The sequence below is a fragment of the Miscanthus floridulus genome, chromosome 1 (assembly GCF_019320115.1).
Source record: "Miscanthus floridulus cultivar M001 chromosome 1, ASM1932011v1, whole genome shotgun sequence".
In the NCBI taxonomy this organism is placed as follows: Eukaryota; Viridiplantae; Streptophyta; class Magnoliopsida; order Poales; family Poaceae; genus Miscanthus; species Miscanthus floridulus.
In genome coordinates, this window is record NC_089580.1 from 133,975,521 (window position 1) to 134,119,699 (window position 144,179).

The window sequence follows — 144,179 nt, forward strand, 5'->3', positions numbered from 1 at the left end:
GCATTGTATATGGTGTTGAGAGCCATTGTATTTGTAACACCCCGGTGTTACGTAAGCATTTAGGCACTACAAATCATGAACATAATACATCATCAAGCATCATAATCATACATGCATAATCATGTTAAATAATAACTGAAACAATGCTTTGAAACATATGAAACATGCTCATGAAACATGTATGTTGCATTACTATTTAAATGAACCTGGGTCGTGTTTGTGCTTGTAATGATGTTTAACATGATTGTTTGGGAGTACAAATGACTTAGAAATGTTTCACATGCATTTTGGAGCAAGGTTGGTATTCAAATTTTCTCAAATTTTGCTTTTAAAAAATATTATTAAAAAATGGTCAAAATACCCTTTATTTAGCTTTTAACTTCCATCTCAAAATCTGTTTGGATTTAGACCTTGCACCTTCTGACAAAGTTGTAGAGTTTAAATTTCTAAACAACTTTTATTTTGGGTCCAACTTTTGAAATTACTTTGAAAAGGTTTAAAAATTCATTTGAATGAATTTGGAGAAGAAAATAAAAAGGAAAAATCACATTTTCACCTTAATGGGCCGCGCCCTCGCTTCTCGAAGCTGGCCCGGCCTGCCTCCATGCCCGCCGCTCGCTCGCCCATGCTAGCACGCGCCAACACCGCCTACCGCGGCAGAACTTGGCCGCCGCTCGCCGGCAACGGCGTACGGGTGGCACCCTGGCGGGCCCCGCCACTCCACGCGCTCGCCTTCACCTGCCCGACCGCGCCGCGCTCCCCACTCGCTTCTGCACTTTGCCAGCCGTAGCACAGCAGTAGCAGCATGCGCGCGCTCGCCTCTGCCACTGCCCGCACCAGCGCCTCACCAGAGTTGGCTCGCCTGGCCACCCTAGCTCGCCGTCGACCGCTCCATCTCGCCAGCAGCTCCGCCTCCACCTCGCGCACTCCGTGCTCGCGTCGGTTCGCCGTGGTAAGCCTTCACCGCCCAAGAATCGCTCATCGGAGTGAGCTCCTCCTCACCGGAGTGCTCCTCCATGGACCTCGCCCCTCCGTCCTCCTTCTCGCTCTCTCTTCACGCGCACGAGCACTGCCCGAGCTCGGTGGAGCTCCCACGCCGCTCCCCGCGCCACCCCTTGGCCAGAGACACGCTCCTACCGGAGAGCCGAGCCATCGTGCTGCCATGCACGCCGGCAAGGTCGCCTCCGTGCACCTCTAGCCATGCCCATTGCACTGTCATGTCCGCCTTGGCACGGTGGTCACGATGGTGGTGACCTCGTCGCCGGCAACCTCGCCGACAGCGAGATCTCACCGGTCAACCACGAGCACTGCTCGGGTTGACTGACCGATGGGGTCAATTGACCCACTGGGTCCCACCTATCTATCGCTCGGTGTGTGTCTGTGTGCAGATCCGGGTGGATCTAGCAATTTTGAACCAGGATTTTCAGAAGGAATAAAAGAAATGATTTACAGATTTTGTTTAAATGCTTTGGAAATTTATAAATTGAAAAATATTGCTCCAAATTTGATGAAACAAATTTTGCTAGGTTTCTTGTGACTAGATCTATCTGTTAAAAATATTGCATGTCAAATTTGTGATACTTTTCTATGTAGCTTTATTTAAATTGAATAAATGCTAATTTTTTGGAAAATGCTTAATAAATAGAATATACATCAGAAAAATATGATTCCAAGTTGGTTGATCTATTCTTGAGATGTACTTTATGTGAAAAATATATGCCATGCATGTTCTATAGAGAAATATTGAGGTGTAGTTCAAGTGCCTTTAATTGATGATTTTGTTATTTTAATAGAGAGCAAAAAATTTGTATAAAACTTGTGTATGATAATTTTTGTGCAGTGATTGTTTACTATGTATAATATAGGAAAAATACCAAATCTGTTGTTTGACACTTTTCATAGTACAAAGTATTTTCATGCTCATATTTGTGCCATAGCTTGTCATTTTTGTGTAGGCTATTTTACTTATCCAAATGCCATGAAAATTTTATGGTAGTCTACTTAGAGTAGTACTATGCTACTGTAATTTTCTCAGATTTTTATGAGCACCAAAAATATATGTTGCTGTTGTAGCCCTAGTTTAAAATAAAATAAAATAATCTTCTTTAATGCATGTTTAGTTAATAATGTTTGCTTTGGTGTATCTTTGAAGCATCTTAGCTTGCTGTGGTGACTTGGCATGTTAGTACAGTGGTTGTAGTAGTAGTATAGTAGTACATGTTCTTGGATGATGTTGGCTACCTTGTAGAAGAGCTTTACTTCTACTATGTCCAATAAAGTTAAACATGTTCATCTATATTCCATGCATCATGATCATTAATGTCATCTCTTCGATGCACCTATGCATGAGCACTTATACATCTGCATCATACAGGATCACAGAAGGAGTTGCTAGTAGCAGTTCAGAAAGAGCAGACCGGGACAAATCCACTAGAAATCCAGACACAGGAGGTGCCAGAGGAAGAGGAGCAAGGAGAGGACTTGCCCGAGTGTGTGGATCATCAACCTAGTTCATTCGAACGAGGCAAGCCCCAGAGCATTCTAAGTCTTCTACTTTATAAAAGTAATTCTTTCTATATATGAGTTTATATATTGTTGTATTAAGTTGTAGGAGTTGATTGAAACCGTTGATGCATTTATTACTATCCTTGCCTACCTTATTACCTTATTACCCTGTTAGGTCAGGATCGAATAACTACTTAGCCTTGCTTAGACCGGTAGCGATCGGTGATTTCCGGTCACCTACATTTATAGGTGGTTACTGGAAGAATTTAGCTATGAAAAGAATGATATCCTGGAATTAACCATGTGTGATGGATAATTGGAGACCGGACGGAAAAAGTTGGAGGCAACCAGATAGGGTTTTGGGGTGCTGTTAGTTTTCCATCTGTGTCGATTAAGGACCGATCATTGCTCGTCCCTCTTGTCATGTTGAACGCATGCCTCACATTTAGCTGGCCGAATAAAGTAACTTTCGACCGCGAAGCTAGTGACACTATTCGAGCCGGGATAAACTCAGATTGGTAGACTGGTGCTGAAGGGGGTATGATGGGGACACGAAGAGTGAGCCCAAGGTGCGGTCCATGACTGTTATCCCGCGGCTACTTGGAAAGTGTCATTGGTGATCTGTAGCTCTCTTGATCGGTGAGTGTGGTTTGTGTGAGGAATAAATCACCAGCTGGTTAGGAATCAATTCGAATCGCCATCACTCCTGGATAGTGAGCACTTGACTCGAGCTACAGCATCGTAGTAATTATGATGGAACACTGATGGTTATCTAGCTGATATGGGATATGCTAAATCTAAGTTGGTAACTAGATGTTATTGGTTAATCAAGTGATTGCTATAGTATAGGTGCTTACCTAGATGGATATGTCATAATAAAGATGATGCAAAGTACTTAAAGTGGTTTCTTCATGATAACTTATGCTTTTCGCAAATAAGTCAGCTAGCCCACTAAAGAAAGCCTTGCATAATCCTTGGTGTCGCTTTATTTTGGTTTAAGATGGGTAAGTCTAGCTGAGTACCTTCTCATACTCAGGGCATTGTTCCCATTGTTGTTGCAGATGGTCAAATGTACTATGGCTATTGCATTAACTGCCTGTACCCGGCGATGGGCGACAACTAGGACCAAGGGAAATGGTCACTCCGTATCTCTCATCTGATGCTTTTGTTGGAGATGACTACCTACTGGCACTGTATCTGAACCAAAAGTGTGTGTGTGGCTTTAAAACTATTTGCTTCCGCTATTTCAGTTTGAACTTGGGTTGTAATAACTTTATGTTCTAAACTCTGATGTATCCAACTATCATTACGAACTTTATGTAACATGTGATGGTAGTTGCTAAACTTGTACGATCTTGGTTTGTATGTCGATTGGTTTGAAATCCTTCGTGGTTTCACGGACTACCGGGTTATACGGGCTTAAGTTTGCCAAATTATCTGCTTCGGTGGAAGATTTCCTTACTTAATCTCATATAATTGGTTGGTTCTGTTACAGTATTGTATTGCTTGTTGGTCTTGTCTTGGTTGGTGGGATTGTCGGGATCAATGATAGCATAGTCATTCTTGGTCACCTCCCATACTTGATCATTGATTGAACCAAGATACATCCTCATCTTTCTCTTCCAATAATCATAGCATGTGCCATCAAAGAACGGTGGTTTGCCCCCCACATGGTTGAACACAACTTTAGCCATAATTTGATACCGAGGTTGTTAAGCCTTTAATCAAACGGTGACCATGGCTCTAATACCACTTGAAAGATCCTAATATGGCTAGAGGGGGGGTGAATAGCCTATTTAAAATCTACAAATCAACTAGAGCAATTTGATTAGTATAACAAATAGCAAAATGCAAAACTTGCTCTAGCTCTATAAGGGTTGCAAGCCACCTATCGAATAATTCTAGTTGTTATGATCACTAGGCACACAATTCACTAGGTCACTACTCACTTAGAGCTCTCACAATTGCTACACTAAAGAGCTCCACTAGATGAACTTAATCCACAAAGCAAGCTCTCAATTCTAGCTACACTAAAGAGCTTGCTATAACTAGTTTGTGGGAATGTAAATTAGTAAGTGAGGTGATTATATCTTTCGGCGCTCCACCAGGGAAGGTACAAATCCCCTCACAATCACTAGAGATGGCCACACATAATCACCAAATCATGCCAATCCTCCTCCACTGCTCCAAGCCGTCTAGGTGGTGGCAACCACCAAGAGCAACAAACGAATCCCGTAGCAAAACACGAACACCAAGTGCCTCAAGATGCAATCACTCAAGCAATGCACTTTGATTCTCTCCCAATCTCACAAAGATGATGAATCAATGATGGAGATGTGTGGGAGGCCTTTGGCTAAGCTCACAAGGTTGCTATGTTAATGCAAATGATCAAGAGAGTGAGCTTGAATCGGCCATGGGGCTTAAATAGAAGCCCCCACGAAATAGAGCCATTGTACCCCTTCACTAGGCACAACATGGGGCGACTGGACGCGCCGGTCAGATTGACCGGACGCTGGACCTCAGCGTCTGGTCGTGCGATGTATGCCATGTGGTCCCCTACTTCAAACTTTGTTCATTCGATCTTAACGATCAAGTGATGACCGGACGCGCTGCTCAATGTGACCGGACGCTCCAATGCCAATGTCTGGTTATTTCCAGTAAGGTACCAGAAGCAAGAAATCTCGACCAGACGCACCTGGTCATGCTCGACCGGACTCTCCCAATGTCCGGTCAGCCAGCATCTCTTCTGTGCGTGCCACACCAGTGCGACTAAACGCACCTAGCCTATGTCTGGTCACTTCCAACGCCAGCGTCCGATCAATGACCGAGCCTTCGCGTTCTCTGCTGCCACTGACCAGACACACCGGTCCTACCAAGACCAGTGTTCAGTCACTACATGACTAGCGTGACTAACTCCTTTTCAACTCTTCTTCACCCTTGCTCACATGTGCCAACCACCAAGTGTATCACCTTGTGCACATGTGTTAGCATATTTTCACAAATATTTTCAAGGGTGTTATCCTAAATGCATATGCAATGAGTTAGAGCATCTAGTGGCACTTTGATAACCGCATCTCGATACAAGTTTTGCCCTCTTAATAGTACGGCTATCGAGCCTAAATATGATCACACTCGCTAAGTGTCTTGATCACCGAAACGAAAAGGCTCCTACCATTTATACCTTTGCCTTGAGCCTTTTGTTTTCCTTTCTTCTTTTTCCAGGTCCAAGCACTTGATCATCACTATGGAATCACCATCATCATATCATGATCTTCATTTACTTCACCACTTGGAATGTGCTACCTATCTCATAATCACTTTGATAAACTAGGTTAGCACTTAGGGTTTCATCAATTAACCAAAACCAAATTAGGGCTTTCAATCTCCCCCTTTTTGGTAATTGATGACAACCCTTACATAAAGATATGAATTAAGATTTAATTGAATCCACGTTGCTTGCCCAAGCATATTTACCATATGTAAAAGGATATGGACAAGTTTTATGAATCCCATTTGGTAGCAATTGCTCCCCCTACATATGCTTAGATAGGAAATATAGGAGACAATGTCTACCAAATGATGCTAAGGTATAAGAGATGGACCTTTGAAGCATGATACCAATCGGAGTGCACCAATATACCATCCTTAGCACCATTAGTAACTAGACTTACACAAAAACTAGAATACCCCATGAGATCAACATTACAAGCAAGGGTCTAGTTTCCATAAAATAAATATAAGTCTAGTTACTTTTAGCCTATGCATGCTAGTTTTTTACTTCACCATTCAAGCATATAACTAGCATACACCACACAAGCATGAATATTGAGATTTAAAACTTGTACCATGCAAGCAAAGATATGAAATGCACATTCAAATGCAATATACAAGTTTATGAGCTTGCTCTCCCTACTTGTGTATATTTTTGATTGATCCCCTTACAATGTCATTTCATATGTCATTTTATTTGTTTGCTCCTCCTATCTTACTATCTTTGTGAATTTCTCTCCCCCTTTGTCAACAATTAGCACAGAAGGTGAGCTCAAAGTATAGATAGGTTGGGGTGAAACCATGTGAAACGAGGATCATTTTCCCAATTTGGTTCAATATAGATCACTTGCAAAAGATATTTAACTCGGTTTGATCCAAGGACAAGCTTCTTCACACCTCTAAATAAGGGTTATCTTGTACCATGTTGAGTTAAACACTTATAGCTTATTTTCTAGATCAATCACTAGGTTTACAAGCCTACAAATATGTCATATGCTACCACTAGATCATTTCAAACATACAAGCAATAGTGATACCATACAATCATCAAATTCATTTGATTTTTATGAATGAGCCTAGGACATCATAGGAATGACTAGATGCACTAAACAAGTCCTTAACAATGGATGGATGGCATGTCAATCAACTTTACCTTGCTTTGCTCGAAGGAGAGACATGTCATATAATGGGGGGGGGTGCATCAACACATATTGGAGAAGTCAAGTATGTTCAATTCATTCCTTAGCTTGCAAAACCTCTTCTCATCAAGTGTCTTGGTGAAGATATCAGCAAGTTGATCTTCGGTGCCCACACTCTCAATGCAAATGTCCCTTTTTTGTTGGTGATCTCTTATGAAATGATGGTGGACATCAATATGCTTTGTTCTTGAATGTTGAACCAGGTTGTTGGTGAGCTTTACGACACTTTCATTGTCACATAGCAATGACACTTGCTTGAATTTGATTCTAAAATCACTCAAAGTAGCCTTTATCCAAAGTAATTGAGCACAACAACTTCCAGCCAAAATGTACTCCGCTTCGGCGGTTGAAAGTGCTACACTATTTTGCTTCTTTGATGACTAAGACACAAGTGATCTTCCCAATAGTTGACATGTGCCTGATGAGCTCTTTCTCTCAACTTTGCATCCTGCATAATCGGAGTCTGAATATCCAATCAAGTCAAATCTTGCTCCTTTAGGATACCATAATCCAACATTTTTGTATGCTTTAAGTACCTTAATATTCTCTTTGTTGCCTTCAAATGACTTTCTCTTAGTGAGGCTTGAAATCTTGCACACATACATACACTAAACATCACATCTGGCCTTGATGCGGTCATATAGAGTAGACTTCGAATCATAGACTGATACATCTTTTGATCCACTATGTTGCCATTAGCATCACTATCCAAGCTTTCACTTGTCTCCATTGGTGTACTAATAGCTTTAGCATCATCCATTCTAAACTTCTTGAGCATGTCCTTGATATACTTGCCTTGACTCACAAATGTGTCATTCTTAATTTGCTTGATTTGAAGACCAAGGAAGTAACTAAGCTCTCCAATCATGGACATCTCAAACTCATTTGCCATCATCTTGCCAAACTCCTCACAAAAATCTTGATTTGTTGACCCAAATATGATATCATCAACATAGATTTGCATTACAAACAAGTCAATTCCAAACTTCTTGGTGAAGAGAGTGGTGTCAACCTTTCCTATCTTGAATCCCTTAGAGAGTAGGAAATCCCTCAATCTCTCATACCATACTCTAGGTGCTTGTTTTAATCTATACAAAGCCTTTCTCAACTTATAAACATGGTTGGATTTCTTCTCATCTTTAAAACTAGGAGGTTGCTCAACATACACAAGCTCATTGATGTACCCATTGAGAAATGCACTTTTCACATCCATTTGGTACAACGATGTTGTGGGCACAAGCATAGGCTAACAAGATCCTAATTGCTTCTAATCTTGCAACCGGGGCATATGTTTCTCCAAAGTCAAGACCTTCAACTTGAGTATAACCTTGAGCCACTAATCTTTCTTTGTTCCTTATTACTATCCCATCTTGATCTTGCTTGTTCTAAAAGACCCACTTGGTTCCAATCACATTATGATCCTTAGGCCTCTCAACTAACTCCCATACTTGGTTTCTTATGAAGTTGTTGAGCTATTCATGCATAACATTGACCCAATCAACATCCCTCAAAGCTTCATCTATCTTTTTAGGTTCAATGGATGACATAAAAGAGAAATACTCACAAAATGAGGCCAATCTTGATCTAGTTTGCATACCTCTTGAAATATCACCAATGATAGTGTCCAATAGATAATCTCTTGCAACATCGGTTGGTTGAAGCACTTGCACTTGATTGCTTGCATTTGATTGATCACTTGGTTAAGATGATGAACTAGCCACTTGTTGTTGATCTTGCACTTTGTCATTATTAGTACTTGCTTGAACTTGATCATGAGAACCACTAGCTTGCACATTTGAGTTAGAGAGCACTTGATTCTTGTCATCTTCAACATCAATCACCTCTCTAAGCCTTATATCACTAATGTCCATCTTCTTCATTGCATTGACCAATTGAGTGCCTCTTACATTATCTAGATTCTCATCTTCCTCTTGGAAACTATTTGTTTCATCAAATTCCACATCAAGAACCTTCTCAAGAATACCACTAGCTAAATTCCAAACTCTATATGCCTTGCTAGTAGTGGAGTAACCAAGTAAGAGACCTTCATCACATTTTTTTTTTCAAATTTGCTCAATCTAGTGCATTTCTTCAATATGTAGCATTTACAACCAAAGACCCGAAAGTATGCTATATTGGGCTTTCTTCCATTCAATAGCTCATAAAGTGTCTTCTCCATCATGGGGTGACAATAGAGTCGGTTGCTATAATAGCAAGCCATGTTGATTGCTTTGGCCCAAAATGAATGACTCACATTGTACTCACTCAACATTGATCTTGCCATGTCAATCAAAGTTCTATTCTTTCTTTCAACTAGGCCATTTGATTGTGAAGTGTACTTGGTCAAGAATTGATGTCTAATTCCAAATTCATCACACAACTCATCAATTCTTGTGTTCTTAAATTCACTTCCATTGTCACTTCTCACTTTCTTGATGGTTGTTTCAAACTCATTGTGAATGCCCTTGACAAATGATTTGAATGTTGCAAACACATCACTCTTGTCAACAAGAAAGAACACCCATGTGTATCTAGTGAAATCATCCACAATCATAAATTCATATTTATTTCCACCAATGCTAGTGTATATGGTTGGTCCAAACAAGTCCATGTGCATCAACTCAAATGCCTTAGATGTGCTCACCATGCTCTTCTTAGGATGTGTGTTACCAACTTGCTTTCTGGCTTGACATGCACTACATAGCTTATCCTTTTCAAATGTGACATCTTTCAATCCTCTAACTAAATCATGCTTGATCAACTTGTTTAATTGTTTCATTTCAACATGACCAAACCTTCTATGCCATAACCAACCCATGCTAGACTTAGTGATCAAACATGTTGACAATTGAGCTTCTCTAGCATTGAAATCAATCAAGTATAGATTCTCATATCTGAATCCTTTAAATATCAAGTTAGAGCCATCTACACTTATGATCTCTACATCATCCACACCAAATATGCACTTGAAACCAAGATCACACAATTGAGATACCAACAATAGGTTAAAGTTCAAGCTCTCTACTAGTAGCACATTGGAAATGCTCAAGTCATTAGATATTGCAATCTTACCAAGCCCTTTGACCTTGCCTTTGCCATTGTCACCAAATATGATACTATCAATCTCATTGCTCTTGTTTTCATTGATTGAATTGAACATTCTAGGATCACCAGTCATGTGTTGTGTGCACCCACTATCAAGTACCCAATGCCTTCCTTTAGCTTTATAATTGACCTATAAAAGAAGATCAATTCTTTTTAAGTACCCAAACTTACTTGGGTCCTTGAAGGTTAGTTACCAAGGTCTTTGGTATCCAAATGGTCTTCTTCTTTGGGCCCACAATTGGTGTACCAATGAACTTAGCCTTCACACCATTGGCAACCTTAACATGCATGTAATAAGAATCAAATTTAATTGAGGATACATTAGGTAGCTTGTTCTTGTTAATCTTGCAATATTGCTCTATATGCCCAACTTGCTTGCATCTATTGCAAAACCGACTATTGCCCTTCACAAAGCTAACTTTAGGAGTGAAAAAGGCCACCTTGTCTTTCTTGGGGTATAGCATAATCCCTCTTTGTTGAGAGAAAATCTTTGGCTACCCAAGCACTTTAGCAAGCGGCATCTCCACCAAAGGCATTGCCTAAGGCACGAGTGAACTTATTCACCTCCTTCTTGAGGGTCTCATTTTCCACCATTAGTGAGGCATCACAAGTGAGACCATCACTTCAATGTGAAGTAGAAGTAGTAGTGCTACAAGAAGTGTTAGTGGGAGCAACTACATTGGGCTTATAAAAAGATTCATCAATGATATCACATGTTAGTCCCACATCATAAGACACAATCACTTGCTCCTTCTTGGCTTCCTCCTTCTTGACTTGCTCAATGAGAGAGGAGTGAGCTTTTTCAAGCTTAGAGTGAGCTTTGCCAAGCTTCTCATGGGCTTCCATTAGCCTCTCATGAGTGCCATTGAGCTCATCAAAGGATTGCTCAAGAAATTTTACTTTCTTGCGTAATTCTTTGCACTCCTTTCTCTTTATCTTGACGCAAGTGTGCACTTGCTCACACATGTCCAAGAGCTCCTCCTTGGTGTACTCCTCCTCCTCCTCATCATCATCATTATCACTCTGACAAGCATCGCTTTCACATTCATCATCATCACTCACATCATATTTTACCTTGGTAGGCTTTGCCATGAGACATATCAATGGAGTGTCAAAGATGGAGGGCTTGTTGTTGATGGTGATGCTTGCTAGTGCTTTCTTGATAGATTTCTTATCATCATCACTAGAGCTATCACTATCCGAAGAGCCATCACTATCCCATGTGACCACATAGCCTCCACCTTTCTTCTTCTTTTGGAAGGTTATTCTCTTCTCCTTCTTTTCTTTCTTGTCCTTCTTGTGTTTCTTCTTTTCATCCTCATCATTGTCACTATTATAGGGACAATTTACTACAACATGATCAGGGCTCTTGCAATTGTAGCATCTTCTAATATATTCTTTGCTTTTGGTGTGATCTCTTCTCTTTCTTGCACCATAACCCTTCTTCTGCATGAATTTCCCCATCTTGCGTACAAAGAGGGCCATAGCTTCATCATCAATATCACTAAGATCATCATCATCACTTGATTCTTTCTTGGACTTTCTCTTGTTCTTAGATGATGATGAGCTAGCCTTGAATGCTATACTCTTCTTCTTCTTGTCTTCTTCTTCCTTTTTGTCATCCTTGTCATCTCTCTCCCTTTCCATACGGTATGTCTCTTATGTAATGACATCACCTAGTACTTGGTTAGGGGTAATCTTCTTTAACCCTCCTCTTATGATAAGCAATCTCAACATCTCAAATCTTGGAGGTAGGCACATTAAGAACAGATGAGAGACATCATCATCCTTGATCTTATCTCCCAATGCCTTCAAGTCATTGATAATTACTTACAACCGATGGAACATCTTCAAAATGCTCTTATCATCCTTCATCTTGAAGCTTGTCAACTTATCCTTGAGGATGTACAACTTGGCACTCTTCACCGTCGATGTGCCCTCATATGTTTCCTCCAATCTCCTCCACACCTCATTAGCTCTTTCACAATCTTTGATTTGCTCAAACACCTTGGAATCAATGGCATTGTATATGGTGTTGAGAGCCATTATATTGTATTGCTTGTTGGTCTTGTCTTGGTTGGTGGGATTGTCGGGATCAATGATAGCATAGTCATTCTCGGTCACCTCCCATACTTGATCATTGATTGAACCAAGATACATCCTCATCTTTCTCTTCCAATAATCATAGCATGTGCCATTAAAGAACGGTGGTTTGCCCCCACATGGTTGAACATAACTTGAGCCATAATTTGACACCGAGGTTGTTAAGCCTTTAATCAAACGGTGACCACGGCTCTGATACCACTTGAAAGGTCCTAATATGGCTAGAGGGGGGGTGAATAGCCTATTTAAAATCTACAAATCAACTAGAGCAATTTGATTAGTATAACAAATAGCGAAATGCAAAACTTGCTCTAGCTCTACAAGGGTTGCAAGCCACCTATCGAATAATTCTAGTTGTTATGATCACTAGGCACATAATTCACTAGGTCACTACTCACTAAGAGCTCTCATAATTGCTACACTAAAGAGCTCCACTAGATGAACTTAATCCACAAAGCAAGCTCTCAATTCTAGCTACACTAAAGAGCTTGCTATAACTAGTTTGCGGGAATATAAATTAGTAGGTGAGGTGATTATACCGCCATATAGAGGAGTGAACCAAACACAAGATGAATACTTTATCAAACATCAGGAGAATACCAAAGGGCAAGAAACAACCAATTTTTTTCCTGAGGTCTACGTGCTTGCCAACATGGTTCGGCGTCTAAGAGGTGTTGCATGAACCTCGTCCATATAATTGGACACCGCAAGAACCTATCCACAAGTGAGGTAACTCAATGACATGAGCAATCCACTAGAGTTACCTTTCGGTGCTCTGTTAGGGAAGGTACAAATCCCCTCACAATCACCGAAGATGGCCACGCACAATCACCAACTCATGCCAATCCTCCTCCGCTGCTCCAAGCTGTCTAGGTGGTGGCAACCACCAAGAGCAACAAGCGAATCCCACAGCAAAACAAGAACACAAAGTGCCTCTAGATGTAATCACTCAAGCAATGCACTTAGATTCTCTCCCAATCTCACAAAGATGATGAATCAATGATGGAGATGAGTGGGAGGTCTTTGGCTAAGCTCACAAGGTTGCTATGTCAATGCAAATGGCTAAGAGAGTGAGCTTGAACTGGCCATGGGGCTTAAATAGAAGCCCCCACGAAATAGAGCCGTTGTACCCCTTCACTGGGCACAACACGGGGCGACTGGACGCTGGACCTCAGCGTTCGGTCGCGTGATGTACGCCACGTGGCCTCCTGCTTCAAACTCTATTCATCTGATCTCAACGGTCAAGTAATGACTGGACGTGCTACTCAATGTGACCGAATGCTCCAACGCCAGCGTCCGGTCATTTCTAGTAAGGTACCAGAAGCGAGAAATCTCTACCGAACGTGTCCGGTCATGCTCAACCAGACTCTCCCAACGTCTGGCCAGTCAGCATCTCTTCTGTGCGTGCCACACCAGTGCGACCGGATGCACCTAGCTAGTGTTCGGTCACTTCCAACGCCAACGTCCGGTCGATGACCGATGCCTTCGCGTTCTCTGCTACCACTGACCTGACGCACCGGTCCTACCGAGACCAGCATCCGGTCACTACGTGACCAGCGTGACTAACTCTTTTTCAACTCTATTTTCTTCACCCTTGCTCACATGTGCCAACTACCAAGTGTATCACCTTGTGCACATGTGTTAGCATATTTTTACAAATATTTTCAAGGGTGTTAGCACTCCACTAGATCCTAAATGCATATGCAATGAGTTAGAGTATCTAGTGGCACTTTGATAATCGCATCTCGATACGAGTTTCGCCCCTCTCAATAGTATGGCTATCTAAATGTGATCACAATCGCTAAGTGTCTTGATCACCGAAACGAAAAGGCTTCTACCATTTATACCTTTGCCTTGAGCCTTTTATTTTCCTTTCTCCTTTTTCCAAGTCCAAGCACTTGATCATCACCATGGAATCACCATCATCATGTCATGATCTTCATTTGCTTCACCACTTGGAATGTGCTACCTATCTCATAATCACTTTGATAAACTAGGTTAGCACTTAGGGTTTCATTAATTAAACAAAACCAAACTAGGGCTTTCACCCGCGTCCACGACGGCGAGTGCCCCCACTTGCCAGCCGAAGGCCTCGGAGGCAGCGGGTAGGTGAAGGTGCGATGACCTTCGCACCTACAGTTGAAGCACCTCACTGGGAAGACACAGTCGGCCTTGATGTGGTTGTTTGCCAAACAGTTGAAGCACAGGCCAACCAAGGCCGGGGGAACGGGCCTTGCCAGCTTCGGTGGCGATCGGTGGCGCCAACGACAACGACTGTGCACCTCGTAGAAGCCGTCAGCATCTGGCTCCTCGAATGCATGAGCAGGATGAGCCATAGGGAATGCCCGATGACGTGGAGAGGAGACGACATGGTCTAGATCCAGTTGGGGGTAGGAGTGCCGAGCCGCAGCCATGAAGTCCCCAGCAACAACCCGGCGTCGGCGACGATGGCGACGCGGGTGGCGGCAACGACCACCTTCCTTCATGACGGCCTTACCCTTCCCCAGCGGCAGCGGCGAGGGTTCAGAGTCAGAGTAGTCCTCCGAGTCACTGAGGGACACCCGCTCTAGGAAGAGACCAGGCAACCCCGCACCAAGCGACCGCGGTGAAGGAAGCTCCTCCTCGGCTTCATCCGCCCAGGAACAGCGGGAGGGGGAGCCATTCTCCATGAGGATCGTGGAGGCGAACAGGAGCGCCGGGAAGAACGCAATGGGTGGACGCCGATGGCTGGGAGGAGGAGGGTGGATGCTGGGGTCGGAGTGGCCAGCAGTGGTTGGGGGGGGAGGGGGTTGGGTGGACGCCGGGGCCGGAGTGGACACCGGCGGTAGGGGAGGTGGAGCTCAGCTCCTTCGTTCCTAGATGTCAGCCTCATGATCTTAGCAAGCTAACTCTTGGTTGGGCTATGGTGGATTAGGCAGTAGGTGAGGTGAGTCACGGTGTGAGCATCGGATATGTGTGTTGTATAAAGCCCCTTTGGCACGGCTCATCCAAAACGGCTTCACCGGTGAAGCCAAAGCCGGTGAAGCCAGAAAAACTGGCTTTTCCCGACTTCTAGTTCATTTTAACCCCGGCTTACAAAACGGCTTCACGCTACAGTGCCTCAATTTGCGCAAAATAGATGAAGCCGAAGCCGGCATAAGCAGTGCCAAAGAGGCCCTAAATAGGCACATCCATCCACCCCCTCAGCTGTTCCCAACCCATCGAGCTCCACGCCTCCACCGCATACTGGCGTAGTAGCGCTACGTAACAGCATATAGCTGAGCTTAGACTGTCTCCAACGGAGTTGGCAAACAGCGACGCAAACGCAAAATGCATTCTCTACAGTGTTTTAGCTGGATGAAACACGCTCCAACGGAAGACGCATACGGGACGCCCATTTTGGGGAGCGGATGAACTAGAATGCAAAAACACGTCGCCTCTCTCCGCGACGCAAATCTGGGTGAAGCGGTCGGAGCGGAGGGAGGAGAGGAAGAGCGAGTCGAGGAGGCCCGCCGGAGTGGAGGGAGGAGGTCAGAGCAGCCCGTGGACGGCGGCGGAGCCACACCTTCCCCAACTCCGGCATCCGTGCGTGGCTGTGGTGTAGGCGGCCGCGGGGCCCTAGATCCGACACTCACGCGCTGCAGCAGGGAGCCCGCGGCAGCAGAGCCCGCTCCCGGTGCTAGGGGCACGCTGGCGGCGCTGGAGGCCGTGCCGCGCTCCCGTGCTCATCCGAGCGCGATTGAGGAGGGGAGGGGAGGGGAGGAGGAGGAGGAGGGTGGGGGAGGGGAGGGCACCGGCGCCGGCGGTGCAGGATGCGCCGCGGACCCTCGGACGGCGGCAGCGGCGGCGGAGCCACACCTTCCCCAACTCCGACATCCGTGCGTGGCTGTGGTGTAGGCGGCCACGGGGCCCAGATCCGGCACTCACGCGCTGCAGCAGGGAGCCCGCGGCAGTAGACCCCGCTCCTGGTGCCAGGGGCACGCCGGCGAAGGAACCCGCCGCTGGCGACGCTGGAGGCCGTGCCGCGCTCACGAGAGGAGGAAGGGAAGAGGCGGCAGGGCTCGCGAGAGGAGGAAGGGACCGTTTTGGAGAAGGGACATTATGGGTCCGGGGCCCTTTTACTGTAGACAACACAAGAATGCCTCTCGTGTTTAGGTCGGCTCCGTTGGAGTCTGTCTTAGAGCTGACACTGCACTGCCTCATCTACCAGGAAGCGGCGAAGCGCTCCATCGATCTGACATCAGGTTTTGGGTTCTACTATTGTACGATCGAGCTCGCTGTATCTATAGTTGGTCAAATATAGTAATCAATATCATTATAATTCCTACTATACCTATACATTCTCCAGCTCATCGTCGTCGGTAGATTTCCCGGCGGCGGCCAAGCTATGCATACGAGGATGGTGATGATGTCGGGACTAGCTGCCTACTGTGTACTAACGACGGCTGGCACCGCGCCGTTATCATGGAACGCATGGGCGCCATCGCAGCGAGTAGCTTTCCGGCGGCGGCGTATGATCACGGCCATGTGCAGGAGGGAGGCGATGATGGCGCCGGAGAAGGCCGAGGTGCTGCAGTCGCTTGACGGGTGGGCGGAGTCGAACATCCTGCCGCTGCTGAAGCCGGTGGACCAGTCGTGGCAGCCGCACGACCTGCTGCCAGACTCGGCGTCGCCGGGGTTCCGCGAGGCGGTGGACGAGCTGCGGGCGCGCGCGGGAGATCCCCGACGACTAGTCGACTACTACGTCTGCCTGGTGGGCAGCATGGTGACGGAGGAGGCCCTCCCCACGTACCTGTTAGAACCGATCTCCGGCGAGGAGCTCGGCACGACGCGGCACCGGCCGGTGGTGACCGCGGCGACCCCTAACAATGGCGAGAGCACGAGTTCACGCGAGAGAGAGACAAAGTGTTTTCACTGCGAATGGCGCCCGCTTGATCTGGATGCATTCCTTGTTACTTAACCGGGCTGTGATCCGAGAGTCCCGCCACGACTCGATGCTGCACGGTGCGCCGTCATTTGCGGCGCCCGTGCGACATGCACGGCTATCCAGCCATGGCGGAGACCCAGCCCAACCTAAACGCGGTCAAGACGCAAACGTGCAGTCTCCGTTCCGCCCTGATTCTACGCGATTACAAAAGATGTTCAAACTGAAAATGAACTACCTAATGCACCTAAACATGACTGACACAATTACAGTTGGTTCAACATTTCACCCCCTTAATCGTGACACACATCCCTGACTCCCAATTGCTGACGCATCTCAACAAATTTGATTCTCCCAAGTGGCTTTGTCAAGATGTCTGCAAGCTGCCTGTCAGTGCTGATGTGATCAACTTCTGCTATGCCATTTGCCACACACTCTCTGATATAATGATATCGAGTGTCAATGTGCTTGCTCCTCTCATGATGAACTGGGTTCTTGCTCAGCTCAATGGCTGACTTGCTATCCATGAGAAGTCTGAAGCTTTTCAGCTTTTCACCAGTTAAGTCTGCAATCAATCTACTTAGCCAAACTCCCTGACAAGCTGCTGAAGCTGCAGCAATGTACTCGGCTTCACAGCTTGAAAGTGACACCACTCTTTGCTTCTATGAGCTCCAGGTGACCACATTTCCATTCAGGAAGAACACCACACCTGAGGTGCTTTTTCTTTTCTCCACGTCACCGGCATGATCACTGTCAGAGTATCCTAACAGCCTTAGGTTTGAAAATGCTCCACTGGTATACCTGCACCCATATTCAGTAGTCCCTGCCACATATCTTACGATTCTTTTTATGGCAGCCCAATGTTCAGCAGTAGGGCACTCCATGAATCTACTGACCATCCCTACTGAGTAAGAGATGTCAGGTCTAGTATTCACTAAGTACCTCAAACTACCCACAACACTTCTGAACTTTGACATATCCTTCACCATCTCAGGTTTTCCAGGGAACAGTTTCAGATTTTGCTCCATTGGTGTATCCACTGGATTACACCCTGTCATGCCACATTGTTCAACAATCTTTGATGCATATGCTCTTTGGCAGATGGTTATGTCACCAGGCCTTTGTTTCACCTCCATTCCCAGATAATAACTCAGCAACCCTAAGTCACTCATGCTGAAAGTTCTGCTCATCTGCTGCTTGAACTGATTGATCTTGTTCTTATCAGGCCCACAGATGATGATATCATCAACATACACACCCAAGAGTAACAGTGTGTCACCACTCCCTTTCTTGTACACTGCATGTTCTTCTTCACTCCTACAGAACCCCAACTTGACTAACTCCTGATCCAACCTAGCATTCCATGCCCTTGGAGCCTGTTTCAGTCCATAGAGGGCTTTCTTCAGTTTCAGTACTTTGCCAGGATGCTTAGAGCTCTGGAAACCTGGAGGCTGTTGCACATAAACCTCCTCCTGTAGTTCACCATTTAGAAAAGCAGATTTTACATCCATGTGATGCACCTCCCACTTCCCATTGGCAGCCAATGCAAGCATCAACCTCACTGTCTCCAATCTAGCTACAGGAGCAAATACCTCTTCATAATCCACCCCATACTTTTGAGCATATCCTTTTGCAACAAGTCTTGCCTTGTGCTTGACAATGTTCCCCTCAGGATCCCTCTTCACTTTGTAGACCCATTTCAAACCTATTGCCTTGTGACCTTTTGGAAGATCAGCATAATACCAAGTATTATTCTCATGTATTGATTGCAGCTCACTGTTCATGGCATCTACCCAGCATTTTTGTTGTAGAGCATCATCAACCCCATTTGGTTCATCTACAGCAAGTAAGCACACACCACTATAATCATAGTCTTGTATTTCATCAGTGGAGTCCAACAGATCATTCAGAGTTCTGAATCTAAGAGGCCCTCCAAAGGTTTCTTCAAAGTTCTGACTTGGTGGTGTTGCAAAAACAATAGCTTGATCAGAATTTGAACCTGGAGTAATAGGAGAGTTAGGTGCTTGAAAGTTATTAGCAACACCCTCCTGATCTGCAGACTGCCCACTCCCTGCTCCTGCATTTGGACTGACAGCATTGTCTGCATTTTCTGCTATTGTCGGATTTTGGTCAGTTTCATCATAGTGGACTATGAAGCTGTCTGTCACCTGCTGATCTGTGCTGCACCCAGTATTATCCCAGTTCCATGGTACATTCTCTTCAAATATTACATCCCTGCTCACCACCAACCTGTTGGTAGAGGGATCATATAATCTGTACCCTTTAGTGCCTGACTCATAACCAATGAAAACCATCTTTTTAGATCTGTCAGACAATTTGTGCAAACCAGGACCAACCAATTTTACATGTGCCACACAACCAAAAACTTTCAGGTGATTGACTTTGGGCTTCTTACCATGCCAAGCTTCAAAAGGAGTCACATTATTCAGGGCCTTAGTAGGTGACCTGTTCAACAAATAGACTGCAGTTCTCACTGCTTCCCCCCAGAAAACTGATGGGACACTCATTGCTTTTAACAGACACCTTGCCATCTCTACAACTGATTGATTCCTTCTCTCTACCACTCCATTTTGCTGTGGAGTATATGGGGTGGTAGTGTAGTGTTTAATGCCTCCTTGACTGCAGTAAACTATGAACAGATTGGAGTTGAACTCTCCCCCCCTATCTGTTCTCAGTGCCTTGAGTTTGCCACCAGACTCATTTTCAGCTCTAGCCATAATTCTCTTGAAACTATCTAGTGCTTGATCTTTAGTCTTGAGCATATCAACCCACATATACCTAGAGTGATCATCTACTACTAGTAGAAAATAAGAAGCACCCCCTATACTGCTAGGTGTGATTTGCCCACAGAGATCTGCATGAACTAACTCAAGACCATGATCTGCTCTGAAACTTGACATTTGTGGGAATGGTTTTCTATGTTGTTTACCCAGGACACATCCATCACAAACCTTTTCTACCCTTCTGACATTTGGCAACCCATCTACCATTGACTTAGCACTTAGGTCATTCAGTGATCTGAAATTAATGCGCCCATATCTAGCATGCCAATGCCAAGACTCATCTTCTGATTGTGTAAGCAAGCATACTGGTGGTGCCAACCCAAATTTTGCTAGGTACAATCTGTTGCCAACTCTAGGTGCAGAAATTAATAGTGTTCTTTCCTGATCATAAACACACAATCTCCCATTTTCTCCCACATATTTAAAGCCTTTCTCTTCTAACTGACCCAAACTCACTATGTTACTCCTCAATTCAGGTATGTAGTAAACATCAGTAAGTACTTTATGACCTTGACTGCGATCTTGTATCACTACTGAGCCCATACCTTGGATCTTAACACTGGAGCCGTCACCGAAACGCACTGTCCCGCGGACTGTCTCGTCGAGCTGTGACAGTGTCGACCTTGCGCCGGTCATGTGGTTGCTGGCGCCGGTGTCCAGCACCCACACGTCGTCAGGTACATTCACCGGCACCACTTTCTCCGTCAGGTGGATGATCTGGTGCTGCCCGTGCACGACATCGCACGTTGCCAGCATCAGTGCGCCGCCTAGCATGTCAGCGCCGCCGACCGCCACGTTCGCCTCCGGTGCACGTCCTTCCTTCTTTCTCTCCTTCTTTGGGCGCTTGCAGTCCTCCGCCCAGTGGCCGTAGATGCCACAGTTGCGGCATCGCCCCTTCCTCCTCGGCGTGCCCTCGGAGGTCAATTTGACTGGGCCCGAGGCACCGCCGTCAGAGCGCGCCACCGCCTTGCCCTTTGACGAACTGCCACCAGCGCCGCCACCACTTCCACCCGGCTTGGCCCCGGGATGGAAACGATGCTTGTGCTTCTCAAGCCAGCCCTCCTCGGCAAGCAGGAGCCGTCCCGTCTTGTCGACGATTTGATCGACTTTGTCGTCGAACCGATCTTCCGCCGCTCGCAGACGCCCCACCAACTCATCCACCGTCAGCGTCTTGAGGTCACAAAACATCTCGATGGAGACGACCACTTGCGTGAACCTGGCAGGAACGACGCGCAAGAACTTCTTCACAACGCGCACATCCTCCACGGTTTCACCAAGGGTTTTGAGATTTCCGGCGAGGTTTGTGATCCTCATGCCGAAATCCTCAATCGACTCCCCATCTTTGAACGTGATGTTCTCAAATTCCCTCAGGAGCCTCTGAGCATTGACTTCCTTTACACGATCGGCACCCAAACGCATCACCTTCACCGCCTCCCACGCCTCCTTCACGGTCTTGTGCCTCCCAAGCGACTGCCACATCTCCTTTGGCACCGAGCGCAGTAGCGCGCTCATGGCCTGACGATCCTGCGAGCGCTTCGGGTTGGTACCTGGGTCGATCACCTCCCAGATCTCCAAGGCCTCGAAATTGCACTGCATTAGCATCGCCCACTCGGAGTTGTTGTCGCGGGACAGCATTGGCCACATGAGAGTGCTCTCCTTGACGCCGGGAACACCGTGCACACTCGTCTGTTCGTCTCCCATCTTGATCACCGGTGACCGGCGAGGAACAACGCGAACTTTCTTCGGTGGCAACGACGGTGGGCTCACGGAGCCGCTATAGAACATAAACTTGGCTCTGGTACCAGAATGTTAGAACCGATCTCCGGCGAGGAGCTCGGCACGACGCGGCACCGGCCGGTGGTGACCGCGGCGACCCCCTAACAATGGCGAGAGCACGAGTTCACGCGAGAGAGAGACAAAGTGTTTTCACTGCGAATGGCGCCCGCTTGATCTGGATGCATTCCTTGTTACTTAACCGGGCTGTGATCCGAGAGTCCCGCCACGACTCGATGCTGCACGGTGCGCCGTCATTTGCGGCGCCCGTGCGACATGCACGGCTATCCAGCCATGGCGGAGACCCAGCCCAACCTGAACGCGGTCAAGACGCAAACGTGCAGTCTCCGTTCCGCCCTGATTCTACGCGATTACAAAAGATGTTCAAACTGAAAATGAACTACCTAATGCACCTAAACATGACTGACACGATTACAGTTGGTTCAACAGTACCACGCCGCCCTCAACAGACAGCCCCTCCAGCGCTGGTCCCGCGGCTGGACGGCCGAGGAGAACCGGCACGGCGACCTCCTGAACCGCTACCTGTACCTCTGCGGCCGCGTCGACGTCCGCCGCGTGGAGCAGACCATCCACCACCTCATCAACGCCGGGATGCGGCTGGCCTCCGACAAGTGCCGCTACCGGGGCTTCATCTACACGGCATTCCAGGAGCGCGCCACCGCCGTCTCGCACGGCAACACGGCCAGGCGCTCCAAGGCGCTGGGCGACACCTAGCCTGGCCAGGATCTGCGGCGCCATCGCGGGCGACGAGAAGCGGCACGAGACGGTCTACACCAGGGTGGTGGACGAGCTGTTCGCGCTGACACCGGACACCGCCGTGCGCGCGCTCGGGTACATGATGAGGGAGAGGATCCTGATGCCGGCCTACTACATGTTCGACGGGCAGGACCCGGAGTTGTTCCGCCACTTCGCCGCCGTCGCGCAGAGACTCGGCGTCTACACTACCGCCGACTACGCCGACATCGTCCAGTTCTTCGTCGACAGGTGGGGCGTCGCGGACCTCGGCCCCGGCCTCACCGGCGAGGGGAGACAGGCGCAGGACTACGTCTGCCGGTTGCCGGAGAGGGTGCGCAAGATGGACCGGCTGGACGCGCGACGAAGGCGGCAGTGCCAGCCTCGTGGCGTCCCCTTCTCCTGGGTGTTCGACAGGCAGGTGGAGGTACAGACCTGACTTTAAGGAGTCAGCAACCTAGCAATCCACTGCCAAAGCTATCAAGTTCTGTAGTACTCGATGAAATACATGCCGCACCTGCCGTCCTTACGTATGCATGCCGCACCTGCCGTCCTTACCTGTGGACGTCTCTTGTGCTCTTAAGAGTCTTCTTCGAACGCACTCAGATTCGTATCAATTCATATGTGTTGGGTAGATTAAGGTGGAATTTAGTTTACATTTCACTCTAATTCATCTCAACACACGTAGACTACGATGAATTTGACAACATCTAAACAAGGCCTAGTGTTGCCGTGAGCACGGCCTATAAATGTTACTCGATGAAATACCATGCAGTTTAAGGTCTAAATAGTTGATTATATAATCTCACCATTTAATTATATGATCATATATACATGGTTTTACACGGATTATACGGCCTACATGAAAAGGGACAATGATTTTACACGGCATGCAAATCGTGTAATAGAGCGACTTTGGTAATAGGGTGCTTATTCAGAAGATAAAATCTGTTCACCTTCTATATTAAGGCCTTGTTCGGTTGGGTGGGGAACCATTCCGGTCTGTGACTTCCTTCGATAATTTACGAAGCATCAGAACCGTTTTGGCCCGAAACGGCTTGGAACAGTGCTAACCGAACGGGGCATAATGTGTATATGTAGCATACCATGGGTTATATGGTTTCTATTTTAGAACTTTCAATCCCCACCGTACCATCATCCCGCTCCCTCACAACCTCACTACAATCTATCGCCGCGTCACTTTAATATGGCGTCGGCAAAAGTTGCGCTCATCATCCTCCGCGTCACCCTCCCGCACGGGCGGCAACAAACCCCAGCTGCCGCCGCCGTCAACTTCCATCCCTCCCTTCCGGAGGGACGAGCTTCCGGCAGGTCCGCGAGGCTCTCGCCCAGGCTGGTCGCAACTCGCAAGCTCCTCCGTGCGGGGATGACGCTCAGCGTCCGGAGCAGTGTTGCGGCTTCGTGTGGCAGGACTAGCGCGCAGCGGCATGGACGGAGCCACGTGCAGAGGCTCCGTAGGAGGCGCGAAGCTTGGGAAGCTGGGGGCGTCGGCGACTCTCTCTGGTGCCCAGTGGCGGTTCCGGCATGCCCCCCCCTGCCCCCTGACTGGATCCGACCCTCTAGCGGCGAGATCTAGGGCCATAGGGCCACCCGCTCGGATCCGCCCGGGGTGCAGCCGGCACGGGCGGCGGGGGCCGGGTTGATTTGCGGCGGGAGGTCGTGGTTGGCGTGGCACGATGGAGGCTGCGGACAACGGCACGGATCCGGCGGTTGCGCGAGACGACGCCGGCAGCGTCAACTGCAGTAGGACTGCGCAGGTGGCAGCGAGACCGATGCGGGTGGCGTCGACGGTTGCCCGGCTTTCAGATGTTCTGCAAAGAGCCCTGGGCGCGTGGTTTGGCCGCGGGCTTGCCGACAGTGGGGCTGCGTGATCATGAGCGTCTCCTTCACCGGTTTCGGTGACCAGAGGCGGAGCCACCACTAGGGCGAGCTAGGGCGGCCGCCCTAGGTCCCTATGGCCGGGCACCCCTTCCCTACACCCCGGAGCTGGTGTCTGTCGAGGGCGGCGTGAGGTTGAAGACGAAAGCGGCAGCGCGGCGCTGCTTCCCTTCTGCCCGAGATAGGGATGAAAGGGGGATCGGGTACGCATTTGTTTTCATATTTCTGCCTGGATTCGGATTTGAATACGGATAGTGTCAACTATATTGGATAGGATATGATTGGATATCGAATATGGATACGGTATCGAATGTTAGATATCCGAACTCAAATATGGACAGATTTCAACCATTCTAAATGGATTCGGTTTCGAATACAGGCGAAAAATATCCGTACCGTTTTCATCCTAGGTCGAGACGATAGAGAGCGTGATAGGCTTGGCGCCTGAGACTGGGCCGCGGCCTTCCAACGTTAACGGCCCAACAAGACGCCCAGCGTCCCAGCCTTACGGTGGCACTGCGGCAGGTGGCCGCGCTCGGCCGATTCGACGCCGCTCTTCTACTCCTGCGACGCGCGACCTCGCCAAGCCAGGCGCCCGCCGGCCACCGGCGGCTCCCCCGCCTCCCCCCGGTGCCCGACGAACCGGCCCCGCCGCCTCGGTCGCTCGCAGCTCGCGCCGGTCGTCGTTCGCCCGCGGCCGCCGCTGGCTGTCCCGCCCCGCGCCTCAGCCTCGGCGGCTCGGCCCTCGGCAGGCTCCAACGGGTCAGGCGGGCAGTCCCTAGCTCCAGCTCCTGCTCAGCTACGGAGCTGCCTGTGCGGCTGTGTTGTGCGCCTGTCCCAGATCTGTAGTGCAGGATTTTGTATTTTGGTGATGGACGGGGAGCAGATGAAGCTGTTGTGGGTCGGGAAGTAGAAGAAGCTGGAGATGTGATTGGTTCAAACAGCGGCACCAGCACTGCCATCACGATTAGGCAGACAACTTCAATTCCACTAAGCAAGAAGCACTATAAGAAACTTAGTATTGCCAAATGTGTGGTTGACTATTTGATTTGATTACATATAGTCATTTACCCATAGTCAATTAGTCATAGAGTTTGATTACTAATTGTCCGATTCAATTTATTAATTATGCAAATTTGAAAAACTTCTTTGGTAGTAGTAGTAGAAACTCGGCAAGTGGTACTAATTGTCTTCAAAATTGGCTTGTTCTGTACTATACTTCTCCATCGAAACATGTATTATTGATAATTTCGCTATTAAAAGGTAACATCTTAATTTTTATTGGTTGTTCTACAACATTCTCTCTTAGCATGCATGTTGTCGTTAGCTAAAATTTTATAGCATAATTTCGTCCTAGGTCATTTCTCGGGCTGGATTCGCCACTGTCTGTGACCACACGCCTGAACTGGTGGAGCCACTGCTCTGGGCATGGTGAGGTGCAAGTGAAAAATGTTGTTGACAAGCTAACTCAGTGCCTAAGGTGAAGATGTTCATGTTGGAACATATTGGAGTTAACTGAATTGAAATGCTTGCGAGATTTTTGACTTAGTGTTGTTTTTCAACACTTATCATATTAGTCCGATGCCCCCGGGGGAAGTTACCAGAATATAACGGTGCAATATAGGACTTAACCGAGTTAGGGTTGAGTACGGGATTAGTTCGATGCTTAGCCGCTAACACGCATCGGATCAATAGGTGTCACTGTTCCACACATGGGATGTTCCAAAATGGGTCGCCGGATTGATCCGGTGCTAGGCATGGGACCAGTCCAGTGGGGAAATTCGTGTTCGGACCTCTTTGGCGAGCATCATATTAGTCCAGTGTGATACACTGAGTGAGCGCCGGACTATGCGCTACGAAGTTTAAATCTCAGATTAAATCATAGTTGTTGAGTAAGTAGATTATAATCTGGTGGGCACCGGATATCAATCCGATGCCTACGCAGACAACGCACTAGGACAATTTTCAACGGCTAGCTTTTGGGGGTATCTATATAAACATGTTGGCCGGCTCTTGGTGAGCTCTCTTGGTATTCTAAACATTCCAATACTTGTGCAAGCCTCCAAGAACATCTCCCACACATCTCCTTGCTTGTGATTGATCCAAAGTGAGATCAGACAGATCTAGCGTATTTGCTTTGTTGATTTGCATCTAGTGGCACTAATTCATCGATTGGGCTATAGCTTTCTTGTTAATCTTGGTGGTTGCTGCCACCTAGACAGCTTGGAGCACCTGTGGTTGAGTAGAGTGTTGGTGATTGTTCTCCGCCTACAACCAGTGATTCGTGAGAGGTTTTGAGCCCACCTTGCGGAGTTGAAAAGGTATACTCTAGTGGAATGCTCGTGGCTAGTTGGAGTGCACCTTGTGTTTGATTCTTGCAGCACCCAAGTTGTGGGTCTAGCTTGAGTGGCATGAATATTCACTTGGAGACTCACCACAACGAGGACGTAAGTTGCCAGCAAGCAACCGAACCTCGAGGATAAAATCTTATGTTCATCACTTGCCCCGTTCGGTGTAAAGCTCAACATTTGTATTTACATTCATTTTTGGCTTGTGTTGTTCTTGTTGCTTATGTAGTTCTCTAGTGGTAGCAGCTTTAGTTGTAGAGTAGCTAGTTACTTACTCTTTTATTTAGCTAGAGTAGTTAGTTTAGCTAGTACCTATTGTGTGGTGCAGTGAATTAGGATAGAATTCATTTGCTACTAGAATTATGTAGGGCCTTGCTTGGGTGGACTAGAGCTAGTAGAGCAAGTAGTGGTTACTAGAATTTGTTACTTTACTTACAACCTTGCTCTAGTATTTGTGCATTTTGTATAGAAATTTTTATCGGCTATTCAACCCCTCTAGCCATCTAGATCCTATCAAAGGGTCTCGGTCGATATCCGCCGAGGGAGGGAGGTGCGAACACACCAGTTGGGTGTAGTCCTCGAGCCCCTAACTGATTAGTAGAATTCATTAGGGGGGTTGACTTCACCTTACAAGGCATTTAGTAAGATGTTTACATGACCCTGGTGTTAGACATCCGCAATATCCTTTTTATTGATACCTCTATCTTCAGTGTCTCTTGTACTCATGTGTTGGTAGCAATGAGCCATACACTTTAATCCTCTCTTTGACCGCAAAAGAATGTAATTCTAAGTACATCGTCCGAGTTAAAATATCTTGAGTCTAACTAACTATAAATAAAAAATTATCAATATTTTATAATTAAATAAATATTATTAGATCTGTTACGAGATATATTTTCATGCTAGAGTTATTTGGTATCATACATATTAATACTTTAATCTCTATATATATTTGGTCAAATTTTCGACACTCGATTAAAAATATAAATTATATTATTCTATGAACAGAGGTAGGACGATGTTTCTACTCTACGCTTTTCCTTGGTTGGTGTAATATTCTTTAATTGGTTGTGCGGTGGTTTGCTGCGACATACTAGTACGAGTAAGTGTGCCCCCCACCAGAAATTGTGATGTCTTGTTTTCTGGGTCTAGGAAATTTTGGATTCAGGCATTCAGCCAATGTGATGGATTCATAGAGATTGATGCTACAGAATAAAGTCTCTGATCGGCTGCAATAATTAGGCCGCAGCAGTAGTACTGCAATAATCACCTCACACTACGGGAGAACGCAGATTTACCGAGTGCCGTCAGTTTTGCCGAGTGCTAAAAATTGGACACTCGGCGAAGCCACTCTTTGCCGAGTGCCGGACCGGGTGGCACTCGACAAAGTCTAGCACTCGGCAAAGAGTGGCTTTGCCGAGTGCCACAGAGTGCCCGGCACTCGGCAAAGGGCGGCACTCGGCAAAAGCTCTATTTGTCGAGTACAACACTCGGCAAAGAGTTGCACTTGGCAAAAAAAAAATGGCACTTGATGGCTGAGCCCGCCCACGCCGTCAATTTTTTTTTAAAAAAATTCTTTGCTGAGTGCCGGCCTGGCACTCGGCAAAGAGGGCCTTTGTCGAGTGCCAAGGCCCTGCACTCGGTAAAGATCCTCCTCTGAACCGCCTCCGAGCAGCGAGCACGAGCTCTAGCGTGCCCATAAGCCAACGGCCGACAACGGTGGCGGCACTCCAGGTAAGTATTCCAGTTTTATTCGTCGTTCTTTGACTTTTAAGTCCTTAGCTCTGCAATATTGAAACATTGAGGTCAAATGTTGCAGGCCGAGCTGCAGCAACTTCGGACCCAGCAGGAGGCCCAGGAAGCTGAGCGGGCCGAGCGGGAAGCCGAGCGTTAGAGGCTACAAGCTGTTGAGGCCCAGCAAGAAGGTTTGCTCAGGTTCGTGCAACAACTTGGGGAGCAACAAGGTTGGTAGATCTCACTACACCTGCTTGCACCACAGCCACCACCACCACAGTCTACTCCGGTGAGTATGTGTTTACTTTCTGTGCTTATGCTTAGTGTCAAACCTAGAGATGGCCTTCGTGCCGGATTTGTTGATATGTGGGCCTTCGTGCCGGGTTAGTTGATGTGTCGGCCTTCATGCCGAAAATGTGGTTGTCGGTCATCGTGCTGACGTTTTTCTTGCAGGTTTTGGAAACGTCCCCGTGCAGGGGAGGTGCTGCCGAAATTTTCAACTTTTCTTTAAACTCCTTACATTTTTATCTTGTCACTCACGTGCAATATCTTCTTTTTTGTGCAGCGGACATCGGGGGCGGCGTCGAACCAGGTCGGAGGGTCGCCGACATCGCAAGTCGGGCCATCCGCACCCGGACCGTCGCCAGGATCGCACGCTGGGGCGCAGTCGCCGTGAGCCGCTTGCGGAGTAGTTTCTATGTATCGAACTTGTGAACTTGTGGACTATGAACTTGTGGTTTGTAATAAATTATGGATTTCAGACAAATTTGGTCGTTTGTAATATATAAATGTGGTTTATAATTTATTGCTGTTGAATTGTGGTTTCTATTATATATATATGCATTGTTGTTTAAATGGAAAAGCAAAAAACAAAAAAAAAAGAAATTTAGAGGTGGCTTTGCCGCTCGGCAAAGAAAATTTAAAAAATAAAAAATAAAAAACACGCTTTCCGAGTGCAATGGTCATTGCACTCGGCAAAGAAAATTTAAAAAATAAATAAAAAACACCATTTGCCGAGTGCCAGTGCTGTGGCACTCGGGAAAGAGGTTTTAAAAAAAAACAGATTTCTTTGCCGAGTGCCGGAGCTGTGGCACTCGGCAAAGAGTTTTTTTTTTTTAAAAAAAAATTAGACGGCGTCGGCCGTCAGCCGACGGCGTCAAATCTTTGCTGAGTGTCCAAAATTTGGCACTCGCCAAAGCAGCCTTTACCGGAAGGGGATTCGATGGAGACTCTTTGCCGAGTGCTGCACTCGACAAAGGCTTTGTCGAGTGCAAAGCTGCCTTTGCCGAGTGCAACAGACACTCGGCAAAGAGCCCGCCTCCAGTAGTGTCATGTGTTACATTGTTTCCTATCTGTCTATTCCTAATATATTGATGTGGAGTATTATTCTTCCGTCCAGAACGAGGAAAAAGCAGGGTTCATCGTTCTTTCTAAAGAGGAGTGCGAAGAACAAGCAGTTAGAAATTTGACATAGCTTGAACAAATGTGTTTCCACCATGACTTGTAAATATGTGAAAGTGTACAGCCATCGCCCAAAAAATATTATCATTTATGGAATTTGTATGGAAATCCACAGTGTTGCATAAGAAATGTAATAAAAATCGTCTTTAATGTAAAAGACTGTGTGTCATCCTGCGCGCGCAGCAAAGCGTGCGAGCCTACCTAGTGGAGTATATATATACTTGGTCGATCATAGGACCTCAAAATTAAAGAGAGGTGTCCAACTGGAGGCTGAGTGCGTTTTCTTGGGAGAGTTCTTGAATGCGTTTTCTAGAACAATAGCACAGGTTAAAAGCTCTTGTAAGAGAGACTCTAAACGTAATGAAACAACCGAGACATGGCCACGTGAGGTGCAATATTTTGTCCATGGGTAGTTGACCTGGCTGATTGAGCTAGAAACGTGGTTGTTTGAGGTGCTTGAAACATGGCCTAATGGGGTGCAAGATACCCCGGTACACGATTCGTCAAGTAAGAGATACCGATGGAATCGAATTCGAATAGCAGTAACTATCACATTTTAATTTGAATATAAATACGGATACAAATATTATTAGATCGAATACAAAATAGATATCTCAAATTCTAATATCTAGTCGATTTTGAAGATAGTGTATATCAAAATGGATATCTCAAATACAAATATCTACTTGATTTTGAACATGTATTCGTATCGAATAATGTCCGTACCCATATTCATATTCATATTCATATTCATATTCAACGGGTCCCTTCGGGGTGAGCTTGTGTGTCGGCTTTCCTCCATCCGTTTGCCTTGAGGTTTCTCCCATGGGGTCGCTCATCGACATGTAGACCCTAATAGCATTGTAACCTATGTTCCAACTAGAGCAGAAGGGGGATTCATCTATGTAAACTTTTACACTATTTTGGTATAATTTGCATTGTGTATATTTGCGCATGGTGCTTGATTCTTATAAAATGGTCATTCTTGCTATGTTGCTTAGATGTTCTTTTCTGAACTGTGTAAATAGGGGCATAGTTTGTAGTTGAGATTTTTAACAAGGCACATTGGTGAGTGTGTACCTTGTAAAGTGTAACCGCCCCGCATCTGAAGAGTTTGAAGAAGTACCCCCAAGATATGAAAACGTATGAGACGTGTGTTTTCGACGTTTTATCAAGTGTTTGTGTCATACCATTAGGATCGATTGAAACATGCGATGTTTCTATAGGCGTGATTTCACTTACGGTTTTCGGATCAAAATGCATCCTATTAAATTTCATAATTTCTAGTTAACGTTCTATTCCAATTTAAAGGCCCATTTGGTATGGTACAACTCTAGCTCTGGAATATATGTTGGATATGTAGTTTATAGACTAAATTAAAGAAGTTTAAATATTATTGTTTATTCTAAAATATAAATAAAATAAGTCATGTAAATGCATTTAACATGCCTACAGCTCTATTTTCTAGAGCTACTAATGACCAACTCTGGGAATTCCACAGGATTCCTAGATATAGAGCTCTCCCAACAAACAGGGCCTAAAAGAATTTGCCATTTACATTAGTTTTTCAGAGACAAGAGCACCTTAATAAATACTGAAACATTTTTTTACATAGCATGTCATTTACACATGACTAAGTTTACTTGCAACAATAGAACGTTTATCTGATAGCTTTTGCCATTCTATTAGATTATTTGTCACTAACTTGGCGAACACAACTATCTTCATAATATTAATGCTACAAAATCAATTAAGATTACAAGAAAACATAAGACATTTGAATCATATGTAAACACTAAAAAAATAAAATAGATAATATATATACATACGTGTCATCCAGTAGAACCATACACATATAGTTGGGATCCTTCAATTATAGTCAGTGATAGTTTGTTCAATTGAACCAACCATCAAAACCATACCCATCTATATCTAATCAAATCAAATAATATTAAAGAGTCTCAATTTGTCCTTCATTTTTTTTATCTGCCCATAGTTCTGGCCCAACATCACACAGCCCACTCACTCGCACCCACTCACCTCCTTCGGCCCACACCTTGCTCCCTGTCTCCCTCCACAACATCGCCCATCCGTTTTTCTCCAGTACAGCATCGCCGCTCCAACCTGACGATAGCCATGCGCCCCTCGAATCATAGAGCGAGGAAGGAGCATCCCGTCCCGTACATACCGGTCCGGGCGTCCCGTTAGGCATGTTTGGATGAGTTTTGGATTCTTAAAAACCAGCTTTTGTCTTTAGTTTCTAAAATCTGGATTCTGAGCAAAAACTAACACATGTGTTTAGATCCTCAGTTTTTAAGAATCTGACTTTATTTATTATTTTATAGGTTACAAAAAACTGATAAAACCTGGATATCAACAACTTCTTGGTTTTATGAATCTAGCAAAAACTGACAATAAAAACTGGTCTGTTTGGATCCACTCATCTTCCAAAAGCCGGGTCCTTAAGAACCAACAAAAATTAGAGGATCCACAGGACCTTATATTTGACATACCGCGTGCCGCGCGGCCACCGGGAGCCGCCCCACCTCGCACGCGAGTGAGCCACTGAAGCCGCCGCCCTCGCCTCGCACACGTGGGTCGTCAGAACCGCGGCTCACCTCCCACGTGCCGCCAAGGTCAGTGCCTCCTGCATCGTAGCATGCCCAGATCAGATCGATGCTCAAGAAGAACGTGCACATGGCCGGTCCTGCTGCAGCACCCGGTTTTATAGATAAAACCAGATACACAACATATGTGAGCCCAGAAAGTCAAATCTCACATATAGCTATAAATAAGGGTAATATCAATAGACAATGCTCAATATATAACGTACTTAGTATAAAGAATATAACCTTAGATAGCAAACAGCGGAAAGACAACTCCGATTTTCGGGTGAAGACTCCAAATCCACAGGGACAACTGACTCGTTGACCACAAGCCTAATTCCTCCAAACTCTAGCAATCTGGTACCCATCCAAAATTTTTACCCAAATAATTGAAAAATAAAACAAGCGTAAGTACATGTCGTACTCAACAAATATAACATGGAGTTCATGAGGCTCAAAATGCTAACATTGGTTTAACTGTGATTAGCTTTTAATTGTCACAATTTTAGCATAGGAGTAGCAACAGGTTTATTCACAAGCCCATATAAACACATGATCAGGTAAACATGAATAATGAATAGCAAAAACAGTAATCATCAATGAGCATCTTCATCATCAGCATCATCCATGTTCATCATCATTAATCATTAGTGATCATCTATTCTGTAAGGGTTCGAAGGCCGCTCGTGACCATGAGCACGACTGATATACCAGTTTTACACTCTGCAGAGGTTGTACATTTTCACTGTGAGTCATGATTTACCCTTTCGTCCGAGGCGGCCAACCTCTTGACCCACTACCAAGGAAGGCCTATAGGGTACACTATGAAGCCTTTCAAAGGTTCGTCTAACAAGTTAGGGCCATTAGATTCACACGGCAAACAGATATAGAAACCCCCCTGTCGAATGGCACAATTCCATCATGGCTATACACATAAGAGTAGAGGTTGTCCTATACCAGATTCGGCAAGCCATTCTTACGCCAATAAAGATAACCTCTAACAAGCTAGAAACGGTTCTCATACTGAGCTAAAGCCAGAGCCATATAGCCCTCACAATTATACTATAAGTCCCGGATGATCACTTATAGATAAGTCCTTAGGAAGAGGAATCTAGAGCACCATAAAAACAACCCAATGCTCTAGCCCCCTTGTTCCATGTTGCTAAAAAACATCTTTTAATATTTATTGCATATTACATTAGTCAAGTTACAAGATCATGGTTGTAGTTGAGCACTAGCATCATACTACCCAATGCAATAACCCAAAGGTATCAAGGTACAGGGTAACAAAGTACTAGGAAATCCTTAGTGACAGTCAATGTAGACACATGCAACATAAATTAAATGATTAAAGGTGTATAGGACAACAAGGAAGATCACATGTTATACTTGCCTTAAAACACTGATCCTTCGGTAAGCTTTAATCTTCAACATTCTTCTTCTTCTTCTTCTTCTTAATCATCGCGTGTATCTCACCGACTGGACATGATAATAAAGCACCACACAAGCATTCATGCAATCATATACGAAGCAAACAATAGATCGAAATTAGAGTTTAAACCATGAAATTCCAAAAATAGTGATATGGTAACCACGGTTACTAACGCGTAGATCGCGTTGCTATGAATCTAACACAACTTGAATGGGTCAAAATGGTGTTAAAACGTAGAAGATATGAATTAAACAAGATTTTCTTTAATAAAATAATAGATTAAATCTAACCTCGAATTTTAAAAGTTGAAAACATATCTAACAGTAGTGTGAACATGTAGATTATGAAATTACGAACCTAACGTAAGTTGAACGGATCAAATCGGAGTTAAAACGGAGAAGTTATGACTAAAACAAAATCAGTGGTAAATCTGTAAATAAGTGAAAACATATTTTGGATCTAAATCAAAACAAAGTACGCTTTCAAAAGAAGAAAACAGAATCAGGAAAGACGTTTTGGACTGCGGGTTTGAAAACAGAAAACTAGAGGGGCTCTTTAAAAAAAACAAGGGACACGGGTTGAGACTCAATTAGTTGTAATGGCCTTTTTGTAAAAATGCCAGTGAAGGGGTACGATCTAATCCTGGCTCTTGATCTTGAATCGGACGGCTGAGAGCGGAGAGGGGGAGAGCTGGCCACCGGAACAGGGAAAAAGACGGCGGCGCCATTGCTGGCGTCGAGAAACTCGGCGGCGAAACTCGAAAACGGCCTACGGTGCACGATTTTCTACGGGGAAGACATGGGAGGAGAGAGGAGGCGACGGCGGGCTCACCTAGGGTCACCTCGGCGGCGGAGAAGGAGCAAGGCAAGCGCGGGACTCGATGAGGCGGCAGCTCTCGCGACAGCGCTAGGGCTGGCTACCTCGATGTGAGCAGGACCGATGCTTGTTATCGGGTTGGAGGTGGCGCAGGCTCGGGCATCATTTAAAGGGGCGTGGGGACTTGGGCGGCATGGCACCGAGGCATGGCGGGGCGACGTGGGACTCTTGGGTGGCGGCAGCGAGTCCGGGCGGGATACATGCTGGAGAAGAGGGACGAAACTGACAGGGATGGCCCACATGTCAGCGTCGGCGAGGGTGAGGGCCAGCAGTCAGAGAGAGAAGAGGCACGCGGCTGGTGCCTTCGGGCGGGCTCGTTGACGTGGATTGGGCCGGCGCGCGGGGTGGGCCACGGGGCAGTGCTGCTGGGCCACGCGGAGAAGCGGGGAGCGGGAAGCGGCCTGTGTGACAACTGGGCCGCGGCCTGGCTGGCTGGAGCTTCGGCCGGGGCGGCCCATAAGCGGGAAAGGAGGGAGAGCGGGAAGAAGTGGGCCTGTGGGAAGAAAAAGAGAAGCAGGCCTTCGAGCCTAATAAGATAAAGAGAGAATTTTTCTTTTCTATTTTATTTTCAAAACCAATTCAAATGTAAACCAAATCAAATTTGAATAGGATTTCAAATACACTCTTCAATTCAAACATAAATGAGAAATTTTGATAAGTTTTCAAAAATAAATTTTACAACTTTTTAAATTCTTTTATTTTCTAATTCTCTTTTTTGCTTTTCTTTTACTTCAAAGCCATTTTTAATTTCTTTTGCAAAAGCAATTTGAACCATTTTAAATTTTCAATCAAAACCACTCAACCAAATAAGTCAAATGCAAAGACATGTATGCTTAAACATGTTGCTAGCTTATGATGAATTTTAATTTAATGAAAAATTTTATTTTCCTATATTTTATGAGCACAAAATTTAGAAATAAATTATTTTAAACCTATTTTTAAAAAAGATAAATTTTAGGGTGTTACGCCTGCACCTGGACGTTGCCTGGCTCGATGGCCATGGCGCTTGCTGGCTCGACACAATCGCAAAGGGTGTTGTGTTGCTCGCTCCACGCGGCCATCGGAGCCGCTGGCTGCTCTACGCCTCTACCCCACATCGGGGTCACCAGTGCATGGGAAGGGATTAAGGATTCCTGTGATGCCCACCCTCGTGAGATGAACTGAACAAATGAGGACTCAGTGGTGGCCAAATGCGTGTGAGCAACTGAGCACAAGACGACCGTCCTGTATCCCTTCCCTTCCCTTCCCTTCCCTTCCCTTCCTTTTCTTTTCTTTTTCATCTTCTTTCTTTTGTTTTCACCTGTATCCTTATGATTTTTGATCGGTCATATTGCCATCAGCTGAATCCTAATCCTGTTTTGGGTACTAAAACAACCGTACCTAAATCAGACATTCGCACTCATATAACAGTAAAGAATAAACCTTCAGTTCAGCACATTAGTCTCGGCTAGAGTTAGACACGAAATAAATATGAGCATTAGTCTCCGGATCCAAGTTTTATGAGCGTCGGAGGATATTTAGTCGTGGTTCACCAATCCGGACTAAAGGGTCTACATTAGTCCTGATTGGTGTTACTAACCCAGACTAAAGAGCCTTGAGGCATTAATATCGGTTGGTGCCGGTTGGTAAAACCAACCAGGACTAAGGGCGCGTTTAGATGCAATTTTTTTTGGGTTTTGGCTACTATAGCACTTTTGTTTGTATTTGACAATTAGTGTCTAATTATGGACTAATTAGGTTCAAAAGTTTCGTCTCGTGATTTTTCACCCAACTGTGCAATTAGTTTTTTTTCGTCTACATTTAGTACTCCATGCATGTGCCGCAAGATTCGATGTGATGGGTACTGTGCAAAATTTTTTGAGAACTAAACAAGCCCTAATGTAGACCCTTTAGTCCCGGCTGGTACCAGGACTAAAGGGTTATCCACCGGTGTTCAAAAGGAAAGCATCATATCCTATTAAAGTCACATGTACTGTGTAGGTGCAGAGGAAAGCTACACGAGAGGCAATGCATGCATGAGGTTTTGGGTTCGAGTTGCACCAATTATTTTTTTTAGTCCCGCGGACCTTTAGTCCTGGTTAGGAAACCGAAACTAAATCCCTTTCTCAAACAGGACTAGAGCGAGTTTTTGTACTAGTGATATGTCCCAGTAGTATATGTATGGGGCTGGTAATGTGCCTTCGAGTGTGGAATTTCCTATTTTGTATAGGATATGTGAGGATGAAAATTGTTCGGTTAGTGAGTGCTAGACTGCTAGCAAGGGGATGGGTTGTACTGAAGTTGAAGAGTGGGATAATGACGACTTTGCTAGATGAGTTTCAAGTGAAAGATGGAAACATTGGGGATGTTTTTTCTTGGGTTGTTTGAAAAGTCTAGTCTGTATTCCACAAGATCCATATATAGACTTCTCGTTTTCAGAGGTGTGAATAATAAAACACTGGAAAAGCTGTGACAAAATAAGATGCCTTTGGAAGTTAGGGTCTTTAGGGCAGCTACAATGCAAGCATACACCATCATTGGCTTCGGCAACGAGTTGGAAAACACCTAGGCATGAAAATTTGGAGCTACTAACCTACCCAACGCTAGCCAACCCTTCTCCCTGCATTTGTCAGAGCTAAAGCAAAGATGACAGCAAGCACATGCCCTCCTTTGTGGGAGCACCTCTCTCCCATCGCAAGTTTGGGCGGGTGCTCCAGCCTTTTGTCAATTGGGGCAGCTGCTGCTTCAGCAAGATACTATACTGCTCCGTGGAGAACCACCAATACCGATGACACGAGGCTTTCAGTGTTCGCTCGTTGGTTTGACTTATCAGCTAGCGAACAGTGTTTTTCTCTTATAATAAACCAATATCAGTCGAGCTTATTAGCCCAGCAACCAAGCTAACAGGCCGTTGGAGTCTCCGTGGAAGGTTGGGTCTAGTAGCCACACTAGTGCGTTGGGGCTGCACTTATGTGGTTAGTGTATACTTGAAAAAACAGGGGTAAACTTGAAAAACCGAAACTAAAAAGGTAGCGAGAGATGTTGTCTTTGTGGGGAGCTAGAAACGGTAGAGCATATTCTTGTAGGGTGCATAATGGTAAAACAGATTTGGACGTGCTTTAAAGAAGCGCTGGGTTGGAAGAAAATACCAGCTGGGAGTTTGAGAGAAGTTCTTGAAGAATGGCTACCTATCGTCCTATCCATAGTCATAATTATCACAGAAAGTTGTTTACATTAGCCACAGTCTTTTGGGGTTTATGGAATTATAGAAACAAGATGAGCAAAGAGAAGAGTTTCCCGGGATCATCTAATGAACGTGGGATTTGCATCGAATATTTACCCAAAGTCTGAACCTAGCAGCAGCGTTTGGATTGCGTCATGGAATGAAGTCGTCCATCTCCAGGCCATTCTGCCTCGTCCAACGAAAACACTAATATCTCGGACGAGTTCATTCCTGTGAAAACCACCGGATGACCCGATTCCTTTCCATGCGGCACCATTCCAAACTCCTCCTAGCAGTGTGAGTGTGACCGTGTGAGTTGTTCTTAGGCCTTGTTTAGATTGAGATTAGGAATCAGTATTTGACACTATAGCACTTTCGTTTGTATTTAACAATTATTGTCCAATCATGGTCTAGCTAGGCTCAAAAGATTCGTCTCGTAATTTACAATCAAACTGTGTAATTAGTTATTTTTTTATCTACATTTAATACTCATACATGTGTCTAAAGATTTGATGTGATAGAGAGAAAGTGAAAAAACTTGCAATCTAAACGAGGCCTTAATGATGGTGTGGACGAATGGATGTGGAGTCTGTCGCCACCACCTCCTTGCTACCCCTTGCATTCTGGCCTCACGCCAGTCTTTTGCTCCACTATCTCTTGCACTCCCATCGACGCCTACATTATAACAATAACTATTTGATGATGTCAATCTTTTTATGAACTTAGTTGCTTGATTTATAACAAAACTACAACTATATTGTTTTAACTGATGTATTTTTTATAAAAAAGATATGAAAATCGATACCAATTTGCTAGTTAATTAAGAATTGTCCTCTAGAGTGATCGCCGGTACTGTAATAGGAATCAGGTCGTCGTGCTTGTAAAATGATGTCAACAGATGTAAACATTATATATGATGAAGTAAAGAATAACATCCTTTTTGGAAAATAAAGAAGAGTGGATGGCTTGTTGATTTTTTTTTTTTGATATTTTAGAGAAACCACGTGACACCGTACTTCCCAACGTGAGTTGTTTGGTGGTGATTTGACCATACGTGGTATAACATGCATTAGAAGACAAAGATCAAGATACGCGTATGTCATATCCTTTTGTTAGGAGTTTGATCAAAGTCTGAATATAATCATGGAAGATCAACATGGCTGATTTGGCTTATAAAAAAACATGGCTGATTTGGCTCAAGGATTTTATCTACTCCATATACACGGTACTGCTAGCGACCATGACCTCCGGACGGCCGGGACGCCCACGCCTGCAATTCGTTTCATGTGCCATTTCGCGCATCCACGCGGGACCCAAGCTGCCTGGAGGCACCGTCCGAGAGCAGCCTCAAGCCACTGCTGACCACTGCTGCAGAGGTGTGGTCTGCCTGCCACCACTAATGGCCGTGGAGGCGAGAAACACCACCAGAAATCTGATCCATACTGACCAATGGAGATATCCTACACTCGCCCGATCTACTTTTGAAACATTTAGATAAAACACTTACAACATACAAAAGAAGACAAATGAAACACTTGAAACATGTTTATGAAACACCTGGAAAACACTTGAAAACCATTGCAAAAAAACACAATATCCTGATAAAACACTTGCAACATATATATGTGTGAAAACGTATTCAACATCTAGATAAATACACTTTGCATCAATACGTCCGAAAACACATCTTCTTGTTGCTTGAGAGAATGGAGGCTCGTCGGGATGTGGAGTTCGCCGGAGGCCCGGCGGCACTTGTAGGCAGCGGCTCGGCTGCGCTTGTAGGAGGGGGCCGCCAGCGACAGCTACGCAATGTGGCAGGGAGGCATCGGCCGCGTGTCGCGCCTAGTAGGGCCAGTAGCCGAGCACCAGGACTCACAGGCGGCTACGTGCCGCGCCTGGTAGGGCCGACAGCCGCGCGCCGAGACTGGGAGAGGGTAGCCGTGAGCCGCGCCTGGTAGGGCTGGCCATCGAGCGCCGCGTGCGGGAGTAATTTTTTTAGAAACAGGCGAGTGGATCATGGAGAGGGTCGTTGGGCGCGCGGCGCGTGCGGGAGTGAGCGGAGCGAGGCATCCGGACGGACGGACGTCTTAATTGTATCATTATCGATACTGGAAAGACTAGTCGCCCTATATAAATACAAAGGGCGACGGTCGATCCATCACACAACCGTCAAAATCAATCCACCTTACTTTTTATTATCTACCTCAAGTTCTTGAGAGGCATTCGTGCGTCTCCCTGACGGGTCTTCCTGGGAGGCGTTCGTGGGTTTATTGGGCGAAGAATAAGCGTCAAATCGGCCTCGACCTGCTGGTCGGCTTCGCCGTTGCGACCTCCCTCCGCTGGATACTATGCTGTGTGCGATCTCTGGACGATCTCACTCCTACCGATGTGTAACCCTATGAGCATCTCCACCAAATTGAGAATCATTTTTCCCTAAAATACTAGTATAGGAGATTGAGAAAACAAAACTAAAGGTACAGGAGATGTTCTGCAATAGACCGACAAAATAGTCATCCCCTTCCCATCTACTGTCACATGGGACCCACAGGTTGGTGGCTCTCGGTCTTTCCTCTTCCTTTGTTGTAGACGAGCGGACCGGCGTGGCGACGCAGCTAGCCCGCGTGCCCGTGTGCGGCGGCGGCACCAAGCCCCGCCAGCCCGTGCGCTGCGACCCGCGCTCCTAGCGCGACGGCGGCACGGGCATCCCGGCGGACGAGCGTGACGATGCTTCCACCCTAGGACCCATGCGTCAGGGTCAGGATGAGGGGGAAAAGGGATTAACAAAAATTTGTGCCAGATCCCCTCTATTTAAGAGATTAAGGAAAGTTTTTGAGGTACTGAGAAAAATATAGGAAAAGTGGTTTGAGAAAAGAGACCCATCTCATTCTCTTGTATCACAGTTTATAGAAAAAGAGGATTATTTTTGTCGGTGGAGATGGGAAACCACGTGACACCTTCGCAACGTGAGCTGTTTGGTGGTGGGACCCAGTTCTCGTTTTATTAGCGCAGATTCTTCGTACAAACGCGGAAATGCAGGTGAGAAGCAGCCTAAGTTATCTAATCTCAATCTCACAAAAAAAAGTTATCTAATCTCAACGGAACCACGTCTACTTGCCGGGCCAGGACATTTATTAAGACAGCCTTGAGCTCGGCGTGCGCCAGCGTCCTGACGACGTGCTTGCACAGATAGAGGAAGACAGGGGAGAGGCGATGAGGGTGGCGGTGGCAGGCGGCGGTGTTGCCGGGCTGGCGGCGGCGCATGAGCTGGCGAGGAGCGGCGGCACGCTGGTGACTGTACGAGAAGGAGGACCGTCTCGGCGGGTATGATGACAGGACCATGGACATCGATGACGGCAGCACCGGTCCTGTCCACATCGACCTCAGCCTCATGCAACAAGGTTGGTAAATCTCACTACACCTGCTTGCACCACAGCCCCACCACACAGTCTCTCCGGTGAGTATGTGTTTTCTTCTGTGCTTATGCTTAGTGTCAAACCTAGAGATGGCCTTCGTGCCGGATTTGTTGATATGTGGGCCTTCGTGCCGGGTTAGTTGATGTGTCGGCCTTCATGCCGAAAATGTGGTTGTCGGTCATCGTGCTGACGTTTTTCTTGCAGGTTTTGGAAACGTCCCCGTGCAGGGGAGGTGCTGCCGAAATTTTCAACTTTTCTTTAAACTCCTTACATTTTTATCTTGTCACTCACGTGCAATATCTTCTTTTTTGTGCAGCGGACATCGGGGGCGCGTCGAACCAGGTCGGAGGGTCGCCGACATCGCAAGTCGGGCCATCCGCACCCGGACCGTCGCCAGGATCGCACGCTGGGGCGCAGTCGCCGTGAGCCGCTTGCGGAGTAGTTTCTATGTATCGAACTTGTGAACTTGTGGACTATGAACTTGTGGTTTGTAATAAATTATGGATTTCAGACAAATTTGGTCGTTTGTAATATATAATGTGGTTTATAATTTATTGCTGTTGAATTGTGGTTTCTATTATATATATATGCATTGTTGTTTAAATGGAAAAGCAAAAAACAAAAAAAAAAGAAATTTAGAGGTGGCTTTGCCTCGGCAAAGAAAATTTAAAAAATAAAAAATAAAAAACACGCTTTCCGAGTGCAATGGTCATTGCACTCGGCAAAGAAAATTTAAAAAATAAATAAAAAACACCATTTGCCGAGTGCCAGTGCTGTGGCACTCGGGAAAGAGGTTTTAAAAAAAAACAGATTTCTTTGCCGAGTGCCGGAGCTGTGGCACTCGGCAAAGAGTTTTTTTTTTTTAAAAAAAAATTAGACGGGCGTCGGCCGGCAAGCCAAAAGACTCCGGCTGCACCATCTGTGCTGAGTAGTCCAAAATTTGGCACTCTACGCCCAAAGCAGCCTTGTACCGGAAGGGGATTCGATGGAGACTCTTTGCCGAGGGCTGTCACTCGACAAAGGCTTGTCGAGTGCAAAGCTGCCTTTGCCGAGTGCAACAGACACTCGGCAAAGAGCCCGCCTCAGGAGTGTCATTGGTTACAAATTGTTCCTCCTATCGTCTATTCGAATATATTGATGTGGAGTATTATTCTTCCGTCCAGAACGAGAGAAAAAGCAGGGTTCATCGTTCGTTCTAAGAGGAGTGCGAAGAACAAGCAGTTAGAAATTTGACATAGCTTGAACAAATGTGTTTCCACCATGACTTGTAAATATGTGAAAGTGTACAGCCATCGCCCAAAAAATTATCATTTATGAATTTGTATGGAAATCCCCAGTGTTGCATAAGAAATGTAATAAAATCGTCTTTAATGTAAAAGACTGTGTGTCATCCTGCGCGCGCAGCAAAGCGTGCGAGCCTACCTAGTGGAGTATATATATACTTGGTCGATCATAGGACCTCAAAATTAAAGAGAGGTGTCCAACTGGAGGCTGAGTGCGTTTTCTTGGGAGAGTTCTTGAATGCGGTTTTCTAGAACAATAGCACAGGTTAAAAGCTCTTGTAAGAGAGACTCTAAACGTAATGAACACAACCGAGACATGGCCACGTGAGGTGCAATATTTTGTCCATGGGTAGTTGACCTGGCTGATTGAGCTAGAAACGTGGTTGTTTGAGGTGCTTGAAAACATGGCCTAATGGGGTGCAAGATACCCCGGTTACACGATTCGTCAAGTAAGAGATACCGATGGAATCGAATTCGAATAGCAGTAACTATCAATTTTAATTTGAATATAAATACGGATACAAATATTATTAGATCGAATACAAAATAGATATCTCAAAATTCTAATATCTAGTCGATTTTGAAGATAGTGTATATCAAAATGGATATCTCAAATACAAATATCTACTTGATTTTGAACATGTATTCGTATCGAATAATATCCGTACCCATATTCATATTCATATTCATATTCAACGGATCCCTTCGGGGTGAGCTTGTGTGTCGGCTTTCCTCCATCCGTTTGCCTTGAGGTTTCTCCCATGGGGTCGCTCATCGACATGTAGACCCTAATAGCATTGTAACCTATGTTCCAACTAGAGCAGAAGGGGGATTCATCTATGTAAACTTTTACACTATTTTGGTATAATTTGCATTGTGTATATTTGCGCATGGTGCTTGATTCTTATAAAATGGTCATTCTTGCTATGTTGCTTAGATGTTCTTTTCTGAACTGTGTAAATAGGGGCATAGTTTGTAGTTGAGATTTTTAACAAGGCACATTGGTGAGTGTGTACCTTGTAAAGTGTAACCGCCCCGCATCTGAAGAGTTGAAGAAGTACCCCCAAGATATGAAAACGTATGAGACGTGTGTTTTCGACGTTTTATCAAGTGTTTGTGTCATACCATTAGGATCGATTGAAACATGCGATGTTTCTATAGGCGTGATTTCACTTACGGTTTTCGGATCAAAATGCATCCTATTAAATTTCATAATTTCTAGTTAACGTTCTATTCCAATTTAAAGGCCCATTTGGTATGGTACAACTCTAGCTCTGGAATATATGTTGGATATGTAGTTTATAGACTAAATTAAAGAAGTTTAAATATTATTGTTTATTCTAAAATATAAATAAAATAAGTCATGTAAATGCATTTAACATGCCTACAGCTCTATTTTCTAGAGCTACTAATGACCAACTCTGGGAATTCCACAGGATTCCTAGATCTAGAGCTCTCCCAACAAACAGGGCCTAAAAGAATTTGCCATTTACATTAGTTTTTCAGAGACAAGAGCACCTTAATAAATACTGAATATTTTTTTACATAGCATGTCATTTACACATGACTAAGTTTACTTGCAACAATAGAACGTTTATCTGATAGCTTTTGCCATTCTATTAGATTATTTGTCACTAACTTGGCGAACACAACTATCTTCATAATATTAATGCTACAAAATCAATTAAGATTACAAGAAAACATAAGACATTTGAATCATATGTAAACACTAAAAAATAAAATAGATAATATATATACATACGTGTCATCCAGTAGAACCATACACATATAGTTGGGATCCTTCAATTATAGTCAGTGATAGTTTGTTCAATTGAACCAACCATCAAAACCATACCCATCTATATCTAATCAAATCAAATAATATTAAAGAATCTCAATTTGTCCTTCATTTTTTTATCTGCCCATAGTTCTGGCCCAACATCACACAGCCCACTCACTCGCACCCACTCACCTCCTTCGGCCCACACCTCTGCTCCCTGTCTCCCTCCACAACATCGCCCATCCGTTTTTCTCCAGTACAGCATCGCCGCTCCAACCTGACGATAGCCATGCGCCCCTCGAATCATAGAGCGAGGAAGGAGCATCCCGTCCCGTACATACCGGTCCGGGCGTCCCGTTAGGCATGTTTGGATGAGTTTTGGATTCTTAAAAACCAGCTTTTGTCTTTAGTTTCTAAAATCTGGATTCTGAGCAAAAACTAACACATGTGTTTAGATCCTCAGTTTTTAAGAATCTGACTTTATTTATTATTTTATAGGTTACAAAAAACTGATAAAACCTGGATATCAACAACTTCTTGGTTTTATGAATCTAGCAAAAACTGACAATAAAAACTGGTCTGTTTGGATCCACTCATCTTCCAAAAGCCGGGTCCTTAAGAACCAACAAAAATTAGAGGATCCACAGGACCTTATATTTGACATACCGCGTGCCGCGCGGCCACCGGGAGCCGCCCCACCTCGCACGCGAGTGAGCCACTGAAGCCGCCGCCCTCGCCTCGCACACGTGGGTCGTCAGAACCGCGGCTCACCTCCCACGTGCCGCCAAGGTCAGTGCCTCCTGCATCGTAGCATGCCCAGATCAGATCGATGCTCAAGAAGAACGTGCACATGGCCGGTCCTGCTGTAGCACCCGGTTTTATAGGATAAAATCAGATACACAACATATTGAGCACAGAAAGTCAAATATCACATATAGCTATAAATAAGGGTAATATCAATAGACAATGCTCAATATATAACGTACTAGTATAAAGAATATAACCTTAGATAGCAAACAAGCGGAAAGACAACTTCCGATCTTTCGGGTGAAGACTCTAAATCCACAGGGACAACTGACTGGTTGACCACAAGCCTAATTCCTCCAAACTCTAGCAATCTGGTACCCATCCGAAATTTTTATCCCAAATAATTGAAAAATAAAACAAGCGTAAGTACATGTCGTACTCAACAAATATAACATGGAGTTCATGAGGCTCAAAAGGCTAACACTGGTTTAACTGTGATTAGCTTTTAATTGTCACAATTTTAGCATAGGAGTAGCAACAGGTTTATTCACAAGCCCATATAAACACATGATCAGGTAAACATGAATAATGAATAGCAAAAACAGTAATCATCAATGAGCATCTTCATCATCAGCATCATCCATGTTCATCATCATTAACCATTAGTGATCATCTATTCTGTAAGGGTTCGAAGGCCGCTCGTGACCATGAGCACGGCTGATATACCAGTTTTACACTCTGCAGAGGTTGTACACTTTTCACTGTGAGTCCGTGATTTACCCTTTCGCCCGAGGCGGCCAACCTCTTGACCCACTACCAAGGAAGGCTAGCAGGGTACACTATGAAGCCTTTCAAAGGTTCGTCTAACAAGTTAGGGCCATTAGATTCACTCGGCAAACAGATATAGAACCCCCCTGTCGAATGCACAATTCCATCATGGCTATACACATAAGAGTAGAGGTTGTCCTATACCAGATTCGGCAAGCCATTCTTACGCCAATAAAGATAACCTCTAACAAGCTAGAAAAAGGTTCTCATACTGAGCTAAAGCCAGAGCCATATAGCCCTCACAATTATACTATAAGTCCCGGATGATCACTTATAGATAAGTCCTTAGGAAGAGGAATCTAGAGCACCATAAAAACAACCCAATGCTCTAGCCCCCTTGTTCCATGTTGCTAAAAAACATCTTTTAATATTTATTGCATATTACATTAGTCAAGTTACAAGATCATGGTTGTAGTTGAGCACTAGCATCATACTACCCAATGCAATAACCCAAAGGTATCAAGGTACAGGGTAACAAAGTACTAGGAAATCCTTAGTGACAGTCAATGTAGACACATGCAACATAAATTAAATGATTAAAGGTGTATAGGACAACAAGGAAGATCACATGTTATACTTGCCTTAAAACACTGATCCTTCGGTAAGCTTTAATCTTCAACATTCTTCTTCTTCTTCTTCTTCTTAATCATCGCGTGTATCTCACCGACTGGACATGATAATAAAGCACCACACAAGCATTCATGCAATCATATACGAAGCAAACAATAGATCGAAATTAGAGTTTAAACCATGAAATTCCAAAATAGTGATATGGTAACCACGGTTACTAACGCGTAGATCGCGTTGCTATGAATCTAACACAACTTGAATGGGTCAAAATGGTGTTAAAACGTAGAAGATATGAATTAAACAAGATTTTCTTTAATAAAATAATAGATTAAATCTAACCTCGAATTTTAAAAGTTGAAAACATATCTAACAGTAGTGTGAACATGTAGATTATGAAATTACGAACCTAACGTAAGTTGAACGGATCAAATCGGAGTTAAAACGGAGAAGTTATGACTAAAACAAAATCAGTGGTAAATCTGTAAATAAGTGAAAACATATTTTGGATCTAAATCAAAACAAAGTACGCTTTCAAAAGAAGAAAACAGAATCAGGAAAGACGTTTTGGACTGCGGGTTTGAAAACAGAAAACTAGAGGGGCTCTTTAAAAAAAACAAGGGACACGGGTTGAGACTCAATTAGTTGTAATGGCCTTTTTGTAAAAATGCCAGTGAAGGGGTACGATCTAATCCTGGCTCTTGATCTTGAATCGGACGGCTGAGAGCGGAGAGGGGGAGAGCTGGCCACCGGAACAGGGAAAAAGACGGCGGCGCCATTGCTGGCGTCGAGAAACTCGGCGGCGAAACTCGAAAACGGCCTACGGTGCACGATTTTCTACGGGGAAGACATGGGAGGAGAGAGGAGGCGACGGCGGGCTCACCTAGGGTCACCTCGGCGGCGGAGAAGGAGCAAGGCAAGCGCGGGACTCGATGAGGCGGCAGCTCTCGCGACAGCGCTAGGGCTGGCTACCTCGATGTGAGCAGGACCGATGCTTGTTATCGGGTTGGAGGTGGCGCAGGCTCGGGCATCATTTAAAGGGGCGTGGGGACTTGGGCGGCATGGCACCGAGGCATGGCGGGGCGACGTGGGACTCTTGGGTGGCGGCAGCGAGTCCGGGCGGGATACATGCTGGAGAAGAGGGACGAAACTGACAGGGATGGCCCACATGTCAGCGTCGGCGAGGGTGAGGGCCAGCAGTCAGAGAGAGAAGAGGCACGCGGCTGGTGCCTTCGGGCGGGCTCGTTGACGTGGATTGGGCCGGCGCGCGGGGTGGGCCACGGGGCAGTGCTGCTGGGCCACGCGGAGAAGCGGGGAGCGGGAAGCGGCCTGTGTGACAACTGGGCCGCGGCCTGGCTGGCTGGAGCTTCGGCCGGGGCGGCCCATAAGCGGGAAAGGAGGGAGAGCGGGAAGAAGTGGGCCTGTGGGAAGAAAAAGAGAAGCAGGCCTTCGAGCCTAATAAGATAAAGAGAGAATTTTTCTTTTCTATTTTATTTTCAAAACCAATTCAAATGTAAACCAAATCAAATTTGAATAGGATTTCAAATACACTCTTCAATTCAAACATAAATGAGAAATTTTGATAAGTTTTCAAAAATAAATTTTACAACTTTTTAAATTCTTTTATTTTCTAATTCTCTTTTTTTGCTTTTCTTTTACTTCAAAGCCATTTTTAATTTCTTTTGCAAAAGCAATTTGAACCATTTTAAATTTTCAATCAAAACCACTCAACCAAATAAGTCAAATGCAAAGGACATGTATGCTTAAACATGTTGCTAGCTTATGATGAATTTTAATTTAATGAAAAATTTTATTTTCCTATATTTTATGAGCACAAAATTTAGAAATAAATCATTTTAAACCTATTTTTAAAAAGATAAATTTTAGGGTGTTACGCCTGCACCTGGACGTTGCCTGGCTCGATGGCCATGGCGCTTGCTGGCTCGACACAATCGCAAAGGGTGTTGTGTTGCTCGCTCCACGCGGCCATCGGAGCCGCTGGCTGCTCTACGCCTCTACCCCACATCGGGGTCACCAGTGCATGGGAAGGGATTAAGGATTCCTGTGATGCCCACCCTCGTGAGATGAACTGAACAAATGAGGACTCAGTGGTGGCCAAATGCGTGTGAGCAACTGAGCACAAGACGACCGTCCTGTATCCCTTCCCTTCCCTTCCCTTCCCTTCCCTTCCTTTTCTTTTCTTTTTCATCTTCTTTCTTTTGTTTTCACCTGTATCCTTATGATTTTTGATCGGTCATATTGCCATCAGCTGAATCCTAATCCTGTTTTGGGTACTAAAACAACCGTACCTAAATCAGACATTCGCACTCATATAACAGTAAAGAATAAACCTTCAGTTCAGCACATTAGTCTCGGCTAGAGTTAGACACGAAATAAATATGAGCATTAGTCTCCGGATCCAAGTTTTATGAGCGTCGGAGGATATTTAGTCGTGGTTCACCAATCCGGACTAAAGGGTCTACATTAGTCCTGATTGGTGTTACTAACCCAGACTAAAGAGCCTTGAGGCATTAATATCGGTTGGTGCCGGTTGGTAAAACCAACCAGGACTAAGGGCGCGTTTAGATGCAATTTTTTTTGGGTTTTGGCTACTATAGCACTTTTGTTTGTATTTGACAATTAGTGTCTAATTATGGACTAATTAGGTTCAAAAGTTTCGTCTCGTGATTTTTCACCCAACTGTGCAATTAGTTTTTTTTCGTCTACATTTAGTACTCCATGCATGTGCCGCAAGATTCGATGTGATGGGTACTGTGCAAAATTTTTTGAGAACTAAACAAGCCCTAATGTAGACCCTTTAGTCCCGGCTGGTACCAGGACTAAAGGGTTATCCACCGGTGTTCAAAAGGAAAGCATCATATCCTATTAAAGTCACATGTACTGTGTAGGTGCAGAGGAAAGCTACACGAGAGGCAATGCATGCATGAGGTTTTGGGTTCGAGTTGCACCAATTATTTTTTTTAGTCCCGCGGACCTTTAGTCCTGGTTAGGAAACCGAAACTAAATCCCTTTCTCAAACAGGACTAGAGCGAGTTTTTGTACTAGTGATATGTCCCAGTAGTATATGTATGGGGCTGGTAATGTGCCTTCGAGTGTGGAATTTCCTATTTTGTATAGGATATGTGAGGATGAAAATTGTTCGGTTAGTGAGTGCTAGACTGCTAGCAAGGGGATGGGTTGTACTGAAGTTGAAGAGTGGGATAATGACGACTTTGCTAGATGAGTTTCAAGTGAAAGATGGAAACATTGGGGATGTTTTTTCTTGGGTTGTTTGAAAAGTCTAGTCTGTATTCCACAAGATCCATATATAGACTTCTCGTTTTCAGAGGTGTGAATAATAAAACACTGGAAAAGCTGTGACAAAATAAGATGCCTTTGGAAGTTAGGGTCTTTAGGGCAGCTACAATGCAAGCATACACCATCATTGGCTTCGGCAACGAGTTGGAAAACACCTAGGCATGAAAATTTGGAGCTACTAACCTACCCAACGCTAGCCAACCCTTCTCCCTGCATTTGTCAGAGCTAAAGCAAAGATGACAGCAAGCACATGCCCTCCTTTGTGGGAGCACCTCTCTCCCATCGCAAGTTTGGGCGGGTGCTCCAGCCTTTTGTCAATTGGGGCAGCTGCTGCTTCAGCAAGATACTATACTGCTCCGTGGAGAACCACCAATACCGATGACACGAGGCTTTCAGTGTTCGCTCGTTGGTTTGACTTATCAGCTAGCGAACAGTGTTTTTCTCTTATAATAAACCAATATCAGTCGAGCTTATTAGCCCAGCAACCAAGCTAACAGGCCGTTGGAGTCTCCGTGGAAGGTTGGGTCTAGTAGCCACACTAGTGCGTTGGGGCTGCACTTATGTGGTTAGTGTATACTTGAAAAAACAGGGGTAAACTTGAAAAACCGAAACTAAAAAGGTAGCGAGAGATGTTGTCTTTGTGGGGAGCTAGAAACGGTAGAGCATATTCTTGTAGGGTGCATAATGGTAAAACAGATTTGGACGTGCTTTAAAGAAGCGCTGGGTTGGAAGAAAATACCAGCTGGGAGTTTGAGAGAAGTTCTTGAAGAATGGCTACCTATCGTCCTATCCATAGTCATAATTATCACAGAAAGTTGTTTACATTAGCCACAGTCTTTTGGGGTTTATGGAATTATAGAAACAAGATGAGCAAAGAGAAGAGTTTCCCGGGATCATCTAATGAACGTGGGATTTGCATCGAATATTTACCCAAAGTCTGAACCTAGCAGCAGCGTTTGGATTGCGTCATGGAATGAAGTCGTCCATCTCCAGGCCATTCTGCCTCGTCCAACGAAAACACTAATATCTCGGACGAGTTCATTCCTGTGAAAACCACCGGATGACCCGATTCCTTTCCATGCGGCACCATTCCAAACTCCTCCTAGCAGTGTGAGTGTGACCGTGTGAGTTGTTCTTAGGCCTTGTTTAGATTGAGATTAGGAATCAGTATTTGACACTATAGCACTTTCGTTTGTATTTAACAATTATTGTCCAATCATGGTCTAGCTAGGCTCAAAAGATTCGTCTCGTAATTTACAATCAAACTGTGTAATTAGTTATTTTTTTATCTACATTTAATACTCATACATGTGTCTAAAGATTTGATGTGATAGAGAGAAAGTGAAAAAACTTGCAATCTAAACGAGGCCTTAATGATGGTGTGGACGAATGGATGTGGAGTCTGTCGCCACCACCTCCTTGCTACCCCTTGCATTCTGGCCTCACGCCAGTCTTTTGCTCCACTATCTCTTGCACTCCCATCGACGCCTACATTATAACAATAACTATTTGATGATGTCAATCTTTTTATGAACTTAGTTGCTTGATTTATAACAAAACTACAACTATATTGTTTTAACTGATGTATTTTTTATAAAAAAGATATGAAAATCGATACCAATTTGCTAGTTAATTAAGAATTGTCCTCTAGAGTGATCGCCGGTACTGTAATAGGAATCAGGTCGTCGTGCTTGTAAAATGATGTCAACAGATGTAAACATTATATATGATGAAGTAAAGAATAACATCCTTTTTGGAAAATAAAGAAGAGTGGATGGCTTGTTGATTTTTTTTTTTTGATATTTTAGAGAAACCACGTGACACCGTACTTCCCAACGTGAGTTGTTTGGTGGTGATTTGACCATACGTGGTATAACATGCATTAGAAGACAAAGATCAAGATACGCGTATGTCATATCCTTTTGTTAGGAGTTTGATCAAAGTCTGAATATAATCATGGAAGATCAACATGGCTGATTTGGCTTATAAAAAAACATGGCTGATTTGGCTCAAGGATTTTATCTACTCCATATACACGGTACTGCTAGCGACCATGACCTCCGGACGGCCGGGACGCCCACGCCTGCAATTCGTTTCATGTGCCATTTCGCGCATCCACGCGGGACCCAAGCTGCCTGGAGGCACCGTCCGAGAGCAGCCTCAAGCCACTGCTGACCACTGCTGCAGAGGTGTGGTCTGCCTGCCACCACTAATGGCCGTGGAGGCGAGAAACACCACCAGAAATCTGATCCATACTGACCAATGGAGATATCCTACACTCGCCCGATCTACTTTTGAAACATTTAGATAAAACACTTACAACATACAAAAGAAGACAAATGAAACACTTGAAACATGTTTATGAAACACCTGGAAAACACTTGAAAACCATTGCAAAAAAACACAATATCCTGATAAAACACTTGCAACATATATATGTGTGAAAACGTATTCAACATCTAGATAAATACACTTTGCATCAATACGTCCGAAAACACATCTTCTTGTTGCTTGAGAGAATGGAGGCTCGTCGGGATGTGGAGTTCGCCGGAGGCCCGGCGGCACTTGTAGGCAGCGGCTCGGCTGCGCTTGTAGGAGGGGGCCGCCAGCGACAGCTACGCAATGTGGCAGGGAGGCATCGGCCGCGTGTCGCGCCTAGTAGGGCCAGTAGCCGAGCACCAGGACTCACAGGCGGCTACGTGCCGCGCCTGGTAGGGCCGACAGCCGCGCGCCGAGACTGGGAGAGGGTAGCCGTGAGCCGCGCCTGGTAGGGCTGGCCATCGAGCGCCGCGTGCGGGAGTAATTTTTTTAGAAACAGGCGAGTGGATCATGGAGAGGGTCGTTGGGCGCGCGGCGCGTGCGGGAGTGAGCGGAGCGAGGCATCCGGACGGACGGACGTCTTAATTGTATCATTATCGATACTGGAAAGACTAGTCGCCCTATATAAATACAAAGGGCGACGGTCGATCCATCACACAACCGTCAAAATCAATCCACCTTACTTTTTATTATCTACCTCAAGTTCTTGAGAGGCATTCGTGCGTCTCCCTGACGGGTCTTCCTGGGAGGCGTTCGTGGGTTTATTGGGCGAAGAATAAGCGTCAAATCGGCCTCGACCTGCTGGTCGGCTTCGCCGTTGCGACCTCCCTCCGCTGGATACTATGCTGTGTGCGATCTCTGGACGATCTCACTCCTACCGATGTGTAACCCTATGAGCATCTCCACCAAATTGAGAATCATTTTTCCCTAAAATACTAGTATAGGAGATTGAGAAAACAAAACTAAAGGTACAGGAGATGTTCTGCAATAGACCGACAAAATAGTCATCCCCTTCCCATCTACTGTCACATGGGACCCACAGGTTGGTGGCTCTCGGTCTTTCCTCTTCCTTTGTTGTAGACGAGCGGACCGGCGTGGCGACGCAGCTAGCCCGCGTGCCCGTGTGCGGCGGCGGCACCAAGCCCCGCCAGCCCGTGCGCTGCGACCCGCGCTCCTAGCGCGACGGCGGCACGGGCATCCCGGCGGACGAGCGTGACGATGCTTCCACCCTAGGACCCATGCGTCAGGGTCAGGATGAGGGGGAAAAGGGATTAACAAAAATTTGTGCCAGATCCCCTCTATTTAAGAGATTAAGGAAAGTTTTTGAGGTACTGAGAAAAATATAGGAAAAGTGGTTTGAGAAAAGAGACCCATCTCATTCTCTTGTATCACAGTTTATAGAAAAAGAGGATTATTTTTGTCGGTGGAGATGGGAAACCACGTGACACCTTCGCAACGTGAGCTGTTTGGTGGTGGGACCCAGTTCTCGTTTTATTAGCGCAGATTCTTCGTACAAACGCGGAAATGCAGGTGAGAAGCAGCCTAAGTTATCTAATCTCAATCTCACAAAAAAAAGTTATCTAATCTCAACGGAACCACGTCTACTTGCCGGGCCAGGACATTTATTAAGACAGCCTTGAGCTCGGCGTGCGCCAGCGTCCTGACGACGTGCTTGCACAGATAGAGGAAGACAGGGGAGAGGCGATGAGGGTGGCGGTGGCAGGCGGCGGTGTTGCCGGGCTGGCGGCGGCGCATGAGCTGGCGAGGAGCGGCGGCACGCTGGTGACTGTACGAGAAGGAGGACCGTCTCGGCGGGTATGATGACAGGACCATGGACATCGATGACGGCAGCACCGGTCCTGTCCACATCGACCTCAGCCTCATGGTCTTCAACCGGGTGCGAACATCCATGCATGTCTTAAATTTACAAACTTCACCTAACCCGCACTAGGCGTCAGGCCTTGATTTTCTCTTTGTGATTTTTCTCAGAAAACTATTTGCACTTGCTTTAGAACCTATAATTTATAGGTCGTTTTGATGCTTTTAAATATAAAAATTTTATTACATATTTAGACATATCGTATATTTAGATGCATAGTGTAGCACTCGGTTTTAGAAACAAAACCAAATACACACCATATGTGAGCTCAGAAAGTCAAATCTCACATATAGCTATAAATAAAGGTAATATCAATAAACAATGCTCAATATGTAACGTACTTAGTATATAGAATATAACTTTAGATAGCAAACAACGAAACGACAACTCCGATCTTTGGGTGAAGACTCTAATTTCACAGGGACAACTGACTGGTTGACCACAACCCTAATTCCTCCAAACTCTAACAATCTGGTACACATTCGGGATTTTTATCCAAATAATTAAAAAATAAAGCAAGCGTAGGTACATATCGTACTCAACAAATATAACATGGGGTTCATGAGGCTTAAAAGGCTGACACTGGTTTACTACGATTAGCTTTTAATTGTCATAATTTTAGCATAGGAGTAACAACAAGTTTTATCACAAGCCCATATAAATACATGATCAGGTAAACATGAATAATGAATAGCATAAACAGTAATCATTAGTGAGCATCTTCATCATCAGTATCATCAGTGTTCATTATCTATTCCGTAAATATTTCAAGGTCGCTCGTGACTGTGAGCACAGCTGATATACCAGTTTTACACTCTGCAGAGGTTGTACACTTTCACTGTGAGTCGTGATTTACCCTTTCGCCCGAGGTGATCAGCCTCTTGACCCACTACCAAGAAAGGTCGGCAGGGTTCACTATAAAGCTTTTTAAATGTTCGTCTAACAAGTTAGGGCCATTAGATTCACTCGACAAACAGATGTAGAGCCCCCTTCCAGATAGCACAATGACACGTAGCCTATACACAAGGGGACAGAGGCCGCACTATACCCGATTCGTCAAGCCATTCTTACGCCAATAAAGGTAACCACTAACAAGCTAGAAAAGATCCTCATACTGAGTTAAAGCTAGAGCCATATAGCCCTTATAGCTGTACTGTAAGTCCTAGATGATCACTTACAGATAAGTCCTTAGGGAGAGAAATCTAGAACACCATAAAAATAGCCCAATGCTCTAGCCCCCTGATTCCATGTTGCTAAAAAGCATCTTTTAGTGTTTATTGCATATACCATTAGTCAAATTATAAGATCATGGTTGTAGTTGAGCACTAGCATCATACTATCCAATACAATACCCCATAGGTATCAAGACACAAGGTACAAAGTACTATGAAATCCTTAGTGGTAGTCGAGGTAGATACATGTAGTATGAATTAAATGATTAAAGGTGTATAGGACAACAAGGAAGATCCATTTGCTATACTTGCCTTAAACTTAGATCCTTCTGCTATTGAATTGTAACCTGCAAAGGACTTCTTCTGCATCACCAACTTCTTTTATATCACCAACGCAAAGCTTACCGACTAGACATGATCATAAAGCACCACATAAGCATCCATGCAATCATACACGAAGTAAACAATCGATCTAAATTAGAATAATACACCAAACATAATAAACAATAGGTAAAAAGGTTTTAAAGATGTTCTACACGTTACTACGAACACACAGACACGGAAAGCACTCTAATCAGAGCTATAGCGAAGAAGATACATCTACCGATAGATTTGCTTTATACGTGGAAAAGAAAAATATAGGCTTCATTTATTTTAACTATATAAATTCATATATATAAAAGATATTTTATAAATAGTATAAATCGAATTAAGTTAATTTTAGATTTGAATTATAAAACTAAAGTAAAACAAATCATATTTTATTTATAAAGTCTAGTTACATAATTATTAATCAAGATATGATTTAAACCATAAAATTTCAGAAATAGTAATATGATAAACACTGTTACTAATACGTAGATCTCATTGTAATGTGTTGGGTTCATAAACCCGGGGTCCCTCATGGACCGGCTTCCCAGCAAAGGCTCGACCCAGCAGACGACGTTGCCAACGACGCGCAATTCCTGGGTCAGCCCAAAAACCTAACAACAGGACAGAAGGATGAACCAGCCTCTGACCAGAAGACCTGGCTAAGGAGGAACGACGCCCGCTTCCGACTATGGCCCGCCTCTCCGATTGGAAGGCCTCGCTTCTGACTCCGGCCCGCCTCTCCGACCGGATGGCTTGGCCGAGAATAAACAACGCTCGCTTTCGACTCCGACCAGCGTCACCGACCGGGATGCACGGAACCTCTACTTACGGCTCTTCTTCGACTGGCACAGTCGGAGCTGACTGGGACCAACCGATCGAGGACGTCTGCTCAGTAAGGACCCAGGAAACGGGCAGAGCAAGTAAAGCAGGACGCATAAAGTCAACCACAATACCAAGGACCATACCCTGTTCACCTATAAGATAGTACCGACATGATATGTCAGAAGGGTGCCCTATAACCTTCCAGACATGTCAGAACCCAAGCAGTGTTGTGGGCGCTGATATTTTCCCTAAAGTGTTATGGGCGCCCTCAAACTCCGATACCAGGCGAACACAGTAAAACCCCCTATGTGCCTCTAGGCATCAACAGTATGGCAGGCATCGACATCTGCCACACCGGAAGAGGACGACACAACCTCCCACATGCATTTGACATCAACAATATTTTTGGCATCTACAATCGTCTTATACCCGACGGCGTGGGTAACAAGACTTAGTAGCATATGTACTCTCTCTCTTGTAAGGCCGTCCCCTTCATCTATAAAAGAGGACGCGCCCTCTCCCAATAGGGGAGATCGATTCAACACACAACAATAGAACCACTAGGTTCAAACCTCAAGCACACGCTTGAATATTCAGTGCACGCAGGAGCTCTCGTCACTCTCGACCCTTTAGACCAGAGTTCGACCAGGCCTCTTGTACCCCTCGTCTTTCTCCCTTCTGTTTGTAACCCTACAACAAACTTTGAGCACCTAGGCTCAGGAATAAAGTCACCAACCGACTCAAACTGGACGTAGGGCATGTTGCCTGAACCAGTATAAACCATGTGTCATTGAGTGCTAGGCCACATCTGATCACAACGTACGATAAAACTATAAATATTTATGTGTTGGTCACTTTCTGCACCAACAGTTGGTGCTGTCCTTGGGGAAGACGTTGTACGTTCACGCTTTTGGTTATCAGATGACCCACTTTTCTGCCACCTTCACCATGGCGGGCTCAAGCGATACGACTCGCTTTGGCTCATTGGAGTTTTCCGCACTCCCACCAGTTGGGATGTGGGTTCCACCTGTCTTCGAGCCATCCTAGACCTTCCTCTTTGGAAGCCTAGTCTTCATCGCTGACCGGCTCGGCGCGCTCCACCTCCACGAGGAGGCACCCATCCCGGCGCTCGTCGGAGGGGCACCCTCAATCGGCTCTGGGACACCCGATGACTTCAAACGATGAGGCGCCTACGCTTCATTCCGAGCAAACACTCAGCTCAAACCCTGCTATGAGTAATGTACATGTTGTTATTTACTCGCTATTTACTATCTTCCATCTAGTATCTAGAGGGACCATGTTGTTCACACCGCAACCACCGTACGACTGGTTCCCCTATTGCCTCATGTCCCCCGTGGACGCATGCGCTCGGGGGCTCCGATGGACGCTGGCGCCGCCCCCTCTCACATCTGAATTCATGGGAATGGTGAGCTATGCTCCCACCACTTTCCATGAGCTCCTGGATGACGAGGTTTAGAGCAATGGCTCCAGCACCGGTGATGTGGCACCTAGCCACCATCCGTCCTAAGAGTGCGCTATGGCGGATGCCTCGGGACAGCCACTAGTGGTAGCGGAGTCCTTGTAGACTAACACCCCTCTAGACCCTCGTGCGGTGGCCCTCATGCTTGCACAAGAGCACAGCGAGGAGCTACGACATCGGTGGTAGAACCAACCGCCACCTACGTCGGCGCGCTTGGCACACCATGCTGTGCTTCGTGCACGTAACCCGACGAGCGACATCTGGGGTCACGCCCGCCAGGTCCAGCGCAACATCATGGATGGGGGGAATGATCCCCCATAGTTCGCTCGGGCTGGCCAGAACATCGCCACCATGGCAATGCTTCTGCGTGGCCTTCCCGGGCCGAACAACCCTCGGGAACAGGCGATCCACCGGAGCCTTCGGGTACTGATGGAAACCATGGCCGTTCAATAGGTAGAGAGCTCCACATTGTGACACCAACTCACGGCCTCTCTCCCCACTAGGGGAGTGGGGATGCACCAGACGAATCGCTCCATCCGCTCACCGCTACAGCCGTCAAGCATGGCATAGGAGGCCGCAGCTGTGCCTCAACCTGACCTAGCCCTCGCTCCGCACTAGCCGCCTATGTGCGAGCGGCTCGAGCCATACTAAGACGCTCACAACATCATCAGCAACTGGCGTTGGGTCCAGCATGACGATGACGTCCATCAGGCGGCCATGAGGGCAGGCGACATAGACCTAGGCTGGACCATCATAGGGAGCGGTGAAACGCACCCCAGGCGTGGTCGCCGACCAGACGACCAGAGTCCTAGCCCTAGTGGCCTGGGACCATGGGCCTTTGGCCGATGCACTAGAGAGCACCATTCCCATAGCGCTTTCGACCGCCTACCATCATCGCCAAGTATACCGAGGAGATGAACCCTGGTATCTGGCTTGAAGACTTCCGGCTCGCCTGCTAAGCCAGTGGAGTACATGATGACCACTTCATCATTCAGTACCTCCCTATCTATGTGAGGGAACATGTTCGAGCATGGCTTGAATTCCTCCCCCATGACAGCATCCGCGATGGGATGGACCTCAAGAGGGTCTTCGTTGGGAACTTCCAAGGGACGTATGTCCACCCTAGGAACTCCTAGGACCTCAAGAGCTGCTAGCAGGAGCCTAGTGAGCCCCTATGGGATTACATCCGCAGGTTCTCCAAAAGATGCAACTCTCTCCTTGATGTCATCGATGCGGACGTCATCAACGCATTCCTCTCTGGGAGAACCTATGAGTCCCTGATCCACAAGCTTGGCTGCCTAGAGCCCCGAAGCACCCATGACCTACTCGATGTCGCCATGAACCACGCCTTCGGTGAGGAGGCGATCGAAGCGGTCTTCAATGGAGGCCAGGACAAAGGCAAGGCAAAGCGCGAGGATCAGGACGAGGGCCCCTCCACGTAGAGGGGCAAAAAGAACAAGAAAGATCGGCGCTGACCGGCCAACTCTGTGTTGGTCGCCATGGCTGATCGCATGGGCAAGCAGCCCCAGCAGGGCCTCCCTGACCACTTTGATGAGCTCATGGAGAGCTTGTGCACCAACCACGTCTACCCCGTCAAATATCTCTACAAGGACTACGAGCTCCTCAAGCGCTTTCTGCGATAGGTCGGTAGGCCAAAGGAAGGAAAGGGCAAGGAGGTAGCAGCCAAGAAAGGGGGCATGGCGGACAAGGATCCGGATGACTGAAGGTCCCTATACGGCGACCAAGGTGATCTGACCGGGCGCCTACCGACTGAAGGACGACAACGGCGATGTTCTCACCAACACTTGGAACATCAAACAGTTACGTCGTTTCTTCCCTTAAAAATTCGGTCTTATCATCTTTTCACTTAACGTTTGCTCCTATAGAGCACCCTGACCCAAACACTTTTGGCCCGGGTTGCTTGGGGGCTCCACGAGGGTGCGATACCACCTCTTTTTTACTATCATATGATAAATATATTTTTTTCTAAATAAAAGGGTAGTCCATTCCTTTAATTACCTTACGTAACTTTGCTTTAAATATTCCAACCAATCGCACCCTGCCTCTACCTATGGTTACGAGCAGTTGAGCCTCACGGGCCATGCCCGGGCTCTTAAGGTTGCAGCCTACAGGACGAATAGGCAGGTGTGAAAAAGAAAAAAGAAAAAACAAAATTATGCTAAGGTAAAAATAAGGAACGGATAGGACAAGCTTCCCCGAACAAAGTGATTCCATCACAAAAACAAAACTGATTGTATTCATTAATACACAAAACGTTTACACAAGGGGCTCCCCCATGACATTATCTTTTACATTCGCTAAGGATTTGTACTCTAAAAACTTCTACTGCGGCTCCCCATCATCATCGGCTACCGGCTTGACCAGCGAGGGTAGGGGCTACTCATCCTCCTATTGGGCAACGTTTGGCTCGGTCAGAGGCAAGGCGACATGCACTTCTGACCCAAGCTCCACTCCATCCATAGGCTGGGCGACATCCTCCTAGCGCGCGCCTTCGGCCGCGTTCACACGGCGGGCATCCATCACCCACTACGTGAAGACTTGCTCGGCCACCAACTGTGCGTGTGGCAGCAAGCTCTCCCCAAGCGAGTGGATGTCCTCCGCGCTCCAGTCGTCGGCATACCCACCGCAGATGGCGGCAAAGTCTAGGTTTGGATGGTGCGTCGCCACCAAGGTCAACACCCCCAATGTCCCATAGAACATCCCATTGGTGATGAGGACCCAAACCTCATCTGGAACCTCTGCCAGTTAGATGGCGTGAGCGCTTATACTTGGCATTGACCCGAAGACCTCTGAGACGACGAGCTGGGCAACATTGCGTATCTGGTCAACTTCCTCTCAAGAGCACGTTGCTCTTCAAGGGACTTAGCCAGCGCCTCTGCATTCTGGCCAATGATCGCCTTGGCCGTCTCCAAGTCCCGCTCCAACGACTCCACCTTTTCGCCTGGCTCTGGAAGAAGGACGACAAGCTTAGAAGTAGGCTAAAGGAAAAAACCAAGACACCAAAAGAAGAGAGGGTACGTACCGAGGTGGGTGTTCTCGAGGATGGAGAGTCCCTCCTCCTACCGATTCACCTGGTTGCACAACCGAGAGTTCAACTCCTCAGTCCCAAGCACCCTGGCCCGTAGTGTGAGCACTTCCTGGTCGGCCTCCGACCGGGCCTTCCACTCCAACTCTAGGGCCTTCCGCTCTGTCTCCAGGGTCTCCAGGGACTTTGGAGTGCCACCTATTCCAGACTTAACCTGTTCCAGGGCTTCCTCTAGCTTCACCCTGGTTTGGGCGAGATCAGACTCTATCGCAAGTCCTCTCCCCCCAAGCACATCCTAGCGCTGACACTCCTACTCATCCTGAAGGATTAATCAAACCTTCCTTGGGTCCTTGGGGCAGGGCCACACCAGGTCGGTGGCCCCCAGCCCGCTGGAAGGCCCAGCTGACGATCGGACCACCACTAGCTCCTGCGATGACGCCGGTGGCTCCACCTCATCACCTGCTTCGCCATCGGAGGGGATGTCCACCACCTTGATTTCATGGGCCATCAGCAGATGTTCTAGCTCTGGCCCGACCGCATCTGCCCCCGGCACCTCCAGCTCTGACCGGGAGGGTGAGCCATGTGGCCCTCCACCCGGTGAGGCAGGGAGCATGGTCTCTCTCTCCTCTTCCACCGTAACCGGTGGGGGAGGGGCCGCAAGGGTCACCTCCGCTGTAGCCTCCACCGCCATTAGGATCGGCACCATCGCCTCCATCACCGCTACTGTACTTATGACCAGTTGTGAAGGCACCACCCCTAGAGGGGAAGGACACGCCGCCGCCACCCTGCTCTCCCCACCACTCATCATGGTGTGCTACAAGGTGGGCCTCCACTCCTCCCATATGGAAGTTGGGGCGATGCTCAGTCCCATCAGCATCTAGTCGTTGTTGAAAAGAACAGGTTAGTCACACTCCAAAAACTCAACTATGAGATCAAAAAGGAATAGAGAATACATACCAAGACACAAGTGGCTGGGCTCTAAAGCCCCAACCCACCAATAGCAGGCCCGCCGAATGGGAAGCTCCTGTAGGATGCGACCTGCGCCCCCTCACTTTGACTGGGGGGGAGTCGATCCGCCCGGCTGCCGCTCGGCCCATGAATCACCGCCACCTCTGGCTCGGGGGGCACCGACAAAAGTAGCTGGCGGGGCATCCTCCCATTGTGGGTCACGCGCTGGCACCAACCCTAATGACACACGGGTGCAAGCCCACTCCTCTGCCTGGCCTGCCTAGCCGTGCCCGCAGCGGGCAGGGACAAAGCCAGCAATGCCTCCAAAGAGCACGCCGACCGCGTCCACTTCGCCTCCCGCTCGTCGATAGCATCTGACCTCAAGGCACACTTTCTTGATGTGGGAGCGTCGCCATGCCTCTCTACGTCTCGCCCACCGCCAGCAGACACGGTCGTAGGTTCGTGATGCACCACCAAAGTCGCGCTAGTGTCCTGGCCTTCCTCCTCCTCGAAGGAGATCATGTCATCACCTATTTTCCATGGCTCGCACATGCTGGGTGATCTCTATCTCCTTCTCATGCTTCCACTGAGCCTTCTCAGATTTCTTCTTCCTCCTCTCAACCGCCGCCTCCTTTAGGGCGGCCGGCTAGGCCACGCCCTCTGGCCCCTTTAGAAGATGTGGCTGGGACTTGTAAACTCTGAGTCCCTATGAAATGGACAACACGAAGTCAAGAATACAGGGGACAAGATTGAAAGGAACACAAAATAAGGAAAGGAGAACATACCAGTTTGGACAACTTCGAAGCATTGAGAGCTCTGGGCTTCTCGTTGACGGTCTATTTGGCCTTCAGTTGCAGCACCTGGTCAAGTTGGCTCTAGACTTCATCGCTTGCCAACTCCTCCAGCGACACACGGTTAGTGTCCATCGGGCCATTATACATCCACATTGGCCACGTCCTCTCCGCCAGTGGAGCAACCCAATGGCGAAAGAAGGTGTGGAACACCCGCACCCTATCGAGGCCCTACTTCACCAGCTTCTCAAGCTCCTCCCTGATGATCTCTGGCTTCTTCTTCTCTCGGCAGGAGGGGCCCCACGACCAACTATCACGCCTCTCCAGCCTTCTATCGGTGAACGATGGGAATGGCACCTCCACTGGGTTCCAGATGTAGAACCACTCCCCATGCCACCCCTAGTTGGAGTCGCAGGGGGTGTACATGAGGTAGGCGCCCAATGCACTCGACTTCTTCTATAGCGCAAAGCCCCCCACCGACACGACTCTAGGCGGGTGCCCCTCTGACAAGGCTCGTTCGAAGAAGAGCCGCCAGAACAGGTCCACGTGTGGCTCCATCCCAAGGAAGGCCTCATAGACGGTGATGAAGCCGGTGATGTGCAGCACCCCAGTCGGGTTGAGGTGCTGTTGCTCTAGGCCCCACTCATTGAGAAGCCTGCATAGGAACTAGTGCACGGGGTATCCTAGCCTGTGCTCGTGGAAGGCGAGGAAGGAGACGACCTCACTGGCCTGAGGCTACGAAAAAGCTTCCCCCTCTAGAGCCCTCCAGTATGCCACCTCCTTCGGCAGCAGCACCCCCATCTTGGCAAAGGCGGCCAACATCGACTTAGTCACGATGGATGACCTCCAGCTCGACATTGCGCTCCAAATTCATGAATGGATCTATGAGTTCCTCCTCTCCCTCGCTCTCCCCTTTTTCTCCTAGAAATCGTCGTGGCACGAACACTCTTAGCAAAAAGGAAGAAGGAGGAGAAGCGACACATGGGGAATAGGTGAAGGAACGAATGAAAGCCCTCTGCCTTCCCCTATTTAAAAAGGGGGTGCAGCAGTTGGGAGAGGCATAGAAGTGGGGAAAGGCGCAGCGATTGGGGAAAGATGAAACGACGGGGGCAAAAAACACTCTCCCTTCCTCCATTCAATACGGATGGGATATGATAGGATGTGCCCCGACTGATGGGATGCACCCTGCCCGACGGAGTGGCACCTGGTCCGACGGGACGTGGCCTGGGTATGGCCCACCACTACCATACGCCAGGTGCAAGACACAAGGCGCAACTACATGTAGGCGACCCTCCACCTTCCCAGGCGGGACTTGGAAAGGCCCAAACTATGGGATCTTCACCCAGGAGAGACCAATGGGCTTCTTGAGTCGATCGGACGGCTTAGGCAAACGATGAGAGATAGGTAAGGAGCAGAGGGACGTGCCATGTGGGCCATGACGACTCCATCATGAATGACTAGCGTGGATCCTGGTCGGACATTTCTGATTGGAGCTCCTCAAACCCCGTCACTCGAATCATCAAGGTAACATTACCGACCCCCACTATTTCTTTATATGATCATTCATTCATCTACTGTCATTCATACATTCGTGCAACACATTCACACATTCATCTATGCACGCATTCATTCATTCCATACATCTGGAGCATTGCATATGCAGTTAAATGCATCACAACGCTCTGTGTTGCGTCATGAAGCGGTAGTTGCCTCATTCAACATGAGCAACGACCAACTAGGGTTCGAAGGCCGGCCCACGAAGGGCTTGAGGCCACCTCACATCAAACAGAGCCAGGGGAGAAAACGTAGATGAGCCCCAAGTGGCCCTTGCCTAGTCTGCCCCGAAGCAGACAGGGTCATCTCAACCTTCTCATTCGATCTTAACCTCGAGCCATGCCCACAGAATCTCCATCGAGGGGAGGCCAGCAGGCCACTCGAGTCGGTCTCCAGAACAACCCAGGCATCTACCGGGACACGGGTTAAGGAGCAGTGGAGCCACATGAGGGCTATGTCGACCCTGTCATGAATGATGAAACCGGACTTCACTCGAACGTGCCCATTAGCAAGCTCACTAAGCATGTCACTCGAGCCATCGAGGCAAGCAACGTTAGCTTAGCCCCTCCGATTGCGAGAAACCACGGACGGGGTAACGCACGAAACTCAACCGACCCCTCCGGTTGTGAGAAACCACAAATGGGGCTCAGGGCTCAAGATGCCCAATGCCTTGGCTGCGCTTGGGTCCACGACTCTGACTCGCACGATCCCATGGTGCGCCTGATGCCTGGATCCACGACTTTGACTCGCTTGATCCCTCGGCACGCCCGACGCCTGGATCTACGACTCTGATTCACCCGATCCCTCGGCAGCATGCCTAGGTCCACGAGTCTATCTCACCCGATCCCTCGACTATCCGTCAGCCACGCCCAATGCCTCAGCTGCGCCTGGTTCCGCGACTCTGACTCGCCTGATCCCACGGCACGCCCAATGCTTGATCTACGACTCTGACTCGCCCGGTCCCTCGGCGTGCCCGACACCTGAATCCACAAGTCCGTCTAATCCGATCCCTTAGCACGCCCGACGCCTTGGTTAGCGACACCGACTCGCCCGATCCCTGAATTCGTGACTCTGACTCACCCGAACCCTCGGCACGCCCGACACCCCAGTAGACGAAACTCCATCTTGCCCAGTCCCTCAGCCACGACCGAACGCCAGGGACCACGCTCCTAGAAATGATGGGTTGGAAACTCGAAAAGGGAGGCTACGCCCACCAAAGTGCAGACACTCATGCCCGCTGATAAAACCCCCTAGGCAATTCTGCCCAAATTGCCCGGGGCTCGGGGGCTACACCCGTGGGTGCGCTCGCGCGCATACGCTGATGAAACAAAAAATTCCGCCGCTAGCAACATGACCCCCCTGACAATTCTACCTGAATCACCCAGGGGCTACACCCACGGGTGCGCTCACGTGCACCCGCTGTCAAGACAAAAAAATCCCCCAGACGATTCTACTCGAATCGCCCAGGGGCTCGGGGGGCTCCTGTCGGGTTCATAAACCCAGGGTCTCTCTTGGATCGGCTTCCCAGCAAAGGCTTGGCCCAGTAGACGATGTTGCGAATGATGCGCAACTCCTGGGCCGGCCCAAAAACCTAACAACAGGATAGAAGGGCGAACCAGCCTCTGACCAGAAGGCGTAGCCAAGGAGGAACGACGCCCGCTTCTGACTCTGGCTCGCCTCTCTAACCGGAAGGCCTTGCTTCTGACTCTAGCCCGCCTCTCCGACCAGAAGGCCTGGCCGAGGAGGAACAACGCTCGCTTCCAACTCCAACCAGCGTCTCTGATCGGGATGCACCAAACCTATGCTTACAACTCTTCTCTGACTGGCGCAGTCGGAGCCGACTGGGACCAACCGACCAGGGACGGCTGCTCGGTAAGGACCTAGGGAAGGGGCAGAGTAAGTAAAGCTAAGACGCATAAACAGTATTGTGGGCGCCTACAATCATCTTGTACCCGACGGCGTGGGCAACAAGACTTAGTAGCATACGTACTCTCTCTCTTGTAAGACTGTCCCCTTCATCTATAAAAGGGGGCACGCCCTCTCCCAATAGGGGAGATCGTTTCAACACTCAACAAGAGAACCATCAGGTTCAAACCTCGAGCACACGCTTGAATATTCAGCGCACACAGGAGCTCTCATCACTCTCGGCCCTTCAGACCTGAGGCCAACCAGGCCTCTTGTACCCCCCATCTTTCTCCCTTCCGTTTGTAACCCCACAGCAAACTTCGAGCACCTGGGCTCAGGAATAAAGTCACCGACCGACTCAAACTGGACGTAGGGCACGTTGCCTGAACCAGTATAAACCCTCTGTCATTGAGTGTTAGGCCACATCTAATCACAACGTATGGTAAAACTATAGATATTTATATGTTGGCCACTTTCTGCACCGACACAATGAATCTAGCACAACTTGAACGGGTCAATTCGGAGCTAAAATATACAAGATATGAATTAAACAAGATTTTCTTTAATAAAATAATAGATTAAACCTAACCTCAAATTTTAAAAGTTGAAAACAGATCTAATAGTAGTATAAACATGTAGATTATAAAATTACGAACCTAACGCAAGTTGAATGGGCCAACTCGGAGTCAAAACGGAGAAGTTATGGCCTAAACAAGATTAGTGGCAAAACTGTAAATAGGTGAAAACGTATTTTGGATCTAAACCAAAGAAACTACGCTTTCCAAAGAAGAAGACGGATTCTGAAAATGTGCGATGGACTGCGGGTTAAGATTCAATTAATTGTAAGGGGATTTTTGCAAAAGCGCCAGCGAAGGGGTACGTTCTAATCTTAGCTCTTGATCTCTTGATGGACGGCCGAGATCGGAGAGAGGGAGATGGGGGTCGCCGGCGCAATACCTGGACGAGGGCGCCATGGCCGGACCTCGCCGGCGGCATCGGCTTCGACGTTCCCGGTCACCACAAGGCACGGGAGGACTACGGGGAGCAAGAGAAGCTCGAGGCGAGCGCGATGGAGGGCTCGGAGGGAGCTGCGACGGCACGGTGGCGACCTCGGGCACGGTTAGGCGGCTTGAAGCTCGTGGCGGCGCGGCTTAGGGCACAGGTGGCTCGGCGAAGGTGGCTGCGGCGCTGGAGGGCGGAGTTGGGAGGCGGCGGGGCTCGGCCGACTATTTATGAGCCAAGCTGCCTTAGGGCGCAAGCTACCGAGGAGGGGCATAATGGAGCCAGACATGAACATCGACAAAGAAGTCCAGGTCCGTTACAATGGTAGGAGACGAACCTGACAGGGTGGCCTCACCTGTCGGTGCAAGAGGGAGGGAGAGAACGCGTGGCGCAGGCAGCTGAGCCATGACTTGGGCCGGTTGGCTGGAAACCAGAAAGAAGAAACGCCTAGGCCGACTCGGGATCGGGCCGCTGGAAACGGGGACGGGCGACGCAGCGCTGTAGGCGCTGGGCTACGGCTTGATAGGGCTCTGGCCCAAGCGAGAGAAGGAGAGGGGAGCGGCCTTCGGACCAGAAATGAGAGAGGAGCCAGGCTGGAACAAACTGTGGGCCAGAAGGCAAGGGCTCGTTTTTTTTCCAAATTATTTTTCCTATTACTTTTTCAAGTGGGTTTTGAATTCATTTGAACCCTGAATCAAAACCAAATTTAAATATTATTTAAAATATACTTTCAATTCAAAGTAAACTGAAAAATTTTGGTAAGTTTTCAAAAATAATTTTTTTACAACTTTTTAAGTTTCATTTTCATATTTTCTTTCCTTTCATCTCAAAGCCATTTCCAAATTTATTTTCCAAACACAATTCAAACCATTTTGACTCTTGATTCAACCCACTCAATTAATAAATCAAATGCAAGGGCATGTATGCTCAAACATGTTGCTACCTTATGATGAATTTTAATTTAATGAAAAATTTTATTTTCCTATGTTTTCATGAGCACAAAAATTTAAAATTACCTTAATTTACACCTATTTCAAAAAGAGCAGATTTTAGGGTGTTACACATAGTAAAAGTTATGTGCCTAAAAAAAAGAGTCAAAATGACCTGTAATTTGGAATATACGGTGGTAGCCACTTCTACATCTAGGGGCTGACCTTCTTAGTGGACCGGCTCTGAAAAGCACTTTACAGAGACAACTTAAGGGTCCACCTCTGTATGTATGTGCCGCACAAAACAATCATAATTTTTCTATGAAGTTGGATCAAAATTATAGAGTTCGATGCCGCTATAACTTTATAGTCAATAACGTTTTTATTCAAGATTATTAAGAGGACCAAGTTATCATTTTAAGTTATCGGATTTTGAATTCAAATTTTGTTTTTTTCCAAACAACTTTAGATGTTGACATAGTCCATACTAATGTTGTAGAGCTCGCTGCGATTTACAACTTTGCTATTTGAGTTCACTTATAGGACCAAATATAACTTTAAAGTTCTTAGATTTTTAATTTTTCAAGCCACCACATATGTTGACATGGTCCATATCAAAGTTGTAACTTTGCAGTTGACAACTCTTAAATTTAAATAATTTATGTGTTCCAAATGTTCAATGAATATTTGGATCGCATAAATCACAAATAGATTTTAGAGTTCGAAATATTTCTGATTTTTTAAATAACAATTCAAGAGGCTCCCCCCTTATGAAGCCCTTAAAATACAACAAAAGAAATGGTTCTATTGCAATATGAAACAAGCATGTTGAAACCATTTCTAGAGGTGCGCTGTGCCATCGCCTCTAGAAATGGCTCATTTATAAAAAAAACTATTTCACAAAGACTTGGGAATACCGTTTCTACAAATGATTTTTTGCCTGTCTCTGAAGAAGCGTTTTTTCAGTGGGTCATCATGCACATTTTATATAGCTAGAAGGATAGTCCTCGTATTGCTACGAGATTTTCTTAGAAAAATAAAACGGTTGCATGTATAACTAGAAGTGATAGAATCTTAAAAGAACTATCCTTAAGAAGTGAAAAACGTATAGCAATTTATTATTTACAACCTTTAGCAACATTAATTCGTCATTTATTGATTGCGGTTATTTGTAACACCTAGTATCCAAAATATGCTTACAGTCGAGCTTCTCATGTGGAACGCTTACAACTTTATCCTCACTTCTTGTAATAAAATAATTAACCTAGAGATGTTATATTTGGAGCGAGCAAGATTATAAACTGTTCCCACCTGCCTAAACTTGTAACGTGGAACTAAACCAACCAATTATACGTGGGTCACCTAAACTAACCATCCCAGGCTACTAATGAGCTTATTAGAATGAAACATATGTTTTATGTGGAAAGAATGAGTAACATGAGGGGAAAAGCGGAGAACGCGTCTTTCCCATTGGCTATAAAACGTCAAGAATCACCGGATGATCGGAAAACGTCAGGAACTAACCGAGAGCTCTTTTTCTTTTTTCGAAGGAAATGAGACTTATATTAAATCTTAGTACAATACATATCTAAATTACATATGAAAAAAATCTAAAACAAAAAAAATATAATATTCTATTCATATTCTTTCATCGTATTCTTCCTCAATAGCTTTCCTCGAACGCCGGAGCGAAAGTACCATCCTTATACCGAATCCAACGACCCACCCCAAAATATTGGATATGCCGCAAGATCCAACGTTTCGAAACAAGTCCAAAATGCATCTAAATTGTTGAAATCATATCGTCGGGTACGATATATGAAGGATCGAAACGGGCGACCAGAGGGGGGGGGGGGGTGAATGGTCGCGGAAGCCAAAAATAATTTCTAACCCTTCCCCTAAACACAAAACCTGATTAAATCACGTTTTTCAAATCTGGCCAGAACTCTATGTACCTAGTAAACCTGATGTGGACGAAAATCCGTAACTCCGATCGACCTAAAAATTTGTCAGATTAAACTAGATGAAATTACGAAACTAACCCAACTGGAATCACGTCAATCGGACTTACGGATCTTGAGATAAAAATAAAACAAGCAGACTATGTCAGATACTGACGAGAATTGTAAAGAACCAATCGAGATGCACAAGATCAATCATTATAGATGAAAGATTAAATTGAGTAATTGAACTTACAAAAGTGCATCTAGCCTCCGCCCAAACATCCTCCCTCTCTTAATCGGAGAGATCAACAAAAACCTCTCACTAGAATTCAAACCCTAGGCTAGACCGGAGAGAGGAAAACTGAACCGTGGAACCCTGGGGCACGAGTACTGTTCACGGGTACTGTTCACGCGTGAATAGTAACTCGCCGAGAGTCCAAAAACGTTCAACCTTCTCAACCCTAGGTGCCACATATTTATATCTCCAAAGGGTGGCACGACCTATTTTCACGTAACCCCCTACGCTAAATAAATCCAACGTAGGGGCGTAAATTCCAATTACGTCCTCCATGGCAAATTCCGCGATGTCCGCGATCCCTCCATCTCCGCGATGTGATCCTCGCGATGTCGCCGTACGACCATCCGAAATCGTATCGCGATCGCCAGAATTTTCCATCTTCGGCCAACGCCTGCCGCACGGGCGTCCCGGTACGATGCATGGCTTTGTGGCTCAACCAGCGAACCCCGGATTTTGTGGCATAATCCGAAAACCTCCCTCGACGTCCTCCCGCCATGTAGCCAGGTACAGTAGACGTACACCGCACGATCACCTGTCCCTCGAACGCAAGCCTCGATCCGCCCTTCTCCGCCCCCGCGGTTTTTCGACACGGCATCCTATCTTCGTTCTTCACTCGTCGCCGCATGTACCTTGTCTCCACCTGTCACCTGCAACCACAACCTGCCAAGAGACACGTCACACGCACACCGTGTTGTCAATCGCTCATCACCAAGGTGCTAGCCCACTGGCATCTCAATATATGATGCAGATTCATCACCTCGAGACCTTGAAATCCACTCCGATCTGGAGTCGATGTCCTCGTAGGGGCAACACGCCCCCCTCTCCATGCAGATAAAGGCCACAAATTGGCCGCCTGCCAATGAAGTCAACGCCTGCAACGACGATCTTATCGTGGCAATCACCGAAGTCATCGCGGGACACACAATCCTGACCGGAAATCACTTGATTTCATTAGAAATTTATTTGAACTCAACCAACACCAGAAAACTATGAAAAAAGGATGAGTCCCCTCCCTCTCTTGTCTCCGGCAAACGCACCGGAGAGGAAGAAGGAGAGTGGCCCTAGGCAGAGGCAACGGCGGCGAGGAGCAAGGACAGTTTTTTTAGCGGCGGCAGGCTGTGGGGGTATTAACCCCTATACCCTTACGGCTAGGCTTGGGCCAGCCCGGATCAGGGGGTCTGGCCCACTAGAAGACGACACGCGGCCCGGCCAACGAATCCCGCACAAGGAATCAAGGCAGATTTGGAGGTCAAGCATGATTCTGGTCGGTTAGAATAGAAATCCTTATCTGACCACCTATGGCAATTGTAACTGGCTAGGATTAGTTTCCAGATCTGTAACCCTGTCCCCTGGACTATATAAGGCGGGTAGGGGACCCCCTCTAAAAAACATCTCTCATTGACATACAGCAATACAATCAGACGTAGGATGTAGGTATTACGCCTTCACGGCGGATGAACCTGGATAAAACCTCGTGTCTGTCTTGCGTCACCATCTTGTTTGTAGCTTGTGCATCTGTCTGCCGACAATCTACTACCTTGGGCATACCCTAGGTAGACTGCCGACCATATTTCGTCGACAGTGGCGCGCCAGGTAGGGGGTGTGCGTACTGCTCTCCAAGCGAACAAGATGGTCATCATCCCCGGCTCCATGGCTACGCCGAACGGCCTCACGTTCACCATCGGCCAGATCACCTAGACCACTGGCTCCAACGACTTCATCGCCATGACCATGGAGGAGGTGCGGATTCAATCTGCGTTGACCACTGCTTCACCTGCATCGGCTACGGCTCCGACCATGGTGGATCTGGCTCCGGCCACACCCGCATCGTCTTCAGCCACGCCGACAACCCGTCGTCCACTTCCTCGCTACAAAGGGAAGCAGATCGACAACACCGACCTGCTCGACTCCATCGATCGGGTCGGCACCAAACTTGCTGAAACCCTAGCTCTGGTAAGTTCAATTCAAAGTCAACCTAATGAGCAGGTAACCACTACCCACAACAGATCTACCCAACCAGCTCGGGCTAGTCGTCCTGCACGACTCGGTACGGATCTCGTGGTCACATCTACTCCTGAAGGGTGCTCCGCTCGTCGCTGGCTAGCCTCCACGACGGGTCTCCGACTCTCCGAGTACAAAGCCTCGATGGAGAACTACCAGGCCCAGCCCTACGGCCTACGCAACTTCGTCAACATGGTCCGGATTGAGGATTATCAAAAAGGATCCGTCCACATAGTTCAAGAGGGTGGCTCCAGCTCCTCGTCTGGCATCGCATCTAATGCCTCCGTCCACACCGAGCTCCAGCATCATGATGATGAAGGCGTTGAATACAATCTGGATATCCTAGACCACGCCTCGGGGTTCCCACGATTCCCGTCTTTCCCACCAAGGCGAGGGGACTTGATCAATGTTGTTAGTAATGACGAACCACTGGCAGTTGGCGAAACAGAACAAGAAAGGCTAGCACGCGAAGCACGCAATATTGACCAGTTTAATCGCCAACAAATCGAAGCTGAGGCAAAAGAGGAGGCACGACGCATAAGGGTCCAGCCACGCGACCTTAACAATGCCTTCGATAGGGTGGGGGACAAACAGGTCTTCAGGACTCCAAGCGCCAATGTAGCTGTTGCTATGGCGACAATGCAACGACTACCCAATACCCCAGAAACCCAAGCAGTTCGCGATGATATACAAGCTTACCTGACGGCTGCTATGGCCCAGACCGTAGAGATTGTAAATCAAGCACGGGCTCCATCCGTCTCAGTCGAGTCAAGCCACAGCCGCCAGTACTCAAGTTGCTCACAGCCACCCAACCAACGTGGCTCGCGCAATGATGACCCCTCAGACAACCGTCAAGGCAAAAACGGTGGCCATGATGGTGGTCGGGACGACAACCGCCGCAACTACCGGGATGACAACTGCCGAGACAACCACGACAATCATTGTGATAACCGTGGTCGTAGGGTTAACTAGGGTGGCAACCGGGATCACCACGATGGCAATAACGATCTTCGCCATTACCTTGGAGAACGCGATCTACGCGATCGCATTAACCAAAGAGCCCACGATCGTGCGTCCCACGAAAGCTATCGCCGTATGGAATACTATACTGCCCACGGCCCCCCGGGTTTGAAGCAGTTTACTTCTCACCTTCGCCAAGTCATATGGCCCAAGAACTTCAAGCTCGAGAAACTTCAGAAGTACGACGGCAAGGAGAACCCCGAATTATGGGTTATGCTCTATGAAACCGCATGCAGATCAGCCATGGCTAACGAGCACGTCATGTCTAATTACTTCCCAGTCGCCGTCGACCATGTAGGCCACCAATGGCTGGTCAGCTTGCCGGCGAACTACTTTGACTCTTGGCAAGAGCTCAAGCAAGCATTCATCGACAACTTCATTGCTACTTGCAAGCAACCCGGCAACAAATACGATCTGCAGTGGATTCGAGATCGCAAAGATGAGCCACTGCGGGAGTACGTCCGACGCTTCTCGGAGATGCACATCAAGGTCCCGTCAATCTCCGACAATGAGGCAATCGAGGCTTTCATCACTGGTCTCCGCTTCCACGATGCCCTAAGGGACAAGCTCCTCCGCAAGAGGCCTGAATTAGTCACAGCGCTCCTAGCCACTGCTAAAAAATATGCGGATGCCGATGATGCTAAAAAGATAATTATCGAAGAAGCAGCAAGGGTTCCACGCTTCGACCACCCCCCACACCGTGACGACTACTGCGGCAACCGTGGTCAAAATGACAATTTTGATCACCGCAACTAGCGCAACGACTCCCACGACCACCACGACCAGCGTAATCAGCGGCGTAACCACCGTGACGATTACAGGGGCAAGCGTGCTCAGGAAGACAACGATGAGGTCAACACCGCTAAAAAAGGTGGCGGACGTCGTAACTACGAAGAAGACTATGCCAAAGCATTGAAAGGGCCCTGCCAGCTCCATCCCAAGTCAAACCATACCATGGAGAATTGCTGCGTTCTCAAGTCCATCTACACGCATCAATAGGCTTCGGATATGTCCGACAAGCCTAACGACGCAGGGGAACAGCGCAACGAGGACAACGATGATGAAGACAAAGATCCTCGTCACAAGTACGTCAACCAACCGATCGCGTCCACACCATCATTGGGGGCAAAGTGTCCATCGAGACCAAACGAGAACGTAAGCTGCTCGCCCGCGCCTGCTTGAATGTGGCCAACACCGACAACCTCATCACCGATCCGTGGCTTCCTCCTTGGTCTCACCGCGAGATCTCCTTCAGTAGAAAGGACCAATGGGCTACTATACCTGAGCCAGGGTGTTTTCCCCTGGTCCTCGATCCTTGTATCAACAAGATTCAGTTCGACAGAGTGCTGGTTGATGGCGGCAGCTCCATCGACATACTGTTCAAGAACAGTTTGCCAGCCCTAAAGATAACCTAGGCTGATCTCAAGCCATATGAGGCACAGTTCTAGGGTGTTCTCCCCAGACAGAGCTCTACACCTCTTAGGCCGATCACGCTACCTGTGCAATTTGGTACCCCAGACCACTTCCGCACCGACTACGTCAACTTCATGGTTGCCGACTTCGAAGGCACCTACCATGCTATCCTTGGTCGACCAGTGCTCACCAAGTTCATGGCCATACCTCACTATAGGTATTTGGTGCTCAAGATGCCAACGGAGAAGGGGGTCCTAACTCTCAGGGGCAACGTGTACGCATCTTACACTTGTGAGGATGACAGCTTCAAAATAGCAGAGGCTCATGACCTCTCTATTCGCATGGCCAAGACCACGTTCAACACCAAGAAGACCCCAGCCGATCGCCTAGAGATCCAGAGCTCGAGGCCCCACGCAAGAACATCAAGTCCAAAGAGTACAAAGTGATCCAGCTGGTTGATGGTGATCCCAGTAAAACGGCCCTTATCGGGGCCAACCTGGATCCTAAATAGGAAGATGCGCTCATCAGGTTCTTGAGAAGCAACATGAGTGTGTTCGCATGGAAACCCGCTGACATGCCCGGTGTACCTCGAAACTTGATCGAGCACTCCTTAAATGTCGACGGCAAGGCCAAACCTATCAAGCAGAAGCTACGACGGTTCACTCGTGACAAAAAGGAGGCTATTAGGGTAGAAGTTACACGGCTTTTGGTAGCCGGATTTATCAAAGAAGTCTATCATCCGGAGTGGTTAGCCAACCCGATTCTTATACGCAAAAAGAATAATGAATGGAGAATGCGCTTTGATTACACTGATCTCAACAATCACTACCCTAAAGACCCCTTCGGCTTACCTCGCATAGACAAGGTCGTAGATTCAACTACCGGTTGCTAGCTGCTTTCCTTTCTCAATTGCTACTCTGGTTATCACTAGATTGCTCTAAAAAAGGACGACCAGATCAAGACATCCTTCATCATGCCTTTCGGCGCCTACTGCTACATGACCATGTCGTTTGAGCTCAAGAACGCCGGGGTTACCTACCAACGCGCCATACAGGCCTGCCTCAAAGATGAGATAAAAGACGACCTCATCGAGGCTTATGTTGATGATGTAGTTGTCAAAACCAAGGAAGCATATACCCTTGTTGATGACCTAGAACGCACCTTTGCAGCCCTTAACACATTCCAATGGAAATTAAACCCAAAGAAGTGCATCTTTGGTGTTCCTTCTGGTATACTACTTGGCAATGTCATCAGTCACGACGGCATACGCCCTAACCCAGAGAAAATCAAAGCTGTCTTGGATATGAAGCCGCCCAAAAAGGTGAAGGATGTTCAGAAGCTTACCGAATGCATGGCTGCCCTCAGTCGTTTTATATCAGGATTAGGCGAAAAAGGACTACCGTTTTTCAAGCTGCTCAAAGCAACTGAGAAGTTTGAGTGGTCGGAGGAGGCAGATGCTGCCTTTACACAGCTAAAGCAATTCCTTACATCACCTCCGGTCCTCACTGCTTCTAGAGAAGACGAAACCCTCCTACTTTACATTGCGGCAACTAATCGGGTGGTCTCCACCACCATGGTGGTCGAGTACGACAAGCCCGGCCACGTCTACAAGGTACAACGACCAATTTATTTCATCAGTGAGGTACTCAATGAATCTAAGACCAGGTACCCACAGATTCAGAAACCGATCTATGCCATACTGATAACATCCCAAAAGTTGAAACATTACTTCGGCGGATATCGTGTGGTGGTCATGACCGAGTACCCTCTGGGAGACATCATTCACAACAAGGATGCGAACGGGCACATCGTCAAATGGGCAATGGAGCTATGCCCTTTCTCCTTGGAATTCGCAAGCCATACTACAATCAAGTCTCAGGCACTTGTCGATTTCATCGTCGAGTGGACAGACTTAAGCACACCTGCCTCTCAGGGGCCAGACGAGTATTGGACGATGTACTTCGACGGCTCTCTCAACATCGACGGCATAGGAGCAGGAGTCTTTTTCGTGTCACCATCCAAGGAGCAGCTCCAATACGTCCTCAGGATTTATTTCCCAGTGTCTAATAACACCGCCAAGTACGAAGCATGCCTACATGGTTTGCGCATTGCGGTCGAGCTCGGTGTCAAACGTCTCTATGTCTATGGAGACTTGGCTCTGGTCATCAACCAACTCAACAAGGACTGGGATACGACCAGCGAAAAGATGGATGCATACTACAAATCGATCAGAAGGCTAGAAGGCAAGTTCTATGGCATTGAGTACACACATATGGTCTGGGACAAAAATCAAGCAGTAGATGCGCTATCAAAGTTAGGATCATCCCGAGCCAAAGCCCCACATGGCGTATTTGTTCAAGACCTGCTCACGTTTTCCATCGAAGAGGAAGATCCCACGGTCGACAAGCCTCTAGACTAGCTTTTTATGGCTATGGTCCCGGCGTCAAACACCATCGAACTGCCTCCAACCACTAAGGAGCCTGACTAGAGAGTAACTTTCATCAAGTACCTGACAGATGGTAGCGGTTACACCGATCAGACAGAAAATGAACGCCTGATGCGTCGTAGTAAGCAGTATCTGCTCGTCGGTGGCAAATTATGGCGCAAGAACGCAAAGGTGGAAATCTTGATGAAGTGTATAACCTAGGAGGATGGCGAACATCTCTTGGACCAAATCCACTCTGGCTCCTACGGCAACCACGTGGCCTCGAGAACGCTGGTTGGCAAGGCTTTCCGAGCAGGGTTCTATTGGCCGTCAGCCGTAGCCGATGCAGAGAAGCTAGTCCACCATTGTGAGGGTTGTCAGTTCTTCACCAAGAGAATCCACATACTAGCACATGAGATTCAGACAATACTAGCCTCTTGGCCCTTTGCATGCTGGAGACTGGATATGATCGGGCCCTTCAAACCGGCTCTAGGGAAATTTACATGTGTCTTTGTGCTGATCGACAAATTTTCTAAGTGGATAGAGTACATGCCTCTGGTACATGCATCTTTAGAAAAGGCTGTCATGTTCATCAACCAGGTCATCCACTGCTTTGGCATACCCAATAGCATCATCACTGATCTAGGTACTCAGTTCACCGAGAACGCTTTTTGGGACTTCTACGATGAAAGGAGCATAGTAGTAAAATACATCTCGGTGGCGCACCCTAGAGCTAATGGACAGGTCGAGCGAGCAAATGGTATGACCTTGGACGTACGTAAGAAGAGGATGTATAGAGAAAATAACAAAGCTCCCGGAAGATGGCTCAAAGAGCTACCAGCCGTGGTCTGGGGCCTCAGAACCCAGCCCAATCGCAATACCGGCGTATCACCATACTTTATGGTTTACGGTGCTGAGGCAGTGCTCCCAACAGATATAGCCTTCAGATCAGCACAGGTAGAGAACTTCGACGAAGACAAGGCCAATGAAGTGTGGGAGCTAGAAGTGAATAGTGCAGAAAAGAAGCGGCTTGATTCTTGCGTACGTACAGCCAAATACCTTGCTGTTTTGCGCAGGTACTACAACAAGAACGTTAAGGAGCAGTTCTTCATGGTTGGGGACCTGGTCCTGAAGTGGAAGACGAATCAGGCTGGTGTCCACAAACTCGCAACTCCATGGGAAGGGCCCTTCATGATCAAGGAAGTTACACGACCAACGTCTTACAAGTTAGCTCACCTGGACGGTATAGATGTACCCAATTCATGGCACATCGACAAGCTTAAGCGTTTCTATGCTTAACTACTAAGATATGTACTCCTCTTGTACTTTTGATTTAATTCAATAAAGCTATTATGATTTCTCCAACCACTCTAATGTGTCACTTCGAAGTCTATTGTTATTCTAACTCAACCAGTCAAAACCGACCACTATTTCTTCCCGGGATTTTGGAGCAGGCCTTGTCTCTGGTTCCTCCCAACGCGTGCATGGGATCTGCTCTCTATGCTACGGGTGATTGGTAGGTCCCCTCTGGTTTGACTTGTCTGCGTCTACATGTGCATAGGCTACGCACCTCACACTCCAACCACAGGACAAACTAGGGCCATACAAACCTGTTAGGATGACATGTCGACTAAACTGGTACAACTAAATAGAACGCCAACATGTTCTCACTTAGTTACACCAACACAAGATCCAAGCTTAAATACGTTTTCTACAAAACAAACAAGCTTATGCTGATATACAGTTATGTTATTACAAGCTTACCTGAAAAGGTCTAAGTTTACAATAACACAACTACATCTTCTTCTACAGCTATAGCCTATCCTATTGGTTGGTCGGGGCACGCGGCACCTGCTGCTCGCTGGGCCTAACATTGTGCTCGAGTCTCGGGGACTCTTGTACTGGTCGAGCTGAAGAAGATGGCCCCGCCGATGCCTGGCTGGTCGAGACCACAGGCTTTGCCGGTTGGCTTAAAACTGACGGCGCTTCTTGTAACACCCTAGGTGTTTGGCTTCTACTAATTGCATTTCATTTCATAAACATGTGCATCATCTATCTCATCATGCCTTTGTTACTGAAACACGCATATGCAACATTATCCAATTATGTATGTTTCATACTTGAGTGTTGTGAATAGTAATGGTGTAACATGTGAATACAACCTGAGTTTCTCATACCTTGAAACATGGCAACATGGTAGTAATGTGACAAGTATAGAATAACAACAAAGTCATGCAACATGTGAAACATTGCATTGCAACATATGAGTGAATTGCTTGTTTTAGTTGCTTTTTCACATGTGATCATTAGAAGTTGGTATAACAATTTTGTAAAGTGGTTGATGATGGTCTATTACACCTTAACTACACTTAGGTTGCTTGTTGGGACATTGTTCATGTAGATCATTAGATCATGGTCCTTGAAAAGAAATTGTAGACGGATGGTACACCTACATTTTTCATGTATATAGTCTTTGCAAAGGAGCAATGGATTAGCCGTGTTGACACGTCAAAATGTCGCTGACAGTCATAGTCATCGAACACTGAATCGCCATTTTCAGAAAATGGTCAGTGAGCACGGTGGCCGACCGACTCAGGCGACACTCACCGCATGGCGTTCATGCGCTGCCGAGGTCACCACGTCATGCGTCCGCGCTCCAGAAGAGGGCCAGCTCCTGTCCGAACGCGCTCACCGCTCCATTTCCCTCTCTCGCCTTCTCCGCGCGCAACGACGTGTCCGCAGCAGCTCTGCCATTACCGACCATGCATTGCCGTCGTCGTGCGCACTCGCCACCACAAAAACGAGTTGCCCAGTCCGTCAGTAGCCTCGCCGTAATCCCCTCTACCTTATCCACCGTGCAATTGGGTCAATCGAACCTCGGTAAGGGTGAATTGTCGTTTTTCTTCCACCGCCGCCGTGGCTGTTCTCGTTGGAGATGGCGCTCCATGTGGCCAGCTGTCCTCGCACCCTTGCCATCCCTCCTCTATCTCGCACTAGGTCATAGGAGCACTGCTGAAGCTCGTAGGGTCTCACATTCGAGACGTAGCACCGTCATCTCGCCGGAGCCGGCCATGCCGCGGTCGTGCGCCGCCGTGCTTGTCGCCAACCCCGGTAGCCACGCCAAAAGCATCAATCAAGGACCCTGCTAGATGTGCATTGATGTAGTGAACACCGTAGCACCGTCGGGTTCGCCGGAGGAGTCACCGGTGATGAGCTTCGCCGCCGCCCTGTTCTCCTCCCCTGCCTGTCTCTCTGTCACATGGGTCCCGCGTGCCAGCCACTGAGGCTCAGGCGGGAGCCTGGCTGGGCCGCTTGCGCATGCGTCGTGGGCCGCCGTTTCTTCGGGCCGGCCCAACAGTGGCTGAGATTTGTTTTCTTATTTTGTTTTGTTTTATTATTTCACAGATTTGTATTGATATTCAAAAATATGTATCTCCTAGCATATAGATCCAAATGATGTGATTCTAATTTTGTTGAGTTCATGATAATGTCTAGTTTCTATTAAAAATATAATCCATGCCATGTCTGTTATGAAAATAGGAGTTTCTATTTATCTCTTTTAATCATGCAAGAAATAGGGGTAATTATATCTTTTTCTAGGTAGCTCCAAATGGCATGAAATTTTTATGGGGTACTTCTCATATCATGAATAGCTTGTAGTTAAATTTTCATAAATTTTGGACACTGTATGTAGGAGATAGAAAACTATCTTGTTTGCATGAGTGGATCTTGAGTGAATTTTCATAATTTTTCTATAGATCCAGTTAGGGTACAAATTTGGTGAGTGCTATTCTTATGCTAGAATGATACTAGGAAAAATAAGAAATCTATTGCTTGACACTTTTCAATAGGGTTTCCTAATTATGCTAAAAATAGACATGCCACCTGTTATTTTGGGTACAACAAGTTCTGCTTGCTCAATGGCTTTGAAATTTTTATGGTAGTCTATGGGAAGCATGAGATAGCTACTATAATTTTTGTAGATTTTATGAACAGTTTTACTATATATTGCTTAAATCACCTAATTAACTAAATAAATTTGAAAAGGATATTAAATAATTTATTTAGAAGTTGGCACTATACTTTCTAGTGTTTCCCTGGTATGTGCAACAAGTTGGTTAACTTGGCTTGGTCAAATTATGCTTTTGCATCATCATTAAATAATTAAGCTAGTAACCCTATCATTTCTGGATAGATTCTAGGTTTACTGGAAATTGATTTGGTTAACATAAGAATCATGCTTTGCTGTTTACCATTGATTTGTAGAAAATTTCATAAGCTTTCCAGAATATCCTCATACAAGTCATTTGGAATTGTAGAACTCTGGTTGTGATTGAATTAAGGGACTACTTGTATGTATATGAAACTTTAAATGTTAAATTATGTATACCTTTACTATTTCTAAGTTTGTGGTAATGTTCCTAGGTGTTAGGCCTTTAACTGAAGATGAGTATCTTTATCTTAGGTTATGCAAGTTAGGTAAGTTGATCTTGTTCTTTAAGTTAAGTTAGATACATGCTTAAAGTGATTTGAATAGAGCTGTTTTACTCGGTAAACGAGTGTCCAGTGATGCTTTCGTAAACACTTACTATGATTCATTCATCATGAGCATCATGTCATTCCTTATGCATCCATGATATTTATCTCATGCATCGGCATGCAATAGGTGTACCGGAGGGAGTAACACTGCTGGAATTCGAGGAACCGAGCGAGCAGCAGCAGCCGACACCGAAGGTTCAGGAGGTGTAGCCTTCAGGAGAAGTACTAGACGAGGTCGCCGTTGAGTGCCCGAATCACCGTCCTTGCAACTTTATGAAAGGCAAGCCCCGGAGCATATTAAGCCTCCTAATTTCCAAAATGCAGTTACAGTATTATTGTTACATATATATATTGTTGCATTAAGTTTAGGTGTTGGATGCAAACACTTGCTGCATTGGTTATCCGATCCTTGTCCATATATTGTTACCCTGAATCATATATAGCTCAGGCTCGTATAGTGCTTAGCCCTGCTTAAACACGGTAGAAGTCGGGTGATTTCCTGTCACCTGCGAGATATAGGAAGATACATGTGGCACGGTTGGCTATATTTGCTATCGTGGAAAAGAACCAGTCTTAATTTGAAATGAAGACCGGACGGAGGCTTGCCGGTTTGTAGTAACTCCGTCTATGTCGATTAAGGACTGAATCTTGGAGCCTTTCCTGTTCATGTTGAATGCATGCCTCTCTCTTAGTTGGCCGGGTCTGGAGACCGACCACGAAGCCGAGTAGCTCACCTCAGGCCGAGAGTCGATAAGTATAAAGTACGCCTCGGAAGGGAGCCGTAGGCGTGAGTCCAAGGGCAGGTGATTTAAAAGTCCTGATCATCCTGGCAGAAGGGTAATCCCTAAGAGCGCTGGCGCTGATCGAACCCGTGAATTTGGTTCCTAAGTTGTACCAAAGGTAACCCACGGCTACCCTTGCTAAGTATGCCAGGGTAAGAGTTAGGAATACCCCCTCAGCTGAGTTGTAATTCGATTCGAGTCGCCGTCTCTCCCGGTTAGTGAGAACTTGACGGGCTTATCTCCGAAGTAAATACACTAAATAACATAATGGTTCAAAAATGATGATATGATGATGATAGCCTTATTATACCTGCTATGGTTAATATTGTTTGCTCCTAATAAGTGAGTGCTCTAGTACAGGTGCTAATCTAGTGGACAGGTAAATGATGTTAAGCTTGATGCTAAGTTTAAATTGGTTACTATAATCATAAGCTCTTTTATGCAACTATGTCAAGCTAGCCCACCTGAAAAGTCTTGCATGATCCTTGGTGTCCTTTATTTCTGGTTTTGTCGGGTAAGTCTAGCTGAGTACCTTCTCGTACTCAGGGTTTATCTCCCACCTATTGCAGATGACCAGTTCTACTTTGGTTGCTGCAAGTACTGCCTTCTCCCAGCTGGGGATGAAGACTAGACCAATGGGCGTGGTCTCTACTAGTTCTCGTACCTGATAATGCTTTTGTGGGACATGACTCAGACTTGGCAATGTATTTGAAAACTATGGTGTTTTGTACTAAACTATGTTGCTTCCGCACACTCAAACTTGGTTTGTAATATGTTATTTGAACTCTGATGGATGTAATTTGAATGCTACTTGTGAAATGTTGTAATGAATGATGTGTTGTGTTGAATCACTACGATCTTGGTTTGTATGTCGAGAGTTGGTTGAAATCCTTCATGATTTCTGGACTACCGGGATTATGGGAGCTTAAGTACAGGAATTTGATCATTTCGGTGAATGTTTTTGTACTTACATTCTTATGATTTGGTCGGTTCTGTTACACTTCTAGCTAACTTGTTGATGGCGTACCCTGTACAGGTGTTGTCCCGGCTCCATACAGGTTAATGTCGTCAATTATTTTTGCCGACAAGTCCAGCTGGGTCATCCGAAGCTCCTCAGCCTTGTCTGGATCTACCTCCTTCAGGTATCCAGCATCCAGGCGCTTGAGATCGATCAAGGGGTAGTGAGCACGCACCATGCTTAGCACATGTGCACCTGTGTACTCACCCGTCTCCTTCACGAACTCCTGGAACCATCCCCATGCCTTTCGGCATCTATTGACCAGTCCGAGCTGTGGCGTCCTTGGCACGTCCTCTGTAAGCGCTGGATCGATAAGGTTAAGGACCGACAAAATGCCAGTTGCCACTTCCTGGCACTGGTTTTTCCATGTGTCCCAATCCTTGGTGATCTCTTGGCACTGCGCCTTCCAGCCATCACGGTCTTTTATCATGGCATCCAGATGCTTCTTGGCATTCACTTTTAAAACTGCAAACCGCATAGGCTATTAAAACGTTATACCATGACAAGATAAGGTGGGCAACAAAAGTGAGCAAAGGGGTTTGGAAAACTTACTTTTCAGTTCCTCTTTCATCTTGGTCGTGTGGTCCTGGAGCTGCGACTGGTCGTGCGCCAGTTTTCTATTATCCTCCTTCAGGCGATCACACTCTACGACCGCACGACTGTTCTTCTCTCGGAGACGGACCACTTCGGCTTCTAAGCCTACACTATAGCTGTTACTACCAATAACGCAACAACACTTGTCATGCACTCGTTGTGATAAAGTGACTACTTACTTATTCTTTCCTGCTCTTTGTTACTGAGCTGGACAACCAGGTTCTGGTTCTGGGACTCTTGCTCTGTCCTCTCATGATTGGCGGCTTCAAGTTGGTGGCGCAAGCGTTCCACTTCGGTCGTCAGCTCTTTATTGCTTGCAGTGATCCCCTCGATCTGGTCGAAGCATTTCTTACGGTACTTTGCGGTCTTCATTAAGTCTTGTGTGCAAAAAGCTAAGTAAGAAAGTTTGACTAGACAACAAGATCAGGTGGTGAAGCAAAGCATACCTGGACCTTCGTCACCAGTCGTTTCGTCGCTCGTTCAACTTTCTTGGTCTCTTCGACCTCTGGGATTTCCTCATGAACAACCCATTGGTCGTTCCGCCAGCGCGACACATACACATGTTGTCGCTTGTCCTGTGGACGGCCTAGGACCTCCTCTACTTCGTCCTCTTCGAGCTCTTCTTCGGGTATCGGTGCTGGTCTAGAGTTAGCAGCTTTTGCGATCACTATGGCCTTCCCACGGGCTGCAGCATCGACAAACGTGCTCTGTGCTCTCACCTCCGGTCGTTGCTCCTCGGTCTGTTCCGTTACCCTTGGTGCTGAGGTGTTGCCCTCAGCAGGGTTGGTGCTCGGAGCCCTTGTGCTTGGCTCGGCTCTTCCCCCGACCCCCTGCTCGGGGACTGTTGTCTAACTGCTTGTGTGCTAAGGCTCCGATGGACTTTCTGCTATGGGTTCCTCTATGGCCGGCTGCTGGCCGGTCTTCTCTAACATTGCTGGTGGAGCCACGCCGCTCCCGACTAGTTCGTCTAGATTTTTGGTGGATGCCGAACTAGTACATATGAGATAAGTTCAGAAGGCAACTATATTCAACACAAATTACAAGCTTACATCAAGGTTACAAATACTTACATGTTGAAAGCACGGAATGATGTGGCGAAGGCGCGTCTCTTCGGCCGTGTTTGTTCCATGTGCTGTGCGGGTGACACTTGGTCTCCCTCTACATCTAGCACCGTCGCTGGGCCTTGGTGCTCGACCCCTCCGCCGCTTGTCCTTCGTGTCGTAGTGGTCGGCAATGTGGGTCCCACCAGCGCGGAGGACCCACCTTGCTCCGTCGACTCCATTTGCCTCCTCCTCTTTCGAGGGACGAGTCGAAAGATGTCTGCATCCTCTCCCTCCTCTGTGTCATCGTCCGATAGAGTAAAGATCGCCTGACGGCGTTTGCTGGCCGTCGACCGCTTACCAGTAGCTTTGGCAGCTGCCTCCTCTCCAACTCCGAGCACGGCCCAGTCGACGTCCTCGACCACGACGCTGGTCTGGGTGGTTGGGTCGACAACTTGCGGCCAATCTACTCCAGTGGGTGGCGACACAAACACTGTCGCTCTATCTAGACTGTTAATCTGGGAAACAAATAAGAGTGAACACAGTAAGTTTCTTCTACAATATAAGACTATGGGTACAAGGCAAGATGAGTTACCTTTGTGGGAGGTCGGGCGAGCTTGAAAGCGTGCTTGATGTCGCTCAATCTGACAAAATTCAGATCAGCTAAGTTAAATAGCTCTCCAATTCTGGCCCTGACTTCGATCTTGTCAAGCGCCTCCTGTCTCGTCCTCGTCGGGTCTGCGCTACCTTGGTACTCGTAGCCAGGATGTACCCTCCTCTGGCAGGGCTAGATCCGTCGGCTGATGAAGCTCCCGACCACGCTCAGACCGTCCAGTTTCTTCCACGGGATCATCCCAAATATTTTTGGAATCTGTTCCAGGTGCTCGGGCCTCTCCGGCTAGCTTGTCCTCTTCTCTAGAATGAACCCCACGTCGCACAGTGTAATCGTGTTCGGCTCTTCATGGATGTAGAACCATTTCTTATACCAGTCGTCAAGCGACGTGTTCCATGGGCAGTGCAGGTACTGGGCCTTCATCCCGTCATGGAGGTTGAGGTACACACCTCCGGCTATCTTCGAGCCACCGCTTCCTTTCTTCCACAGACAGAAAAGATGGCGAAAAAATCAAAATGGGGCTGGAAGCCGCCATATGCTTCACAAAGATGAATGAAGGTGGAGACAAGGAGGATCGAGTTGGGATGCAGATTGCAAATCCCAATCTTGTAGTACAGACAGAGCCCTTGAAGGAAAGGGTGTACTAGAACCCCAAAACCCCTCTTAAAGAAGTCTTCGAAAACCATGATCTCACCTGGTCGTGGATCAGGGTACCCCTTGCCCTCCGGCGCACGCCATCCTGCGAGTTCCTTGTTGTGGAGTACTCCCATGGTGACGAGGTCTTCAATGGTCTGCTCATTGCTTCTCGATTTCCACCACTCCTTCACCATGACTCCTGCTTTCTTCTAGGCGTCACTTTTCGCCATGAATCTGGCCTTGCTGATGAACGAGGAAACGGTGGAGGATTGATTGGTGGTGATTTCAGAGGTATTAGGGTTGGCAAGAGGAAGAAGGCTGCAGCGGCGAATGGTAATGGGGTTCAGTAAAAAGTAACTTACCAATTCTATACTGTATTTAACCAAGAGTTCTACCGTTTCGTCTGCCCAAGATTCTTAGGAGACGTGCGCACGCGCCGCAGACGGTTGTTTTCACAACCTCGAGATCTATGCCAATATATGCGCCTCTTCGTTATCAGTGTATGTGCCTCTTCGTTACTAGTGTGAGAGGGCCCACGCTGATGCACCTACTTACAAGTGCCACGTAACTGTTTACTTGAAATGACAAGAAGGCAGTATGACGTGCTATACCCGTCTACTTTTTTGACCAGACGTGTGAGATTGGACTTGACAGAGCAAGTAAATAAATAAATACATAAAATAATAGTACAAGTGGCATTTGGTTTTTCGCCGCACCTCTCGTGCTCGGGGACTGTCCAGCCCACCATCGTGATTGGGGACTGTCCAGCCCACCATCGTACTCGGGGACTGTCCAGACTACTACCGTGTTCGGGGACTGTTCCGACCACTACCGTGCTCGGGGACTGTTCTGACCACTATCGTGCTCGGGAACTGTTCCGACCACTGCTCGGAGACCGCTCTCCTCGGCTACATGTGATTTGTACTCAAATACAGTCGAGAGGCATTTATTTAGACCTTGCTACAAGCCTTATACTTCGCCTTCCAGCAAGCTCGGGGACTACATCGGTACGATGCACCTACCGGTGCATCTCATATTGCTTGTACGACGATTAAATTCTTAACTTCAGTAGAAATTCTTTTTAGACCCTGGCACCACGTGCCTACATCACCTACTACCAGGCTCGGGGACTAAGTGGGCACACTTCGCCTTGCGGTGAATGTGCTTATTTTATTGACCCCCACGCTCTGACTGTTCGCCAGAACTACTATTGTCCAAGGGTCACTTACATTTCTTTTCAGAAATACAAGTGGGCACACTTGATAAGGAAAGAAATCTTTTTCTTTTTTCTTTAGAGCACCATGCATTCTTCGGACAACCGGAATCTTCGGCTATAATCGTGGTCTACTGCTCTCTGTTCTGACCAGAATGCTGGCACATTCGATTGGTCAATATTTCAACCAGTTGGAGATGACATGACGACGGATCGCATTAGTTGAAGGAGATCGAACGGCGTGTCGCAGCATAATACATGGTGCTCGGGGACTAGCTGTTGAGGTATTAACCCCTATACCCTTACGGCTAGGCTTGGGCCGACCCGGATTAGGGGGTCTGACTCACTAGAAGACGACGCGCGGCCCGACCAATCTGTTCGGAATCCCGCGCAAGGAATCAAGGCAGATTTGGAGGTCAAGCAAGATCTTGGTCGGTTAGAATAGGAATCCTTATCCGGTCACCTATGGCAATTGTAACTGGCTAGAATTAGTTTTCAGATCTGTAACCCTGCCCTCCGGACTATATAAGGCGGGTAGGGGACCCCTCTAAAAAACATCTCTCATTGACATACAGCAATACAATCAGGCGCAGGACGTAGGTATTACGCCTTCACGGCGGCCGAACCTGGATAAAACCTCGTGTCTGTCTTGCGTCACCATCTTGTTTGTAGCTTGCGCATCTGTCTGCCGACAATCTACTACCTTGGGCATACCCGTAGGTAGACTGCTGACCATATTTCGTCGACACAGGCCGGCAGCGTCTCCTCTTTTGGCCCTTCCTCTTTTTTTTTATTTGATGAAACGAGAGCTCTTCTTCTAATGGAACTTTTTTTTGGGAACATTCTTCTAATGGAACTTATGCACTAACTGCACGCTTACATGCAGGTGACGAGCCCAAACATGGTGAAATGGTTTGAAGGGCTCGGGGTGGAGACCGAGATATCGGACATGTCCTTATCAGCGAGCACGCTGCTGGACAATGACAGCAACGCCGGAGGCCTCTAGTGGGGCAGTCGCAACGGCATATCCGGCCTCTTGGCGCAGAAGCGGAACTCGCTTAGCCCCAGCTTCTGGCGCATGATCCTCGAGATATTCAAGTTCAAGAACCACGCTATCAAGTGAGCTAGCCTCTTTTAATTTGATGTTCCTTCCCTAGTTTTATAGATAACGCCCGCTTGTGCATTATTGTGTCATAGACTCATACATCTGATCTAACATGCATGTGCATGAAGCATTGAAGCTTGACTGATTATATAGTTTAACTACTACCATCATCTTTAATTTGAATCTGAAGGTACCTGGAAGATCATGAAAGAAATCCTGACCTTGACCGCAGTGAAACCTTGGGTCAGTTTATTTGTTCTCATGGCTATTCCAAGCTCTTCCAGGACGCTTATCTTGTACGGCTCCTAAGTGCTTCTTCTTTATTTATTTCATGATCTGTCCGTACTCCTCGTGTCGTGCTTTTTCTGCCAAGTAGTGATTGCGTTCGTTTGTTGCAGGTTCCAATGTGTGCGTGCATCTGGTCCTGTCCGTCACAAGGGGTGTTGATCTTCCCGGCTTTCTTTGTGCTCTCGTATTGGCGTGATAATCACCTTCTTGAGGTGCCTCCTTCATCATTTTCTGTTTCTTAATTCATCGGGCATAACAAAAACTCGATCTGTAACCTCATTCACTTGCTGCTTAGTTGTTTGGTCGCCCACACTGGCACACTGTCAAGGGCTGTTCGGAGTCCTACGTGAACAAGGTACTGAAACCTTTTTTTTAAGAAAAGGGAACTGAACCTTTTACAAATTAAAATAGTTGTTTCCATCTAAATGCATGGTGAAATGATTGATCAATGAAACCATTATGTGCTTTGGCAGGTAAGAGGAGAGTTGGAGAGCATGGGCTGCCAAATTAAGATGAGCTGTGAAGTCAAATCTGTTTCCAGTGCAATTTCTCTAGCTTCGTTTGGAGAAACCGAGCGCCCCCCAGGGTACGTTTTTTCGGCTGGTTATTGGTAAACAACCGCATACAGTGCCGTTACAACCTCCATCTCAAGCATGTCCTCGACGACGACATTTGCCAACTCTGTGGTAATGCGGCAGAGACTGCCGATCACCTCATCTTCTGCTGCCTGGTTCCTTCGGCTTTCTGGAATCATATTGGCTGGACTGGGGTCAACCTTCCGGAGCCAACTCACCTATGGGAGATGCCACGGCCACCACATATCCCGGCTAAGCACTTCCCGATGATGATACTACTGTGTTGCTGGCAGATTTGGAACCATCGCCACGACGTCGTCTTTCGCCATCAGCAACCCTGTCTGAGCCGCCTCCTGTACAGTTGCAGGGAAACATGTCGCCTATGGAGCAGCCGCCTTCATTCCCAAGACCGTTCCATTGCTGATCACTGGTGTAATTTATTTGTCATGAATTAATGCCCTGTACGATTAAGACCATGTAAACTCTAGGTGCCTGGCACCCTCCATTTACCGGCTTGCCGAAATCTATGGAAAATCATTCAGGTGGGGCTCTCCCCCCTCCGGTGAAGTCTTCTAAAAAAAAAATCTGTTTCCAGTTTGGAGGGAGGAGGTACTGTCCATTGTTGTACTGTTATTCTGCTATAAGCACACTGTTAAATAAGTGCTTTTCTTTCTAGATGTTACTGAGGGGTCACAGTATTTGTGCTTTTCTTGTGATCCCAAATGTTCTTTCTAGATGTAAACCATGATATTGGACCACTAATGAAAACACTGTTCAATGTTTGTAGCAGTGGGTTACAAACTATTGGAGGTTGATGGTTCAGAGGATACCTACGACCAAATCATATTTGGTGTGCATGCATCTGAAGCTCTAAAGGTACTTGGAGCTGAAGCAACACATGATGAATTGAGAATTCTAGGTGCATTTCAGTATAATACCAGGTAATGCTGCATGCTATTTCATATATCTGATATATTATATATGTAGTTTTTAACCAGTACACTTGTCTGATCTGTTTGTATTTCTCGTTTGCAGTGATGTATACCTCCATCAGGATGAAAGTTTCATTCCACGTAGCTCCTTAGCATGGAGTGCCAGGAACTTCCTAGGGACAACAAGCAGGGGTGTGTGTGTTACATACTGGCTAAATCTGCTTCAGGTAGCTAGCAGATACTTTGGGAGCTGTCTATATTTATTACCAACTAGTATTAATAACCAAGTTTAATATGGATCAATGATAACCGAGGTGTCTTTGTTTCTTTGAACTGCCAAGAACATTGCATCTGCCAGGCCTTTTCTTGTGACGCTAGCTTAATCCACATCATGTCCCCGATCATGCATTGCATAAATGGCACATCAGACACTCAAATCCTTCTGTTGCCGCTGCAAAGGCTTCACTTGAGCTCAACCACATCCAGGGAAAGAGAGGATTATGGTTCTGTGGGCCATATCAAGGTAACTTTAGTTGTTACAGTACAACATGCCATTGTACTGCATTCCATTTTTTCCTTTCTGAAACGAACATTCAAAAAAAAAAAAAAAATCTGTAATGTATCATTTGTATTGGATAACAGGCTATGGATTCCACGAGGATGGGGTGAAGATATTTCCTGCAGAACCAGTACTTTTTTTGTTCAAACTTCAAACACATATAACAGGCAAAATGTCATAAAAAAATTAGTGTGACTACTATCGGTTTGTGGTGTACTGTATAATTCACTACCGGAAACCGGCACTTTGCCGAGTGCCGGAGGCTTTGCCGAGTGTATTTTATCGGGCACTCGGCAAAGACGGTCTTTGCCGAGTACCAAATAAAATATACTCGGCAAAAAAAAAACACTCGACAAAATGCGTCTTTGTCGAGTGCCTTTTTTCTGGCACTCGGTAAAGATGTATTTGTCGAGTGCTATTTTTCGGCACATGGCAAAATGCGTCTTTTCCGAGTGCCTTTTTTCTGGCACTCGGCAAAGATGTATTTTGCCGAGTGCCTTTGTTTTGGCACTCGGCAAAGAGGCATTTTGCCGTGTGCATTTTTTTTCCCTCGGCAAATCAGTTTTTCAAAGCAATTTTTGAGGCCCTAAATGAATTCAAATGAAAAACTTTTCAACTACAAAGTTGTATAACTTCTCAAGATCTACAAAGTTTATTTTGGTCATTTTTTCATTTGACAAAGCGACAATAACGTTGTTCATAAAATCTACATCTCATATTAGTTTCATGAAAGTAGAAGAGAGATATATAAGATTTGTGAACAATGTTACTATCACTATGTCGGATGAACAAATGACCAAAATAAACTTTGTAGATCTTGAGAAGTTATGAAATTTTGTAGTTGGCAACATTTTGATTTGAAATCATCTTGTCATGCAAAAACGACATTTGAATTTGAAAATTTGAAAATTTGAATTTTTCAAAAGACCTCGGATGGAAAAACTTCCTAAATGAAAATTGTAGATCTCGAAAAGTTATGAAACTTTATAGTTGACCACTTTTTGATTTGAAATCATCTTATCATGCAAAACTACGTTTGAATTTCTTAAATTTGAAATTTGAATTTTTCAAACGACCTCGGATGGAAAAACTTCCTAAATGAAAATTGTAGATCTCGAAAAGTTATGAAACTTTGTAGTTGACCACTTTTTTATTTGAATTCGTTTAGGGCCTCAAACAAGCAATTTACTTTCGGTTTAGTATAATATATGAGGATAGATAACGGAATTTAGACACAAGTGACAGTGTAGTGCAGTGGTAGAGCAGCAGACACGCGAGGGAGAGGTCGTGAGTTCGAATCCCGCCAGCCGTGTTAGCTGTGAATTTAGCGCAAAAAATGCACCAACTTCAATGAAGACGGACGGGCGCTGGCTAGTGGCGACCCTGAAAAAAAAAATTTGAAAAAATTTGCTATTATTTTTGGGTTTTTTCGCATTTTTATTTTGCCGAGTGTAAATCTTTGCCGAGTGCTTTTCCGGCAGTCGGCAAAGGCTTGCCCGACAAAAAGCACTCGGCAAATAGCTGTTTGCCGACAAAAAGATGCCGTGTGTTGTATGCCGAGTGTTACATTCGGCAAAGCAGTTGCCGAGTGTTTTTGGGCCATTGCCGAGTGCCCCTGGCACTCGGCGAAACGACTGTATCCCGTAGCGATTGACGCAGGCTGGGAAAGCAGCAGCTGAAGGTTTACTTGGAAAGAAACGTGACCATTTGGTGAACCCAAAAGTTATGGTCCCATCATGGACAGAGGCTGGGGCACGTTTTCTGATGATAAGATTTCTCAACCAATACATATCCATCGGTTACTTGAGGTTTGTTATTGTATGAATTCGTATATACTGAACAATCTCTGGTAATGGTTCTCACTTCAGTTTACTGATTAGCTTGATTGAGGAAGGAGGTACTACATTCAGTTTCGGTAAAGCATGTGAAAAATGTCACATAAAATCTGTCCTACAAGTTCATGACCCCCAGTTCTACTGGAAGGTTCTGTTCTCTCTTCCTCATCTTTGTGGAAGTTTACTTCCTTCGAATTTCGATACGCAACTATGCTTGCTTCATTAGACCTCTTGTGATACATATGTTACTCTTGGCTTACCTTGCTGTTTCGTCAGGTTGCAACAGAAGCAGATCTTTGTTTCGCAGATGCCTATATTAATGGCTGTTTCTCTTTTGCTGATCACAAAGAAGGCCTTATAAACCTTTTACTGGTAAAAAAACTAATTGTTCCTAATTCTTGTTATATACTACCTCTGTCCTAAAATATAAAGGGATCATGGCTAGGTAGTATATATGTAGATCATTTACATTGACAGATTGACAAATTAGTTCTCCTTTATTGTGTAACTGAACTCATGAACTATCTCCATACAGATTCTTATTGCTAATACAGATGCGCACAATATTTCAAGCAACATTAACAGCAAAAGGTCTTGAACTGTTAATTTTCCATAAAATTAAACTGAACAATTTTATTGAACTGAAGTATCATACTTGAATGTACTATAATCGAACTCCTTGAAAACCTCTCTTGCAGAAGCTATATAAGAAGGGGTTGGTGGACACCACTGATTTTCACTGCTGGGGTTGCATCAGCGAAATACATTCCGTCACATGTCTCAAGGAAGAACACTGTAACCCAAACTCGTCGGAATATCTCTGAACACTATGATCTGGTCATTACTCGTGTCTTTCTTCATTTTTGGCGTCCACATGAAGTTATATATATGCTTAAGATTTCTGTGACCAGTTTACTTAAACGGTTAAACTCCTTGAAACCGACAATGCAATATTATTTGTTCTTAGAATACTCCCTAGTTGCCTCCCAAACCATTTAAATGATGATGATTCATTTTTTCGATTCATCTAAAATAGTTGACATAATTGTTAAGAGTTTTGTTTCTCTTACATATATGTGTGTGCAGAGTAATGATTTCTTTGCCCTTTTTCTCGACCCGACAATGAGTTATTCTTGTGGAATCTTCAAGGTTTGTCAATATTGTGATTCGCAGCTTTGTAAGTCGTGTAAAGTTGAACTTATTGTATTCTCATACTAGCTTGGGTTTCGACTCTGATGGTAGGTGGAGGATGAGAGCTTAGAAACAGCTCAGCTACGTAAAATTAAACATCTAATCGACAAGGTAACACATACACTATGTGGGTGCTTAGTTTCTTGCACTCGTCCACCATACATTCTGGGTTCAAAGTTTCTGGTGAAATTTCACAAATTTTGGTAATTTCAGGGGTGGCCAAAAAAAATTCCAAACTTTTTGTACTACGCTAATACATTTGTTTTATTGTAGATATATAACTCTATAATCATATTTTCTATTGTTAATATTTCATATTCTTCGACTTAATAAATGTATAGTCATAAAATCTTGTTTAGATCTAAAACAATAGAAAACCATACTTCATGTTTAGGTCTCTAAAAAAATTCAGCTGAATTTCACGAATTTCGGTAATTCGGGGGTGGACGAAAAAAATTCTAATACCGATATTGAAAACACATTAATATCTCTGATAGTAAGATATCATGTATACATAATTTTATTACATATTGACTTAACTGCTGCTTGCCTGATGGTGCCTCAATCTTGTGACACATCCATCCATTTAAATGAAGGCTAATGTGGAGCAAGCGGCCATCATGTTCTTGAGATTGGTACTGGTTGGGGCGCTTTAGCAATAGAGTTGGCAGGAGCAACTTAAGTATACCCAGAGAAAAGTGAAAGAAGCTGGATTAAGGTCACTGCTAAACTTTTATAGTATTTTCAATAAAATAATTTTTATTGATTTTCAATAGTATATTACTGTTTGTTAATCTTCAATATATATAAACTCAACAATGGAAAAAAGATTCGTTTTTATTGTTTTTTCAGGATCACATAACTTTCCTGCTGTGTGATTACCGTCAAATACCAAAGGGCCATAAATACGATAGAATTATAAGTTGGTGAGTACTATACTGACACCCAATTTTGATTGAAAGATTGATCATGTACGGCTGACACAAATATGTTCTCCTCTACATTGTTCAGCGAGGTGATTGAACATGTTGGCCATGAGTACATGGACGACTTTTTTAGCTGCTGCGAGCACCATTTGAAACAACACGGACTATTTGTCCTCCAGGTGAATGCCCTATTCCATTTTTTATCAATTGCATATCCATTTTTATTTTTAAAATGGTTTGTATTAGGCAAGTTTTCATCTTAAAATAATTAAATTTGTACACACACAGTTCATCTCAATCCCAGAGGAACATTATGAAGAATATAGGAGGAGCTCAGACTTCATAAAGGAAGGCGAAATAGCCATATTCATCCTTAAACTTTCATCCAAAACTTAAATTCGTCCTTCAACTATCAAAATGGTCGGTTTAGTCCTCGAATTTACAATTTCAGTCCGATTTCATCCTCTGTCTGACCCCGTCTTCCACACCGAAGCTCACTCCGTCAGCACAGTTCTATTGGGAGACCAAAAAAGGTGATTGAAAAATCTCGCATCCATGAATCACAGCTTGACACGCTTGTATTTGCATTCAGCTGGACAATGGGATGATATGCATAGTGATCAACAAAGGTTGCGAAAAGAAATATGTAAATTGATGCATGGTAGGGAAGAAAACGGATCGGATCGGAGCTGATAATGGCTTCCCCATATCCTAATTCATTTTTTATCGGATTCGGAGAGGAACAGATATTATACGGATTCAGATACAAATACGAATTTTTTAGATGTCGGAAATTATATGGATTTGGACCGGTTACGGAGTGGAAGCGGACTTTTTAAGTCTTACGTGTTGTTTTCTATGATGAGAAACAATTCATTAACCAAAGTCATAAAACGGCAATACAACACGAAATAACCATCAATCCACCACTTCGATTTAAGAGCTCACAAAATTAATATAAGTTCTTAGTTTAAATTTAAGAGTATAAAACAAGTGTGTGAAAAATAAATATTCTTAATTTGGCAAAACTTTACCTTCACTCTTTGCCGTGTACTAGTCCTCCACTTTGGTAGATGACAATTCTTTCGTCTCCTGTAATTTCAATGTTCCAGCCTATAGTTGACGAGCTTTGTTTGTGGACTTCAATATAATAATACTTGTATTCTTGCAGCTTGGGCTCCTTAAAATATTCCAATTATTCCATTATAAGCGTCGCGCGTTCAATTATCGGTTAATCCATATCCATAAGATTTCGCCAATTCCATATCCTACACCGCATCCGCATATAATCGGGTTCGGATTATCCGTATCCACATGGATATTAACAACACCTCTCCATATCCATAAAATTCGGATTCGGAGCGGATCAGAGCAGAGGATTATCTATACCACTTGTGCTTTTGCATTGTAAGTGGCTGACGGCCTGTGGATAATCATGTAGTGATTTTTGAAATCAAATGATTTTTGAAATCTAATTATAGTACCGACTTTCTGTGACTTGGTGCCTGATTTCATTGGTTCTGAAGGGTCTTTCTTTCTATTTTTGGGTGGGCGCCCTCGCATTTTCTTCACTCTAGGAGGCAATGGCTTTGGATTTGGACATACAGGCTAGGCTTACTCATGCTCCACGAGTTGCAGCACATGCTGATATGTCCAGAGACTTGCCAAAATCTGCAAGTGTGTTGTCTTGTCTCAAAGTGTGTTAACGGAGTGAGCTACTGTGGCAGACGACGTCAGACAGACGACGAGATCGAACCAAAATTACAAATTCAAGGACTAAACCGGCCCTTTTAATAGTTGAGGGACGAATTTGAACTTTGGATGAAAGTTCAAAGACGAATATGGCTATTTCGCCGTAAAGGAATATATCTTCCCTGGTGGTTATGCGTGAAGGCTCTGGTTTGTGATCACCACCACTGCCTAGCTAGCTGTGTCCTTTAACATCAGTTTATGCTTATACACATAAACGAGAATCTAATCATCATATAAATCAAAACTTGCCTAAAAATATATATAATTGACTGATTCAATTTGGTCCCTCGGTTCGAAAAAGAATGTAGATCTCACCTTTCAAGGACTAGGTCCAGGTCAATCTCAAATTGGACAAGATTTATAGAAAATAGTATGTATACAAGAAATCATGTCTACATCAAGAATATTTATGTCTCTAATGACAGTACCAACAAGAAACTATAGTGTAGTTTTTATAGTTATCATATCACATATAGAAACTATATTCTCACTGGGTGTTTTTTTAAAATATTTTTTTCAGTCAATTCACTGTCTTCTCTCTCATATTATCCACCTACTGTCGCACATCTTTCTACCTTGGTTCCATGGTTCCTATGTAGACATAGCTTCTTGTATAAGAATTAAGAAACCATTTTCTTCTCTCTTTCCTCCTTATTTTCCAATGCCATATCACTATTTTCCTTACTTGGCACCCTAAATTATTGCCATAGAAACCATCCTAATCATCACACTGGGACTACCCTAAATAGTTTATTATAAAAATATATATTACATGATTTATATGATGATTCTTACTATGCAACATAAATATTAGTTATTTCTTTAATATATTTTATCGAACTTGAGACGGGTTGATCACTACTGAAAAGCGAGATTTATATATTTCTTTTATAAATGGAGGGAGTAATATTGAGTATTTGTCTCCAGCATAGAACACGTTGAGAATATCGGGTACCATTACTACAGAACTCTAATGTGCTGGAGGGACAACTTAATGACCAATAGAGAGTAAGTATACGTACAGCTCCTCAATTGAAGCTACAAGTGCATCTACCATTTCTACATCCACATAGGTAACCGTATTCATTTTTTTTTCTACACAGTAAAGTTTTGGCTGTGGAGTTTGATGACAAGTTGATACGTACATGGGAGTACTATTTCATTTACTGTGCAGCTGGTTTTAAGTCGCGCACACTTGGAGACTACCAGGTATCCTTTTTTATGCACATTGTATTATTAAAGGGCCGGGGGAAAGCATGTTTTAATGTCCATGTTCATGGTAACTGGGTTGCCTGACAGAGTGCCTCTTCTTTGTATGGAACGCAGATTGTATTTTCTCGCCCTGGCAACGTCAAGCTGCCAAACTATATGACCATCACATAATAACATTTCAGGAGTCAGGAAATCGTTTTTTTCTCGTCTAAAGTTATTTACCAGCTCAATAATCCGCCCAGGCCAGGGTTGGTACTTTATCTTCAGAAGTTGTCCTTGTTCTTGTGATGGCCCAAAAGAGATTTTTTGAACACTTTTTTAAAAACTATTTCAAAATTTGACACTGTTTTTTTTTTATTTTCAAATCTAACACTTTTGGATGCGCCTATTGCCACAACGCGGCCAAACAACGCTGCCGCGCCATGCATGGCGGTGCGGCAAAGGCGATGACATGGCAGGGGCACGGGCCCTGACCGGCTGACGTGGCCAGCGCTGTCGCGCCACCCATCTTGGCGCGGCAGTGCCGCGCCATCGCCCACGACGCGGTAGGGCTGACTTAATGTCACGCCACGAGCCTCCCTCCCTCTCTCTGCCTTACGTCGAACAGAGGTGAGGGCGCCCGCTCCGCCCCCCTCCCGCCTCACAGAAGCCTGCCGCCGCCCGGCCCTCCCTCCCTTCCCCAAGCTTCTCCTAGGCCTCGGTCACAGTAACGATGCTCTTATTTGTCGTTTGAACGGTGGTTTCAAAGATTATGAATGGTAGCAAGGGTTTGGAGGATAAGTATATTTGGGCTAGGGTTTGGAGAAAAATATTAGTTTGATTTTATCATTGTTAAGGTTAATTAGTTAGTTAGAAGCATGTTACCATGTTTAGTGTGAGGTATTATTTTAGTTGTAATGCAAATGGTTCTCCTTTACATTAATTTGCGATGTTTTGATTGATGTTAAATTACAACCGTTTTATTAGATACAAGACATGTATTGGGAGCAGTTATGGCGAAAACGGGGTCGTCCTAGAGAATTGTACCCAGACGCGTCTATCAAAGATGCCCCCGTCCCTCCTAACCTCCTTGTCCCTAACTGTGACTGTGGTCGTCCGGCCGACGTGTTTCAATCGAGACATCCAGACACAACGGCTCGTTGCTTCTACATATGCAGATGTTTTAATATAATTAATTCTTTCCGTATGTCTTTTTCTTCATTTGTGTTACTAGATTACTAATATTTTGTTGGAATCTTGTTGTGTAGGCCCATGAGAGGTGCTTTTTCTTTCAGTGGATCGATGGTGTAGACAAGTTTGACCCAAGGTACCTCCTTTTCGACGATTGTTGGAGAGAAAGACATCCACGTGGGCACTTCGAGCGGTGGGTTCCACCTCCCCCTAACCCTCCACCAATGACGGCTAAGGAGAAGCACTTAGCCACAGTTAGACGACTCAAGGAACCTCCTCTGTGCTATTGCGGAGATCGAGCTATGATAAACCCTGAGAATACGTTGGAGTTTGTGTGTCAAACAAGTATGAAGTAAGTGGACAGTGTATCTATTGAAATGTTGAGCTAGAGGTGTTCATGTACTAATGTCACCTCTTCTAGGTGTTTGCATTTGCGAAGTGTCGTTTCAAGGAGTGGCTTTATGGTCCTAAGAATCAATGGCCGGAGCTGCCAAAGGAAAAGGAAAAGGAAAAGAAGAAAGAAAGGATAATTTTCAAAGCACCACCTGTCATGTGCGAATGTGGTGTTAAATCCAACTACGGTCTAGTCCCTTCGGAGCTTAAAATAGCCATTATTGCGGCTATATGGTTGACTATGATAAGGTTGGTTATTGTTGTGGAAAATATGAAATCGTATTTTTTTCTTTTGCTAAGACTTATGATCTAATTTTTTGTTTCAACAGAGCACTAAAAAATGCAAGTGGGAATCTTATGTTGGTCAAGCTAGGTTCTTGATGAGTTAAAGGGGAGGCAAGTAATTGCACGATAGAGGGGATATGGACCTGACTACGTCGACCTGTTCGTTAAACAGCGGAATAAGGACATGCGTGAGTTTACTAGACAGAGCGGTATTCGTAACCCGATCGGTGTCAGACTTGACAAATGGGGGTTGGAGAGATGGAGGGCTTAGAGGACAAGAGGGCAAAGAAGGCTGCAATGGAGGAGGAAAGAGTACAGATGCAGGTTTTAAACGACCATGTTGCTGCATTGTGTGCAAGTGAGTCATTAGAAGCCTTGTTATTTTTGTTGCCTGCTTTTATATGTAATATAATCGCGTTGCTAACTTGTTGCATTTTATACATGAAGGGATTTGATGCAACAGGGAGCATGCCGCAGAGGTGGCCCATGCAAGGTATGTGGAAAAGAAGTTACATGAGCACAGAACGTGAGCTGGTCACAGGGTTCTATCTCCGATTGCGTTGGACAATGAGGGGGACGAGGATGAGGACGACAATGCCAGGTTGAGCGATCTCATTGCTCTAGCGGAGGCGGGCTTGTAGGCGAAGAAGGATGATGATGACACTGGCAGACTAAGCAAGCTCATTGCTCTAGCAGAGGCGGGCTTGCAAGCGGAGGAGGATGAGGACACGTTCTTCTCTCATGCCACAGAGGCCGCAGATGAAGCAGAGGCCGCTTACTATTGGCGACAGGCAAATTAGGGCAATGCAGGTGAGCCTAGCCACATGAACAAGACGGAGGAGAACGCGTTCTTGTCTCAGGCCACAGATGAAGCGGAGGTCGCTTACTATAGGCGATAGGTAGATCAGGGCAATGTAGGTGAGCCTAGCCACAACAACGAGGTTGTGGTAGAGGATTGATACTCGGACGACGAGTTGATTACTCATTATGTTTCTGACCGAGGATTTTCATGCTTTAGTAATGAACAATGTTGTATTGTACTAGAATTTTCATTGTGTTGTCTTATGTTTCCTTTGAACTATTGATGTATTGTACCCATGTAACGAATATTGTATCCATGTAACTTTCGTTGTGTTGTCATTTGACACAAAAAAATGTGGTGTAAAGGTGTTCCTTGCTGAACCTAACAGAGGGATCACCTAAACCCCTATATTAGCACCATGATATTACGATTAACCTCCAAACTAATTCCCTTAATCCGTCAGGTGCTCGAGGGCTACACCCAACGTGTACGCTCGCGGGCACACACTGATAACATAGATGGGCCATCGGCCCTAAGATGGCCCACCTCATAAGTGGCTGAAGACCTTGGTGGAAGGCCTCCAGGCAAGCCCACACTCGTACCCCCGCGCTCGGGGACTCGAGAATGATCATAGTCTTGGGAAGCCTAACTGACCAAGGAAGGTCAGGAATGGTGCGCTCCTAAAGCGCCCACCCGATCAACTGCTTGCTCGGGGCAGACGGGAGGAATCTAGACTCAGGTTCTGACAGATGCCCGAAGCCTGACACGCGGGCAGAGTTGCAGGGCTCTAGGCCCTATTGGAGCTCTGTCTTCTCGCCCTCGCGAGGTCATGTCAGCCACTCCCGGCTCAAGGACTTGCCCAACCCCAAGCATGACGCAACATGACAAGAGTGAGCCCACAACCCTTGCATGAGGAAAGATGAGGGCACACGGGCTCACTGATCAGTCTCTCCCAAGCATGTGCCCGCTACCTTTGGCGTACAATGGACGCCGCAAGGAGGACAAGCGCAGATGAGGCATTACAACAACTTTGATCCCTGATGATCAGCACCAGGCTCCTATAGGCAGTGGTAGAGGCGGTTCAGCGCTGTCGGCCATGACCACCAAGAAGGAACAGCGTTCGACGCGGCCAACAACTCGAAGATTATCACATGAAACCCTAGCACTCCCTTGCTCTCCAAGGGAGCTTCTAGAACCTATTTTTTCCTTGTACTCTTCTAGACCTCCGGCATATAAGACAGGCATAGGCACCCTTGGAGGAGGGACGAGTCCTAGAAAACCCGAGATCACTACGAGCTAAGCGCTCTCCTACCATTTCTCTTCCTCTTCCTTTGTAAGAACTCGATTGAGCATTTTAACATGAAGAACTAGTTGTTGGACGTAGGGCTTAGATGCCCGAACCAGGATAAACCCTTTGTGTTTTGAGTGCTAAACCATCGGAGTCCCACACATCGACCAATCGATCGAGTCACTAATCACTGCCACAGTTATGAACCCACGACACGGTGATCGAAGTTCAAATTGTTAGAATAGCTAGGGCAGAGGGCGATGGCGGCAAAGACTTGGTGCCAGATGAAGTGTAGTAGGAGAAGGAGGTGAAGCCCACACCAACACCGATATTGGATTCACGTATCTTCCCACACACTCCTCTCATTTTTCACAGCATGGATCAACGCCGACAGTTTAGGAGTCCTTTTTGAGAATTATCCAGGGAGCAGAGGCGATGATGTGGTATGTTTAATTTTAGTCAAAAAATAATAATAAAAGGATAGTCTTGGAGGAACTACTTTTTTGTGCACCTTTTAAACTATACGAGATGCTCTAAACGTCCTTATTACCTTGCCAACCGGCACCTGACCGTTGTTAGTGGTTCTTGATCGATGCCTTTGAATCAAAATATCAAATGGTCACTGAACACGAGTGGCAGGTAGGTATGACAGTTTGACCTCGATGAGTAAACCTCCCGCATGTGCGTGGTACATGTAGGCCGGTGTTAGGACTTAATAGCTGCCACTACAGGAAAATCAGGCTTTGCCGACTGCCAGTCTCTTTCCCGACTGCCTTTCTCCAGGCAGTCGGCAAAGGGGCTCTTTGCCGACTGTTTTTCTCTGGCAGTCGGCAAAGAGCCTGGCAGTCGGCAAAGCCTCTCCAAGGCAGTCGGCAAAGGCTGGCAGTCGGTAAAGAGGTCTTTGCCGACTGCAAAAGACAGTCGGCAAAGACAGACCGTCGGCAAAAGTGGTCGGACGGGACGGAATTCCGGGCCGTCGGCTTTGCCGACTGCCCTCCGTTAGCAGTCGGCAAAGGCCTGCCCTATTTGCCGACTGCCAAGGAAAGGCAGTCGGCAAAGAAGCTCTTTCCCGACTGCCATGTTAGGCAGTCGGCAAAGATTTTTTTATTATTATTATTTTTTATCCCAGTTTTTTTCTGTGGGCAGTACATATTGTTTGAAATCTCATGTTCAAATTTGGGACCTTTTTATGATATTTTGCTATATTTCATTCAATTATTTTATTTCCTTGCATTTTCTCGCATAGTCCAAATTTGAACTGCAGGTGCATGAAATAATGAAACGCAGCCGTTCGAAAAATAATATTCATGTTGAAGAGTGTATTTTTAGGCCATGTACATGACCCCACTCAAAAAATTGAAGGTCTTGTCCACGACAGATGACCATCCCGATGCGGTATTAGTATTTTTTAATTATAAAAAATCCAAACGAAGTCTGAAAATCACGAAACTTGGCGAGGTGTCATGTTATCATATGCGGATACCATGGTAAAAATTGGACGATGTTTGGAGCAAGTTGCGTCATCTGATGTCCAAAACTCCCATATCTCACATGTGATATCATATGTGATCACATGTGAGATATCAGAGTTTTGGACATCAGACGACGAAACTTATTCGAAACATTTTCAATTTTTTACCATAGTCTCCACATACGATATCATGATGTCTTGCCAAGTTTCGTGATTTTCAGACTACGTTTGAATTTTTTATAATTGAAAAATACTTCTACCGCACCGGGATTGTCATCTCGCGTGGACAAGACCTTCTAATTTTTGGGTGGGCTCATGTACATGGTCTAAAAATACACTCTTCAACATGAATATTATTTTTCGAATGGCTGCGTTTGATTATTTTATGCACCTGCAGTTTAAATTTGGACTATGCGAGAAAATGCAAGGAAATAAAATAATTGTATAAAATATAGCAAAATATCATCAAAAGGTCCCAAATTTGTACATTGTACTTGAAACAATATGTTTAGCCCACAGGAAAAAATTGGAACCAAAAAACCAAAAAAAAAAAAAATCTTTGCCGACTGCCGTGGGGAGGCAGTCGGCAAAGGATTTGCCGACTGTATGCAGTCGGTAAAGCCTTTGCCGACTGCCGCTTTACGGCAGTCGGGAAAGGCTCTGTTGTTTTAAAAAAATAAAAAAAAGGAAGGGATAACCCTATCCACTCACACCCCCGCCCACCCCGCGACCCGCGCGCCCGCCCCCCGCGACCCCCGCCTTCACCGCGCCGCCGCCGGCCCCCGCGTGGCCGCGCGCCCGCCCTGCGCCGCCCCGCCGCGGCCGGCCGCGGCCAGATCCGCCGTGCCCCGGCGCCCGCGCGCGGGCCGCAGGCAGCCGCTGCCCCGCCCCGCCGCGTTCCCCGGCCGCGCCGGCCCGCCACACCCCCGCCCACCCCCGCGACCCGCGCGCCTGCCCCTCTCCCCCCGCTCGCCTACCCCCTCCTTCACAGCTCCGTCCTCCTCCCCCGCTTGTTCCCTCGCATCACCTCCCCTCCTTCGCCTCCCCTCTCTTCCTTCCTCTTCCCTCTCCTCCTCTCCCCTTCTCCCTCTCCTCTTTCCTCCTTTCCTTTCCCTCTTCCTTCCTCCCCTCCTCTTCCCCTTCCTCTCCTTCCCTCCCCTCCTTCCTCCTCCGGCCGCTGCCGCGCGCAGCGCGCTGCCCCGCCCCGCCGTGGCCAGCCGCGGCCGGCAGCGCCGCCCTGCCCCGGCCTCGTCCCCCCTGCGCCCGGCCAGACCCCCCCTCCCGCCGGCCATCTCCCCTCCCAGCTACTCCGTCCGGCCTCCGGCGCTCGTCCTCCGGGCTCTCCCTGTCGCTGCCCGCTGCGGCGCCGCCCGTTCTCCTCCTTGCCGAGCCGTGTATGTGATGTCGGCCATCGAGCCGTGTATGTGATGTCGGCCATCGAGCCGTGTATGTGATGTCGGCCATCGAGCCGTGTATGTGATGTTGAATTCTTTTTGCAGGTTCTGGAAACCTCTCCGTACAAGGGAGGTTCTGCCGAAAATTTGTACTTATATTGTTTTGTTGTGTTTCAGAAAAGCGCGGATCCGAAGTAGCCCCGTGCCTTGGTCGTCGGCCTGCACAGCGTCACCTCGGCACCTTAGGTATAACCCCTCTTCCCATATCATGGTCTAGGTCGCGTCACCAAGTTAGGTGTCTCCCGTCCGAAATTGATACAGTTGGAAGTAGTACTTCCAACCGTATCTGTTTCGGATTGTCCACGTTTTTTGGACAGCCCACGGATGCGTAGATGGGTTAGCTTCCATGTCTTGCTCATGTCTGAGTCGTAGTTTCGGTTGCACCTCCCGGTTGTTCTCCGGATACACACACTCCCTACGGGGACGTGTATCTGGAGAACAGCGGGGAGGTGCTGCCGAAATTCCGATTCAGACGTGGGCATGCATGGAAGCTAACCCATCTACGCATCCGCGGGTGGGATTAGGACCTATCCTTCACCTATTAGCAGGTAGGAACGCCATGTAGATGCAATGCCTGGTTTTACTACTTGCTTATGCATACGTATTACAGAGGATGGCTAACCGTGATTGGATGTACACGGGCTTTGCAAGAAAGGACGAGGATTGGGTTAGGGGGACCTCTAATTTCCTAGACCAAGCATTTGGCCCGGCTGCTAGAGGGTCGATTCGGATGCCGTGTCCCTGTAGGAGTTGTAAGAACTCAAAAAGAAAAATAAAGGATGAGATTTGGAAAGATCTGTACAGAAACGGCTATGTGGAAGATTACAAGACGTGGATCTTCCATGGTGAAAAAGCCCGTATTAGAGAGGAGGTGAGAGCAGAGCTCGAGAAGTTTGATGGCGATGCCGGGGTGGATGACATGATTGTAGACTTCAACGAGGCACGTGGCAATGAAAGATTGGTGGAGGAGGATCCAGAGGAAACCGCAAAGGCGTTCTATGAAATGATGGAGTCGGCAAAGAAGCCACTTCACAAGTATACAACACTGTCGCAACTGGAATGCATGGGACGTCTAATGGGGTTGAAGTCGCAGTTGAACATGAGTCGGGAAGGCTTTAATCTCATGTTGCAAATATTTGGGGAAATGCTTCCGGAGGGTCACGAGCTGCCGAAGAATGAGTACACGTCACAGAAGCTCCTTCGTGCACTTAAGATGGACTATGAGTCGATCCATGCTTGTCCTAATGGGTGCGTCCTATTTAGGGGGGAAGACCTTGAGAGCGCAACACACTGTCCAAAGTGCAAAGCCTCTAGGTTTGTGGAGGTAGAGCGTAGTGATGGCACGAAGAAACAGTCGCCGATCCCAGAGAAGGTCCTACGGTACCTTCCTGTCATACCGAGGCTGCAACGGCTGTACATGACGGAGGAGTCCGCGAAACAAATGAGATGGCACAAGAATGGCAAACGATACAGTGGCAACATGGTACACCCATCGGATGGTGATGCATGGAAGTACTTCGATGCCCAACATCCGAGGAAAGCAGAGGAGGCTCGGAATGTACGTGTAGCATTCGCAACTGATGGGTTCAACCCGTATGGAATGATGGCGGCACCGTACACTTGTTGGCCCGTGTTTGTGATACCCCTCAATCTCCCCCCCGGCGTTATGTTTGATCCAAAGAACGTCTTCTTGTCGCTGATAATACCTGGACATCCGGGCAACAATATGGGTGTGTTCATGCAGCCACTATGGGATGAATTGCTACGTGCTTGGGAGAAGGGAGTCCGTACATACGATCGAGCTTCAAAGAGGAACTTCATAATGCATGTGTGGTACCAGTATTCGTTGCACGACTTCTTGGCGTATGGCATATTCAGTGGGTGGTGTGTTCACGGGAAGTTCCCTTGCCCAACATGCAAGGCAACCGTGATGTTCACCTGGCTCAAGAAGGGTGGCAAGTATTCGTCTTTTGACAAACATCGTCAATTCCTAGATGACAACCATGAGTTTAGACGAGACACCAAGCACTTCACAAAAGGTGTTGAAGTCACCGACCCCAAACCTGAGATTATGAGCGGTGCACAGATCCTTGCCCAGTTGGAGGCTTTGGAAATTGATCCAGACAATGGTGGTTTCAAAGGATATGGTGAGACACACATGTGGACCCATGTATCAGGCTTGCATAGGCTCCCCTACTTCAAGGACCTTCTTCTTCCACACAACATCGATGTAATGCACACAGAGAAGAATGTCGCCGAGGCACTCTGGGCTACAATCATGGATATAAAGGAGAAGTCGAAGGACAACGTTAAAGCTCGACTAGACGTGGAGGAGATCTGCGATAGACCAAAGTACGTGATGAAGACACCTGTTGAAGGCAAGAATTGGAGAAGGGGCCCGGCCGATTACATCATAAAAAGGAGCGACAGGAAGAAAGTGCTTGAGTGGATCAAGACGTTAATGTTTCCTGATGGGTATGCGGCGAACCTGAGTAGGGGAGTGAACTTGAAGACTATGAAAGTCTTAGGGATGAAGAGTCATGACTTCCACATATGGATTGAGCGGCTCCTTCCTGCGATGACCCGTGGATACCTCCCAGAGCCAGTGTGGCGCGTTTTGGCAGAGTTGAGCTATTTCTTCCGCCAGCTTTGTGCCCGTGAGATATCTCGGGAAGTGATTCTTGAGCTGGAGCATGCTGCACCTCAGTTGATATGCAAGTTGGAGATGATCTTTCCTCCTGGCTTCTTCCTGCCGATGCAACATCTGATTTTGCACCTGCCGCGTGAGGCACTTCTGGGGGGGCCTGTGTGGGCTCGTTGGTGCTATACAATCGAGAGGTGTTTGAAGACTCTTCGTAAAAAGTGTAAAAACAAAGCCAAAATTGAGGCTTCTGTGGCAGAGGCATTCAGAGTGGAGGAGGTGTCCAATTTCACAAAGGCATACTATGCTGAGAACACAACCCCTCGTTACAACGAAGAGTGGAGTTTATCTACCCTCAGCCTTTTCAAAGGGCAACTCGGAAGGGGAAGCACAGCTACCTGCAAGACGTTACAACAACATGAGTTTCACACTATCATGATGTACGTGTTATTGAACCTTGATGAAGTGGTTCCTTATCGAACGTAAGTTCTCAATGAGCTAGTTACATATGCAGTCAATATCCTCCACCTATCGTGCCGACATCCTCTCTCTTGTTTTTTCAGGGAGTATATTTGTCAATTCTGGAAAAGGAATAGACCTCCTACCAACGAAGAAGAAGACGGTCTTCTCAAAAATAACAATCCCGATTTTATCTCTTGGTTCCATACGAAGGTACGACACAACTTACCTCTTTTGAACTTTGAGATTCCACTTTGTTCCTAGGAGCGAGTAATGTAGCGATCCATCTGGTCTCAACTTGCAGGCATGCACGGATAAAGAAATGAGTGATGAATTGAAACAGGTTGCACAGGGCTTTAGATCTAGGGTGGAAACATTCACCGTTTATGATGTGAATGGCTATCGCTTTCGCACGAGGAGCTATGAGGATAGTCGGCCCACCCGAAAGACCACATGCTCAGGAGTTCGTACGTCCGGCAACGACAATCTCGACTATTATGGCATAGTCGAAGAAATATATGAGCTCCACTTTGAGGGCATGAAAGAACTTAAACCAGTGGTATTCAAATGTCATTGGTTCAATCCTAATGAAGTTAGAAGACAAGATGACATTGGGCAAGTTGAAATTCGACAGGATTCCGTCTATGCTGGTGAAGATGTCTACATTGTGGCTCAACAGGCCACGCAAGTTTACTATCTCCCATGGGCGTGCCAGGACGATAAGAGGCTTAAGGGTTGGTTCCTTGTGCACTCGGTATCGCCACGCGGTAAATTGCCTGTCCCAACTGATGATGATTACAACTTTGACCCAACGGCAGATAACGGAGAGTTCTATATTCCTGAGGGCCTAAATGGCCATTTGTCGATAGACATTGAATCGCTGATGGACATGGAAGTAGACAACGAGGTTGATGAGGATGAGGGTGAAGTAGTGCAAGATCCTGAAGACATAATCATGCTAGAGAAATGGAGGGCTTGTCGTGAACTAGGTGTTGAGGACAGTACAGCTCAGGCACGCAAGGATTTCCAGTGGAGTGATAGCGATGATGATGATGATGATGATGATGATAGCGATGACGTGGAGCCAACCACTATCGTTCGTGGAGATGCATTCTAATTCATGTATATACTATATTGTTTAATTATTACTTTGTTTTTGCAATTATTACTTTGTTATTATTACTTTGTTATTATTCTAATTCATGTGCTAATTGGTTTAATCTCTGTCTTTGTTTTTGCAGGCATAGGACAAAATGCCGGGCGGAAGTAGACCGCGGCGAAACACAAAGTCGATCTACGCACGGGCCCCGACACCGACAGGCATCGATGACGAGGCGTTGGAGGTGCCGACGTCAGAGGAGACTCGGTCACGTCGTAGGACAGCGAGGCAGCAGCTCTTTCCCTCAGACGACGTGCAGGAGACCGGAGACGACAGCGAGGAGGAGGAGGGGGAGGAGGAGGAGGGGGAGGAGGAGACACCAGGGGATTCGACTTCCTCAGGTTCGCGCAAGGTCTACCAGCGTGGGATCACACGTCTCCCTAGAGCGACGATCGCCTTGGAGCACCGTCCTGTGATTCGACCTGAAGGTTCTAAGTAAGTAACCATTTATGTTTTTACGACTTATTCATATGACATGTTTAACATTAAAACTTCAGACTAACAATTCTTCTTACTGACTTGTGCAGAGGCTGGCAGATTGTGAGCGGGGGTGGTGCACGCAGTCCGAATGGCATGCTGGGCCTCCTGATTAAGAAGCACTACCCTGGCCTTATCGAACTCGACGACGGGACCAAGGTGGTGCCTTGGCATTGGTCGGACTTCTACAAAGTCAAGGACGCACACGAGGTCCCCATCGCGACAAAGATCAAGATGGAGTTTTGGGTGAGTTCTTATTGCACTGCTTTGTCGATACACATTCGCTGGACGTTTTTGAACTAATGAAACATGTAGGACTGGTTCACATGTGACGAGGGGTACGAGGACCGGGCGTCGGTGGTGCAGGACCGGGCCGCCATGGCGCGGGTGAAGGACATGTACTACGAGGCGCACGTCCAAGTCCTCGTCACCTACTACGCTGACGTGAAGCTTGAGAGGCTGCCACCCGCGGACGCCAAGAAGATGCTCCACTACCCTGAGACCGACGTTGCCAAGGACATCTACATGCAGGTAATTAAGGAACATTGCTTATGATTCCTTCCATGCAAATGAAGTAGAAGACGTTACTACTGATTCATCTTCTGCCATGTCATGTAGTTTCCTGCTGAATGGTGCAAAACATACATGGACTGCTGGGAGGCCATTGTGGACGCCTGGAGAACGCCGGAGTCGTATGAGGAGCGTCGCAGTCGAAGTGAACGTGCCAAGATGAGGCAAGGGCCGGCACACCACCAAGGGAGCCGCTCCCTCGGACAGTACTGTGACGCATGGGTAAGCTTCTGTCGATTGATTTATTTATTTATTTATTTATTCTATCTCATTACGTGTAATCGTCCTTGTGTGTTCCTTGCAGTCCCGCTACCATGACGGGCAGGTCATCAACTTGTACGAGGGCTACGCTTTGTCGAACAAGGGCAAAGCGTCTGATCCGAACAACGTCTTCAGCTCGGCAGATGGGCCCGAGGCGTACACCAACCCGAACGTCTATGAAAAGATGGCCCGGTACACCGAGGCGGCTCGCCAGCGCTATGGTCCGGACTACGATCCAACCCAGCAGCCCCTGGACACAGACCTCATGATGAGGACGGGAGGAGGGAAACCGCACGGCAAGTACTCGATTGCCAACAACGCAATCGATCCGACCAACGTTCCTAGCCTTCGTCAGATTCGTAGGTCCACCAGCACGACCTCCGACGTCCCCATACGCCGTCGGCAGCCGTCCACGTTGGCAGCGGTTCAGGTACCTTCAGTTCCATTCCTCGTTAATTGGTTTTACATATGTACCTAATTACCTGGGTGTGACATTGCAGTCCGAGCTGGCCGAGCTGCGGGCCGCGACAGAGGCCCGAGAGGAGGCCCATCGGCGGGAGATAGCGGCCAGAGAGGAGGCCCATCGGCAGGAGGCTTTGCGCTGGAGGCAGGACTTTGCCAGCTACATTCAGAGCATTCAGATCCCTGGTGCTGTCATGCCTCCTTTACCCGCCACGATGTTCGGTCCAGCACCTATTGACCCTACGGGGAGTACGGTGAGTATATATATTGGTCTCCATTGTTTTCACGAGGTCTGTGTAGCTACTAATGAGATCATGTCTACTTTGTGCAGTCAATGTCAGCGGGTTCGAACCCGACTGCTCCAGATGGACGTTCTCCTGGGTGGCAGGTTGTTTCGCCTCCGACATACTTCGGGCCTCCGGGTGGCGGTCTTCCTCGGCCTCCACAGTACGGGACCGGAGCGGCGGTGAGCTACCCTCTGCCACATACCCACCACGCGCACACCGGGTGGGAGCACCGCTACACGTCGGCGCCGCTCCAGCAAGGCCAGTCCTCATGGTCTTCGTGGCCTTCAGTTCAGGATGAGCATAGGGACCGTGGGTCGCACGAGGAGTGAAGTTCTTTTGGTTTGATGTTGGACTTGCGCACTTGTTTTTTATGTTTCGATGATCTGTGGACTGTATGGATATTAATGCTTATGGATGCTTGGATGTGATCTATATGTGAATTCGTGTTATATATGCGTGCATTTGGCTTATATATATAAATGTGTGATCTGTGTACTTTAAAGTGTGATATGTATATGAAAAAACAGGAGAGAAAAGAGAAAAAAAAAAAATTTCCAGCTTTGCCGACTGCCCTGGCAGTCGGCAAAGCTGGGCACCACAGCCTGCAAAACCAGGTTTGCCGACCGCCTTCCTGGCAGTCGGGAAAGCCTTTGCCGACTGCTTTTCTCCTGGCAGTCGGGAAAGCCTTTGCCGACTGCCAGGAAGGCGGTCGGCAAAGGAGACGGGACGGGACGGCGACGGAGTCTTTACCGACTGGTTATACGGCCGTCGGGGAAGCCTTTACCGACTGCTGTCCGGAAGGCAGTCGGAAAAGAATTCTTTCCCGACATCTTCTCTCCCGGCACCCCTTTGCCGACTGCCTAGGCGAAAAACGGTCGGCAAAGCCTTTGCCGACCGTTTTTCAGCCTTTGCCGACTGCTTTCGGCAGTCGGCAAAGAGGCCGATTCCTGTAGTGTGCTGTCCCGGTGCATGAGCATGATACTCTACTCCACATTAACGTAGGATGATTAACAAACCCTAACACAGCGCGTAATTTGCGACCCTCGTGCTCGGAGCCGGCCGGCCGGGCTGAAAACAATCAGCCGTTCAATGTCTAGAGGCATGCATTGGTGAGAGTAAACTATATCCCAGTGATGCGCGTCCTGGTCGAAGTCCGTCGACTAAAATCTGCCATCAGAGCCCAAATCAACGCACGGGCTTCCTTCGAGCTCCGTGCTGTAGCTCACTAGCTCACATGCATACTAGTATCAGCATTAGTAATAACAATATAAACAAAATGAGACAAGCTGATCGATTTGTGCACGGACGACGGATCCCACACTCTCTAATTTAGCGTATACAAGATTACTTAATTGGTTGTCGTTTTGTTTGCTCTGCTATTGAAGTTAGATTGTTCATTGATTGTTGGGAAAAAAACAATTCCAAATTGTTATGTCGATCCGATTTTTATACGACATTGACTGTATACTTACTTTGTTCGCTAGTAGTGGCTGCAAGTGACAGAGCTTGATATGACAATGTTACTCACCACCATGTGCCATGTTCTAAGCCAAATGTCTACGCATCAAAAGATGAATTATGTAGGGTAATACTCCTACTAGCTAGTAGTAGTTTAATCCTGTGTTCCACGCTTCATTTGAGGAAATCTCACGGACCAAAGAACCGTTGTGAACGGACAAAACACTGCAGTATTTTAGCCACTCTACTGGCTAGCTAGAAACGAACTGAATCTCTAGAGTGCCGGGCTTTATATATGCCGACGCGACACACAGCTAACCGTAACACTGGCCTGTATAACCACCATTAACGCCGGCCGTTCAGCTATGAAGACCACTGCAACTTCCGCGACCGTCCTTCTCACTATTGCACTCCTTTGCGGTGCTCTCCTCGTCTCTGCTGCAGATGCTGCAAGGCAGCTACCAGCAGAAGGCCGGGTCGAGAGCCAAGACGCGGCGGCGGCGACGGCGTACACGACCATGCCAGAGAGGGCATGGTCGAAGACGACGGCCATGGCGTGGACGCAGCAGCTCCCCTCAGGACCAAGCCCCAGGGGTCCTGGCCACTAGCTGGCGAGCGATCGAGCTAGCCATGAGATATATACAAATCTGGAGCGTCATCCGACGGATAAGAGCTCTCCTTGTACGACAGTTTTTTCCCCCCATGGTTCGTACATTTTGGAAGAAGCTCGTTAGGTCAATTTTCTCTTTTGGTTCCATGCATTCTCTGAGTTGCCAATTTTCACCTGTGCTCTCACTGCTACTGCTACTACTTCTGTGTATTTTGGTTCCAGTATAAAAGGATGGGACGTTATTGGCATTACTTTTTCCAAATTGATCAGTTTTTTTATTATTTTCTGCGAATCCAAAATTGCAGCAGCCTACGAATTCGCGTATATTCGTTTAATTATGGCATTATTCGCACGTCATGACTTCATGAGTTAACTTGCAACGAGAAGAACGGCATTTGTTACAATTGTGATCAGCTTGGCCGTTTCGCTTCTCCAGAGAATAAAGTTTAATTTGCTAGTAAACACCTAGCAAGGTGGCTGAAATTTGCTAAAGTTTTGCTCAATCGAGAGTAAAAAACCATATATATTCATACGGAAATGCTAATTTTCGGGCGCGCACGTCCTAGAGGTGAGGCACGTACTTCAATGCGTGGAGTCGTGGCCGTCTGATGCGCGGGTGAGACCTACTCCCACACGGCAGCGGCTAGGGTTCCGATGGCGGTGGTCGCACGCTCTCTCCCGGCGGCCGTGCGACCCTTCTCCAATGGTCGACGCCCGCGGGCGGCATCTTTCCAACTCCAGCGGGCCGGGCTCCCGCCCCCCCCCCCCCCCTCTTCTTCCCCAACTCTGGCGGGCTTAGAAGGGGTTCGATGGGAGGAAGGCCAGCCAGACGGTGGGGTGTGGCGGGAGGGTTCTGGCGGTGGCGGAGGCGGCCGGGCCAAGTCAGGGAGGGGCGCCCATGGCCATGGTGGTGGCGGGAAGAGGGAAGAAGGAGGTCGTCGCGGGCAGTAGGGTCTTGCTGGCGCTACCGCCCCGCGGTGGGTGGTGGGCACACAAGGAGGAAGAAGGTCGGGTTGCGCGAGGAGGAAGAAGGGGATGCGCGTGGGGGAAGGAGGAGGCGGGGTCGCAAGGAGGAAGGTGAGCAGGTGGCGCGCGCCTGCACACGCGGCCGCTAGTATTATCCGTATTCATATCCGGTGCCGGCAAAGTTTAGGCCTTGGGTGTTAGTAGAGTCTGGTTTCAATGACGATCGAAACTATTGCTACGAACCACGCTTTCCACTGAAATTGCTCCAGCCATTTCACAATATTTGTTATTCTAGTTAATTAATGTATCATACAAAATAAGAAACATTAAAAAAGACAGTTATTTTCACATTAAGTACATCACAATTCTGATTGCATCCTATTGACCGTACCGGTGCATTTGAGTAGGGGATATGATTAGCTATTGCGCTACACTGATAAAAGATAGGGATGCTTTTGAATATGCAGATGACAAGTAATTTGAGAGAAACTTCAGATCCTAAAATGATAAGTATTGTGAAACATTGAGAGTACTTGATTTCGTGCTAAAAATTGCTACATCCGAGCAGAATGGGGTTCACGATATAAACCGCCACAAGCCACAATTCATGGGTTCATAAACTTTGTGGCTTGCAATCAAATGGGCCCATGTCTCACTACTGAGCACTGAAGAAAAAAAAGACGATTATCCTTCTCTAAACTCTCGCCAAAATCTTATTTTCTCAAACTTCAAAACCAGATCTCCTGGACTCTCAAAACTATTTAAATTATCTCCTAATCCTGGTTTGGAGTGGTTTTGAAGATGGTTGTAATTTTTTATTTAACAAAAATTTAAAAATACTTGATAATATTTTTAAACCATAGAAAATGTCTCTGAACATTTAAAGGTTCTAAAAAAAATCTAGAGGTAGATTGGGATACGACAAATCCAAATAAAATATCTACAGACTATGAAAATATCTTAAGAAAATTCAAAAAAAAGGTTTAGTTATAGGAAAATGAAAAAATCTCAAAAAATCTAGAAACTTACCCAAAAATTCTAATATAAACATGTGTTCAAAACTTTGTATGGAAACAAATATGAGATTCAATATAAATGAATGCAATATACGCTAATGTTGAACGCATTCATGCTATGAATTCGTGCTGGTTATGTATTATATTTTTCGTTACAAAAAAGTTTTTAAAACACGTGTACGTATCAATTAGAATGTTTTGAGAATTTTCTAAATAGTTTTTTTTTGTTTTTCTAGAGTAAAATCCAGTTTTTTTAAGTATCTAGAGATATTTTCATGAGTTGTTAATATTTTATTTAGTTTTATCGTATCCTAATCTATCCTAGGACTTTTAAAAGTTTACAAACATTTTTCTATGATTTAAAAACTATCACATATTTACTAAACTTTTTAACAAAAAGACAAATCCTTTTAAAAATCACTTAAAATCATAACAATGAAGTAATTTGAACGGTTTTAAAAGTTAAGAGTAAGATATCTGATTTGGGAGGTCAAGAAGAAAAATCAGAGTACTTTTTTCTCGAATACGCAAAAGATTTGCGTATCATTGTATTGAGAAGAAGAATTTAAACATACAGACAACGCGTCTCTATTGAGCACCGAAGGAGGTTGACCTAAAACAGCCATAGCCATACCATCTTAGCAAAAGACCTCTAGTTTCGATATTACATAAATAGAAAACAACCAAAACCGACACAGCGGTGCAACCTAGGAGGTGACCTTATGCCTTCAGGATTGCCTGGACGAGCCCTTTCCACCATCTGGGAAAAAAGCTTCCAATGCTTCGGCGTTGGACGCAGTCAGGTTGCCATCGAAAATCTTGTCAAAGGCCTCCAACTCCGACGCGTATGGTGTTGATGGACCCTTAGTGTAGCCCATATGTTGCATGATCAACACCTCATCTCGCTTGGAAGCTGATACTCGAGAGAGGCTCTGAGCCGCCAACCACCTGCTCCGCAGCGACAGCACTGGCTTAGCAGGAGGCTGTTTGTAAGACTCCCGAATAAGCGGAGAGTCGACTTTCTTTAGCACATGTCTGGTGAAGCTCTTGAGGCGGAATGCGGCGGAGCTATCACTGATGTCGACCGTGCGGTCCTCCCGAGGCGGCGTGCTGAACATGTCTGCAACCGCCGCAGGCTCTACCGGACTGAAGCCAGGCAGACTGCCTACCTCGTCCTGCGTAGGCGCGTGTGGTCTGCGTGGCCTGAGGCGGCGTGATCTAAGACTGACCACGCTCGAGTGGTGGTGGAACCGAGTCCGCTGCCAAGTGAGCAGGGTCAAAGCCGTCGTTGAAGTGGCGCATGTGCACGCGCTGGTGGTTGCAAACGAGCCTGTAACCATCGGGTGCTCCGAGACTTAGCATGTGGCGTGCTTAGGGACCGGGAAAATTCAGAGTACTCAAAATCACACTTACGGAACAGAAAGCTTTAGGAGTATCCGGAGGAGAGCGGGCTGCAATTTCTCACATATCCCTCCCTGGCCCGCGGTGGCCAGTGGGCAGTGGCCTGCTAAGCGCTAGCTTCTTCCCACGAGACCCTGCCAACAGTGCCACGAGCCGCCAGCCACCAAAGTCGAAAACATCGCCGTCCCTCGCCGTCCACCATGGTTGTGCGATGCGCCTCTCCGTCAGACTGGTACTCTCTTGCGCCATCTTCATCTTTCTTGTTTACCTCCGCCCTGCGCTGATCTCTAATCTGAATCTGAATCGTTCTTCCTTTTCCCTTATCCCCATTACTCAGATTGACTAGCGCACAGATGGATCCTTCCAAGAAGAGTGCCTGCGCCGCCGCCTACCTCACAGATGATATCATCGTCGAGATCCTGTCGCGGCTACCGGTCAAATCGATCTGCCGCTTCAAGTGCGTTTCTTGGCACTGGTACGGCCTTATCACCCACTCCGAGCACCGCACGAAGATCCCCCAGACGCTATCCGGCTTCTTCTACCCCGGATACAGGCTCAACCGCGAGGAGAACGACATAGTAATATTTTCAGATTTCGTGGACATCACGGGGCGCGAAGAGCTGCCATTTTCGGACCCCTCGTTGCCCTTCTTGAGCGGCTACAGGCTGATTATTCCAAAGATCTGCTGCAACGGCCTTCTCTTCTGCCTCTGTTGGAAGGTGTCCCCACGTGATGAAGCTAATTATGTTGTGTGCAATCCTGCAACAGAGAAATGGTTCGTCCTGCCAGAGTCCGACTATGATAGCGGTGCTTGCGCGTACCGATTCAGCTTTGACCCGGCTGTCTCATCCCACTTCCATGTGTTCCAGATTCTAGAAGAAGACGAGGATTATGGATTTATTGCTGGTGTGAATATCTACTCGTCAGAGACAGGTGCCTGGAGCCACAAGGGAAATGGTTGGGGCAATGAGCTTCAGCTAGTCGATTCTAGAGGGGTTTTTTTCAAAGGAATATTGCATTTGATGACCAATTGTTTCAAGATACTTGCAGTGGACACACAAGGGAAGATATGGAGGTCCATTCCTTTGCTGGAAACTATGTGTGCTGAAAACTTCGGTAGAAACCTTCTTTCCAGTAATCTTACTTTTATTGGTCAATCGCGGGGGCAATTGTATTACATCAATATGAGGGAAAGAGATCTCTCTGTATTGTCAGTCTGGATCCTTGAGGACTATGGCAGTGATGAATGGATATTTAAGTACAACATTAGTACTTCACAGCTTTTTGGAGAGAAGGGTCTTGGGTTTGAACAGGACTACGCTTTGATCGCTATCCATCCAGAATGCAGCTTGATTTACTTTGTTTGGAAGTGCGAGGGAATACTGATGTCATATGACATGGAACGTGGGAAAGTTTGTGTTATATGCAATGCCATTGAGCGTTTGTATGACCCATTTCTTCCTTATCTTCCATATGTTCCATTTCTCTCGGGCTCAGCAAGGCTAGAAGCATAATTTCAGCAGTGTGAAGACCAGCAATTGTTACCCTGAAATCATATGGATGTCTGCTGTTGTGACAAACTTCAACAATGTAGCTGAAGCTTGGGTACCTCTACCTGTCTTTTCACCCCTTGTTATTGTGTTCATGCTTTAGTGTAATATTTGTGATCAAGAAATGTTGTGTCATGTAGAACATGTATCTTATCTTTGCTGAGATCACGTATTAAATTAAATTTTCCTTGTTTTTTGACTAGATATTTTTGTTGACATTTATCACTTGTTAGATGTGCCCATTTTGTTGAACTATCCCTATAAGGCTATAACCAACAGGCATTTCTTCCTCCATTGTTCACAAATATTGTTGAACATACAGTATGGTGGTTTTATGCAAAAGAGAAAGGGTACTATAAATATATAATGCCCTCACTAGGAATTATGTAAATCACGTGGCTTGCAATCAAATCGGCCCATGTCTCACTTGTTTTTTTTTTTTTTGGAAAAAGTCCATCTAACTTCCCTCAACTGCTGCGTGAGTTCAGTTTATCTCCCTCAGTTAGAAAACCAGATTTTTGAACTTGGAAAAAGTCCAATTTACTCCCTCCACGTATTAAGTTTGTCCGCATAACCACCTAAACAATTTTTGTGTTTATTTCTTTCCGGTGGTTTCATAAACCAGCGCACTTTTCACCTTTAGGGCTCGTTCGGTTGTTCCGGAACGAGCTCAGGAACCGTTCCTATTGATGATGGTTATTCAAATTAACAAAGCAATCCGGCCAAGAATCTATCCTGGAGGTCATTCCGTAGCAACCGAACACGCCCTTAGTAGCTAATTAAAACCGGATTTGGTGACTCGTGGCTGGTTTTGCCGAATTGGGTGCCATGGAAGCGTACGACGTGGCAAGCAATTCCGTAGCGCACATAACCCCCTCCCTCTTTCCTATGGCCCAGCCCATATCGGTCCCGTTCGCTGGTCTGAAACTTGGCTGAAACTGGCTGAAAAATACTGTTCCGGCTGAATTGTTGTGAGAGAAAAACACTGTTCCGGCTGAAAAAAGAAGCCGAACAAGCCATTGTTAAGACAAGCGAACGGGGATCATCTCTTGTTTTCTCCCGTGTCGCTTTGTTCATTGCAGGCGGCCGATAACAGCTAGGTTCGTTAGTCAGGGCACCATCTGGAGCAGGCAATAGGTGGCCACCGGCGTGGACAGGAGCTGGGCGCACGAGCAGATGGTTACCATCAGCACCAGGGACAGCTGAAAGCATGAGGAAGCACGCACACACTTGCAGCACACACTTGACAGAATTGGTAAACTCTGAAACTGACATAACTTAAAGTTGAGGACTGGACAAAATTCCAATTCAAATTGAAATGTTACTTCCTAACATGGTAGAATGAACCACCGAAAAAGAACGCAAATATGATGTGCTCACCAAAAGAGCTACTAAGTTCGTAACATTTTTTCATCAAAAGGACAACTGCAAAACCGAGCTGCAAAGCTGAACATAGATCTGAGCACTCGTCAATTCACTGGCTTGCCAGCACCTTTGAGCCTTGGAGAATTTCTTGTCCTTGCAGGATATACTTTCTTCCTCTTAACAGGAGTGGTCATCACGCTGCTTTGGGAAAGAACAGTAGTAACATCACCATGAGTCCTGCTCTGGGAACGCACACCTGCAGCATCATCTCCAATTATTTTAGTCTTCTTTTGTGGCCTTCCCTCCTCTAGTACCTGCAAGTTTTAGTAGGTAACGCAAGAATATTTTTCAGTTTACAACATAAGCAATGGTTCAGTTTTCATCAGTTCGATAGTATATTGGTACTTGCCTCTTTGCCTTTCTCCATAATGCTTCTCTTTTTGGATTTACTCTTGCCACATGTCCTTGAGTTGTGACCTGTTTTGTGGCACTTACTGCATGTAACTTTGATGCCAACCTTTGAAAGCTTTTTGGCCTTGGCAGGTTCACCTTGTTCTCTTCTTCTCTCTTTTCTTGGCCTGCCTTGCATCTTCACATATGCAGGAGGCTTTGGTTTGCGTGTGTCCATTGGCCACTGGTGCTGCCCCTCCATTGGCATCATGCAATGATCATAGATCCTATTGTAATGCTCAACGGAATAGCATTCTGCTATGTAATCTTCAGGCGACTTAGCCCTGTTCGCTTGGCTGATAAGCCATGGCTGAAAGTACTGTTGGCTGATTTGTTGTGAGAGAAAAATATTGTTCGTTGACTGAAAAAGTACGACTTATAAGCCAAGCGAACAGAGCGAGCTCAGATATAAGACAGTGATAGCATGAGCACAAGGGATACCTGCCAGCTGCCAGTACCTACAAGAACATGTTCTCTTATCTATTTCAACGTTGTACCTCTTGTCCCATTCTTTGACCTCAAAGCCATCCTTTCCATTACAAATGGCAGAACATTTCTGTGCTAGATTGATGTACTTGTTGAGTTTCTTAAGAATGTTTGGACAAATCCTTGAAGTCCAACTGCCAGATTTAGTCCTGTTCTGCTGTATCCTTACAAAGACCTTAGTCCTGATGCCCTCAAGCATGGAAACAATTGGAAGAGCCCTGACATCAACTATCCAATTGTTGAAGCTTTCACACATGTTGTTGTCTACACTGTCACAGTTGGAGCCAATGTTGAACCATGCTCTACTCCAGTGCTAGGGGTTCGTGTTCATCATGTCCTTGGCACCTGCAGGTGTTAACTTGGCTAACTTAGCTCTACAGAAGTTGAAAAAAGGCACACTTGATGCCTTTGCACATTTCCAGAAGGGCTTTTGAAAGTCATGGCTCCTATGGTTCTTCCTCCAGTTGGCATATATGTGTCTTGTACACATCCTATGCTCAATGTCAGGGAATAAATTTGCAACTGCATTGAGAAGACCCTGCAATAAACATCAAAGCACAAATAGTTATGGATATGTTAATGAAGGACAAGCATACAACAAGCAAATTTTGGTGCCTTTTGTTGGTCTGATATGATAAACCCATCCTATAGGCATTTGTAGATCCTTCTGTAGTAATCCCAAGAACCAAGTCCAAGAATCTTCAGTTTCTTTCTCCTCAACTGCCCAAGCTATGGGGTAAATCTGATTGTTTGCATCCCTCGCTAGAGCACAAATGAGCTCAGCATTTCATGCTCCCTTGAAAAAACACCCATCTACACCGATCACTTTCCTCTAAATTAATTTGTTCCCTACAAGAATGATCAAATCAACCATAGCCCAACTTGATCTCATCCGCATTACAATAATCAGACCAGTTCTTTAGGGTTTGACAAAACATGCAAAAGTCTGATGCCTAAAAACCACTATTTCCATTGAATCATTATGAACCACAAAGATTTTGAACCACAAGATCCCTATAAACGAAAATCAAAACCCCATATTTACAACCGTAACAACTAACAACCCAGCCTAGCTGTAGACCACTGAACTCCAGAATACATCAGATTTGTATCCATTTAGGAGCAGAGGAAGACACCTCGTCGACTTTGTCTTCGCCGTCGCCAATCAACTCCTCTACACTGCAAGCATCAAGTCACTTTTGATCAAGACTGCACGCCGCCGAAGAACAGAGACGACGGCACAGACCATCAGAAGAAATATAGAGAAGAGATGATATGGGCTGGGCCGTACGTAAGAGGGAGGGGGTTATGTGGGCTGCAGAATTGCTTGCCACGTCGTATGCTTGCGTGGCACCCAAATTGGCAAAACCAGTCACGATTCAGCTAATCCGGTTTTAATTAGCTACTAAAGGTGAATAGTGCGCTGGTTTGTGAAACCACTGGGAAGAAATAAACACAAAAATTGTTTAAGGGGTTATGTGGAAAAACTTAATACGTGGAGGGAGTAAATTGGACTTTTTCCTTTAAACTTCTCTGACTTTTGAAACCATCCAATTTACCTCCCACGGTGGTTTTGAAAGTGGTTTCGGCTGTCGTGGTGCCACGCCAGCCACGAGAGAAGTTAGACTTTCACAATAGTTCAAGCAGATCAATTCAAATTTATAAAAAAAAACTTCTAAAATAATTTTAAAAATATCCAAATATTTTTTGAGAATAAATATACATTTAAAAACTAATATATGATTTTATATTAAAATTATAGAAAAAATTGTTTAAACTCAAAAAATATGAATTGGTTTTTTTTCTAAAATCATGCTCTATGTATTCTCTGAGCTAGGCACTATAATATAGATTGATTTTACGAAACACATGAAGTTTGGCATCTCGAACCCATCCAAATTGCCTTCCTACTCGAATATGTGCTCTCGGTAAGTGTGCAGACTTATGATGGTGACGGCAAACGAGGAAGCGATAGCATCCATCTAGATGTTGTCGACTAAGTCGCATACGTTGTTTCGAGAGTCTGAGAAGTCGCACACCGGATGGTTCAATAAGTTTGCACACGATCATTGTCGTGATGTCTCCTGGAGAAGACAATGATGCCACAAAGTTAAACCACATGATACATGTTAATATGCAATCTAAGTTTGAATTATATTTTTATTTCGAATTTCATGTGCATGTTTTGATGTTAAGCAAGATAATGCTGCTGAGGGAAAAAATTTCGCAATTTGCACGACGGGTACCTCGGTGATTCACGCTACGGTCTGTAAGGATTTGTCTTGGTTTGCATTCTCGGTTTCATATTTGGCCTACTTTCAAATTTTAGGAGACTATATAACATTCAGATAATTATAGGAAATGAACAAAAAGGGTAGAGCATGATTCATATTTTTCTGAGTTAAAACCAATTTTCTATGAATTTTCTAATATTAATCAGATTTAGTATTTTTAATGCATATTTGTTCAAAAAAATATTTGGATATATTTGGTGTGGCTCCTGCACGGCTGCGCCTCTAGCTCTGGCAACGGAGCCGCACCAAATGATGATGCAGGCCGGCGAAGCACTTCTAGCGTGGAATGGGTGAGGAGTCATTTTCTTGTAAGGTAGGCGAAGCCACGATTTCAAGCTTCGATAGAAGGGCTTTGGCTCTGGCACAGGAGCGCGAGTGGAGCGCCACCAAACAGCCTCTCAGTAAGCCCACGGACAGGAAGGGCTGCAGTTTCCTCAAACCTATCCTCCCTGCTAGCTTGTTCCATGACCGATATGTCTCCATTGCGAGAAAATTCTTTATCTCTATCGTGAGAAAATTCTTTATGAAGTTGGCATGCTTCTCTTTATCTCTTATAGCCTTGATAACTTTCTTTTTTATGAAAATTGGGTTTAATTTTGATGCCCAATTTGACACTTTTGTCATTAGTAAGAGATGGACTAAAATGCTCTTAGTAGAGACTGGATCTACTGGAGACCCAACACTAAACCCTAAACCCTTGTTATCCTGTCATTCTCGTCATTCCTCCTATGTCCCCTCTTCTCAAATCCTAGAACAAATTGGGTTAGAGGAGATGAGAGGTTGACACGAATAAAGGAAGGTTGTGAGCTTGGCGGCATGGTCATTTGAGATTTTTAACTCAAAAAAACTACTATTTTTAATAATAGCCCATACTACCTTAACATTTTAAAAACTACTCCCTTTGTTTTAAATTATAAGTCACTTTGACTTTTTTGATACATTAAATTTGCTATGTATCTAGTAGACATAATATATATCTAAATACATAGCAAGTTCGATGTACAAAAAAAAACAAAGTAACTTATAATTTAGAACGGAGAGTGACCATTTTCATTATGCTAAAGTTATGGAATGACTAATAATATCAAACCACATACATTGACATGGCTAAATAGACACGCCAACATCGCCATGAACACTTTCCATGTGTGGCACCGATGTGAGAGGATTGAGTCACACTATTTTATTTAGCCTATGCACTTAATTAGAGTCTCAGGTCTCTAATGCTATTTTCAACACGTTTTTCATCATCTTAGAAGAGTGATATGCAGTGTGTTTCTCTAAACTTTTCTCGCATTCTCATCTAATTTCATGAACTCTCTAAGTGACCATTTAGGTACTTTAACTTTTCAAGTGGTTCATTCGAAATGTGAATTCAGGTCCACAATTGAACCTAGAGTAAACTTAGAATAACCATTTGAAAAGTTAAAGGACCTGAATGAGAATGCAAGAAAAGTTTAAGTACCCACGGTGCATTTAACTCATCTTAGAACTAGTGTACGCTAAGTTTCATCTAGATATCTTAGCCCCTCTCTTAGAATTAATACTGAACTATTGTTGGAGTATAGTTTTCCTCTTTGAACTTTAATACCTGGTACCTTAGACCCTCGACTCTCCAAGCCATTTAAATTACCTTTGTGTGCTCGGTAGAAGTGGTTTTCAAGTTGGTTTCAACATTTTTTTTGTTGAAAACTTTAGTAAATGTCTAATAAGGTTTTTAAACAACGAAAAATGTGTTTAAGCTACTAAAAATTCCAAAAATATCTTAGCAATAGAAGGACACCAAAAACTCAAATAAAACATTTATAGCTTGTGAAAATATCTTTATAAGATCCAAAAATCATATTTAGTACTAGAAAATGGTAAAATATCTAGAAAAATCCCAAAAAAAATCTAATCAATATCTAAATACTTTATGAGAACTTTACACACAAAAAATATGAGATGCACCAACATGAATGAATAACGTGAATACATTCAACATTAATGTATGTTGGATTCAAGCTTGTTTTATCTTATATTTTTTGTTATGAAAAGTTTTTAAAACTCATTTAGACATCAACTAAAATGTTTTTAGAATTTTCTAGAGTTTTCTTAATATATTTAGAGATCAATCTAGTTTTCAAAAGTTTCTAGAGATATTTTAATGATATCTAAATATTCATTCGGTTTCTCATGTCCTAGTCTATATCTAGTTTTTTTATTAGAATTTTTAGAAGCCTAGAAACATTTTTTGTGATTTAAAACCTTATCAAATGTTTATTGATTTTTAATTAAAAATATGAAAACATTTTCAACCTAGACTAGCGGGGAGGTAATTTATAGAGTTTTATAAAAATTTAAAGGAGGTAGATACCGAATTTTTTATTTTTAGCCTTTTTTTAAAAAAAATTCACAAATATGCCCCTACAGGTAAGATTTCAAAATCTAGACCCTTAGCTCAGTGCCATAGTTGCTGGCACCGAGCTTACACTGCTCGATGCCATCGTTGCTGGCGCCAAGGTCTTGTGCTCGACGCAGACGTGGCGGTGACTTGGCAAGCAGCTCGGCGCCGTAGATCCTGGCGCCGAGCTCAGCACCGCCATGATCTATGGCATCGAGGTGGTGTTTTAACCCTAGCCCCAACCTTCCTGCCTGAGTCTTCTTCCTCTTCTTTCTCCTCCCTCTTGGGTTTTTTCTCTCTCCACTTCGCTCTACCTCACGAATCGGCATATTGGACCATGGAAACTTTGATTTGATCCATAAATCTTCGAGCAAGGTATCCTCGCTCTCCTTCTAGTTTTTTTTCGCATCGATTCAATATATATTAGTCAGATTTTTCAACCTAAGAATCATCATTACTTAGGGTTTCATTCTATCCCTCAATATTTACATTATACAACCATAGGATGATGTCAAGGTGTGGAAAAGCTAGCAAACCTAGGTAACCGCAGCGCATGTAGTTATGTTATGGGTCCCCGACTCTCGGACGAAAGCGCTCAATGTCTTCAACGAAGCATTTGAGGGTATTGCCCTGCAACAAAATTCTCAGTGAAAATACTTGCGAACAGATAGCAACAGGTTTTGTGTTCTTTTCTACAACAATCTAACGTATTATAAGGATGCTATGGCTCGAAGGTGGCACTAACTAAAATAGATACCTCTAACACATAATGTATTGGTATGTATGCAACTTAACGTAGAAAAATAAGGCAATTGACTTACCACTCTGTCCATGATTGGTCCTACCTCCACCTGTCTTCCTGCATGAGTAGATTGGTCGTATGCCGTGTCTTCATCATCGGAGGACTCGATGTCGACGTAGTCATCTTCTGTCCACTGTACCCTAAGCCTGCAATGTGTCGCACATTGGTACCAAGCTTGGTACCACCTGAACTCATAGTTCATGTGCGGCTCGTTGTTCTCGTCCGCGTTGTCATGCATCTCCTCCCATTGCTCAATGTAGTACTGGTGGTGCTTCTCCCAGTCAAAAATATTTATGTTCTTCTGACGATCCAACCTACACATATGTCATCATTACTTGAATCCATGTACATGTCACCATATTAATGGAAATGGTCCATCACGAGACATTTGAAATAGCAAAACACTTACTTGTGTAAGTCAACGCCAGTCGAGAATGGAGCCATTGGCCAAAGCTATCTCACTCCAAATTATCGTGCAACTCTATCTGGCAGGTGGAACTAGATAGCATAGAAACAAATTATAGGGCACCCCATCCTATAGAAGTCATAGTCGAACCCACACATATTGCTCAAATGAAAAGGAAGTGCCCCCTCTCCATCGTACGGCTCCCATGACACCTGCAACATGTCCAAACAAGATGTTAGATAGTATACTAAACCATTTCAGACCAGCATGGGAAATAAAATTTACTTACACTAGACGCCATGAGTCTAGCTCATTTGTGAACTCAATGTATGCTCGCTCTAACCTTGCGTGCGAAACCCTAACCTAGTCCCAAAGGTACACCCACCTCGGCTGTCGACGTGGAGGCAGACCTAGGAACCACTCATGAGGAGCCAGAACCTCGAGACGACCAACTGGTAGATGAGCCCACATCCACAACTGAAGTAGGTACACGCATCCACTAAGTGACGCTGCGGACAAAGTCCGATGACACCCCTCGCAAAGCTGTCGATAAAGAAAACCCAAGACTATAGAGCCCTAGCTGTACTAACCCGCCTGGTCCCAGTCACTAAGACAGTGGACCCACATCCATGACGTAGTGTCACCCGTGGCATCGGGGAAGAGAACGCAGGCAAAAAGGTATAGGATCCACGCCCTGTAGTAGTACCCAACTGTCTCCTCATCTGCCTCCTCGGGGACACTATGCGAACTCTTGTCAGAGCTAGGAGATGAGAACTCTAGAAGTGTGAGCCCCTTGTTCGCCAACCTCACGCCCAAGGAAGGTCTCCACTCGTGCTCTCCATCCTTATGACCTACACTACACGATGATTGCATTGCCATGAATCCTTAGGCCTAGCATCTTCTGACAGTCCTAGAGCGTGACTGTCATCTCCCCAAAAGGTAGATGGAAGTTGTGAGTCTTCGGCCGCCACCTACATTTTAGACAAAGCAAGATTACATGCCAAAAAGGCAAGCGCATGAACAAATGGACATGAATGGAGGCAATGATTAAAGATAATAATTGTCAACAAACGCAGTTATGGCCGCTGAGTTGAACTTGGGCAACCTACGACAAACCTAAAAAGAGATGACATCCAAGTCAGCTCTTTGCAAGAAAGGAGTGTACCTGTCGTCGTACTGCATGTCCAAGAACCCATTGTGGGTTCTAGGACGAAGGAGCGGAAGGTCCTGCATGGAATAAAATATAGTCTCCTGGTACTTCATGAACACATGTACGCTCACCAAAATTTGAACAAAACGTATAGATTATTACCTGCCCCTCCGCTATGAGACGTCCTCGGTGGGTCACCTCGTACGTCGGGTCGAGCAGGTGGAATTGCGTCATCCTACAAAAAAGTCAATGAATTAGAAATTTAATATATAATAAAACATGAACTTAGAAATGTATAAGTCATTGACACAATTACATGCATAAATTGAGACATGCATAATTAATTAAATGAATACAACAAATATGAAATAATAAAAACAACCAATAATCGCACCTCACTAATCTACCAATGGCAACTTCATGAATTTTGGCCAAGTCTACCACACTTGGCCGCACTCGTACTACTCGGGGTTAGTAAGAAATGGGGTTCCTCTCCCACGCCTCATTCTTCTGGGTATCTGATCTATAACCATCATGTGCCTCGTCCTCTTTCTTGATCCACGCTTGTTCCAAAGGGTAAGCTGGATCCGTAATGTACTTTGGCCCATCATATGTGTGCACAAGCGTGTCAACACTGAACTCATGAGGTATCCTGCTCTCGATATTATAGTTGCGATGTTTAGCTGCTGCCACTAAATGGGAACATAGAAAGTGGTACTGCCTTGGTTTACCACAAGTGTATTTGAAATCTTAAAGGATAACCACATGCATCCTCTACTCTCGAACCTCATCGCCGGATGTTGTACCGCCCCTATGCTCGACCTGATAAGTCCCTGTGGCGTGGTCAAAGCATGTAACCTCATGTGTGCTAGCCCTTTCATTTACCTTCTCTAGGTGTGCCTTTAGTTTCAGAGTCCATATCTCTCCATCACTCCGCAACTTCAATGCATGGGCGCGTCTATCGTTGAACCAGACAATAAGCTTATAGAATGTGAATTGAACGATTGCATTCATGGGCATACCTTGTATCCCCAATAGCAACTTATTGAATAACTCTACCATGTTGCTGCACTAAAACTCGTACCTCCATCCACCGGCGTCGTGAGCTCGTGTCTATTTCTCTAAATCCCTCATCAAACCTGTGAGTCATTGTCTACCTTCTACATTTGATGCGGTTCTGACCTGCTCGAACTAAAAGCTCTAGTTTGGTTTTAGTGAATTGATGAAACCCTAAGTGCTAACCTAGTTTATCAAGTGATCATGAGATAGGTAACACATTCCAAGTGGTGAAGCAAATAAAGATCATAACATGATGATGATGATGCCATGGTGATGATCAAGTGCTTGGACATGAAAAGAAGAAAGAGAAAAATAAAAAGGCTTAAGGCAAAGGTATAAATGGTAGGAGCTATTTTATTTTGGTGATCGAGACACTTAGTGAGTGTGATCACATTTAAGATCGATAGCCCTACTATTAAGAAGGGAGAAACTCGTATCGAAATACGGTTATCAAAGTGCCACTAGATGCTCTAACTCATTGCATATGCATTTAGGATCTAGTGGAGTGCTAACACCCTTGAAAATATTTTGTGAAAATATGCTGACACATATGCACAACACTTGGTGGATGGCACATTTGAGCAAGGGTTAGGAACTTCACCGGTGGAGTGTCCGATGGTGCCACCGGTGCTCTATACAGAAAAGATGAAGGTCATTGTAAGTGACCGGGCACTGGTCTCGGTTAGACCGACGCGTTCGGTCAGTGGCAGCAGAGGGCGCGCAGTTTTGGTCTCATGACCGGACGCTGGCGCAAAAACTGACCGGACGCTCAGGGCCTGAGTTCGGTCAGTCTGACATATGATGATGTAGAGTGACCGGACACTGGGTGTGTCCGGTCAAGCATGACTGGACACGTCCGGTCATGATTTCTCGCTTCTGGATGCTTACTAGAAACAATCGGACGCTAGAGCGTCCGGTCACTTCACAGCAGCGCGTCCGGTCATCACTTGACCGTTGGGATCGAGCGCTCAGTATTTGAAGAGAGGGGACACATGGCGTGCATCGCACGATCGGACGCTAGGGTCTTGCGTCCGATCAATATGATTAGAGCGCCCGGTCACCCCATGTTGTGCCAGTGAAGGGGTACAATGGCTCTATTTCGTGGGGGCTTCTATTTAAGCCCTATGGCCGGCTCTAGCTCACTCTCTTGGCCATTTGCATTGACATATCAACCTTGTGAGCTTAGCCAAAGCCTCCCCACTCATCTCCATCATTGATTCATCATCTTTGTGAGATTGGGAGAGAATCCAAGTGCATTGCTTGAGTATTTGTATCTAGATGCACTTGGTGTTCGTGTTTTACTGTGGGATTCGCTTATTACTCTTATTGGTTGCCACCACCTAGATGGCTTGGAGCAGCGAAGATCGTCGAGCGGAGGTTAGTGATTGTCTCCGGCTCTAATCGTGGTGATTGTGAGGGGTTCTTGACCTTTCCCCGACGGAGAGCCAAAAGGTACTCTAGTGGATTGCTCATGGCTTGTGTGATCCTCATCTTGTGTTAGTTATGCGGCACCCTATTGAGGGTTTGGCGTATGATTCTAATTAGCACGTGAACCTCCAAGTGAGTGAATCGCCACAACGAGGAGTAGCTTACCGGTAAGCAAGTGAACATTGGTAAAAATCATTGTGTTCATCATTTGATTCCGACGTGATTGGTCTTCATTGTTATTCATTCTTGTGATTGATTGGCTCCTTCCTTGACACGGCGGTATAACCTTATTGCTCACTCTCTTTACATTACCGCAAACTAGTTGTCAAGCTCTTTAGTAGCTAGTCGTGAGAGCTTGTTAGTTTGGTTAGTGTGGCTCTTTAGTTAGCTTTTGAGAGCACACTAACTTAGTGCAGTGACATAGCTATTGTGTGGATAGAAACTATATAAACTAGAATTGTGGTAGGTGGCTTGCTATTTTAGTAGGCTAGCGCAACACTTGCTTCGCTTTATAATTGTCTAACCGGTTTGTTAAGTGTTGTTGTAGAAATTTTTAATAGGCTATTCACGCCCCCTCTAGCCATTAGGACCTTTCACCAACTTTTTCTAAAAGTACATGTCCTCAAGCTATCGAGCAGCCTCCTAGAATAGATCAAAGTTATCATTTACACCATCCTTCCGGAGTAGATTCTCGGTAAGGTGCCAAGTACACCGACGATGGTGCAAAGGTGCGTACCCCTCTATCTGCTCTTGCACGACATTAAATATGCCCTGGTGCCTATCAGATATGACGCTAACCTCTCTACTAGGCCTAACCACATGTATCCGGACTAGCCTCAAGAACCATCCCCAACTGTTATTGTTCTCCTTCTGAACCAAAGCAAATGCCAAAGGAACCAACTTGTTGTTCACGTCACAGGATATGGCTATAAGAAGTGTGCCCTAGTATTTGCCAATCAAGAACGTACCATCAATGGAGAAGATGGGACGACGGTGCCTAAAGGCCTCGACACACTGAGAGAAGCAACAGAAAGCACGGAAGAATATCTGTGTCCCATCCTTCCATATATTTGGTTATATTTGGTTTTGGGATGTACTCATAATGCATGCCTAGATTCACCACTTTGATTACATTGAAAAGTACTGGTAGCTGCTCATACCCATCCTCCCAGTCCCCATATATCATTTTACACGCTCGCTGCTTAGCCCTTCAAGCCTTACCATAAGTTATCACATAACCTCCATACAACGCCTCAACGGTCCTGATAATTGTCCTAACCTTCATGTTAGGTTCTCCCTACAATATTCTCATCAACCGCTTGGCAATGAGGGTAGATGTCAACTATCGATGCCTCAGTGTCAGCACATGGTCAGCACAATTGTGTGGCCCAATAACTTTTGTGCTCTTCCACTTTTCGGTGACCTTTTGCTTCCTTGCACAAACCCTTCATGGGTAGCGTTCCTTGTCACACACAACTGTGTAATAGCGCTCCACATATGAATGCAAGACCTTGTAAGGTCTCTTTCGTATCACTACAAACGCCTGCAACCACCTCTTCAATGCAGGGAGGTCCTTAAACACCCTCCCATTCTCAACTACCATGTTAGGGTCGTCCTCAGGAGCTTCTAGGAGCTCATCATCATGTTCTTCTGCACACGCCTGATCGGAATAAGCAAGATCGCTGAACTCGTGAACTCTTGAATCACGGTGACCGGGAAAGATACGCCTCAGCATCTCAACATCACTCTCCGTCAGCTCTCCAACAGAGCGATCATCATAAGAATCAAGAGTCCTTGCCATCTCATATGGCTCTGAATCATTCATAATTTCAATACTATTGAAGCCACGGAATCCATCTCCACAGAGCACTTGTGTAGCAACAAGGGGCACATCCACATTGTCAGGAATGTCTACTGCACCATAAGTAGAAAAAAAGAAAAAAATAAAAGAAATGGATGTAAGGAATGGGGTAAGCTCCAAATAACCATGTGGATAAGACACTTACTCGGATGATTTTGTGTCAAATGGATCTTATGAGGAGGATCTACCACAACATCATGAGTATGACAAGCATCTTCAACTAATTCATTGGGGGCAGATTGAGCATCGGGAACCATAAGTGCAACCTCCACATCCATATCAGGTTCCGGGATCGAAGGGTCAAAGTGTGCCTGTTGACCCATTGATGGAGAAACCCTACGAGAGATGGGATCAACTAACACCCGACGCACAACCACGTCTAAACATTGTAGCTGGCTCTTCATTGCTGATCTCATATAGTTCTTCCACTGATCCGCACATCCAATTGGGATCATTCGCCTAAGGATGTTGGGAGGAGAACCTAGATGCAGTATACGCTCAACTACAATGCCATCATCATCATCGTCAAGGCAATGCAGCTCCTCCCGAGCCCTTGCAACCATCTCACTAAACGATGGCTTCTCATTGAATAGCACAGGCACGCTTTGCATGTCAACAAACTCAACATATCCATAGCGATCGCTTTCAACGGTGCCTCCATGATAAATGATCACTAGGTTGTCCATCTATTTCAAACACGTAACGAAACAAATGTCTTTTAGTCCAAACTAAACGATAGATAGTACCTAACAAGTACTTTCTAACTACAAACTAAGTAAATAAGATAATAACTACATACATAGATACAGTGTACTCACTAAATAGCTAGATCCTATTTAGTTAACTAAATATATAACTACCTATCTATGTAGCTATCTAAGTATATCTATATACCTATGTATCTATGTTTCTATCTATCTCACTAGATCACTAACTAAATCAACTACCTGAGTCATCACATTAACTAGTAAATAACAAATGCTAAAACTACTACACTACAATCCCAAGCCTGGCCATGCCCAGCGCCGCACCCGGCCGCCCTCGCCCGCGCCGCCACCGCGCCCCGCGCCCACGTCGGACCCCGCTGCTACACTGGTCCCGTCGGACGTGGGCGTGGGGCGCGGTGGTGGCGCGAGCGAGGACACGCGGGCGCGGGCGGCCGAGGGCGGGAGAGGGCGCGGGCGACGGCGGCGGTGCGCTGGTCGGGCGAGGCAAGAGAGGTGCGAGAGAGAGGGAGAGGAAGATAGAAAGGATTAGGGCTCATACGTAAGACAAGTTTGGCGCCAGTAACCCTGGCGCCGAGCTTGGCGCCAAGATCTATGGCGCCGAGCTCGGCGTCAGGGTTACTTGCGCCGAGGTGCCTGCCAAATCATCACCACGTCTGCTTCGACCCGAAGACCTGGCGCCAAGACGTGTAAGCTCGGTGCCAGCAACGATGACGCCGAGCTAAAGGTCCAGATTTTAAAATCTTACCTCCAGGATCATATTTGTGATTTTTTTTAAAAAATAGCTAAAAAATAAAAAATTCGGAGGCGCGACCCGTCGTGCACAAGGCTAGCACGCGACCCCAGCCGATCGGTTGAAGGAGCTACGGATGGCCACTGCAGCAGCCGCTACTCGATTGTAAGAAAGCCGGGGAGCAACGATTGGGACTGGCGCCCGAGAGAGGAGACCTTCGAGGACAACCAAAGCACTTCGTCATCTCGGCTGCCGCCACCACCACTTGCCGATTCACCTTCTGACAGCGACGACGCCGGACTCGGCGGCCGGCTGCGCTGACGAAATGGAAGGGAGGCTGAGCTGCGTTTTGGATCGCGTTAGCAGATAGGCCGCACGAAGGCATGGGACGGACAACTATTGGACCGGGCTCGTCTCGAAGGCGTCGCGCGGTCGTGACCGAGCGCAACCCTAAACTTTTGCGAAATTTAATAAAGGGCTAAAATATCTGATTTTACAGTTTAATGAGAAAACGTAGACTTCTTTTTGTTAATTCAGAGAGATAAAAATAACTAGACAGGCAGGACGTTTGGACCAGAATGTTTAACGAGCCCACGGCCCATGGAGGGCAATGGGCTGCAATTTCTCACACATACCCTCCCCTCCCCCTTCCCACGAACTGCCATTGAGCCACATCGCATCGCGCAGCCGCCAGCCGCGGAACCGCCAAACATCGCCATCTCTCGCCTTCCAGTTCCAGTCTTCCACCATCATTGTGCGATGCGCCTCTCCGCCGTCTCCGGCAGACTGGTAACAGCTTGTGCCATCTTCATCTTTCTTCTTTACCTCCGTCCCTGCACTGATGTCTGATCTGAATCTTTCTTCCATTCTGCATTTATACTTAACCCTATTCCTCACATTGACTAGCGCACAAATGGATGGATGCAAGAAGAGCGCCACCAGCGCCGCCGCCGACCTCATCGTCGAGATCCTGTCACGGCTGCCGGCCAAATCGATCTGCCGCTTCAAGTGCGTTTCCCGGCACTGGTACGGCCTAATCACCCACCCCGAGCACCGCAAGAAGATCCCCCAGATACTATCGGGCTTCTTCCACCCCAGCTACAGGTTCTGGCTCGAAAACGAGGACCTAAAAATATTGCCAGGTTTCGTTGGCATAATGGAGAGCGAAGAACTGCCATTTTTAGACTCATCGTTGCCCTTCTTGACCGGCTATAGGTTGATTATTCCAAAGGTCTGCTACGATGGCCTTCTTTCTCTGCCTCTGCAGGAAGGTATCCCCCCATGATGAAGCCAATTTTGTTGTATGCAATCCTGCAACAGAGAAATGGGTTGTCCTGCCAGACACAGACAGCATTCCTTTGTATTACCTTTTTGGTTTTGACCCGGCCATCTCCCCCCACTTCTATGTGTTTGAAATTATAAACGGAGATGAGGATTATGGTTACATTGATGGTGTAAATATCTACTCGTCAGAGACAGGTACCTGGAGTTACAAGGGGAATGGCTGGGGCGATGAGCTCCAGCTAGTCCAATCAAGAGATGTTTTTCTCAATGGAATGATGTACTTGTTGACACATGATTTCAAGATACTGACAGTGGACACAGAAGGGAAGAAATGGAGGACCATTCCTTTGCTGGAAACTATGTGTGTCTCATGCATGTGTAGAGGTCAGCTTGCATTTTTTGGTCAGTCTCATGGGCTACTGCATTATATAAATATGAGGTTCCCTGATTCCCCCTCTAAATTGTCTGTCTGGATTCTTGAGGACTATGACAGTGGTGAATGGATATTTAAGTACAGCATTAGCACTTCACAAATTTTTCGAGAGAAAAATCTCAGGTTTGAAAAGGACTACGCTTTGATTGCGATCCATCCAGAATGCAATTTGGTTTACTTCGTTTGGCAGTGCGAGCATAAGCTGATGTCATACGACATGGAACGAGGGAAAGTTTGTGTTATATGTGATATCAAAGAGCATTTGTATGACCCATTTGTTCCATACCTTCCATATGTTCCATTTCTCTCAGATTCACTAGCTGATCAAGGCTAGAGGCTAGAAGCATACTTGCAGGGTGAAGAGAAATAGTTATTGTCCACCCCCACTTTCTTATTTTCCGTTTATGCTTTAATGTATTCTTGATTTTGTTTTCAAAGAAATGATGCCAGTCATCAAGATCATCCTGTAGCTTATATTTACAGAGATTGTGTATCAAGTTAAATTTGCTTGTTGACATTTGTTAGCTGTGTGCATTGCAATATTGCTGGCAGGCATTTCTTTCTCCATTGCTCATTTTGTTCAATAAATAGAAGTGGGGTGATGTTTAATAACCCAAAACAGCTACAGAGGTATGATCAGGCTGAGGAGACCATCTGGCACCTTTTAACTTCATGTGTCTTTGCTAGTTCCATCTTTTTTCTTTCAGAAGCTTTGGCTGCAAACTTTGATCCCCTAGTCAGATTCATCCTCTTCCTCCTGCTAGTGGTTTAGCATCATAATCTTTGCATTTTCAACAATGTTACTCCTGTCGATGAGGTGGTCAGGACGTTGATCATTGAAGGGATTACGTGGTGTGCTTCCGGGGCCAAGGATCTGAGGAACTTGGTCATGGCTTTAGTTTAGGTCCCCCTCCTTTTAGCTTTGTGTTGATGTCGTCTTATCTCTGTCTGTGCGTGTTAGTTCTTTTTGCTTTCTTTGTGAGATGTTCTGGTGTGTCCTTTATTTCTTCTTTAATGAATTAGTGGTATGACATGCACCCTCTGAGTTCAAGAAGAAAAAAAGATATGCCTTCACTAAGGGTTATAAAAATCACTTATGCGCATTGTCAGGGGTCATGATTTTAGATTACTTACACCATGACAAATTTAAGGAACCACGGTGTATATTCTCGAAGGGCGGGCCTGGTGCAAGCAGTAGAGTCTTACCGCCTGTGACCGGAAGGTCCTGGGTTCGAGTCGTGGTTTTCTTGCATTGCACAAGTGAGGGTAAGACTTGCCAATGTCACCATTTCTCAGACCCCGCACAGAGTGGGAGCTCTCTGCATTGGGTACGCCCACGGTGTATGTTCTCCTTTTATACCCTTTGATATTGCTGCTTAGTTACTGCCGTTGGTTCTGATCTGTTGCCATCCAATGAGATTAGCCTGCTCGCTGGAGCTACTTTGGCTGCAAAGGCTGTTTGACGTACCAGCTACAGTAGATAGGAGTTCTTTATTTGCATCCACAGCCCGCAGCTGCAGCCTAAATATCTGCAGCGAGCCAGGCCAATTGTCTAAACTTCATTTCGCACTTGCCCCATTCTGTTGCAGTTCGACAAAATTGTCCACTGCCATCAGCAGAACCTGTTTCCTATCCTAGCCAAGCTGAATTTGCTTCCCTTACAAGGTGACCACCAAGGCCTGGTCTATTAAGGATCGAAGGATGGCATTGTGCAGCCGAAACATCAAACATACATGTCTTAACTCGCTTTATTTTTGCTAACATGATAGGTTAAAGGACCCTTTAAAAAAATGGGGAAAAAAAAAAGTCGCACTCATCCACACTTCCAGGTCCCAACAGTTCTTATTCCTACAGATGCTTAAACGAAGTTTGCTACTTTTTTTTTTGAGAATTATGTTTGCTACTATCAATGCATGTGTTCATGATAACGTGCATACAGAACTGATGAATTCTAGAGCATCTGACATGAAGCTACAAGCTACCAACTGCAGCGTAGACTAGGCAACATTTTACTTTTACCGGCCGTGAATTTCTTGAAGTTTTAATTATACAAGCAAGTAAATGGCCTCAATAGAAGTAACATTCTCCAAAACTGTTATACATTGTACAGCGCTGATCGCATACAATCTATTATACAATTTTTGAACGTTGGGTCCAGCGCTTCACATATGCCTTACTCCAGAGCTTAATAATAATTTACATACGCATGCAAACTTTCATCTCAAGCAAGCTGCAAGCATTCAACAGGTGCCCTTCTGTGCATTATTTATTTGCAAGATGCGCTACCGGTTGCCTGAGAAGCTACAAACATCCGCGCTCATTCAAGGGCTGCCTGTGCTGCAGCTAACCTTGCAATTGGGACCCTGCATACAAATATATATACACCAAGTTGTGGAGTGTGTTGAGTCAAACCACAGTCCAATTAGCAGTGTATGAAAAAAAACTGAGCCTTGCAAGTTTGTTCTAAAGTATGTAGAAGTTAAATCACCCTACTCCTCAAACTCACTCACGCGCCCCTTGATTCACTCGAGAACACAAGAGAAACAACGAAGGGACACACCAGCACAGTGCCAAGACCTGGTGTCTCTGTATTTTTGTACGTCAAAGTGTAAAATAGACAAAGCTTACCAAACTTCTCAAGAAAACCAGCCAACACATAAACATGAAAAGCCTTGATTTTACTAATGAATAAGATTGGACTATGGAAAAGTAAGTCTTTTTTTTCCTCCAAATATTTGTACAAATAAACAGAGGAGACATATCAACCATGATTTTATCATTTAGGCTAAGAAGCATTAACACGTGCTACATCTGCACCTTCTGGTAAGTTGGTACCATACTGCACATATTGCAATACCAATCTGATACATGTGCACATGAGAATATATCAATTCTAAGTTTCTAACAGGATCGATTTGATTCAGTAGACCAATGGCTGTCGTGAGGATGGAAAACCCAGGCCCCTGTTTCAGAGGAGTAGATGTTGAACCCCTGGAACTGGCTTCCATACCAGTCGTCCTCGTCGACCTCCGGGTCCAACTCAACGACATGCATGTTCCTGATTATACCAGTCGTCGTCAAAGTCGACCTCCCGGTCCAGCAACTGAACGACATGGAAGTGCACGGAGACGGCCGGGTCGAAGCACAGGATGATCTTGCCGGCACGGGTTGATCCCGGCACGGTAGTCCACTTCTCGGTAGCAGGGTTGCAGACGACATACGATGCGCGGGGCTCGGAGCCGGAGCCGCCGCGGGAGTTGTTCAAGAGGACGAGTCCGTTGCAGCAGTCCACCACCCCACCGCATGTGTTCGCGGGCAGGAAATCGCATGGCGGCGGCGGCGGCGGCTCGGCGAGGCTGACGAAGCTGCATGAATCGAACTCGTCGAAGTAGAAGAAGCCCGTGACGGTGTGGGGCAGCTTCTTGCGGTTGTCGGGGTGGGAGACGAGGTTGCGCCACGACGGGGAGACGCACTTGAAGCGGCAGATCGACTTGACAAGGACGCGCGAGAGGATGTCGACAACGAGGTCGTCGGTGAGGCCAACACCGCCGCCGGCTGCGGTGGAGGCGGAGCCAGTGACGGCCGCCTCCATGGCTGGAGACACTATTCCTCTAAACCCTCGAGGAAATGAAGAGATTCTGGAGAAACATGCGAGGGACAGAATTTGTATTTGGAGCTTGTTTAGTTCGCGAAATTTACTAATTTAGCTACTGTAGTGCTTCCGTTTTTATTTTGTAATTAGTGTTCAATCATGGACTAATTAGGTTCAAAACGTTCGTCTCGTGATTTCCAACCAAACCGTGCAATTAATTTTTTTTCGTCTACATTTAATGCTCCATACACGTATCGCAAGATTCGATGTGGTGACTACTGTAGCACTTTTTGGGAAAGTTTTAAGAACTAAACACAGCCTTGTAGGGGTTGAACGGGAGGAACAGACCTGGCAGTAGCGGCGGTGGCGGCGGCGGAGATTGGAGTTTTCCTTTTTCTTGTGTCCTAGGTTGAGTTATTTCCCTTTAACAGCCTCGATCGAGTTGGGATTCAGACTAGGATTGGTGAGTAGCGGCAAAGCCGGCAATCGAATCGAAATCGAGAAGTTAAAAAAGCCGATAAACATTGCCTTCTTCTGTTTATAATGAGAATAAACAGAAATCAACGAGTTTGTGATATATATATATATATATATATATATATATATATATATATATATATATATATATATATATATATTCAATTTAGTTGTTTACAAATTTCAATCAACTGTGACAATAATTTTAGGAAAACGAAATTCTACAATGAGAGATTGAAATATAAATATACTACACTTTCTATATATAACAATAAAAGTACATTACACACCTCCATCCAAAAAATATAAGGCATCCGTACCTCCAAAATTTATCCCAAATTATAATACTCCTTACATCCCAAATTAAAAGTAATTCAACTTTTTTGAGGAGTCAAAGCATCACCAAATTTTATATAATAAATAAATAAAATAATAAAATTTATGGTGTCAAATAAGTAGCATAAGATTCTTTATTAGTTATATTTTTATAGTATACTTATTCGATGTTATAAATCTTTACGATTCTCTTTATAATTTGGTCAAACTTGAGATACTTTGACTCTCCAAAAAAGTTGAAATGACTTATATTTTTGAATAGAAGGAGTAGATTCTAGGTGAAGTAACCCATTAAGTCCTTGTTACGCTTGAAAAAATTAAGTCGTTAGCAGCTAAAAAAACCTAGCTAATCCAAGCAACCCAACTTATAGTCTAGTTTGTACTCTGCTGTTCAACCATTCAGCTTGTGAAAAGCTATTAGCTGCCTCTCCCTCGGCTATTGTAGCTTTTTTTAATTAAGGAATAAAACATTCCAGCCTTCACATCCACAAGTGAATGCTTAAAGCTTAAACTTACAAGAATGCAACATAGCCGAGAATTCCGCTAAGCGGGCAGTCAAGACAGTAACATGGAACCCTACACAGGCCGAACAGACAAAACACTGAATGCAGACCAAAATCAAACGAAGGATTCTACACTCCTATCCTCTTCTGATTTTTTCATTCACAGGAGCCAAAGAGTTGCAGCGCAACAACTTCCAAATGTCTGCAGCCTTCTTTCATCATTTTCCCCTCTTCCTCTTTAGACAGCAGAGACCATTGCCTGATCTAAAAAGTCACCCTGAAAATCAACTGCAAGTAAGAGTTAGCAACTAAATTTTGGAACACCGCATCATTTCTATTCAACCATAATTCCAAACATATGGCCGCTATCCTCACTAATATTTGATTTCTTAGCCCTGGAGCAAATCTACTTATCCAAGATCCAAACATGTGAGAGGTACACTTTGGTGGTTGAATGTCAAAGGTGATGAACAATGTGTTCCAAACAAATCTAGCCCCACGACAATCGAAAAAAGGTGTTGAATGTTTTCTTCAAGCCACGGAGATTACACTTAGAATCTCCTTTCCACTTTCTTTTCAATAAATTATCTTTTGTTAAAATTACCCCTCTTTTTAAGTACCATAGAAATTTTTTAATTTTCAGAGGCAATTTTGCTTCCCAGAACACTTCTTTCCCATAAATTTTCTCACTTTTCATTATTTCTCTATACAACGATTGTGTTGAGAAAACTCCATTTTTTTTATTTGCCAAAAGAAGTTATCTTTGTCATTGTTCAGATTCACCGGTAGCACTAAAGAAACTACCTTGAGCCACTCTTTCGGTCTCTCCCCCACTACTCCCCGTCTGAACGAAATATTCAACGGAGTCAAACTAAGCACGTTAGCTACTAAAACCCCTTTTTCCTCACTACCCTATACAGGTCCAGAAACTTCTACATTAGCGATTGTTGATCAATCCACACATCCTCCCAAAACCTTATTTGGCGACCACTATTTACCTTGAACCTTCCGTGTTGGAGTAAAAATTCCTTCACCTCCATCAATCCTGACCAGAAGTGTGAATCTCCTGGGCATTTTTCTATTTGAGTCAAGCATTTGTCCTTGACATACTTCTTCTTAAGTACATCTTGCCATATGCCATCTTCATTAAAGAGCTTGAATAACCATTTACTAAGTAAACACTTGTTCTGGACTTCCAAGTCTAAGATCCCCAATCCCCCATGCACCTCGGCTTACAAAGTATACTCCATTTTGCTAACCTATACTTCTTCTTATGTTCATCACACTACCAGAAAAACCTAAATCGACAGTAATCCAGTCTTTTTCGCACCCCTTTAGGGATGGAAAAAAGACATCATGAACATCGGTAGACTTGACATGACCGAATTGATCAACACTAATCTGCCCCCCAAGGAGAGAAGCTTCCCTTTCCAACTGCTAAGTTTTTTTCTGGAAGTGCTCTTCTATTGAACTCCAGTGTTTGTTTGAAAGCTTCCGGTAATGCATTGGGATTCCTAAGTATCTGAAGGGCTCTGTCACTCCAATATCTGAACAACTCCACATACTCCCTGCATCTGTCTTTAGCCCCACCAAAAAAAAACAATTCACTTTTATGAAAATTGATTTTCAAGCCCGACAATTTTTCAAAGGCTACCAATACTAGTTTTAGATTTCTAGCCCCCTCTAAGTCATCCTCCATAAACAATATTGTGTCATCTGCGTATTGCAGAGTGGACAACCCATCATCAACTAGATTAGGTACCAAGCCTATAAACTGCCCACCGTTCATTGCTCTCGAAACAAGAATGGCCAGCATATCCGCAACCAAATTAAAAAGGATAGGTGAGAGGGGGTCCCCCTGTCTATGTCCTTTACTAGTTTGGAAGTTATGACCAATCTCTTCATTCACTTTGATCCCCACACTTCCTCGACTCACAACCTCTTCAATCCATTTACACCAAATAGGTTTGAAGCCCTTCATTCTAAGAGTCTGTTGTACAAAGGACCAATTTACTTTGTCATAAGCCTTTTCGAAATCCAATTTTAGTATCACCCCATTCTTCTTCTTTTTGTGTAGCTCATGAATAGTTTCATGCAAAATCACAACTCCTTCCAAAACGTTTTTTCCTGGCATAAATGTAGTTTGAGACTGTCTTGCTACTTTGTTAGCCACAACAGTTAGCCTGTTAGCCAAGACCTTAGTAAAGATCTTAAAGCTCACATTGAGCATACAGATAGGCCTATGTTGTTGGATTTGTTTGACTTCCTTTTGTTTTGGAATCAGAGTGATTGTACCAAAGTTAAGGTTGAAGAGAGGTAGGTTACCAGCATGGAACTCTCGAAACATGGCCATTAGGTCATCTTTAATTAGAGCCCAAAACACTTGGTAGAACTCCGCCAGGAAGCCATCAGGCCTGGTGCCTTATTGTGTTTCATTTGGAAAATGGCTTCTCTTACTTCTTTTTTCGTAAATGCTTTAATTAGCAGCTTATTTTCTTCCTCATTAATCTGAGGAATATCATTTATTTGTGATTCATCAAGAGAGAAGGTATTTCTTTATGATGACCCAAACAAACCCTTATAATAATTTGTTATGAAAACTTTTAAGTTTCCCTGCCCTTCGATCACTTCCCCTTCTTGTTCTGACTGAAAAATTCTTGTTTTCCTTCTCTTTCCATTGGCCACCATGTAGGATCTCTGGTTGGCCTAGAGGGGAGTCAATAGGCCTATCAAAACAAACACTCAAACTTTTATCAAATTCATCCAGCGGCACTGTCGGACTGTGGCACTACCGGGCCATAACAGCGGCACTACCGCACCTGCAGACAACTTTGAATCACAGTTCAAAATCCGTGAACGAATACTTAGATCGGAGAAATTTCCTAACTTACTGCAGGTATGACAATAATTGATCAAGTGCTAGAAATGGTAAGAACACCACACATAAGTAGATCGACTAGAAACCCTAGAAATCACCTCAACCACAATATGTCATGCAAGTAATGTAAATCAAGCACAAGTGACACAATGATTTATCCCATGGTTTGGCTCATCACCAAGGCTTGCCTACCTCCACATTGTTGAGGTTAGCCAATAAGGCTTAGGGCTTTCCAACCCTTCCTCGTTCTCAAATCAAGAGAGTTAACTCTTAAGATGAGGGGTGAGTTTACTAACTTCAAGAGATGGTTACAAATCTCCCGGAGCTGCCACACAAGTTGGCAAGCTCCACGGGCGACGCTGTAGCCGGCTAGGAGCCAAGCTCCAAGAGTAACAAACACAACCATCGGCTAAAACATGAACCAAGTGCTCCTTAGAGTTTGTGAATCAATGGAGTTGCTCTTTAATTGAGTTTTGGACCCTTTTCCCTCATGGATTGATGGGGAAATCAATGAATTTGCTTGGGGGCTTGAGGTCAACAATGGAGGGAGAGAGAGAGAGAGAGCTCATGCTCTGTTTTGGGCATGCTGAAGTGAGGAAGAAGAGGCAGATAGTTATTGGGGAGGAAAGAGAAAGGTATATATACCCCCAGCCCCCAACGGTCACCGCACCCAAGGGGTCAGGTGAGATGGAGCTCACGGCCAAGGGGTCGGGCAAGACGGAGCCCATGACCTTGGGTCGGATGAGACCTTTTAATACGTCTTGATCCATCTAGGGAAGTCAGCGTGGGCGCTCACTTCCTTGTGTCGCGACTCAAGTGCGGCAGTGTCGCACCATGCAAGACAACAAGGGTAATAGTGAAGTGTAAAATGTCTTGGCTGTGAATCTGAGAATACATGTGGTTGTTTGAGCACTTGATAGCACATATTAGCTTAAGCATTGTGTTCCCCTTTATAGTACGACTTTTCCTATACTCAAATTCAAAATATAAAAGAATTTAAACCTCCTTTGAGTTTAAAGTCATCTACATTTGTAATTGGGGGCTCCTCTGTTTCGTGTAGCATCCTCGAATATAAATTTCCTGCTTGTCATCTCGATAAATCTTGTTAGTTCACTAATTGCATGGTTATTATCACCAAAACCCACAATTAGGGCTTGATTGTACTTTCACACCATGTGAAAATATTTAGTATTATTATTATCTCCTAGCAGATCATTGGTCTTTGCCCTTTGGAACCATTTGATTTCTTCTTCCCGTAGCAACTATGTGATCCTTTCCTTCACACTTTGCTTCAGGTCTAGCTCTTGCTGGCTCAA

The 144,179-nt window shown here is 45.8% G+C and overlaps 4 protein-coding genes and 3 pseudogenes across 4 annotated transcripts; 5 read left to right on the plus strand and 2 right to left on the minus strand.

Moving 5' to 3' along the window:
• Positions 1-16,560: 16,560 nt before the first annotated feature.
• Positions 16,561-22,854, plus strand: LOC136494223 (stearoyl-[acyl-carrier-protein] 9-desaturase 5, chloroplastic-like; annotated as a pseudogene).
• Positions 22,855-53,932: 31,078 nt separating this feature from the next.
• On the plus strand, positions 53,933-98,209 carry LOC136463590 (uncharacterized; annotated as a pseudogene).
• Positions 98,210-104,208: 5,999 nt separating this feature from the next.
• On the minus strand, positions 104,209-104,739 carry LOC136463600 (uncharacterized). The gene has a single exon (XM_066462585.1). It carries the CDS (start codon positions 104,737-104,739, stop codon positions 104,209-104,211), a length of 531 nt encoding a protein of 176 aa, XP_066318682.1.
• A 775-nt stretch (positions 104,740-105,514) lies between these two features.
• Positions 105,515-109,248, plus strand: LOC136463607 (uncharacterized). Its single transcript, XM_066462594.1, has 3 exons — positions 105,515-108,010; positions 108,306-109,097; positions 109,243-109,248. Exons 1-3 carry the CDS (start codon positions 105,515-105,517, stop codon positions 109,246-109,248), a joined length of 3,294 nt encoding a protein of 1,097 aa, XP_066318691.1.
• A 7,527-nt stretch (positions 109,249-116,775) lies between these two features.
• On the plus strand, positions 116,776-118,420 carry LOC136494232 (F-box protein At5g07610-like). The gene is made up of 2 exons (XM_066490407.1): positions 116,776-116,900; positions 117,006-118,420. The coding sequence occupies exon 2, from the start codon at positions 117,022-117,024 to the stop codon at positions 118,180-118,182; it is 1,161 nt and encodes a 386-aa protein (XP_066346504.1). The 5' UTR covers positions 116,776-116,900; positions 117,006-117,021; the 3' UTR covers positions 118,183-118,420.
• A 15,604-nt stretch (positions 118,421-134,024) lies between these two features.
• LOC136494243 (F-box protein At5g07610-like) lies at positions 134,025-135,521 on the plus strand (annotated as a pseudogene).
• A 2,596-nt stretch (positions 135,522-138,117) lies between these two features.
• Positions 138,118-138,669, minus strand: LOC136463630 (F-box protein At5g07610-like). Its single transcript, XM_066462608.1, has one exon. The coding sequence runs from the start codon at positions 138,667-138,669 to the stop codon at positions 138,118-138,120; it is 552 nt and encodes a 183-aa protein (XP_066318705.1).
• Positions 138,670-144,179: the final 5,510 nt, after the last annotated feature.

Coding starts and splice junctions, on each gene's coding strand:
- LOC136463600 (XM_066462585.1), bottom strand. CDS start 104,739: ATGGCCGGCGGGAGGGGGGGTCTGGCCGGGCGCAGGGGGGACGAGGCC.
- LOC136494232 (XM_066490407.1), top strand. CDS start 117,022: ATGGATCCTTCCAAGAAGAGTGCCTGCGCCGCCGCCTACCTCACAGAT.
- LOC136463607 (XM_066462594.1), top strand. CDS start 105,515: ATGGCTAACCGTGATTGGATGTACACGGGCTTTGCAAGAAAGGACGAG. Junction 108,011..108,305: donor TATTGAACCTTGATGAAGTG/GTTCCTTATCGA, acceptor CTCAACTTGCAG/GCATGCACGGATAAAGAAAT.
- LOC136463630 (XM_066462608.1), bottom strand. CDS start 138,669: ATGGAGGCGGCCGTCACTGGCTCCGCCTCCACCGCAGCCGGCGGCGGT.